Source organism: Hakea prostrata, chromosome 1 (assembly GCF_041222555.1).
Source record: "Hakea prostrata isolate BN-2017 chromosome 1, UWA_Hpros_2, whole genome shotgun sequence".
NCBI classification, from domain to species: Eukaryota; Viridiplantae; Streptophyta; class Magnoliopsida; order Proteales; family Proteaceae; genus Hakea; species Hakea prostrata.
In genome coordinates, this window is record NC_142600.1 from 25,627,365 (window position 1) to 25,771,543 (window position 144,179).

A 144,179-nucleotide genomic window follows, 5' to 3' on the forward strand; every position below is an offset into this window, starting at 1 on the left:
GAGTCTCACTAGAGTGAGGTCAACAATGTTCGTTGTTTGGAAAGAGCTTCCTCGGACTATACAGTGTGAACAACTACCTCCTCCGTCAAATATACTGTAAGATCTGCCCTTGATATTGTCAAGAACGTGGGAACAAAGATAGTTTGGGCCAAGGTGATTAGGAGCAAGAAGCATCACCCGAGATTTTCTCTCATTACTTGGCTTGCTATCCTCAACAGATTAGCCATGAGACTAGGATGCTTAGTTGGCATGCTGATATTGATCCCACTTGTGTTGTATGCGGCGAGGGTATCGAGGACTACAACAATCTTTTCTTTTATTGTAGGTACTTTGATCAGGTGTGGAAACAAATCAAACTGTGGAATGGATTCTCCCACTAATCTAGGCTGACTTGGGCGGAGGAGGTACATTGGGTTTCCTCTCACTTTCTAGTTGATTCGATTGTTAGCATGGTGAGGTGCCTCTCATTCACTGTAACAATCTATTGTGTTTGGCAAGAATAGAATGGCAGAATTTTCAAAAATGAAGTTCATTCCCCTACCCAAGTGTGTGCTCGTGTGAAGCGGTTGGTTCAATACAGGTTTGATGACCAAAAGTTGCAAGTGGAAGACAACGGTGTTAATAAAGAGCTTTTCAGGCTGGTTGGGGTATTGATGTTTCCTTTTTCCACAAAGAATTGTCCATTCACTTCACCACCGGGGTCGTCCTCCAGAGGGTTGGCTGATTGTGAATACTGATGGTTTGGTGAAGGGTCATAGAGCAAGATATGGTGCCATCGGAAGATTGGGGAATGGTCAGGTGGTGTTTGCCATAGGAGGTGGTGTCGCTGACAACAACATTCTATCATGTGAATTGAGAGGCATGAGGTGTGGTATTCTAGAAGCCAGGAAGCATAACTTCTCAATTGTGGAGATTCGTAGTGATTCTTTGAATGTCGTGCGGCCATTCAGGGAGAAGTTGTTGCTCCTTGGATCGTTGCTAAACTGATGGAAGAGTTTTAGGTGCTCTTAGAAGGGTTACAGCACTGGCAGGTGGTCCATAATTTCCGCGAGACCAACCAATGTGCGGATTGGTTGGCGTCGATGATGTCGTCGATCGATGAACTTAACCTTGATGTTGAGGCACTCCCTAGTCCGTTGCAATCATTTGTTAGGGAGGAGCGGTTTGGTTGTCGTTTTTTAGAAATTAGCTTGATATAGTCTTTTTCTCTTATTATATTATGTAATTATAGCCATTGTTTCAAAAAATAAATAAATAAATAAAAAGAATTTAAATCACATGTAACAACATTTTTCAACCCATACATGATTGTCAATGCATGAAAAATTATTTCTATATTTTTTTTTTGTCTAGATTTTATTATATATTTATTTGTTACCGGTCAGCGAGGGTATTGGATCGTATCATGAGCATCACAAATACAGAGCATGCAAAGAGGGAAGTCCGGATCCCGACGTCTTGTGCTCCCGATCCTGCCACAAGAGCGTGGGGCCCCGGTGACTTGTTGAAAAAAACTTTTTCGGGTTGTGGCGGCCCGGGAGATGCCGTTAAATCCCTCCTCTTAAGTATAAATAATCAAAGCCAGGCCCCAAGGCCGGCATGGTAGAATTCTTACTATGGCCCAGCGTAGAATTCTTGGAGATAGTGATTCTAGGATTACTTTTTCCCCGATATGGTCCGAATCCGGTGGGATTTGAACATTGCTTTTTTTTTTTTTTTTTTTTTTTTTTTTGATAAAAACGAAAAATTTGCATTATGTTACGGTTGATAACGTTCGATATGGTGGATTATTTGATTACGGTTATCCTATAGATGTGCATCTGCCCGGAGCACTGGGTTTGGGAAAAATTTATATTCCATCGGTTTTGTCGTGTTGCCAACTCTATTAGATTGGTGTCCCGAAGAGTCCATGTTTGTCTTGGGCCATGGTAGTAGGTTTGCTTGTTCGGTTGTTTGTCCATATTTCCTCTTTTTAAACCCTTCTCTTGTTGCATCTTTAATCTCCTGTTGCAAACCTATTATCATATTCTCCGGGTCCCAATTTTGTTTCCTCTTCCAAAATGATCGACCTTAGTGTCCATCCGTGCATGTTCCCATGCTCCATCCAACCGTTCCTAGGTGTCGGTTAAATCCCCCCCATGAATAATATTTTTGTTGGTCTGTCGTGTTTTCTCGTGTATTGATATGATCTGCATAAGAGAGCGTTAGGTTAAATTTTCTTCCGGTTGTTGCGGCTTTAAATCTTTTATCCATTTCCGGATGTTCCCTGCACTTGAAAGGGTTAGGTGCCTTCAAATTAAAAACTTTAGAATTCTTCTCTTTCCGGATAAAATAGCGGGAGATTATGAAGTTGACATAAGCCATCTAAAATTATCCTTGGATAATTGTAGGCACATGTTATAGCACCAATTCATGAAGGATGTGTCTCTCCGGTTATGTCCGTAGTCCCAATGGTCTGCTGCGTGGATTCGTTTTCCCCATTCGCATGAGATGAGCGGACGTGCCCGTTGTTTCTTCCTCGCTCCCGCATTTGCGCATTCATTTGGGTCGTGCGTCCATTTTGCTAAATGTCGTCGCTCGGTGGTAACCCCGCATTTAAAAGCGCCGAGAAAACTTTAAATTTAGGATGAATCGGCAATTTCCACATTTGGTTCCACCACTTTGCTAAATGATAATCATGGTTCGTAAACCGTTGTTTCATCATTTCACGGTAGGCCAATTTTACCGAGAATTCCCCATTTGTTGAGATCATGGTGGACCAAGCATCTTCTTGGTTAGAGAGTTGTATTGGAGCATTGGTTCCTGAGGTTGTTGTCTGCTCCTGTCTTCTTGTTGGTTTAAAAGATCGGTTGCCACCTCTGCCACTGTTGTCCTCGGTGGCCATCTTGTAAAATTTTGTTCCCTTGTAAAATTCTGATTTAGGTTTTGTTCCCATGGGTCAAACCAAAACGAAGTTCTTCTGCCGTTCCCAACTATCCTTCTCACCATGGTTCCGAGCAAAGGGATGATGGTTGTGATACTATTCCAAACCCATGATCCTTTTTTTATTTTTTTTGATAAGGTGCATTGCGGAATTTGGCATGCATTATAAAGTTTATTTACTTCAAACCAGAAAGCTTCTTCAGATTCACAACATTATGAATAAAATCACATGCACAGGAGCTATAGAGGAAAAAACCCATCCCTATCATTTATTTCATTTTATTTGTGTTACTACCAATCAATTTAAGACCTGTATGATAATTCACTAACTAGAAACAGTTCTCAATGTTTCTAGAAGCAAAAATACTTTTTTAGGTATTTGATAAAATTTGCTTCTAGAAGTAGAAATTTTAAAAATTATAATAAAATTTATGAAATTTGTCATTGTTATGTTTAGAGTGTCAAATTCTATAAATATCCCTTCTATATTTTTCTCACTTAAATCTAATCTGCACCCAATTTAGCTTGGAGAAATAGACACGATTGAAGTATTTCACGAACCAAAAATTTTCAATTTATGTTGCAAAAATCATGTAAAATAAAATGGTCTAATCAATTGGTTTTTGACCAATTTTTCTGCTTTTGGAAACAATAAACACCCAAAAATGTTTTTTAGTGGGTTATCAAAGGGGTCGTTAATGTTTCTCTAGTAAAGGGGGGGGGGAATCATTAAGTTAAAGATTACTTAATTCTTTTATAACTTTGATTCATGGTATGTATGGCTTCCGACCTACGATGGAAGCTCACTAACTCAATTAGGTTTAGAGTTTGACAAGATACTTGAAGCTTGGGAAGTCTATCTCACTGAGTTTACTAAGGCATTGGTACTTGGAAGGCAATTTCAGATAGGCCACCCAGAAAGATTTGAGGGGTTTACTAAACTATAAAAATAGATCTATATATATTTGAAACTGACCTTGGGGTCTAAATGAAAATCACTTATTTTTATTTTATTGGCTATGAATGGGTGGGTGTGGCATTTCATAAATGTGCCCAATCTTGGTGGCTTCAGCCTTTGAGCTCTTAAGCCTGCTCAGTCGCAACGTGCTAAGGGATTTACCGTGTTGCAAGTAGTGATCTTTAATTTTTTTGTTTCCTTTAGTTTAACTGAGGTTCGTCCCGGTCAAGTTTACGTGCATCTTGAGTCCTTGAGTCCATCCTCAAGAGAGTAGCTATTACATTATAATTTAAATATAAGACAGAGACTTCATTCCTAACCTTCAAAATATTTGAACTCCTGATTTCTTACTTGGAACTTGGAAGTGTTAATATTTTAAGCAATCAAGCATTCACTCGGAGTCAATTTTTTTTATATAACCTTGAAGGAACTTTGTTCCCTGTCCGCTAGCTTTTAGAGCAGTATTACTCTGGCGGATTTCTTTTTTTTCCTGCTATAGGGAATTGAACTTTCCTATTCCTCGTCAAAGGTCCAGATCTTTAATTTGCAGAGAAGTAGTTGCTGTACTCGTCAGCTAGGCCGGTTTAAATTGAACACTGATGGTTGTTCGTTGGACAATCTAGGCACAGGGAGGGAGCAAGTAGCCTGAAGAAGAGAGTTTTCTACCAAAACAAAAAAAATCCATTAGATTGGTTGCCTGGTAGCACTAGTTGGCAATATTGCAGTAACATTTTACATCAATTAGGAGGAAGATGTCTCACTGTTTCATGGGATTTAATCCAATTGGACCTTCTGGCTGAGTTCTCATACCAAGGATTTCTTCAATGAGCTTTGATTTTTCTATACCAATCAAGGATTATAGAGATCTGGGCTTGAACAGATGGTAGCTAGTTTTTCTTTTTGCTACTATTTCTGTAGCAGGTGAGGCTTGCTTATGGTAGTCCCAAAAATAGGTCTACAGTTTTCTGTATATGTATTTTCATGGTGCTTCTTGGCAAAATTTGACTGCAACTCATATTCTATACCAATTATTTCGCTAGGCATTCAATCTCATAAGTTGTTTCAAAAAAATAATAAAATGTAAAAATGATTTCAAATCAATATTTTCAATGCCTCTAGATATTATTTAAATCCCTACTTTTGAAAATTTAAGATGCATTATTTGTAGCTAGATCCATATTCATGTGTTCTAGCTGAACATTTACACGGCTGATTATTTTCAAGAAAAGGGCAGTAAAAAAGAGAGATTTCTCATGTACCGTAGACAAATGGTTTTTTATATCATCTTCTTAATTGTATGTCAAAGCTCAGTCCATATGTTAACGCCTGATCAAATATTTACAACCATATAAAACTATGCAGTCACAAAATAGATCTCAAGAAATCTAATTAGCATGGGCAGAAACAATTTGTTGTAGATCGTCTACAAATTTGCTGACAAGAATTGTTCACTAATGGTTTCTCTGTAACATGCATTCTAGCTAGTACAACTCTTTAATAATTGCTCATCTACTCTGAATTACCCAGAGTAGGAAAGCTGGAAATTAAAGTTTTTTGTTGCTTCATTTACTACAAACATGGTGATAATATCAACTATCGGAGCTGCCCTTACTCCTCTCTGATCATGGACAGAAGGGAACAGAAAACCCTTATACAGTAGGTGAAGAACGCTGCTCATTAACTTATGAGGCCCCATTAGTTGTAGATCAAGATGGAAACATGGCCACTGCTACACATGCAATATAAGAAGAAAAACAGCAAGTGTTAGTTAATATTGGCACATGAAGAACAACATAGGGAAAGGAATATACTTACAGTGTTTACATCTTTTTCCCATCAAGAAGTTTTGAGGTTGAAAATCCACATGTCCCCGGAAAAGGGAAAGAGTGAGGCTGTCAGAGCATGACCTAGCTAGAGTTTGGTATCGATCTGAGATTTGGTATTCATTTTGTACCACTCGATCAGCCCAGACAGAGCTAGATCATGCTGGCAGCTTCACTCATTCCTCTCTTCTGGAAAGGTTTACTTCTGCCACAGAAACTTGGGCTAGCTATTGATTCTGCAGTAGGTGATTCTAAAGTAAAGCTATACAAAAGAGAAGAAATAGGGAAAAGCTGTTATGATATCTTTGAGGAAGGATTGGAAAACAGATGCCCACAGTAATAAAGTGCAAGAAGCTTGGGGACGGAAACAGTCATGGCAGCAGCTTCTTATGCCACAAACAATATTAATATAAGCAATAAGGACAGATCAACGTGAGACTGGTGGTGCAACTGTGCGGTTGTAACTTGCTAGTAGTGTATAAAAGAGAAGGAACAGAAACAAACAGAAAAGAGAAAACAATGGTTCAACAATCAAAACCCCCATGAACTGTGATCTGTGGGAAAAGAGACGAAGAATTGCCCACTAGACAACTCTACAAGCAGGAACGAAAGAGACATCCTGAGCTTGGGATTTAAAAGGAAGAAACCCTAGCACTTTTTTTTTTTTTTTTTTTTTTTTTTTTGGCAAAGGAAGAAACCCTAGCACCACCAAAGATACTAGTTAGAGATAAGTACCAAGTTGGGGAGAGTCGTTATTTATAGAGCACAGGATGAGACAGACATAGACCACAGGGGGGGGGAGACTCGTGACTCTTGAGCATGAGAGGTAGGTGTGTCGTGACCCTGTGCCCTGTGGGTGGGCTTGCTTTTGAGTTGTGACTTGTGAGAGGATTGAAGAGGGAAGACTGAGATGTGAACAGCTACCTAAGACATAGATAGGTACTTAGGCAGTAGGATGAGGCAGGGCCGAAAAGTACTGCTGTTCCTGGCACAGTAGCACTGCTTGCCCCTTGGGGTCAAAGGGACTAAGGGAGAGAAAGAGAGACGATGGACACAGAGGGTGGTGGGCTGTTGGATGCACAGAAGGATAACCTCACCAGCTGTAGCCAGAGAGCTAGATGTACTTGGCATGTATATATATAGAGAGAGAGAGAGAATAGCCCTCCTGAGTCCTGAGTGACTAAGAACAGTACAGCTTCTTCCTTTGTTGGCCAGTTGGCCTTCTCAGGTAGCCTTCACCTCGATCTATCCCCTCACCCTTCAACAACTGGTGTGCTTCCTTGGGTTGACTCATTGGGGGGGGGGGGGGGGGGGCATGGCCGCGTCTACAAGCAAAATTGAGAGAGAGACTCGTGCCTCGCGAGTGGCGATGCAACAAAGAAACAAACAGTGCACGCACAATGTGCACTTCGTTTGTAGCTGTACAAAGTGATCACTTCACTTGGAAACAAATTTTAATTTACAAATGGATCCTCACTCTATATGCAAAATTGCAAAGCGTGGAAGTTGAAGTTTTGCCTAGCTGTAGCTGTGGGTGTGGTTGATTTATCATTTATCAATGAAAAAGCAGAAAGAAAGATTTAACAAATATTCTTTTTTCTAGTTGAAAAGACGCATGAGACTGTTGGACAGTCAATGCCAACGCCTTCACGTCAAATCAACAGTTATCACCGTTGTTTCATTTTACCATCTTCTCTTTGGTTTGTCCCTCAAAGTAGAATCACTTGGTACGGGAGGGAGGAGGGAGCAGGGAGCAGGGAGCACCTGATGTTGCCTTTCATACTCACGACTCACGAGTCATCTCAATTTTATAAATCGGATCTAAATCGGTTGAATCGGTTGAATCGGTTGCCTGTTCAGTAAAAACAAGTAACAGTCCTCCACGTTTCACTTCCCAATTTAGAACTAAGCTCAATGAATTAGGATCATGCATAGTTATAAGTTCGCCGCCCCATGCACCCCCATATGTGTGTCGGGATCGGATCATTTCTCCGACAGCTTTATAAGTACAAAATACAGTGGGGCTCACAGGTAAAAACAAAATATAGTGGGCCCAATGTGTTTTGGGGTTGTAAAGCCATCCTCCTCCCCAAACGGGGAGATGATCCGGATTCTGTGGTTGCATGGATGCAGGGCATCTGTGGGAATATGTGTGCTAGCTAGGGGATGCAATTATAGGCCATGAAGCCCACAACTAGAACGAGGGAGAGTGTGGGTGAGTGTGTGCATGGTGCAGGGCAATGTCTAAGAGTGTAGATGAGAGCAGGGAGGAAGAAGAAAGAAGATACCTTTTTTGCTCCTATATAGGCGTATGGGTGTTCTAACTTCTACGGTGTTTCTTACAAAGACTTTAATGGCATGTGGTTGTTTCTGATCGTGCATGGTGGAACTAGAAGTGAGCAGAGTGGATGACAACGGTTGGGTGTAGAAGTAGAATGAAGTGAGTGAGTGAGGGTCAAGCACGTTGGGTTAGGATATTAGGATTCAACAGCACAAATAGAATGAAAGTAAGGGTATTTAGACATTTTATCATTTTAGAGGTATTTTGGTTATATCAAAAAAAAAATGATAATTACTATTTTTCCTCTATATTATAGCTTAATTACTAAAAGGACGCTGCTCTTTATGAAATTATTGTTGTCCCCCTTAGTTCTAATAGTGTTAAGAGACCGTTACAGTGCATGTTTAATGTCTATTTTGTCCTTCTAAAATTAAGAAGTCAAAACACAATACTGTCAAATACCAATTTTAGAGTTGTATTCATGGTACCTCGTGTCGGCGATTTATCGCCAACACGAGCGAAATTTCGAGGAGTCGCTGGGGGGCGACACGATACCCAGGGGCGGACCTATGTAGGGGCCAAGGGGGGCCATGGCCCCCCCCGGATTTTAAAATTTTTTATATAAATTCCCTTAAATCCCTTGTTTTTTTCACTTTTTTCTCTTCTTATATGTGAAATGTCGCTATTTGGCCCCCCAATATTGAAAATAATTGGCACATATGTCATTCTTAATTAAAAACTAATTCCTCAATCCCTAATTATTCTCCCCACTATTCTCTCTTATCTTTTCTTCCTATTTATTCTCTTCTGTTTCTATAAACCTGTTAAGGAAATTTTTGAAAAACATCTTATTCGCATTCAAAAATCAAAATGTCATTCATAATTAGAGTAACTCTTCAATCCCTATTTATTCTCTTGTATATCATCTCTCCTCTCTCCTCTTTTCTTCTTATTTATTCTCTTCCTTTTCTTTCTTTCTATTTATTCTGTTCGCTTTCTATAAGCGTGGCTTAAGAAAATTTGGAAAAAAAAATCTACTCCACAATTAGGTACTCTTTCTCTTTCTCAATTTATTTATCGTTTATCTTTTTCTCTTTTTTTTTATTCTTTTTATTCTTTTTATTTGATTTTATATTCTATGTTTCTTTATTTCTTCTGCAATTTTTATTATTTGATTTTGAATTGTGAATAAAATATCTATAGTTAGTAGGTAACTAATTGCCATTGGTTTGCATCTCTTACCTAAAAAAAATTTAGTTTACATCTCCTACCAAAGAACATATTGGCTTGCATTTAATTTTTTAGGGTTCAAGTCATGTATATATATTTTTTCTATATTATTGCTTTAATTTTACCTATATTTTGTCCAAAAAAAAGTATCATTATCAATAATTTACCTTTTTTTTTCAAATATGTATGGGTCCCATAAAATATATGTGGGTCTATTCTTTAATATAATAAAATAATTTAGAGGTGGGACCTCAAATGAATCTTATACGGGCCCACATAATGTGTAACAAAAAAGCATTAATGTTTCCCTAACGGGAAGGTTATCTGGCTTTCGTTCTTCGGCCCCCCCCAATATTTCATCCTGGGTCCGCCCCTGGTTCTAGTTGTGATACCCTGAAGTCCCATACAGAATGATGCTTAAATCGATGCGAAATAGATCAGCATAACCATATAAAATTTTGTTCCATCTACACTTTAAAGATATGTAACCTTAGAAGTTTGGTGAAATTATATTTTTGAGAAAATTAAAGATCCCTAACGGGAAGGTTATCTGGCTTTCGTTCTTCGGCCCCCCCAATATTTCATCCTGGGTCCGCCCCTGACGATACCCCCCAATGACACCAACTTAACATTAAGTCGGCAATATGTCGCCGATTCTCAGCGATATATCGCCGACTCTCTGCGATATATCGCCGACATCGACTTTTTCGACGACACCGGACCACCCCCACCGCCGGAACCCAAACGAGAACCACCTCCACGGTGGATTGGTCGTGATCTTTTCTTCATGGCAATAGCTAGTGGAGATCCTGAACTCCCAACGATGTCAGGCATGCCATTTTTTTACGCTGGACCTGATGGGAAAATTGAAAAACCCAAAATCTATCATTGCAGGGGAGATGTACTCGCCAGCAAGGTTTAAAGTATCCCACGATACTATACGATTCTTGCCGATACGTATCCATATTTGACCCAACCGATACGATACATCTCGATACGTCTCTCCATTGAATTACACTAAAATACATTAGCCAGAGCAATACAATACTCGATCAGAGATGATACGTCTCTTAAAATCACCCAACCGATACGATACTCGATACCGATACTTTAAACCTTGCTCGCCGGTGGCGATTGCTTGAAAAACCTAGTTCGATGCTTTCCGATTGCATGAAGCGGCGGGGAAGTCCTTCGATACCATGCAATCGCCCTTCCATCTGCTAGGAATGGGACCCCAATCGTTGAAGCTCTTCCATCTGCAGATTCCGATGACTCCAATCACAAGATTTGAGCCAAAGTCTCACTCCTTTAGCAACTCAGAGCTATCTCCAGTTCTCAAGCCGAGGAACTGAGGAGATCGAGTGGTTTGGGGATGGCGAACCTGTTTGACAGTGAGTATCCCTGGGAAGGAGCGAGAGTTGAAGAGAAACTAAGAAAGTGAAAAATCCAAGACGGTTTTGTGATATTTAGGTTTGAAAAAATCAGGTGACATGTCGCCCGTGTCGCCCATGTCGCCAGGGTTCCAATACGGCAACACGGGTCAACATGTCGGACCATGGTTGTATTCTTATTGTTTTGAATTCAAAAAAAAATGCATTGCTAAGAAAAGGAACTTTATAAGATTGGTAATGCCAAATTAGATAATAAATAAATTAAAACTTAATGGAAGTAGAAATTTATTAAAATTGATAACACCAATTAGAAAGTAAAAAAAAATAACACAAAATTGAAAAATAAATATAAAAAATCTAAACAAATAAAGATCTACCAAATTAGGTTTAGGTTTTTTTTAATTACTAAGGTAATAATGTAATTTAATATAAAATGTAAATAAGGAGAATAAAACCTAAGGGTTATTTTGAGATTTTTAAATGAACAAAAATTGTCGCATCATCAATTAACTAACGGAGTTTAATGGTAGGGACAACAATAAATTAGAGATAAAGTCTAAGGTTAGATTAGTAATTTCTAAAAATATAGGAAATAAAGTAGTAGTTAAGCTATAGTACAGGGGCAACAGTAATTGCCCCCCCTTAAAAAAATTGGACAATCGTTTATTGAAATGGTGCTTAAAGGTATTAATATAAGAGGTTTTTTGTAAGATTTGCAAAATGTGGCTTTAAGGGGGGGGGGGTGTTCTGCGAGTATTGTTGCAGAGTCAAAACGTGCTTGTAAAAAACTCTTATTTTAAAATATGAAGAAATGTGTAAAAAAAATTCAAAATCCTTTTGTTTTAGGTGTTGACAAAAAAAAAAAAAAAGTGATACGTATCAAAAGCAGGAGTCATATGGAGATATGAATTTTGCCTAAAAATTAGAACTAATTAAAATTTGTGGCTTGATGTTAAATCTATGGATTCTTCCACATTGACCTTGTTATGTTAATCCCTTAACTCACTGACTCATGATAACTAGACCGTTTTTCAAGATAAATTAGTTCACAAAATCAAAGTAATCAAACAACTTTTTTTTTTTTGTCAAAAATTAAAAATTGTATTAATTGAAAGCAAACAAACTAGGAGACTTGGTCAAAAACAAAGAAGTATCAATGATAAACAAAAGGTGGAACATTCCACCGAGACCGAACCAAGGAGAGCCTAGATGCTTCTTTAGCAAGAAAGTCAGCAAATATGTTACCTTCCTTGGGAATGTGATGAAAATAAACATGCTGAAAAAAAGAGGACAACCTCTTAATCTCATAAACTAAACTAAGACTCCTCCAGTCTAGTGAAGAGGAATGATCTTGCAAAGCTAAAATTGCATCTAAACAGTGAGAATTAATTTGAAGGTTTGAAACCTCCAAAGATTTTCCCAACAATATACCATCTCTAATTGCTTCCAACTCTATAGCCGCTGCCAAACCTTCTGGTCTAATCTTGCTTTGAGCTGCAACAAAAGAGCCAACCGAATCCCAGAGAATACATCCCCTGCCACCCTTCTTTGATGTCCTATCCCAAGAGCCATCAACAAAGACCTGGAAAAAATCCCAATCCTCAGCTGGATCAAATGAAGTTTGCAAAACCGAATGTCTCTCACCCATAGTAGTGCAAACATGATTTTGAATATCTGCAAATAAGAAAGAGAACATTGTCATAGTATGTTCAATAGAAATCTCTATCCCTTTATACACATTTTCATTTCTAGAATTTCATATACACCAAATCATAGCACTCCATAGTTGGTTAATCTGAGACCAATTCTTATAACCTCTAAATCTGATTTGAACAAATTCCATCCAGTCATGTAAATGTTCACCCCTAAGATCCCGAGTGTCAATGCATAAAGGGGATAGGCACCAACATTCTCTAGCATGTACGCAATGAAAAAGGGCATGACTCATATTCTCAACACCTCCACCACAAACCAAACAAATAGGAGCAAGAACCACCCTCCTATGAAAAAGAAAACTACCGATTGCAATAGCCTCATGAGAAGCTCTCCAAAGGAAATGTTTTATTTTTGGGAGAGTGGGAATCTGTCAAATTTTTTTCTTGAAATTAGAAGAGGAAGAAAAGACAATATTTCCATGTGCATCCACCATAGCCAAACACTGATACTAAGTCTTCTCACAGAAAATTTACCATGAGTGGTCTTTTCCCAAATCCATGAATCAAAAGTATCTTGGGAAAGAATTGATATAGTGAGAATGGCCTCTATTACCATAGGGGAGAAAAGAGAATTAAGAAGTTGGAGATTCCATTGTGACTCTTGCCATATAATTAAATCTTGAACCCAGATTGGACCATAGATAGTAGGAGGTGAGCTGATGCATTTGAAAGAAAGGGATGGAAGCCAAGGATCTTTGTAGATCTGTATATTTGGCAAATTTGCCACATGTCTAAGGATACCAAATTTCAACACATCCCTTTCAGCAATGACACTTCTCCATCCCCAAGAGCATCCCCTAGGTAAAGTACATTCAAGGAAAGGAACATCCTTAATGTATTTAGCATACAATATTTGTGCCCATAGAGAGTTAGGGCAGGTAAGCAGTCTTCAGCTCTGTTTTGCTAGAAGAGCTTTTGTTGAAACAATGAACATTCTTAAATCCAAGACCCCCATATTCTTACTTTTGCATAATGGATCCCAATTAACCCAGTGTATTCCTCTCCCTTGATCATTTTTCCATCAAAATTGTCTAATTTTTTTTATTCATTTTATAACACAATTCATTTGGGATGAGAAAACATGACATGGCGTATACTGGCAATGCAAAAGTTGCCTTAATGATAATTTCCTTCCATGCTTGGGAAAACTCATTTTTAATGAACTACATTCTCATGGATGTTGATTCCGTGGATTTGAAATCAAAATCCATGCAAACATATTTAGTATGAAGTAACCAAACACTATAAAGGACATCCATTAACATTTGAAATTCCCTAATTTCAAATCTAGTTTTATTCCAAACACTTAACATAATTTCCTTTTCATGTTCATAGAAATCAAAATTGGTCTGGTGCATTGCAATTTTCAGCGCTCATTCTGTAAAGTCTTAATATTTTCACTAGACATGACCTAAGATAACCTTAAGAGAAATGGTGAGAAATGATATGTAGTTTAAGCCTTGTATCTAGCATGGCCTCAAACAAAACTGATTGGAAAGTAAAAATCCATGTAACCGACCCCATTTAGTTGAGACAAGGCTTATTATTGTTGTTAGAGTTTTTTATGTATGGGTCCCCTTAGTGCAATATAGTACATGTGGGTCCTAAACAGATTAATATTGTTAGTGGCTGTTAAGTATATTTGAATTTCAAACCTAGAGGAACTAAAATGCTTAATGATCAATTATTTCTTTTTAAAATCATATATTGACACAATATATTAAATAACCTGAAAGGTACTTTGGTCCTTTCCCTTTTGAAATTCGAATATACTTAATAGCAACTAACGATGTTAGTCTGCTTGGAACCCACACATAATATATTGCACTAAAGGAACCCAACATTAATTTATGGTCCGGTAAAATGACCCAACATTACTAATCCCATTTGCTTGTGCTAATCATAAACAAAAAAAAATTATTTAGTAAGAATATAAGTGACTACAGACATTCAAGATTACATCCATTAACGAATGTACACAAATTGTTATTTAGATGACTCCAATCAAAAAGTGAGAAACAACCAAACCGCTTAAAGGAATCAACAACAACAAAAATCATATCCAAAATAGGGGAAGAAAAAAAATCGATAGGTAGTACTGCAAATGTGTGGAACCCATAATCTGATTTCATCCACTTGTATGTTCCATTTGGAGCCGCAATATTTTTTCTTTTTGAAAGATATTTACTGAACCTGGACCTTTACGTAGAAAAGGGAATTTATGAAGTTTCGAGCCAATCCATGAGAACTGAAATATGGTTATATGTGACGTTCTCCTCCATTAGTTCCTCTAACAATATCCAGATCTTCAAGATTTTCATTGGAAAAGAGTTTTCTAAACAGTCCCATTGAATAGCCATAAAGATGAGGTTTTGAGTGTATGCTTTGGCCTTGGCAAGGCTGGCTTGGTACTTACTTGAGTCTAAATCAAGGCTCCTGAGCAGGTTGGGCTCTGGTTATGGCCAAGCCTGGCCCAACGTGTTGACACCCGTAGTGCTGTGATCATCACAGCCCCGTGGAGCCTCCTGTAGATTTTAGTGTAGTGTTCTAAAACATGGAATTGGTTATTTTTTGGTTGTCATCTGAATGGCACTGTAATCAACCAAACCCCAGTTCTTAAGAAGTTTGAAATCAACTCTCAAATTAAAGATCAATTCTTCATGTTATCTGCATAATGGAACAAACATAAAGCAGTTCATTTGATGAAGATGTCGGGCGAGAATCATGTAACTGCACTGTGACAGTAGTCAAGAATTTTGGCATGATAAGTTATAATAAGTTGGCCAAGCGATTAGTCTTATCATGAAGAAAGTTAAAAAAAAAAAAAAAAAAAAAAAGTTTTTCACTTCACCAGAAACTGAATGGCAGAATCACATATTCCTAAGGCTTGACTAAGGAATCATACGACCTATAGCTTCTGCTTTTACTTACCCCCCAAAAAAGAAAGAAAGTTGCTTCTGCTTTTAATAACTTTAATAAGCAAAAACTACAAAGAAGAGCGAGTACTGTGTGTGAGTGTGTGGGATGACTCATGAAAGCCGTGAAGGGGAACCCAAGTGGTCCTTCATTTAACCTTATTGGGTCTACAAGGATTCAGAAAGGGCTTTGAAATTGCAAATTTAAGGACAGCTAAGTAACCAGACTCTTAAGGATTGTAGAGGGGGGTCCAAGTTAGACTTCTAGAGTGGTCCAACTCCTATACTCCCATGTTATCATAACTGCTACAAGGATCTCTCTCTCTCTCTCTCTCTCTCTCTCTCTCTCTCTCTCTCTCTGGACAGACAAGTTCAAGAATGGGTCTCACAGATACTTTTCCTATCTCCAGCTAAGTTTACAACAGAGAATAAACAAAAGGCAATTTAATTTTTCCCTTAAAAAAGTAGACAGCAAAGATGATATCTTATTGAAGAGAGATTTGAATAGATGCTGGCATGCATGGCTGTGGCATGGTGCCTGCCCACGGTCCACCTACCTGCCCACATACGCATGCTTCTTTTATCTCATTCAGGGGACAATATCCGATCCACACGGAGATCTGCAAATGCTAATAATATGGGAGTAATTCTAATGAACTCCCAAGTTCATGTGGGCGTGGAGAAGCATTGTTGATTAAAGAAAGCACAAGCGCCCTAGGTGCAAAATCATATATGCAACTCGTATTGCTGTGCTTGTGCAGAAACATTCTATGTGAAAGAGGTGGAAGTTTGTGTTTGTGAATTTTACCATCTTTAACCAGGTACCAGCTTATAGTCTGATACACTAGTTCGGAAGCCCTTATCAATTGAAAGAGTCCAACAACCCAACTCTTGGTTGCGCTAGGCTTGTAATTGGACTTCATGTTTTCTTCTTTTCCTGAGCAAATCCGTTTCTTACCCCAACAAGGGAAGGAGAAAAAAAGAAGAAAAAAAAAACAGGTACAAGGATTACGAGTAAGTTGTACAGCTAGTTGTGGCCTTTGAAGATTTATGTCCCCTGAACATTTTGAACTAGGCAAATAACTCATTAGGACCACGATTTCTCGTTTATATTCAATGATTTGATCCTCTCTAATCTCTATCAAGAGTGAAAGAAACATTAAACAATTTTAGATACCTTCTGGTTTCCCTCTCAGGTTTAATCAAAAATCAGGACCCGCTGAAGGAACTTCACACCTTCCACAACTGAAGACAGCCAGGCTGACATTCTGTTTCCTCATTTTATTCTCAAGTAACCCAAGGTCATGGCTCCCTTCGCTGCTTCAAGTATTTGAAATATACTTTACTTTCATGAAATCCTCAATATTGTGAGTTAAGAAGGAATGCCTTTTCTTGTACGGTCCATGTTTTAACCAAGCAGTATTCTTGGAAGACTAACGCCTTGTACATGCCTGTCATTCTTGAGCGGTTGTGTTTTCGACAACAATCAAGTACATTGCAAATTTGCAATCACTGTTTCTGCTTCCATTACCATTGAATTTAAAAAGCAGTGACTAGAATATCACCATTTTTAGTTTTACAGGTAGTTCTCACCTTTAAAATGTTGCTGTTAATATACTTCACATCCATCAAGCAAAAGCTGCAGAACCATAGAAACCTACAGGATTGAATTGCTAATCAAGAGCAAATGTCAATTTCAGATGTCTATGGATCGGAAAAGAGGTGTGAGAGACCAATAACATGGTCAAACCGTAGCAGATGAGATTCCTGTATTCCATTAGTAAAGAAAATGTTCGTATAAAGTAATTGGCGAGATTCCTGGGAATTAAGTTCCCTTCGGAAACTCCATAAACTAAAAGAACTTCTTCAGGCAATGGGAAGTCTACACAACAAAATGGGAGAATGCTGGACACAGGAAACTTAATTTGACAACAGTTGACCAACCTAAATGGAAAACTACAACAATGACTGACTACCCTAGATAAGTTACAGACCCCAAAAAAAGGGGGGAGAAAACGAAAAAACTATTTCTACAGTCTCAGGGTGCCACCATGCTGACAAGCCGAGGGCCACAACCGCACAAGCTTGAATTATTGCATCCAAGGAACATTGGTGAAAGACACTCGCTTTTAACTGTTAGGAGCTGCAAAATTGGGTTGAGGGGGACGAGAAGATGTGTCATGGCAAATACGAATGGATTAGTAGATAGCACAGATCTGTTCCTCAGCTTGTTGCACTCAAGAAGGAATTGGAATGAGCGTTCAGCATGTCATAGAGTTGCCCTGCTGTAGGTCGGTTGGCAGGATTGCTGCTTGTACATTGATGGAATAAATCAACCAGGAAGCTCATTATTTTTGCTTCAGTTTCTACCAAGTCCTCTTGATCAGTATTGGATCTACTCATTGCTGGCTCCTCCGGAAAACTCAATGCTTCCAGTTCAGCTGTCAGTGGTGGCCGCTGACCCGTCTACAAAAAACAAAAAGTCCAATGCTTAATTCTCTGAATTTTGCCAATCCTCTAAAACTAATGAATATGCAACAACATTTCGCTCTCTTCACGTAACTAAAAGCAGAAACAAACTTGAAAATTTATGATTTTGAAAGGGAAGGTAAGTATCCAGGAAATTAATGATCAGAACCGACCCAACCCCCATAGAATAATCTACGCAGGTCGTTCCAGATTTAGCACAAGTTCTGACAACTTCTTTATGTCATAATTAGCATCTGCCACATGTGCAACAAGGTACCTATACCAACACTGCCCAGGGCCAACCAGGATAGATAAAATTCAACTTCAACTGTTTCTAAATAAGACACCTTGGAAAGCCAGTGCAGGTCAAGAATACATATTACTGATATACTTTCGTCACCTATAGAGAGAATCTCTCCATGGACATGGATTGGCATGGTGAAAAGGGTATTTCAGACCGTCGTAGATAGGGACGGAGTAATGATGAAATCACTGTATAGGGTGGAGTCAATACTCTCACCAGTAAAAATTGAACCATTAAAGCCAGGTGAGATGCACCGTCTGAGACAGTGGGGAACTGTGCCATAGAGCAAGGCAAAACACCCTCCTGAAGGAGGTAGAATTCCAACAAAAGCATTACATGCACACAGGCTTCTTGGGGAGTGCAGGGAGGGGGAGAGAACAAGTTCAACATGCCTGAAGTAAGCGATGAATTTCTGATTCTGGCAATCCAGCATAAGGAACTTGCAGAGTCAACAATTCCAAAATTAGGCACCCATATGACCAAATATCCACCTCCTGCAACCAAAGAATAAGAAAAACACAGATATGATTACAAAAAATTTCTTCAACCGTCAGGTTAAGGAAAAAGAAGGTTACAGTATACATTCAAAAGTCTCCAAAATTTGCAGACATCTGTCAAAAATTCCGACACTAGATTTTGGTTTAGTTCAAAGACGCAAAGCCTGGCCTTACAAGCTGACTTTTCACTAGCGACTTGATCATCTAACCTGATCACTCGCAACCTCTTTATTTGAATTAAATATTGGAAGTATTGGGGAAAATTAGAATAATTAAAAACTGAGAAAAAAATATGACTTTTTCATATCTTTATTTTTTCCTCCTTCAAAAAGAGATAAGAACTGGTGAATCAGAAATAATTAATAAGAATGAAAAAGTTTGATTTTCTTATGGAACAAAGGTATCAATATGTGTGGATCGTACCATTCCTTCTACTTCCAGTTCCTATGTAAATAGAAAGTTGTAATACAGATTGATCAATCCTAAACTAATATTTTTTTCAATCCTGTTGACTCGCCGATCACTTTTTCAAGCTGGGCAATTAAGCGACTACAATATATTCCGAAGTAAAACAAAGCAGTCGCAAGTAAGGAGACTCCCTTTTATGAGCAATAATTCAAATGATTCGACTGATTTCAGACTCTAATAAAGGAAACACAGCAGACCAACATATATCTCTTTCCAGCTGCAGGTTAAGAATGGCTCCTAACTAAGTTAACTTTCTGGAACAAGAAGACCAAAAACAATGTCAGTTTCTCCTAATCTATCTAAATACAATAACCATAACATTATCCCAACTCAATAGTTATGTCACTCTTTTAGATGTGTCAACTGAATCTGATCACTCTTCCTTAATGCCCCTGGTAAATTCATATATCTTGGTTGGACATGACCATAGCGCCTGGGCTGTGAGGGCTCTCAGCCACATGGATGGTTCAATATGCTCATCAGCACCTAACCCAGAGATGGGGATCATCCGAGGCACATTAGCATGGCATACTCCTGTTTGAACCAGAGTTTGAAAGCAAACTTCTCCTCAGGAAGATAGATGGGGAGATTCAGGTAAGATCCAATGTAGACCAAACTTTCTATTCACTCATGGGATCCAGGCAGTCCAGAGGGGACCACCATGGCAAGTGGTGCAACTCCCTTATTTGGGCCTGAAGCAGTCCTCATTCCATTCTCTTCTATTCTTGCTATGCATAATCATCTTTCTGCACCAATCTTATCTATATTACTTGTATAAGATTCCCAAAACTCTGCTCCAAGTGCCATACCCACTTCTGTTACTGCCCATTAGATTTCCCATAACGCTTAACAGGCATGCATTTGTCACATAACACTCATGATGCACCTCTCCATTTCATCCAATTTCATCCATCCTACTTTAATTTAGTGGGAAACATCACTTTCTGTATCACCCTTTTCATCCCAGGTATCTAAACTCTAAAGAAATCACCTTGTGGTAGTTCTCATGCCAAAATCATAGTACCTCATTGTCTCTCATGGTTGGACTGAAGTAGCATATTATTTACATATTTATTTGCATGGTTTGGGGTCCCCCTTTTTTTTTTTTGGGGGGGGGGGGGGGGTGTTTGGAGGGGGAGTGTCTGCTTAAAAGCTCTTGATTTAAAGTTTAATGTCCGTTATTCCAGCTTCACATTAATCCCCTCCATTGTCCCATCTATCAAGACAATATCACCTGTCAATAGCATAACTCCAAGGGACCTGTCTTATATGTGCCTGGTTACGATGTCCATGATGAGTGCAAACAAATACCTGGCTTAAAGCTGATCCTTGCTCTAATCCCATTGTAACTAGGAACTCACTACCTTTGCCATCTAGAGTTCTGATTCTCGTCACCACGTCCTCAACCATATCCAAGTAAATACTTGAGACCTTCTCTTCTCTAGGACATGCCAAATGAGCTCTCAAGATATTGTCAAAGGCCTTTTTCACGTAGATAAAGATCCAATGGATGTTCCTTTTACAGGCTCTAAAAATTTACATAAGCCTCCTTCAAAGATGAGTAGCCTCTGTCAGGTCTTCCAGGCATAAAATCAAAGTGGTATTCTGATGTATCAAATTCTAATCTTTGGTGACTCTTAATGATTTTTTTACCAAGGCTTCAAAGCATGACTCATTAGTTTTATGCCTCTACAGTTTTGACTAGCAACCCCCCCCCCAAACACACACACAGATACTCCTAAACTGACCAACTTTAGTTGGTATCTGATCCGATTTAGTTTTATTAAATTCCGTCTTTTGTAGGGCCTTTTGAAATTAGGCCTCGCCAACTTCTCGTAGCCTTGTAGATGTCTCTAACATGTGTTGGCTTCATTCAAGGCTAATTTCTTCCACCTTTGAATCCATCCTATAAATCAAGGTAGTTCCATTTAGCACATTGTAAAAATACTCACCCTATATCTCGTTTTTATCTCCATCCTGTAATAATATCCACTCTTTTGTAATGCATCTAACATTGCCCATATCTTTGCTCTCCCATTCCCCATCATGATGTGACCTCATCAGGGTGAGGCGAGAATACAGGAACTAATAAGGAGAATCAGCAAGCCATCAGGGTTACTAAAACCCTGCGATTACGGATTTAAGGCTGTTTAGGGGTTTCAGGGATGGATTACTAGGTTTGGACTTTAGGGTGAACGAATACGAACCTGCACCTTGCTGTTTTTGGTTTCAAAATTGAATTCCAGAAGTCTAGGGTTTTGGGGAAATTAGCATAGCAAAGAAATTAGGGCTTGGAGTAGGGTTTGGTTAGTCTAGTTAGCCTAATAGGGCTAAAATCAAGGTTTAAAGTATTGGTATCGAGTATCGTATTGGTTAGGTGATTTTAAGAGACGTATCGTCCTGTATCGAGTATTGTATTGCTCTGGCTAATGTATTTTAGTGTAATTCAATGGAGAAATGTATTGTATCGATTGGGTCAAATATGGATACGTATCGGCTAGTATCATATGGTATCGTGGGATACTTTCAACCTTGGCTAAAATTGGGATGGAAAGTCGCTAAGGTGGGGGGATAAGGTTTCTAATGTTTGGGAGAGATTTAATGGATGAATTGGCCTAGATCTGAATTTGGAATTTGGACCTTTGGAAAAATCCGAAAATTTCACACAAAAAAATGAGGAAGATATGGGAATGAAGGTTATGGTTTTAGGGGTTTTGGGAAAAGAATGAACTGCCGCAGAGATGGGGGCGGAGGGAGTTTTAGGCTAGCTGGAATTAAGGGAGAAGGGATCTCAAAACTAGGGTTGTGGGGAAAGGGAAATTTCAGATCTAGGGTTTTAGGTGCGAATTAGGGATCGAGGGTTACAAAAGGAAAAGTGTGGGGTATCCAGAAGAGGCAGGGTTTGGATAAGGGGACGAAGGGAGAATGCCGCAAGAGAGAAAGGAGAGGGGGATGGAGAGATGAGATGGGGGAAAGGGTTGGGGGCTGTGAGGGATGAAGACTCAATGTTGTTGACAGCTTGAAGAAGGCTAATTGCATGAACAAATCCACAGACCAGGCTGCCACAGGTTTCCTCCCTTGGAAACCTCCAAACTCCACTCAATTCTCCTTCAATCAATTTTATTAAGCATCAAAAGAACCGTTCGGATTACATGTGTTCGGCTACATTTATAGCCTCAAGTCAGAGGATACCTACAAGGACTCAAATCACAAAGCAAAACAAACAAGGAGTTAATGTAACTAGGGTATTCTACAAGGAAACAGGATCTAAAGCTAGTAGGACACCAGGACAGATTAAGGGAGGGGATTGCACAGCACACAAAAACTACTAGCAAGATGTTTACGACATGAGATTAACCAACAATCACTAATCTAAGTGCAAACATTATAAAGACCAAAGGAAACAAATCAGATTTCATATATGATTAATCCACAGAGTTAGGCAAAGAGATCAGAGGCATTACATTCAAGGTAATAAAATTCCAGCAGGTCATAGTGATCAATTTTCCATTCAATAGAGAAGTAAGCAGTACACTCAATGCAAAAACCTAATCTTAAACCAAAGCCAATCATCATGGGGCATCAAACAATTATTCCAATGCAACAAGAAGTCAGCAATCTCAGATAACAGTAGACACAAGGCAGCAAGGACGTTATGCCAAGGAGAGAAAACAAATAGAGATCCCAGGAAATACAGATAAATGCCATTGGCAGAAACTGCAGTACTGTGATATCCAACAGATAACGAGAAAGAAGAGGATGAATGCAAGGGTTACCATAGAGTATTAAGAGAATTCCCTGAAGAAAATAAGGTTAGAAACTAGAAGAAACTGACGAGGACAGTAGAAAAGAGATATTGGCAGAATGGTGCTACAAGGTGATATGTAGAGAAAAGAGAAAATAAGAAAGGAGGAGAAGAAAAGAAGAAGCAAAGAAGAGGCAGCAAAGGCTGTTGACAGGTACAAGAAAAGAGGAAATAAGAGGCAGCAGGGATGCCGTAAGACAGGCAGGATGGGCGAATAAAGAAAGAGGAACGGAGGAGGAGAAGAAATCAAAACAGGAGGGGGAAAAAAAGGTCAGACCTGGGAGAGAAAAGGGCTGGGGAGCCAGAAACAAGCAAGAGAAGAGAGAAATGGGGAAGGATAGGACATACCGAAGAGAGAGTAGACAACCCCACGAGAGAGAGAGAGAGAGAGAGAGAGAGAGAGAGAGAGAGAGAGAGAGAGAGAGAGAGAGAGAGAGAGAGAGAGAGAGAGAGAGGGAGAGAGAGAGAGAGAGGAGTAATCACTGGATTCCTGAGAAGGCTGCAGCTGCTCTTTCTCTTCTTCTCTTTTTTTCCCCCTGCAACTAATGATGCCCTCATGTTGCTTAAATAATAATAAATAAATAAAAAATCCTAAGACTATCCTAAGACTAAACTATCCTTAGTATAGAAAACCAAAATATGAACCAATGTAACCCTTACATTGAAATAAATCCAAAATATGAACCAATGTAACCGAAAAATTACGTGGATCCTGGTCCTATGGGTCCAGGTGATCCACTACAAGTAGATCTCCTCATACTCCTCGCTGAACCAAGCTAAAAGGTTCCAAGGTGGTCGCCTCCGTCTTTGGTAGTAGTGAAAAACGGGTGGACATGTAATGTCCCCATCAGGAGTTTTATCTAGAGGAAACTCCTAACTAAAATAAATTGCAATCATTAAAGGATTTCTAACTTAAGAAGGAATCCAACTTAAGATTCTGACTGAACCTCTCCTAACTAGACTAGGACTCTTTCATAACAAGAATAATTCAAACACCAAAAAAAACATTAGATTTGGACTCCTACTAACGTGTTGAATCCAACTAACCCTAATTGAGCTTGTTTAGGACTGCCCAAATTACCAAAATGCTCCTGTTATGACACATTTTCCTCCAGGGCCATAGGGTGTAGGGGCAGCATCCCTTAGGCCCTATTTCGGCCATCAAACTTCACATCATATCATAGCTAACTGACAGATCAATTTTTTCCCTTCTTTTGTATTAAGTTTTTCACAAAAGTCACCATATCTGTTTCACTCTTGCTTTCCCTAAAATCTTTTGATCATCCTCTTTAGGCCACATAATATCTCATTTCATCATGTAGACCATTGGTCCTTTTCCAGATCTCAAAATGAACATTCTTAAGATTAATGGCCCATCTGTACCTTGTCTTTCCAACACCAAGTCTCTCTTGGGGCCAAACAAATACCCTTGATCAAGGATTTATCTAGCAACCTTCTTAATACGATTTGCCAACTCAATCCACATCTCATTAGTACCTCCCTCATTGTCACCAAATGATTTAGGCAAACATGTTTGGCTTCTTATGTTGTTTTGTGCTTAACATGTATACAAGAGCTGTAGTGCATATTGAACAATTAAGCTCACTTCAGGTATAAGTATATAACCTTACAATCATTAATAGTCAGTCTGACCCTTTAGAAATGAAGATATCCAATAAGCTTGCGTCTTGCCCACCCTTGTAGATAACCTAATGATCTTTTTTTTTTGAAAAAATGTTTTTGCAATGCACCAGCCAAAATATATCATAAGGCCCAATGCTAAGACCACCCTTTCAATCCTCTCCCCCAACTCTGCCCATATGTTCATTGACGTTACCTCTAATAATTGGTTTCTATCCCTAATCATACCCTTGCACTAATTCATCCATGTGTTCCCAAACTGTATCTTAACAATCTCATTCAATCTACCCCAGGTGTATACATACTAACTTGTCTAACACCAACTTGGTAGTTAAGATCGTATCTCCAGATCTTTTTAACATCCACTATTTTGTTCTCCAAATCTCTGTCCACAACTGTGCCACTCCACTACTTTCCTCCCCCAAGTAGTCTAGTACTATAGTTTGAAGTCATATAATGCTTGGGTTTCTGACCCTTCGATCATGTATCTTGAATACATGCAACATTCATGTTTCTTCTACATATAACATCTATCAGCTCCAAATTTTCATATGCTGAAGATTTGATGCTTCAAAATGCAACTCTAACCCTATGCTTATGAATTAAAGGACATGATATAAGAAATGTAAGTGAAGGGAAATTATTATTATTTTTTTTTTTAAATCATCTTCGATTCCACGCAAAAGGGATCAATTGCATGTAATGGAGTGCTCGCTGTCTATCTTAGGCATTATAAGACACAATATAATATATAATCAAGGAAGAAAAACCGACCGAAATTGTAACAATTTCGGTCAAAATGTCTGCAAAATCACAGATCAAAACGAAATACAGTAGTAAAAACACAAAATGTATTATATTGTGTCGTATCGACCACCGAAATATCGGTCGATACAACACAATATTCCAATCGACCCGAAACGACACCTACGCAATTATAAAAATCACCATTTTCGATCGATATTTCGACCTAACATCATTTCAACCCAAATCGAGCGATATCTCCTCATACATTTCGACCCTATTTTGAACCTTATTTTATATTTTTCTTGCTTTCATCCCTCTTTTCACCTAATTTCCAGAACTCCATTTCATTTAAACACTAGATTTGCTCCTCTATTTGTGGATTTTCTCAAATCTTGCAAGGTGAGTAAACAACTTCTTCATTTTTTTTGTTTTTGTTTTCTTTGTGCCTTAAATCTTCTTGGATTGCTTCTAAATTTAAGTATGCTTATTTTAGAGTGTTGATCTATGAATTTGTAGTGTCAAAATTAATTTTTTATTTTTTGTTATTAAAAAATATTTTGTAAATTATGTATATTGCTAAAGATGTATATGTATAGACAGCATAGTAGATGTATGAGCTTCAAATTAATGTATGTGAGAGTTGAGACACCATATTGCTATGATGGTTTTGAATTGATTTTTTTTCTGTTAATATCTATTTTTACTATATTTAATGTATATTTAAATAATTTAAAAAATATTCAAATATTAAAATAAAATTAAAAATAATTAAGAGTCAACCAATAGTGGAGCTTTATGGTTATGGAGCTTATGGTGTCCCTCCCACTATCACCTACCGGAGTCTGCCACTAGAACCTTATTGTCAATATGGACCTTATGCTGACAACCAGGGTGCTCATTCATTTGTTGAGCAGATCTTCCACTCTATACCATAGCCAACACCAACATTTTCATATGTAGTTGAACCAATTCCTTATCAGGAGATTCAGAACTTCCCATCATAATAAAATCTTAGGCATGCGGATGAGGCCATGTACAGAGTTGCAGTTGCCAACTATATGGGGCAAAGATCATGGGACTTGTATCGTCATTTGTATGGGGTGCAAACGGAAGAAGAGTAGACTTGTAATTGGTAACATTCTTGCTTCTCCTCATATGTAGTATATACTTGGATGTTACATTTTCAATGGTTTTTTTGGTAAACTAGTAGTTCTATAGTGTTTATTATGCTTAAAATAGGTAGTATGCAAGAATCCAAATCATTTTGAGTCCATATAAAGCCAGAAATTGAAGTTCCAATTTCCAAAATAAAAAACAATGTCCAGCTCCGACCGAAACATCAAAATTTCGGCCTTTTACAAGGTCGAAATTCCTATTTCAGTCGAATTTTCTTCCTTGGATATAATGTGAAGAGTATGGTCAAGAGGAACAACTAACTAAAACTAAATGAAAGACAAATTAATAGTAATAATCTTTATTTTTTCTTTTTAACGAAATAAGGATCTCCAATGCCCCAACCTTTCAAATACAAGAAACTATTCACTGGGTCCCCGAATTCAGATGAGCCTGGGTTTTTAATCAAAACTTGCATGCAGTGGTTTTAAACCACCGATAGAACCAAACTAATCTGAACAGGTACTGCATCATTATCTTTTCATAAGCAAACAACTAAACTTGCTAGTGCTCAAAAACAGGTTAGTGAAACAGTCCTACCTTAAGAAGGCGGCTTTGGTTTACTATGATACTCAAGAAGAGAAAAAAGATGTCAACATAGACAAATATTTCTAGCATGGAATATCAAATGGGGCGCAAATTGTGCACACATGTTGTCCCCAAAGAATGCTGCCTACATGTCAAGCTTCAGCAGAGTTTGCCAAATGGAACAGCTTTAAGTTTTATGAGTCTAGGGACTAAAAGAGGGTGCATGGCATTACATGGACAGAACAATGAAAGATACAATGGCATACATGAATCTGAATAAATTTTAGGATAACATTTAGCTTGTGGCTAATCCATTAGCTATATAACATAACCAATGCCCAGCTGACCAAAACCAACTGCCACACTATTAAAAAATGGTTGACCATCTTGAACGGCTTATCAAAAGAAATCAGACAAAGAAAGAAAGGGGAAAAAAAGATGTTAATCATAATTGTCACAGCATCTACATGACAAGGTGCATGACGGGGTGAAGAAAACCAAGGCAACTACGCCTTGGCTAGGCGAATAGGTGAAACCTAGATGCTTAGAACTACCACAGTGCCTGGCAACCTACGCAACGCCTTAACAACTATGGTGTTGATGGCTGAAAATACAATGATTCATGGATGTATGTCGACGTATTTGTTTGAACTTGAGTATGAAAATAGGCCATCAAAAACCAGCAACAGCAGGAATTCTTCACCACACCAGCACTAAATCATGGGACCATGTTTAGAATTATTTAATTTTTAACTTTGTCGTTCATTAAAGTCTTACTTGAAGTTGCAGTTCCAATTGGGATTTAGTCTTTTATTGGAGTTTGGAGTTGCAATCCCAACTGGAAATTAGCTTTGAAACCTAATGGTTCTAGCCATGGTACAAGAAATCTGTGGTTTTTTAGAAAACTGAGACGAAACAAGTGGTGTTTCACAGCTTTCACTGAAGCTGTTTAGACCCCCACCCACCCACCCCCAAAATAACCGTGCTGAATTTTTTGTGCTTTGCACATTTTTCACTCAATTTCAGTCACTCCTTTGTCTTCCATCACACCATTTGCTCCTCATTTGGAGATTTTGGAAGATTTTTGCAAGGTTTGTTCCAATATTACCCTTATATTATTTTCGCTTGATGATGGCTTAAATTGTCTTGTATGACCATGAGATTAATATATGTCTAGTCTTGCATCATGTTCAATTTTACAAAGTTTATATTTCTTGAAACCTCTCGTGTGTTAGCATATACTTGAATGGTAACTTCTAATTAGCTTTTTTTAAATGCAAAATATCAATTCCTTTGTGGTCATTATGCTTTAAGTGGGCAGTAGGCAAGAAATCATATGAAAAAACCATAAAAAAAAGGACCGAAACTTGCAGGGAGATGTTCCAATTTTCAACAAAAAATTTTGGCCCAACCACCATATCTTGGTTTCTGGGCCGGTCAAAACCAACCTCAAAACTGAGATTCCGATCCTTGGTCCTAGCTCTACTTCAATTCCTAGTTTTAAGTTTGAAATTTAATTTCTGTCTGCCAACATGAAAATAAAAATGGCCCCAAGATTAAAAACCGTTGAATCTTGAGATACCTATTCTGTTCCCATCTCCCTAGTATTCAACTCTTCAACAAACCCTGGTTGAACCCAATTCCATCTTATTGCCATAACATCCCTGCAGGTTCAAGAGCATTAATAATAGATCTGAAGACTATTTCCAGCTATTTAAGCAAAGCCAAGCTGCAACTTCTCAGCAGATTCATGTATTAATAACAAAACTGAAGGCTACTTCCAGCTATTGAAGCAAATATCATTGTAGGAAGAAGGATCACAACAGTTCTGTTGGGATTAAGGTCTTCTCCCCTGAAGCTCTGATGTGAACACAAGGACCCCGTGGCTGAAAGCTCAAGTGGGGCCCACCAGGATGGCTACAAGAAGCCTCCATAGGCTAGAATGAACCCTACAGGAGGGGGGTATTTGGGCATTTTGCCCTCAATTTACTCCTCAAATTAAATTATGAACGTCAGATTTATTTGAGTCAGTTCGAGTCCAAGTTGAAGTTGTTTGGATATTTTATCTTGAGTAAAAGTTGTATTTATGGATATTTTATCTTGAGTTAAAGTTGTGTTTATTGATATTTTATCTCGAGTTAAAGTTATGTTTAATTGTAATTTGGTTGTTTAGGAGTAAAGTTATTTAACATGTGCCTAATTATATGACTCCAAGAGTGAAGGTGAGATCTCAGATCCAAAGGCTGAGATCACGTAATGATTTGATTCTCTTTTAGATTAGACAAGAGTCTAATTTGATAAGTAGAAGGTTTCCACCAGTTAAGGGAATCCTAGAGTTAATCAGAGTCCTTTGTTTCAGGCTATAAAAGGCCACATCATTGTAATTTGTTTTCAGTTTTGATTATTAATTAAATTGTTGAGTAAGGACCAGGGTCTCCTTTGTGTTTGAAATTCTTCTGTTCATCATCATCTTCTTCAACTACAGAAGCTTCAAGAGATCATCAAAGCATTCCAGCGCTCAGTCCTGTCTCCTCACACCTCCCCAAGTACGTAGAAGCCCCCACCCCCTACCGTAACCCTTCCCCACCCCATCCACAAGTCTCCACACCCCTTTCCCTTCTGTTCGCAAGTCTCCCTGCCCCATCCCTTCTGTTTCAGACCTGAATACCCCCCCTCCTAATACCATCGCACAGACCTGCTGGTCTTTCCCCTTCAACCCTACAGCCCCTACCCTTCTCCCCTTGAGTAACCGAAACCTCTCCCTGCTCCCTTCTTCCCTACGGCACCTACTCCCAGCCCCTTTAGGGTTTAGTAATTCCCAGCCCAAAACCCTACATTCTACCCTTGTTAGAGTGGCCCTAGCCTGCTGATTCAAGTCCTACCTCCTGTCCCTCCAAAACAGCCTTAGGTCTGGATTTTGAGAAAACCTGCACTTCACCTTCTTCAGAGAGAAGATGCAGAACCTTTTTGAAAATTTCCAGAAATCTGTAAATCATCTCTAAATCCATTCCGACCTTTCTACAGTAGTTCTGTACTACAGAATATCATCCACAGTGCCTTCACCCAGCAGAACCAGCAACCCCAAGTCATCTTCCAACCCAAACCGAAACACTCAGCCAGTCCTAAATGGTCTAGGATTTTATTTCTCAAGTCTGAAATTTAACTCCTAAATAAATTCAGATCGGAAACTTCAATTTCAGCATACCTGAACAGTATTAGAAACCCTACAAAACCCTCTACTATTTCTGAAAACTCCTGGGTAAACCCTAAGCCTAGGGAATTCCCAATCTACCCTTTAGCCCTAGACCTGGTTTACATCAAGCTCAAATTGCCTGTTCAAGTTCCTGCTGTTGCACATGCTGATTTCAAGTATTGAACCATGGAGCACACTCTGCAAGCATCATTTTTCTCTTCACATTTCAAAATCTGATCATCAATTGGTGACTGGTTTGTCTGAGTTTAATTTTTAAACCCTAAATTCATCACAGAACAAATTGGTCATCAAAACAGGCCCTAATTTGGATGGAAAGCTCTCCTCCCTCCACAAGAAAACTGATCCAAGTTTAGCACCCTTGTGGACAATTAGAAATCCTAGATTTCTCAATCATCTCCTTTTCAAAACTAAGAAACCTAACCCAACTTGCAGCCAATGCACCACTAAACCCATATGTATCCTCCACCAATGGACTTCCTAACATCAACCCAACCTGAACTGACCATTAAACCCTAAGTCCTACCAAACCCTTATCCTAATTTGACCAACCTCACCTATCTGACCTTGCCAAACTTACTAGTTTTGATCAGATACTGGCTGTTGGATTCTAGTTGGATCCCTTCCAATCTAGAACTACATTAAGCGGCCCATTGTTGTCACATAGCAGAATATTCCTCGTACAAAATTTGCCAGCAAAGTGGTTAAAAGTGTCACCCTTTTTACCGCGGCCAAATATAGAACAGAGAAGGGCAGATAAATAATGGAGAGATGGTAAAGATAAAACTAACTGCAATGCCCACGGATACCAGCTAACTTGATCAGGAAAGGAAATACAGAACAATTTCTTCATATAAATTTGTCTTAGCATTTACAGCGAAATAGTTTCAAACAGGAAAGATCTACTTAACAATCACAGAAGAATCAACTTACAAGCCCATATTTCTTCTGGCTATGCATTCCCCGCAGCACCTCTGGAGCCATCCACCGAGGAGTTCCAACACAAATACCAGGAGCAGGTATTCCAACATGAGCAATACAGCATGTGTGAGAGACTGAACGAAGGGGAACTGCTCTGTCAAAGTCACATAGTTTGACAACTGGAGAACCATCACTTCTTTTTCTATCCAAATCAATCAAAATATTTTCACTTTTAATGTCTCGATGAATGATGTGTTTGTCATGCAACTCTGTTAATGCACAGGCAATATCTTTAGCAACAATCAATGCCAACTCAACTGCAACATGCTTCTGACCATCTCGTGAAAGCTTCTGTATGTAACTCTGTTTTAAAAACAGCAAGAACAAATATCAAGGCATAAACCGAAGACAAAATGAAATTTTCCTTCTTTATTTTTTTTTTGGGTTGGCCGGGGGGCCGGGGGTGGGGGGAATCAAGTAATTTGAGTAGCCAAATAACCTTTAAGGAACCGCCCTTTATGTACTCCATCACAATTGTAGACTGTAATAAACGGCACTCCTTATTTTTCTCTGATGGTGGAACCCACTTAGAAGACATTTGATGTCCAAAAATTTCTACTATGCAGGGGTGTCTCTTTAAAGCAGCTAATATTCTTACTTCTCCCAGACAAGTGTACTCAAAGTTCCTCATTTCATCCATTGAGTCGACACATTTGGAACGCACCTATGGAATCAGATGGCAAATAGAGTGAGAGATCATACGATTTCAGACCAATATAAATTGGTTAAAGGTGCAGCATTAAGGAAGTTTAGGCCATCAAATCAGAAATAAAACGAGAAAGTTTATAAAAGAATTGAAAAATCAACCAACAATGGAACAACTAGACAATATCAGTTTTGAAAACTTAACTTCCCAGTGTTAACCATATTCTGGCATATGTCAAACATTTTTTTTTTTTTTTTTTTTGGGGGGGGGGGGGGGGGGGGGGAAACGAACGCTTAGAGAAATGAAATCCATAATACAACAGTACAGATAAAAAAAAAAGAATGAACTGACACCGTTCAAAAAGAAAGGGAAAAACCACCGACTGTAATACATCAATAGAATAAGCACAGAAATTTCCTAATGAACATACAGTAAAGATTCTTGGCCATAAAAAAATGAACCCTGACCTTTGCTGCAGCTTCAACGGAACCAAATTTGCACCGAACTAGAGAACTTGATGCTGTCTGTTCAATTTCATCACATGCTGAAAGAGAAGGAAAAGAATAGATCGAGCTGGGCATGTTTCCATTCTTCACAGGAACAAGAATCCGGCTCAAAGGAATATACCTGAATTTAAGCGTTGAAGTTTAATTCACTTGCACACGATGTGTGTGTGTGTGTATATATATATATATAAAAACAAAAAATTAAGTGTTCAAATTCAGTTTATCTATGAACCAGAGAATCTAGAAAACCTAAAATGCAGATAGCATAAGAAGATAAATAGAATTGACCAGGTGATCATGCATGTACAGTTCCTTTCACTTAAGCAAATACACAGACTGTAATAGTCAATATTATTAAATTTGAAATCCGAAGAACTTTACACGTGTAGGGCCTTATTTATAGCTTTATAATTGTATTCCTACTTGTGCTTGAAAGGGTTCCCGAGCCGTGGACGAGTGCAGGTAAAGAAGCTAGTCCATAAGCGTAGGATTAGATTGGCATCTCGGAACATAGGATCTCTAACTGGTAAGAGCTTAGAATTGATAGATGTTATGAGGAGAAGAAGGATTAATGTAGCTTGCATTCAAGAGACTAGATGGAGGGGTAAAAAAGCCAAAGAGTTGGATGACTTTAAACTTTGGTATACTGGGGATAAAACAAATAAAAATGGAGTGGGTATAATAGTGGATAAAGATTTAAAAAATGATGTGGTGGATGTTAAAAGAGTGGGTGATAGGATTATTACTATCAAGCTTGTAATGGAGAAAGAGTTCGTAAATATAATTTGTGCATATGCACCTCAAGTAGGACTAGATGAAAGTCTAAAGCTAGAATTTTGGGAAAATATGGGTGGATTACTGCAAGGAATTCGTCAAGGAAAAAAAATAATCATAGGAGGTGATTTAAATGGACATATTGGAAAGATCAAAGAGGATATGAGAGTGAGTGTTCATGGAGGTTATGGTTTTGGAGAAAGGAATGACGAGGGGATTTCAATTTTGGATTTTGCTACTGCTTTTGATCTATCTATTATAAATACTTACTTCAAAAAGAGAGATGAACATTTAATTACTTTCAAAAGTGGACAGCATAGAAGCCAAATAGATTTCTTCCTAACTAGAAGGACTGATAGATTGTTGTGCAAGGATTGCAAGGTGATACCGGGGGAAAGCTTAACTGCACAACATAGACTTGTGGTCTTGGATATGTGCTTAGTCCCAAGAACACATAAAAGGTCCAAGGTAAACTATCCCAGAATAAGATGGTGGAATTTGAAAGGAGAGTACTCTAAATCCTTCGTTAATGAAGTAGTCAAACAAGAAAAATGGGATTTTAAAGGGGATACCAACGCAATGTGGAATGAGATGGCTATGTGTATTAATAAGGTGGCTAAAGATGTTCTAGGTGAATCAAAAGGAAAGATCCATTCTTATAGAGAGACGTGGTGGTGGGATAGTGAGGTTCAAGCTGCCATTAGGAATAAAAAAGCTAGTTTTAAGACATGGCAAAGAACTAAGGATGTTGAGGATCTTCAAAGGTATAGGTTAGATAGAAATGAAGCTAAGAAAATTGCGGGAAAAGCAAGGGAAAGGAAGTATGAAGAGTTATACAATAAGTTGGGCACAAAGGAAGGGGAAAAATCTATTTATAAGATAGCTAAGATGAGGGATAGGAAGAGTAAAGATCTTGACCATGTTAGATGTATTAAAAATAGAGATGGTAAAGTATTAGTTTGTGAGGAGGATATTAAGAAAAGATGGGAAACCTATTTCTCTAGTTTACTAAATGAGCATTCTTCAAGCACTTATGTTTCGAACGATTACACTTTTCACCAAGGCACTGGTGTCCGAACTTATATACGTAGAATTTCGATGTCCGAAGTAAAAGAAGCTTTAAGGAGGATGAAACTCGGCAAGACACAAGGTCCTGATGAAATCCCAATTGAAGTATGGAAGAGCTTAGGAACCCATGGACTAGTTTGGTTGACTAAGTTGTTTAATAAGATTATGAGCACAGGGAAAATGCCAGATGATTGGAGGAGAAGTGTTGTGGTTCCAATTTACAAAAATAAAGGAGATATTCAAAGTTGTAATAACTATAGAGGCATTAAATTGATGAGCCATACGATGAAATTATGGGAGAGAATAATTGAAACACGGTTGAGACACTTAACTACAGTTACGGAGAACCAATTTGGGTTTATGCCGAGAAGATCTACAACGGAGGCTATTTACTTAATTAGGAGACTTATGGAAAGGTATAGAGAATGTAGGAAAGACCTTCATATGGTATTTATTGACCTAGAAAAAGCTCATGATAGAGTCCCTAGAGCGTTAATTTGGCAAGTACTAGAGAAAAGAAGTGTTGCAAGTAAATATGTAGATATAATTAAGGATATGTATGATGGTTTGGTGACTAGTGTTAGAACAATGGGGGGACAAAGTAATGAATTCCCGATAACAGTTGGGCTACATCAAGGGTCAACTTTAAGCCCATATCTATTTGCACTGGTAATGGATGAATTAACCAAAGACATTCAAGATGAGGTCCCCTGGTGTATGCTTTTTACGGATGATATTGTGTTGATTGATGAGACCCAAGTGGGGATTAATACCAAATTAGAATCATGAAGAGTAGCTTTGGAATCAAAAGGCTTTAAACTTAGTAGATCGAAGACAGAATATCTAGTTTGTAACTTTAGTCATGATCGGGCAGATGATGAAGTGGTGATACTTGACGATAAAGAGATTCCTCAAAGTGATTGTTTTAGGTACCTAGGTTCAATCATAAGTAAAAGAGGTGATTTAGAAGATGAGGTTTCCCAAAGAATTAAAATAGGGTGGATGAAGTGGAGAGGTGCATCCGGGGTCTTATGTGATCGGTGTATTCCATTAAAGCTTAAAGGAAAATTTTATAGGACCGTTGTCCGACCGGCTATGATGTACGGTGCAGAGTGTTGGGCTGTTAAAAAGAATCATATAGATAAACTCAGTGTAGCAGAAATGAGGATGCTAAGATGGATGAGTGGCAAAACTAGGATGGATAAGATAAGAAACGATCATATTAGAGTTGGTCTGGGAGTTGCTCCCATAAGTGATAAGCTTAGAGAAAGTCGTTTGAGGTGGCACGGCCACGTTCAACGGAGACCTATAAATGCTCCTGTTCGGAGAAGTGATATAGTCCATATTGAAGGAACTAGAAGAGCTAGGGGTAGACCTAAGATAACCTTAGGAGAAGTGGTGAGAAAGGATATGTATAGCTTAGGCCTTGTATCTAGCATGGCCTTGAACAGAACCGATTGGAGGGCAAGAATCCATGTAGCCGACCCCATTTAGTTGGGAAAAGGCTTATTGTTGTTGTTGTTGTTGTTGTTGTGCTTGAAATACTAAAGCGAACTGAAATAGGATACTGACAACATGGACTAATAACAGGGACTAATTAGGTACATGTACCAGCCCTGATAAGGGATAATAAATTGATGTAAATGACTCTTAATAAATCTGACTTAAGTTAAACAAGATAAAATACTTACTTTTGTAGTTATCCTAGATACTAAACTTACAGGCCCATAGAATTGGCCCATCACAACATAAAAATACGAAACAAATGCCCAAACCCCATATCTATCAACCTAAAGTTGATTTCACGCGAAAATAAGGCAATACGGAGCCGGATTTGCATGAATTAGTTTTATTTATTTAATACTTATTATTTCAGTATGAGTCAATATGAGCTAGAGTTAGAATTTGATTTGCAATTTATTTTCAGTTTTGTAGTCCAATTAGGATATGTGTTATTTTTATCTTCAACCACAAGCTTGTAGATGTGAAACCCAATTTTAGGATAGGGCTCTGGATGGTTTCCCTAAAATTAAGGGTTGCCCAGGATTTTCCAACAATCAAATGAATAGTATTTCTAAATTTGGGTTTGAATAATTAGGTTAACACACAAATATGGGAAGGTTAGGGTTTTAACAAAACCTAAGATGGGATGGTTTGTTTGGTAGTAGGGTATCCATATGGGATGTAACAAAATAGTGGGTGATGGGTAATACCATTAAATAAAGAAGGGAATGGGTTTAACAAAATTATATGGGATGGAAGGGGATTAAGTTAGAGGCTTAACAAAGTCTTTATGGGTAGAATTTTTGAAAAGAAAACAAGAACTTTTCTACTTTTCTATCTCTTCCTTGCTCTTCCTCTTCCTCTTCCTTCCTTTTCTTCTTCTTTCCTTTCTTTCCTTTCTTTCTTCTTTTCTTTTCTCTCTTCTTTTCTTCCTTTCTTTCTTTCTTTCTTTCTTTCTTTCTTTTTCTGTTTTTCTTCTTTTCTGTTTGCTGGTTATGCCGCAAGGAAGAAGAGATAGAGAGGAAGGGCCAAGAGGGTTGGAGAGGGGAGAGGGGTGTCATAGGATAGGGGAGGGGATAGGGGAGGGGCTAGGGAGGGCATATGGGGTGGGAGAAGTGGCAGGGGTGTCATGGGACTTAGGGAAAGCTGCTGCCAGGGTATGGCAGCAAGGGGATGGGGAATTAGGGTCTACAGGAACAGGGGAGGGGCTGCAGATGTTGGGCAGAACGGGGGAGGGCTTGCGGGAGCTAGGGAAGGTGAGGGAGGAGCCGGGGGGATGCTGTGAGCGAAGAAGAGTTCTAGACAGAGTAGATTGCTGATCTTTGAAGATGCTTTCTGAAATTGGACATGGCCCCCTCAAATAGGAACCATGGTCCTCAACTTCAATATTCTTAATAAAAAAAATCAGACTTAAGCAATACAAAGAAAGAGTAGGCTATTTATAGTCTACCAAGAGACTCTAATTCTAATGGGGTTTCTTTTATAGATTAGGATCCCCCTTAAAATTAATCTCAAATATCCAAAATAATAATTAAAGATCTAATGGGATCTCCTTGAAAATAGATTCCCCCTAGGACTTAAATACTAAAGGAACTCTTATTGTAAATAAAGATTAATAAAAGCCTATCTTTAAAGAAGAATCCCAAAGACTTAAGAACACATTTTAACTGAAACTGGACTCTTAACTGACTAGGACTCTTCGGAAAAATAAAATCATCAACTAATGATGGCTGGACTGACCAAAATACCCCTCTAATAGGTTCGGCAGCCGTAAGTAGGCCACTTTGGAATGGCCATGGGTCCCACTCCAGGGTTTTGGCCAAGGGGAGATTTTTGGTTCACATCATTGTAACCCAGCAATAATCAGTGAATTCAATTGAAATCTGAGTTTTCTATATTAGCGTCTGTGCTTATACAATATCTTTCCCTTTCTCCCTGCAATTTTTCCTTCCCTCTACAGGCCCACCATCATACTGATTATGCTTCATCCAACTGGTAGATCTTGGTGAGTTTCGAGCATGTCAGTCTACCTAACATAACCTTAACCTTCCTTTGATATAAGCCACTGACCTGACCTGCAGATAGCTTTTTTTTTTCAGCTACTATTCTGATCAAGTGCAGTTGTTCCACAAAATCTAGACATTGGAATGGGTTGATCTTCAAGTATGATGTTCTATCCGTTGATAATTATTATGGTCTGTTGACATGTAGAAAATATACCGTTATAGACATTTTCAGTCCTTTGCCAACACTCTAGGATCCAACAGCTGAATATTCATCCTACTTGAGGGATTGAAGAACACCATTAGTTATTTACATCTAACCAAAGTTTAGGGATTTCTGAGGAGTTTAACCTGCTCGTTGTGAGATATATGATTCTGCTCTGTGTAGGATTCTAAGCATTGCATTTATTCCATCATACATCATACCCCATTCTAAAATGCAGACAAAAAAGAAAGGGGAATAACAAAGAAATGGACCTGCAAAAATATTCTGTGTCGGTCTCTTCTCTTATATCAGTTGGATGGCAAGCATCAACAACCATCCTCACCCATGAATCACCTCTTCTGACAAGAATGATGTTCCAGGCATGTGGCATAAAATCTAGGTAACCTCTCACAAGCTCACAAGGAACTGGAGGCTCCACCCTATCACATAAATACTGCACATTTTATAACTGATTAGCATAGAGTGGTCAAAATTAGCAATTTTATAACTCAAAAATCAGAAAGACAATCCCAATAAAATATCACCTTCATAAGCACTGCTCTATGCCTACAGACACCAAATCGCAGAGTGCCTATAGGGATAATGTTGGACTTGCGGGCTTCCTTGATAGACCGTAATGATTTCTCACACAAATCAACGAAGTCAGATTCGTTTCCCGAAATCTGTTTAATGGATTTCCCATCATGATCACTGTTCCCAGTTGCACAAGTACATACAAAAGGCTTTTGATAATTTGATCCAGCCGCAGCTTTCCTTGCCCTTTCAACACTACCATGTCTATCATTACCGCCAAAACAACCAGAAACATATAAAGCAAGCACAGATGCAACCTGCAGATTATCAATAGAGAATTCTTCACTTTCTTCCACTGAACCAGTGGACAGCTTCAAGCTAGACAACAGTGCCTGGGCAGACAATGCAATTGCATCTAACTCCTCATCTCTTTCTCTGGACCAGAACACAGACGAATTACTATTATAAAAAACCACTATGCTACAAAATTATAATTAAGCAGACGTGCTATGAACATGAACAGACCTGTCCACAAGGATTACTTCACGTGAGTCACGGCACAAACTCTCATAACTCTGAAGTGACATGAAAGGGCGATCCCTCCCTGCATCATAAAAGCCATCAGGTATTCGGTCATCAATGCTACAGAATGATTCTGTACTATACTTGCACGATATATTTGTGGCATCCCTGACTGGTCTCCTAGACTTGCTTGGTTTGGGATTGTCAAGATTTCCATCTGAATGCCTTTTTGACTTTGGGCAATATTTAGATCCTTCTATTGATGATGATTCTTCTTGCTCATTGATTCCATCTAGTGAACCAACCAAGGATGTATTTTTTCCCCGATTTTCATGTTTGCACCCTTTACAAATGTCAACATGATCGAAGGACAGGCATGAGCAGCTTTCACCAGTGTGTGTGCTACTTGAGCCAATTTTCTCATCTATGTAAGATTCAGCTTGCTCAGAAATCCTATCAATGTTATCATCATCAGTGTCCTTGACAATGTCTGCAGTCTCAGTAACAGTATCAGAAGCAAGCTCAATAGGTTTGCATGGTGTGCCTTTTGTGGCCATGTGCATATTCATAGTTTCATCGTGATCTTTAGTTCTCCACTTCCTACTGCTATTTAAACGCTCTTGGCGGGCTCTCTGCTGCAGATGATCACGCCGTTTCCACCCCTTTCTCATTCTCCTTGCTGGTGAGCATCTAATGTTTGATGAAGCATCACTCAACATACCCGATGATGCATTAGGAGAACCTAATATATAAATTTATAATAATCTAAAGTGAGTTCCACACACAATATAAAGTAACACCAATAAAAAAATCAGAGAAGATCTCCATGTGACACACCATTGGAAGGATTGCCCTCAGGCTTCTGTTCATCGAAAACATCCACCTCGACTGAAGAACTGATAAATTCATCATTGGATGCATCTCCACCATTTCGCTCCAGATTGCATTGTATCCATGATGGAATTTGACAGCAATAGAGAAACTTATTGTACTTGAACATAATAAAGAATTAAGTCACAGAAAAATATGTTAGGCTCAGAGGGCTTGTGCATGAATACCAAGTGAGTATAAAAGTCAAAGAATATCAAATCATTAATCATTTGGAGAATCCCCCCCCCCTGGAGGGGCAGTATATATTTTGTTTCACAAATCAAAGTGCACATCCAAACAAAACACAACAACTAAATCAGATACAAAGTTGACAACGTGCTGCAGTTCCACCACTTAGTTGGCGTATTTTCCTTTGGAATCAACCTCTGGTTGATAGATCTGGGTGTTGAGATTATATTTAGTACATTTATGTAGTCATAGGCCTGCAGCAGACTCAGAGGTATCCACCTTCCTAAGAACCAGAGAACAGGAAAGACTCCATGGGACCCCATTTCCCCAAAACCTTCTCTCCTCAGCCAGGCTTCACGGAAACATCCTTTCCACACCTCTAAACAGAATGATTTGGAAGGCAAAATAAACATAGCCCCTTGTTATCCTCTCTTCTTGGCTAGTAAAGGTGGCCCTTGGAGCCTATTCTATGGGTCCAAAGTTTATTGTGTGGGCTATGCACAAAAATAGGTGAATTAACTAGTTTAATTGGTCCAATTATGTGAACTCTGCCCAATCATAAGTTATACAGGCAGAATAATCATTTCTTATGTTTTATTTCAGTTTTTCCTAGTTTAAGTCAAGTAGTTCCTATTTTGAATTAGTTCCTAATTTCAAGTTAGAGTCCAGCTTAGAGTCCAAACCACATATTATGTATAAATAGACCCCTCCAGCTGAGAAAGTGAGAGGTTAGATTTGAAAATTGAATAGAAAGCTTCTCTTCAAGTAATTCCTCGTGTCTTTGTTAGTATCAATCAATTAAAAATTGAAGATCCAAGGCTAAGAAAGGTTTTAAAGATGAAGACAAACCTAGACACCAACTGACGTAGCCTCAGGGGGATGAGGGTTAATAAACCAAGTATCCTTGATGAACAGCAAGCAAATTAAGGTTTACAAAACCCTGCAGTCAGGGATTATACACTGATTAGGGATTTTAGGGTTTGTAGGGGGGTTTGTGCTAAGTTTGGTTAGGGTTTATGGGCTTAGGGTTATTGAAATGCAAATCTGAACTTTGCTGTTTTGGTTTCAGACTTTTTTGGTCCTATATGAGTTGGTTCCCATAAAAGATCTTAGAAGAAGTAGCCCTCATTCAATTAGGGCTGCATGACAACGATAATGGCAATGTATGTTTATAGGATTAAAATCCGTCCACCCAAATCACTAACAATGTAATGGCATAACTTAAACAATCTTGCAAGAAGCTATGCCCCTAAGGATCGCCTCCGTATTTTCGACCTCAACACCACTCATTTGTTTACTCCTACATTAGAGCAAAGGGTAAAATGGTGAACAAGAGACAACTCGGGATTAGGAGCTCAAGTTGGAGTCATTCTATGGGTTTAGTTTCCTTCTTATAGTTTAGACTTGCTCCTTACCCTCCTATTTCTACTTCATTATCAACATGAAGCATACTTTGGTCCACAGCTCTCTCTTCTCTATGATTTTCTTTTACATCCATCAGTTGAGGTCAGAAGAAAGTTGGTGAGAGTACAGAACTCTATTAATTCTGAAATATGATTGCAAAAAAATCGGCAGAATACCTTTAAAAGAAGGGCAAAGGACAGTCTAGGCACCCAATGTTTGACAAATTATATGTTGAGTACCCAAGGTTTCACATACTGTGTTTTGAATACCTAAAGCAAGTTACAGCCAACCCAAATACTAACTTCTTTTTTTTCTTTTTCTAATTTACATTTATAAATTCTAAATGTTGTTTTTAATTTTTATAAAGAGAGAGAGAGAGAGAGAGAGAAAAAAAAAAAAAAACTCATGGAACCCACATCATCGTAGTCCTCTTGTTCTTCTTCTTCCCCCAGCAACACCAACCCCGCTTGCAACCTAGCCCCACCACCATGCCTGAATGACTTGTTTAGGGCATTCACAAACCCTGGCGGTGGCATGCCAAAAGGAAGAGGATGAGGATCCTCTCCCACTACCCGACCAGTCAAAACTCCCCCCAACCTCAACTAGCAGGGTGTAAATGACAGCCTTGCCCCTGCCTATGGGTCCCCAGTGTGTAGGATGTTGGGAGGACAGGAAGTTGGAAATTTCCAGATCTGTATGAAGAAGGGGAAATTGCAAGGGAAAAGGGAAAAATATCCCACAACACACTCACAGAGAAAACTCAGATTTCAATTCAATTCACTCTATATATTGCTGGGTTACAAGCATTATTTAAAGGAGAATTGACATATGTCCTAGTTGGACTATATGAAACTAAAAACCTCTGCTACTGCAGGATTTGCAACCCAACAGAAAACCCCAGGCCTAATGAGAACTCAGGAACAAAAAGAAAAAGAATGTATGGGATACATTTTGAAGCAAGAGAAATTCATAGTTGGAGCAAATTATATGATCTACAGAATAAGACACGCTGAAAAGCTAACAATTCAACATAAGTGCTTAGAAGAATGAACATACACTGAAACCAAATTGCCTAACCAAAAATAAAACAATTTTTATCTCCGTGTTAAAAAATACCTGAAGATTTAATTTCTGGAGCACGTGCATCACACCGAGGTTGAGAGACCCCAAAGATGTGAGTCGATTATATGACAGGTCCAAATTTTCAAGGTTGGGAAGAGAGGACAACATGGAAGGCATCTCAACGAGCTTATTATGGGAAACTCTCAATGACTTCAGGGAATTCAGTGAAGCGACCTCATTCGGCAATTTTTTAAGCTTATTGAATGAAAGGTCTAATAACTCTAGTTTACTAAGGCAGCCGATTTCGGGAGGAAGATATCTGCAGAAAGGATATACAATGAATTAGCACCAAAGATATCTCCACTTACTACCTAAACAAGGCTAGGAGGATAACATTCAAAAAGAACTCAAGAAAATCATATTCCACAGAATATGGGTCAACAACAATAAACTAATAAGGCATCAGCATTCAGAACAACAATAAACTAACCAAGAATAACAGAATTTGGGTCAAATATCAAATATGATTTGATTGTACTGAGCAAATGAGATATATGCCAGGACTAACATTTAGGGTTCCTTAAAAACAAAAAAATGAGTAATAAACTAAATATTAGTTCCAGAATTAATGGTCGAAAGAATTAAAGTAGGCAGCTGAAAAAACAAGAACAGGCATAATTATGCCTATCTTGCACCAATCATTTGGAACTTTGAGAACAATGCGAAGTTAGAAAATTAGGTGGAGCTCCAAACGCAAATCTGAACTCTGAAGCCTATTGCGTTCTCATGTAACCAAACAAAATCTATCTGTTAAGTCATTTGAGCATTCTCACCCTGAATTCAGATAATTCAACACACGTATAAATGAATAAGCATAGCAACTGAATGTTATGTCAAGAACAATAGCCACAACCAAATCACTGAAGCCTATTTCTTTCTCATGTAATCAAACAAAAGCTATCGGTTAAATCATTTGAGCATTCTCGTCACGAATTTAAACAAGCATAGCAACTGAATGTTATGCCAAGAGCAAGAGCCATAACCAAATCATGCCAATGTTTACACTCATTGCTCGCATGTTCCAGCATCTAATGCCTCTCAACAACAGCTGAAGTCAGCTACCCTGATTTTAAGCAAGTTATTTGATTAGCCATCTTAACTTTCTATTCCTAGCCTCTTACCTGTAAGGCATCCATGAGGTCACAATGTTACTAAAGAATAAAAGGCAACTGTTTTGTCAAATGCTGAGAAACAAAGGTGCCCATCAAAAAGAAAAGTGGAAACCAACCTCAACAGAAAACTGAAGAGTAATGACAGCAAGTGATTGAGTTCAGTAGTTCCTCCTATCAAATTATTGACTCTAGAGATATGGTAATATGGAGAAAACAAAACAAAATTGTTTGAAGCACCGACAGAACCAGAAGCGCCCCTTGTTTCAAAGGGAGGAAGACGGGTTATTCACATTTAATTTGATGGTTAGAGGCGAATTGAAAGCTAAGGAGTGGTAATTCAAAATATCCCCCGGGGAAGAATAGATATGTCTCCTAAGTTACCCGTAATGTGGAAGTATCGACGTAATTTCATAGAGTCGTTCAGTCTAAATGCTACATGAAGAACATAAGCCAGATGATGGAACAGGGAGACCTAGATGTAGAAGATCATAACATGAGATTCTTTGGATAATTCTCCTACCCCAAGTACATGAACGATTAATAGCTAAATTCAAATACATGGGAGCTACATGAACCCAAAAGCTGTTACAATGTATTGGATGCAATTGCTGCTGCTCAACTCATTAACACCTCACATCATTTCTTGCCACAGCAACACAGGTACCTTCGCCAATCAAACAGCTATTTAGCACCACCACTTCGCACATGAGTCCTCACTGGTGCACTCGCTAGTTTTCATAACACGGCAAAACCAAATCAACCGTTTCCATCTAGTCACCTACCCGTGCTAACTGTCACCTTCACAATAACAACATACAAAAACAACAAGCCTTGTCCCAACTAAATACTAACTGTCACCTTCATCTCAACTACACCCTAATTTTAAGCAAGTTACCACCTTTTCTTAACATTTCATTCGTAACGACGTGTGTATGTGACTTAAAAAATAAAAGGTAAATACTTTATTGAGATAAACAGAGGAAGATGCCTACCGAATAGAGAAGTGGCAAACAGAAAGCCTTGTCAAGGACGTGAGGCTCCCGAACTCGCTCAATATAGGAAAAGCCGAAGGCCTCGGAGGAATTTTCCAAAGCTCGAGCTCTTTCAAAGCTGTCAACTTGTGCAGAGGTACACCTGACAAGCTGGGAGATGATATCTTCAGTTGCAAGCATTCCAGCTCAACCAAATTACCAGTCTCCGATGGAAACAGATTTATCTCATTCGCAAAGAATTTCAGGGTCTTCAACTGCTTGAGTTCTCCCAAGGACTGAGGAATTAAATTGAACACGTTTCTGTACAAGTATAACCCCTTAATTGGATTGTTGGAGCGATCCAAAAGAGAAACTTCCCACGCTTTCCCCGAAACGTCGAGAACAGGCTCGTCGTCCAAAAAAACCCCGTCCTTACCTTTCTCTGAATCTTCCTCTGCTTCTCTGCCTTCATTTGACCGCTCACCATGGCTAGAAACATTTTGATTGTTCTCAGAATCGTGCATTGCATCGATGCAATCGATAGAAAACCTAAAACCACATAATAGAGATAGAATAAATTACAAAACTCTGGAGAAACGAGGACGAGAGCTATGGAAGAGTCAGCAAAAAGGGACAGCAAGGAAACGAACCTTCCTCTTCCTCTTCTCCCAAATTAGGGTTTAACTTAGGGTTTCAGAGTAATAAGGTTCTACAGAAACTAAGCAATAATAAGGTTAGGGTTTAAAAGCCTCGGGAGTAATCAATTGAAGGAAAGAGAGATAAAAAGATCATAAGAGAAAATGAATTATTTGTAAGAGAGTTGCAGAGCGGGAAGAGAAGCAAAGTCCGCCACTGCAACTTTGGCATGTTCTGCAGGAACAGAGAAGAAAATAATGAATCGAAGAACAGAAGAGAAGTAGATCAAGAAAACGCCAACGAAAATTGAGGAGACATAAAAAGAGACCGGGAAGTCGGGCACCAATTCTTGTGGTTTTGTGGGAATTTTGAAGCAGTAAACTGAGCGCCTGAGCGGAAATGAAATCATGAAAGGGAAAGGTTTAGGCAAACTTTAAAGTATGAGCTTTGCACTATGATTTTACCAAACTAACCTTGACAGGATAGAAAGCAGATAGAGGCGTAGTGTAAATTTGGTGATTCGTTTAGAAAGGGGGAAAGAAGGAAAGAAAAAAAAAATCATTTGGTGATCCGCGAAATCCAAGGATAATGCCATCCTCGGCTCGCTGCGTCTCATTACGTACGGTTACGATCTGTCCACCTTATGATCATGGGCCCCATTGAGAGACATAGATCCTAGCCACGCGTTACATTATTTGCGCGTGAAGCTTCAATTATCTTGTCTTGGTCGGTGATGGTATAAGTATAACAAGCTAACGTGTTCATTTTCCTTTTTTTTTTTTTTTTTTTGTAAAATTACGTATTCCTATTTCTTTATAAAGTAAAAAAGTAAGTATACACGTCAGCTGAAAAGGGGAAGAAGATTACGTATTTCTTCCGATTTACGACACTTTGATACATTTTCCATTGTTTTAGTGACATTTTTTTTTTTCGTATCCTTGCGGATTTTTATTTGCAATAGCTTACTTCATGCAATTAACGGTGAAGATTAAGCCACCTCTATAAAAACTGATTCACTGGTGTTAAATAAATTGACAATGACACATATATATAAATTTTTTTTTTTATATTAAAGTTCTTCATATTTTATAAATTCACAAAATAAAACCTTTCGAGCCTAAACCACCCAGATTTACAAAATAATATTATTTTATTTTAGTGAAGAAGTTATGGAAGGAAAGAAGCTGAAAAAATGTAACTTGCTGCCAGTCACGTGGATCTAGATAGGCCGAAACCAAATAAAATATCATGACTTTTTATCTTTCTCTAATATAAAGGTTGATAGATTTTTGAAGTTACGGTAGAGAATTCCATCAATAAGGTGTTGTAGAGAGAGAGAACGAGAGGTAGGGGAGGAAAGGAGAGGGTATTTTTATTTAATTATTTATCAAGGGTTTTTGGAGTTACGGTGGTTTAGGATCGAATAGAGCAAGGGTTTAGTTTTGTGAATTTCTAAAATATTAAATACTATAATGCCAAAAGAAAAAATTCATATGCATCATTGTAAGTTTATTTTACACTATTGGATATTTTTCGGACACATGGCATAACACCATCGTTAGTTGCAAGCAACAAAGACCGCTGCAAAAAAAAATCCCTTTTTTTTTTTTTTGGGTCCCTAGAAAAAAATCCTATATTTATTCATACATTAGAAGGGGTCATTTTTAAGCATTTACGGTCTACTTTTGTAGATGTTCCGAAAGATTATCTCTTAAACGTGTTATAGAGAATGCAAAGAGAACAAAGTCAATAGAATATCTATATTAACTCTTATTCCTCATGCCACCTCTTTGTCTTTTTGCCACATTTCCCAAAAAGTCTTGTGCCCCATGAATAAATTTATCCTCTTATTGAGATATCAATCCAGAGTGGGTTGCTCACAAAGTGTTTTTTTTTCCCTTTATCTAGGGAGTTGGCTTGAATTATTTTGGTAATTTTTTAATAGTTTTAACATAAAGTTTATGTCGTTTTAATTAGATTTAAGTACAAACAAGGGTCATTTACACAATCTTAAAGTATCACATAAAGCAACATATACGAATATGAGTGAAAATTTAAAAATAATCAAAATGCATATAGAAATGGTAGTATTTGACCATAAGTAAAACAAATTAAAATAAATAAATAAATTTTGTTGTAGCAACCTAATAGTGACTGCTTGGTAAATTGATTGGTGGGTTTTGTTGTACTCAATTTTGAATCTCTATTGACTCCCATTAATGAGAAACTGCAAGCAATGATCACTGTAAGAGGTTTATCCTTCTTACCAACAACTGAGAGGTTTACCTTTCACTAATTGTTCTTTGAAATTGTTACTTTCTCAATTGATCTTGCTTCAATAACCATGAAAGTGATCCACTTGTTTCTTCAAAACTCAAGGTCTCTTCTAAAGAGGCTTGCAAACTGTCTCATAGAGGATTTGTTTTTAATGTCTCTATGATTGCAAAAATAGGACAATTAATTTTTGAAAATATGAATCATCAAACAGAATATACCAAGCAAGATAGAAGGTTGCTAATTAATTATTGAAGTTTAACCATCAAAAGGTTGAGTTGGCAATGACCAACACCTTGTAAAGAGGTGATGGGTTGACTCTCTTTAATGTTATATATAAAGTCATCCGAAGGATGTAGTCAACTGCACCTAAACTGATCCGAATAAACCTCAAACCAAGAAAAAAAAATATGAAAGGTTATATTGGGGAACCATTATGTTTTGATTTAAAAAAACGTAACATTAGCAGGGATCTCGAGAAAATAAGTATCCAATGATAATAACAAGATAAACAATTTTGAAACAATTCTCAATCGTAGTTGCGAGTGCCATATATGCTAAGCAGGGTTTTGCATGATCAACCTTAGTCAATAGATAGAACAAGAAGTGGAGAAAAATATCTACCCTTAAAGAGGCTAGCAACATTTTTGATGGTTAAACAAGGTTGGGAGATGCAAAAGAAAGTTAATTAGTTTCAAACTTAACACAAACACCTTGTCTGAATGCCTCTCACCAAACTATGGTAGAAGCTGTTGTAACATAAAAACATGATCATTAATCTCTGATCATCTATAATCCTTGGACTTCCCTATGACTGCCATGAATGCTAACTTCTACTAGACATCTTCAAGAAAGTCAGAGAGAACCTGAAGGGGCAAATATATGGGAGAGATCTTGTTGTTAGTTGAGAGCCCGAGACACACTTAAGAGGGGAGATGGGGAAGGAACAAAGCAACCGAGAGAACTTAATGAAAGATGTGGTGAGATTTGGCAAAAAAGGAAGCTAAGTCCAAGATATATAGGATCATTTGAGAATCTGGAAAGAATTGGAGCAGTAGCATATAGACTTGCCATACCTCCAAATATATGATGTGTTTTATGTATGATGCTAAAGAAGTATGTAGCAGATCCTGTTCATGTGCTACGATACAAACCGTTGGAATTGAAAGAAGATCTTCCCTTGAGAGGAACCTTGAGATACTCAAACGGAAGGAAAAGGATTGAGAACGGGCATACCATTAATGAACGGCACTCGGGTCAAAAGCCTCATGGGAGATTGAATCGATATAAATATTCGATGTCCCCGGTTATTCGATGGATCATGTATGCAAATTTCGAGGCGAAATTTGTGTGGGGGAGGATGTAATGCCCGCATCTTTTCTAGTATTATTTTATTATTGTGGGCGACGTGTCATTGTGATCGAGGTCGGACATCGTTTGTGGGTCCCACACGGGGAATTAGCTGACCGGCGAGGAAATGATCGGCGTAAATTTCGGACCTAAAGGTATGAATATTAGCACTGAAGTGGGCCCCGCATAAGATATTATAGCGGGCCCACAGCCCGATCCCGGATCAAGCCTATTAGTCCTATAATTAAATAAAATATATATTATATGTATAATTATATATATATATATATATATATATATATATATATATATATATATATATATATATATATATATATATTATATATTATATATAATATATAATATATATTACCGACTTAAGAGGACCGACTAAGAGGGATGAACCGACTAAAGAGGAGAGAGAGAGGGAGCGGAAGCCATTAGAGGAGCAGAGGAGAAGTGAGAAAAAAATCGAGAGAGAGAGAGCGAAGGCAGAGGAGAGAGATTGTGCGGGGAAAGAGAAGAGAGAGAGAAGTAAGGAGGAGAAGAAGAGACAGAGGAGAGAGAGAGATGTATTTCAGATTTTGCAAAACGTCTTAAGGAGGAGAGGAAGGAGGAAGAGGAGGAATAAGAGGAGAGGTGAGAACGAGTAGCATTGAAATATAAGTTGCAGAGGAATTAAGGAGAAGAGAGGAGAGAGAATAAGTGGAGAGGAGAAGAGAGAGAGGGGAAGACCGTAGAAGAGAGAGAGAGAGTTGCAGAAGGAAAGAGAAGATGAATAGGAGAAAGGAGAGGAGAAGTGGGGGGAAGAGGAGAGAGAATGAGTGGAGAGAAGTGGAATAAAACAAGTGAAGAGAGAGGGAACCGTAGGGAGGAGAGAGGAAGGAAGAGGAGAGAGAAATGAAGATGAGAGAGAAATAATATAAAGGGGAAAATTCCTGTTGGCTCCTGCGTTTGTAATTGCCGTTGATCGATCGAGATGCGGGGAGGCGGATTATGATGGAACCAAGGTCGGGACACGCACGACGGGTGGTAATATTGACCAACCTATGTATGATAGTTGGTGTTTTTCTTTCTTTAATAGATATGTAACATGCACATGGCAACATAGTTTATGTTATTTATTCGATGATGCAATTTGTGTATTGAACAAAATGCATGGAATTGGATGACAGTTCAATGATTAGATTGAATTGGTTGAAATGGAATGTGGATAGTGTGTTTGAACTGTTAATCATGATTTGCAAGGATGTTTATGCATGTTAAATGTAATTATCATGTTTTCATATGTAAATGATGGAATGTCATGATCGTGTTTAGATGAGATTGAATGATATCATGCTCTCATGTTTAAATGATTGAATTGTATGGAGTTGTGTCCAGTTTTACTCATATGATGTTAAATGATGATTGAAATGAAAATGTATATTGAAATGGGCGAGCATGGTAATGCAATACTGAATTGAAGATGAAAAGTGTAAAGAAAATGAATAAAATGTAATGGCTTCGAAGTCCTGGTACTTATGTACCCAAATGGGAAGGCATGAAGCAAGCCGAAGTGAAAAGATTGAGTCTATGCTGATGGAAATCCATGAGGTGTACAAGGCCTTGTGCCTAGAGCCACTTCGGTGGTGAAGAGCGGCCCTTCGGTGGTGGGGGTGGGCGGCTTCGGTGGTGAAGAGCCGGCTCTTCGGTGGTGAAGAGCGGCCACTTCGGTGGTGAAGAGCGAGCCACTTCGGTGGTGAAGAGATATGTGCATCCTCCGGTTTGCCTAGGCACAAGACTATAATGTCGATAACTGAAATGCAAGTAAAGAAAAGGAAAAAGGAAAGAAAGGAGGAGGGGGGGATAAAGGAAGGAAATGAAAGAAAGTTTGGAATGTATGATGTTATATGATTTTGATGTGATAATTGATGCATAATGAATTGCCGACTTACTTACTGGTTGTCTTTATTGCTTATTGGGGCAGCTCATTATTGTAAATGTTGGCGTACTCGATTCATGATAAAGGCAAGGTGTTGCCATCTCCAATGCCTTTAAAGTTGAAGATGTAATCTCATTCATTTCGTTACGTTTTATGTTTGTATAACTGGACAGTGAATGTATATATTTCTTTGAGCCTGCATGTATTGATCTAGACACTGTTGAAAGGTCAAATGTAAATATAACCGGACTTTAGACTGTGTACATATATATGTTTATGAGGCAAATTAGCAGACAGGTTGTTTGTTTGTGCTAAAGAATGTTTAGTCTGGTTTTAGTAGTTAAAAACAGGTTTCTTTAAGGAATGAACTGTCACGTGCCCTAGTGGAATGTACATGATGTGGGCCCCACCAAGCCTTGACGGGGCGTGCGGATGGGGAAGGAACAAAGCAACCGAGAGAACTTAAGAGAATAGAGTAATCAGATGAGAAACAAAGGAAGGGGGAGAACAATAACACAAGAGCTAGGTGGTGTCATAGATGTGAGACTTTTTCTTTTTGTTGATTGATATGTATAGATAGTATCAATATTTACCTATATCGATATATATATGGGGAAAAATTCAAACTAACAAAGATTAAAAAAAAAAAAAAATTTACATGTAGGTTCTCTTAGTAGGATATAAACTAATGTTGGGTCCCCTTAATGCAATAAATTCGTATGAGTCCTATAGCAACTAACACTATTTGAGAGGTGTTAAGTTTGTTTGTAAAATTACCAAAATACCACTTGCACTCACAATCTATAAAAAAAAAAAAAAGATTGGATACATTGAACCGGCTGCCAGAAATCACCAAGGAAGGTGGGGTAATAGCTAATATTACCCCATCAATCAACATTGGATACATTGGATCTTGATCTCTTGGTCTCAGGCAATCCTACATTGGATGAATCCTAAAAATCCCATAGGTAAGGAAAGATAGGATAGGTTCTAATATTTATGGATTCAAGCAAGGATTGTATTTTATTCTCATAATGTAGAGGTTTATAATAATATTTTGATATTGATCAAGAGCCTGCTATGTTGATGTTATATAAAAAAATGGTCAAATTTTCAATTTTTAAAAGGTGGGCTAGAGAGGTTCGGAACTGAGGATGGGTTAGAGCGTACTGCCTGCTGGGTCAGCTGGGGAGGAAGGCCTTCGAGGTTGGCGACGAAGCCTAGCGAATGGCGATGCAATGACTGGCAACAAAATTGGTTGCATGACTATGGAATAAGTCGGATGTAGGGACTTCGTTTTGTAGGGGAAAATGCGGTGGTAAAAAGAACCTTCGTCAATCTCGGTTGGGGAGAATGCAAGCGGTATCAAGATGTCTACCATCATTGAGTCATCTTCAAAAGCCTAATCAATAATATCAACAAACATATCATTCAAAGGGAAGAGATCTTCATCCTCTTCGACGACTCTTCAATTGAATCTTCATCATCAGAGATGACAATGACATCATTTTCTGGAGTTGGGTTGGCAAAGTGTTCATAAGTAACATAGCCTACAATCAAAGTAGCAAAGCATTTAGGTATGTTGTTTAAAATCGATTCAGAACGAAGATTTTGAATTTACAGATCGATCAAGATCCAGTGTACCAAAATGTTGATTGATGAGGTAATAGCTATTGCCCCAACTTCCTTGGTCATTAATTTCTAGTAGATTCAAGGTGGGCGGTGTGTCTTGCCTTTTTAAATTTGTAGGTAGAAGGGGTATTTCAGTCATTTTACCAACAAATTAACACATCTCTAACAATGTCATTTGCTATAGAGTTCATATGTAATTTATTGCACTAAGATGATCCAATGTTAGTTTATGTTCCACTAAGAAGACCTACACGTAAAAAACTCAAAAACAAAACAAAAGAAGAGATGCATCATGTATCTTATAATTGATTTATTCGGTGAAATACGAATTTATAAGATCTTATTGGTAAGTGTTACAAGATCTCATGCATTGGAACCCATGGTTATGGACACAAATCCATTAGTATGAAACATTTTCTTTTCAAAGTGAAATCCCTAGTATATGAAAGAATGAAAATGTGAAATGATTGTTGTAAGAAGTCTTTGTATCTCAATGCATGTATTTGATTTATTCAGAACTATTAAAGCGGGATCAGAGTGACTAGACATACCCAGATGAGGGTTGATGTATATCTTAAAGCATGTCAATTGTTAGAGACTTGCATAGTTAGATCTAGTAGCATTTATACTTTGCACTTCATGCATATCATATATTCATTTTTGTTGATGTTGACAAATGGATGAGAATCATTGTTGTTCTTGCTGAGTTCACCAGAACTCATTCCTTTATTTGTCTATGTTATATTAACCTGTACAGATGGAGGATATATGCCAAAAGATGGATTGGTTTCCCATGAAGGAGCCTTCTCGTATGATGAAGATGTGGCACCGGCAATGGGAAATGGAGATAGCCTGTGTGGGAGCTCCTATGAGTGCATGGAATGCCCTTATAGCACCCATTGATGGGCAGAGGAGACAGGTTGCCAGGCAGTTTGCCTATCGTATGAAGAAGAACTAGAGAACCCCTTTTCTTGAAATACATGAGAAACATTATCTAGCTTTAGAGAAAGAAACTGGAATGAAAATCATTTAATTCTTTTTATTGCTTCCGCTGAACTCATATTCTTTTGATCATTTATTTCTTTCCTTGATTTCTTTATTGGAGTATTTGGACTCTTATAATCTTTTTATTTAATTATTGAACTTAACTTGCTCACGATTATCGTCTTTACTTGCATTTATTATTATTGATGGACAAAAACCGTGGATCTTGTGACGGATCACTCCCACGGGATGTCGGGTGGTAACCGAGACCGGTGGGTGGGATGTGATAGTATCAATAGTCTTAAATCACTTAAAGCTTTACTCCTATGAGCTTGCTTGATAACTTTGGAATGTTCTTTAAAATTGAGTGAAGTTGGAAAGCAAGTAATCAATGCTTCTTCACAAATTAAGAGCTTGAGAATTATAAGGTTGTAATAACTCAATAGGCAAGGTAGAAGCTCTCGAATGGGAGTGGTTGGGCTTATAAATATGACATTCAATTGCTTGACCCAACCTCCTAATGGATATAATTTTCTCCTAGTTTACAATCCAGACGAAAGTCTGCCTGAATCAGATGGATCTCCGTCTGAAAAAATAGCTGTTGGGCTTAAGCTGTACTAGACGGACATCCGTCTGATTGATAGGGCACTTAATTGCATTAATATTATATCAAATCCTTTGTATTTTAATGAGACTAATTGGTTGTTTTATTTGGATTTATATTATATGAAAAAATTAAAGCGTTTGGATATCAAGTTTAGAAAAAGAGTGGTTTAAAACCACATCGCCACATTTTTATATCAAATCAAAGAACTAGGCCCAAATTAAGATGGAGGATTTGATTATGTCCAAAGCTAGAGATTTGATTTTGTCCAAATCAGAAGGATTTTCGTGAAATGTCTTAATTTAACAAACAAAGCTTTTGTTCTCTCTTGCGATCGGACATTTAAGGAAGAAGTTGAATTGGAAAGTGATTAAATTAGAAACTGCTGCATTGGCAAGGAGGAAGATAGAAACAATCAAATGGGCAGAGAGAAAGAAAGGAAACAACTGAATTTGGAAGAATTGCATTGCTAAAGCGAACAATGGAAATGAAAAAATTGGAAAGGATGTAGAATTGGCAGAAATCCTCTATAAGAAGGAAGGCATTTCCAGAGATTTATCACCACAAGCTACAACAAGAGGAAGCCACAGTTCTCGAGGAAGAAACGGCACAATGTTTTCTATTTTCATTTCTTTATTCTTCTTTTCCATGTCTAGCTAATTCCATCTTTCGATCAAGATTAATAGAAGTTTGATTTTCGACAATTGTGAGACTTCAGTAATTAGTTTTCTTTAATTTTCAGGTATTTATACATTTTCCATATTTATTATGTTATTGGATTAATCCTTAGACAAGAGGCCTGCTGTTTGATGATTAATACAATACTTAGTCAATTAGAATAATTATTTATTACTCTCATATAAGTGATAAATAGCATCCTCAAATGGTTAATCAATGCCCTAGAGAGTTTTCTATGAGAATATATGTCCTAGTTTGTTTAAATAAACAAGGTTTTTTTCCGGGTTTATTGACTAGGGATTGGGTCTTTCATATTTGATGCGATTAATAGACATAACTCAAAGGACAGATCCAAAGGTTATGTTTATTAATTAAGGGATAACTCAAAGGACGGACTCGAAGGTTATCGAGAAAGTAGGGAAAGATTGGTTGTTAGAGGACTGATCCTCAATGACCATAACCAATTTACCCGAAATTAAAGTTATTGTTTTTAACTCAATGACCAATTGAGAGAATCAATACTAAAATTAAATCTTGATTGAAAGTTTTTATTTTGATTTTCTTGTTACCTATTGCATCCATTTATTTGTTTTTTTTACTATTTAGTTTCTCGATTCAAAACCTCCCAATTTTTATCAAGGAAAAAATCTTCACCAATCTCTGCAGATTTGACCCTACTTACTGCTATTACAAATTCAGTTAAGAGAAGGATTATCTTCGGTGGATTCGACACCCATCACTGATCTTGACCAAATTTTTGTTTGAGCTTCTGTGACCAGACGGACGACTGTCTGTTCCAAATGGACGTCTGTTTGCAACACAAAAGCATAGAGTGGGAATTCAGGGACTCGAAGAGGTTTTTAGGGATTTCTAGCCAACCCTAAGCCTCATACACTCTCATAACATGTTCTAGGTCAGTCTAATGATATAATATGTGTATAATTAAGTAAATTTCATATGAGTACATGTAGAAGTGTCATAAATCCATAATTCTTCTAAGTCTTGAACTTGACTTGAATTTCGCATCTTCTTGTGCTTTAATCTTGATGCTCATCTTGACTTTAGTTCTTTGTCCAGATTGACTTGACCTTGACTTGGCCTTAAGATCCAGTGAGTTTGGCCCAATGAGTTGGATTTGGTCCACTTGCTTTCGTGTTGAGCTGGACAATCATAACTTAATATAGACATTAGTAATTTGTGTTTGTTATCATCAATCTAATGGAGGTTGATGTAGCAATGCTGACATGACATTTCCCAACAATCTGATTACTTTGTTACATTTTACCTTTAATATTAAACACTTGATTTATTCTTATTGATGATTATGTTATTATGTGGAATGGAGTGTGATGTGTCATGAAACCGGATCTTGTGGCCCTGGATCATTCTCTCTAGTATTTGGGTAAATGGATACCAGCTGAATGGATGTGATACACACAAATACGTGTGGAATAACTAAAGCCTACCATCTCAATATGTATTGTAGATTCAAAAATGTACATTTTAACATCATTGAAACCCATCTTTGAAATACGTTCCCTTATCAAACTAACAACATGTTCTATAGACGTTCTTTTTTTTTCATTCTTAGAATAAATTTATCAAACACCAACTTGTTCAAATAGTATTTTGGAAATATTTTCCAGAATGGATTTATCAAACGCCCGTTTTCAAATAAAGAACGGTCTCTCAACACAAAAATATGTAAAAACGGTTTTACACAAGAACTGGTCCATCAGAACGGAAACTTTATCAAGTGCGTACTTAGAAAACACAACAAATTTGTGGCTTGGATATAACACAATGCAAAAAATTGAGTTTTATCACTATAGTTTTATCGGTTTCTACTTGGTTTAGTAAAGTTCGGCCTAAAACCATGGATTTTCCACTACAAATCAACATTAACCCAAATGAGAACCTATCAAATCAAGCTCAAAACATTTCTCTATGATTCGATCTAGTTCATATTGTTCCAAAATCTGCTTGCTCCGGTTCAGCGAAGAAGTGTTTCAAACCAGAGATCTGTAAGCAAAGAAACACATGAGAGCGGGCCGTCTTTGTGGATGGGGAGCTGCCTTCAATAGTAAAGTTAGACTTTGGATAACACAATTCCTCACAAGGAGAAATAAATGCCCAAAGAGAGAAAGTTCTCTTGGGTAGGTGCAGAAGTTAATGCTAGGTTAATTTGGCTTACCAAACAAAGGCACGTGTGACCACTCTTGTAGTTAAATAAGATACCATGGAGAAGATGAATGACAGCCGTTGGATGGCCTGATCGAGTTCCCAAGAGGAAAACCAAAGCAAAAGTTAGACTTGTGTGTGAATCAACTTAGTTTAAGGCACTCTTTACGAGATTTGGAGACATCTTTGTCAAAAGTTGACCCTAGACGTGACATGTCTTGTTCTGAACTCTCAGCAAGCCGGCGGGAAGCAATACACGAGGGATTTTGATCTGCTGGCTTATCTCTTGATAAGCCCAGATCATTAAATGCATAGGTACAATGCATTAAATATTGAATTTAATGCTCTAGTACACATACAGCTGTATAAGGATAACTTTGTATCCAGTTGTGATCTTGCCAACCAGTGAAAGTCGAGGAGTCCATCGAGTGGCTTCTCCGGAATGAAATTGCCACTACGTGGCTAGGCTAGTAACCATTCTCAGGGGAGTGCCAAGCGGCTGGTCGAAAGATTGTCTTCCAAAGAGTGCCGATGTGTGACAACTTACTAAGCCGAACCCGGTTGATCCTAATTCATATCGTTTGTACTGGCTAGGAAGTCTCAAGAGCGATTTGACATAACAGTTCAATAGTAAACAACCAATTTTGGTTGCTTTGCAGAGGCAATCTAATTACAGTAACAGAAGCTGATACAATCATGGTACAAGAATATCTCTTACGGGCATCGGAAGTTGCAGGAGGCAAAGTTTATTTACAGTAATGCCTCGGTTTATTTATTAAAACATACATAAAAGACAGCATCCTGGCATGCTAAATAAGTAATGGTAAGATAGATCCAGATGGGACCCCAAATTAATGATGACAATAGTCTTGTCAAGAGGGAAATAATGAGCTTAGTAGAGGGCAGACCAGTTAGCAGAACTTCCAACTCTCGGCATGCTTGATACTCTCCTGGTTTCTTTGTCAACCTTGAATGTTGCACCACAAAGCTGACCTGAACTGTCAACCCTAGGCATTGCCTTCAGAACACTTGTTGGGTGCTCGTAACTCTTCAAGCCTCCAGAAGTTGTGAAGAAACACCCTGAGTTCAAACAGAAGACAAGAAAAATAAACCAATCTTGTTCTTGTAAAATCACTCATTGTAGGTTTCAGATACATATTATACTTTGTTCATATACCTTTAGGGAATGGTGCAGCAGATTTCCCACAAGATTTCATGACTGTCTCCTCATCATCAGCAAAAACAACATGGCCTTCAGAATCAGTTCCCCAGAAGAAGGGCACGCTCCCTTGAGCATCCTATTTCCATACATTCATTTTGCCACCAATCCAATTACCAAAAGTCAGCAAGGCACCAATTCATTTTAGTAGACACAAATCACACAATCCAGTAAACTCAGAATGTGATCACTGGTTTTAGAATACTTACAGTAGCAATGAAGGAGGCTTTTGAAGAGCCATCATACAAGATAAAAGCATACTTCCCACCAAGATCTCTCAAGACCTTGTCTGCAGGATAAGGCCCTCTGTCTCTTAGAGTTCTGTATGCTTCAATTACAACACTGACTTCATTTCCAGTCTTACTCAACCCATACTGTTTCTTGAGGACAGCAAGGTTCTCAATGTGCCCTTGGAACAGACAGTGTATATTATCTACAACAGCAAAATACCTTGCAGAGAAAAGGGTGGTCAATCCAAATCCTAGTTTCCAGCAATTGATACAGAAATAAATTACGAAATGAAACTAAAGATGATAACTTCAAACTAAGAAGTAGTAAAGGACAGAAGTAGAACTGTTCATCCTTCCATTTCTGGGTTTGTGACTAATTTGGTATTGGACAACAAAGGATAGACGCAAAATGAACCAGAAAGAAAGATTTTGTTTGGTAAGGAACTAATCTGATTCTACCCACATTACATGTACAAGGACCTTGATGGATTGGACCAAACGTCTGGTGTCCAAACGGAACACAGACTAATTACATCTCAACATCATATTCAGGTTTTAATGACAATTGGCACATAGAGACTGAATGAGGACAAAAACGAGATAAATTTTCTTTTAAACAAACCATGAACGAAATCTAGGATTGGGATTACCCATTTTCAGTATCAGAGACATGAAAAACCACGAATCTGAAGAGTAGAAGAAGAAGAAGAAGAAAGTTAGAATTTAAATACCTTGGAAGGAAAGGATTCTGTTTATCAGTGTCAATCGCCATGACACAATAAGAACCGTGCTTAATGGTGACAGAACCCGGATGAATGGATGAGAAATGCTGGGACAATAACCCATCTTTCAAATTGGAAACAGATTCCTTAGCAGAACCTTGCAAGCCCTCGGGACTCTTTGCAATCGATTCGTCGAACACTGCGAACATCTTCTCGTCCCAAAATTAGATTCTCAAGTCACAATGGATTCTTTCTCGATTCAATTTTGAAGTATGAAAAGAATAGAGTCAGTTATTAATAGATGAGTTCCGATGGAATTTCTGTCTCGTCAGATGATTCTAAACCCCAAACCAACCCTCATTTATCGCATAAAACTGCTTGCATAAGTAAATGAAGTCGTCAATCTAAAAGTTGGTGAGGGCTTCTCTCTCCAACTGCAAATCTGCAACGTTCGGTCAGGGCTGCTCTGCTTTAATTAGTTCCAACGGTTCATAAATCCCTTGCAGGTTTTAGTAGATTTTTCTGTTAGTACTTACTAAGAATATTTTATATGTTTATCCATAAATAAATGATCGGCATGGAGATGACACCTTAATCAATTCAGTTTCAAGCAATTCTCAATCACAAGTCACAATTCACTCGAAATGCTGAAGATACTGCATTTAAGCAATGGTGGAACACCCTGTTATTGTATTACAACCATTCATAAGAATTACTCTTAATTGTATGATTTCTTTTGTATACAATACAAATATGGATGAGATATTACATATGCCATCAACAAGAGTTCAACCTACAATCTCTTAGGGGTTGGTCTTATCAATCAAATAACCCTGTGTTTGTATGTTGGTCTTACCAATAGAATAACCCAGTCTTTGTAAGATTTCAATAAAATGAATTCGAGAAAGTAGTTAAAATTACAAAGATGCCATTTTGATGCTATACTTTAAGAATTTGAGCAACTTTCCTTACTCTGGACGATTTTTGGCTACTTAGGTGCATGCGTTTCAAATCTTCTTCCACATAAATCATTTAACCTATACCAAGTGACAAACATTTAAGAGGTGTGCCATTGCATAGTTACACACCAAGAGGTACCTTTTCAAATTCTAACAACAATAATAATCAAAAGGGTCAGAAAGGAATTTCATTACAAGTCCTTCATTCTAATTAAAAACCACAAGCTGAATTGACAAGTGTCTCAAACTCTCCATAACACAACCTTGTTCCCTTTTAAGCCTTTTATTCTCCTCGACAACCAATATCATTTGTATGGTTGCTGACCATGAGGATCAGACCCTATCCAAAATTTCAGCCAGAAAGGAAAATGGCTAGGATGTTAGGTCTAAGCTTTCAATCTGGTGATTTGCAAGACCCACCATAGATATAAGAACAACTAAATTGGTTCATTTTAACCCCAAGGGGTTGGTTCAGTTGGTATAGATCCACATAGATATAAGAACAACTAAGTGCTTCCTCTACCCAGTCCTGCAATTTCTTCTCTTCCCTTCAACTTAGGTATAAAAAATTAACCTTCTTAGATCCCAACTTATCAATTGGCAACTCGCAAGATGTGAAGAGGCTTAACAGTGGAAGATTATTCAATAGGACTCACAAGAAGATGTCCACCGATATATGCTTCTGGCATCCTCTTCTGTGCTTCTGGAGCTCTGTTAATGAATCTTCATCTATATGCTTCTGATACATCTTATTGCAAATAATTCCAGAACTCACTGTTAAACAGTTTCATCCATTCCTCAAAAAACATCTAGGTATTATGTTTGTAGCATATGGCAGACTGCTTTAGTTTTTGCCACTGCTGGTCAGTGATGACAGGAAGGCTAATAGTGCTCAAAGCCTCAACCTGATATGATCATCTTCCAAGCTATAGCTATAGCAAATGCAATGATTGCATTCAATATTCCCCACTCCCTGTACATATAAGAGGGTCTGCCATCTTCACCAAGTAAGACCTTCCTGCAAGCTGCTTATCAGTTATCACTACTCCACCACGCTAATGGTTGTAGCTCAGCTCCTAGACTCTCATATATCCTATCACATACAGTCGACAATTATCCGGAAACCTCCAACCAATGATTGTATTGGACCTGCAGTTTTGCACCTTCGCATTCAAGTGATCAGCGAACACAATGTTTTAAGTGGAGCATCACCGATATCCAGCTTTGGAGACCAATAAACAGTGTAAAGTATATGAGAACTGGGATTCACTAGTCACCAGAAATCTCCACAGGAACATACTCCACCTTCAAAATGATGGAATCTGTTGGCATCCCTCACAACAATTTCTCGCTTGTAGAGCCTTGAGATGAGCTTAGTGAAGACATGACAATCACCACAGACCCGAAGGTTCTTTGTGATTCGAATGGGTAAACCCTCCGGGGTGCTAATCAGACCAAAAGCAATAGCAAGCCTCTCACTATGCCCATAAAGCATCTTAACCTTTTCTTCTTCCCCCACATCATGCAAAACGTATTTGGTTTCAGGAAGATAGCCTCCTTCTCTTTCCATTCTCTTGGTGATCTCAGCCAATTTCAAGTAAATATCCTCAATTTGAGGGTGAGATTTGTCCCTTGCAGTGAAAGCATGCACCTTATTTCCAATCTCTACCCAACTACATGCAGGATTCTTCCTCAATCCCATTACCTTCATTTTTGTCCTTACTTCATCCACATCCTTCCATCTTTGACTGGTGGCAAAGACATTTGAAACAAGAACATAGTTCCCTGGATTTTCAGGTTCCAACTCTAGAAGCTTGTGTGCAGCAATTTCTCCCAGCTCATTATCAGAGTGAACCCGACAAGCTCCAAGAAGAGAACACCATACTGCAGCCGTTGGCTTAATTGGCATACTCTTCACAAACCTGTATGCTTCATCCAAGCACTTGGCACGCCCAAGAAGATCGACTACACACGCATAGTGCTCTGGCCAGGGATCCAGCTGATATTCACTTCTCATAATTTCAAGATACCTCCTCCCTTCATCAATTAGTCCTGAATGACTACATGCATAAAGAAGTGCAAGGAAGGTAATATGGTCGGGTATAAGATCTCTCTCCTTCAACTTTGTAAACAGATTCATGGCTTCTCTGCCATGGCCATGCATTCCACTTGCATTGATCATGCTAGTCCATAGAACCAAGTCTTTATGTGTGATCCTGTTGAATATCTTGTATGAGTAGTCTATGGTCCCACACTTTGCATACATATCAACAAGAGAACTAGCAATGGATCCTTCCAATGTGAATCCATTCCTTAACAGGAACCCATGAATTTCTTTTCCTTTACTCAGTGCAGACAAGCTTGCAACAGCTGAGAGTATACTAACTAAGGATATTGAATCCGGTGGAATCCCAGCATCTACCATGTCATAGAAAAGATCAAGGGCCTCATTGAATAGACTGTTGTGAATGTAACAGGAAATCATGCTCGTCCAAGAGACAACATCTTTATTCACTATTCTTTTGAAAATTCGAGATGCATACTCAATCTCTCCACATTCTCCATATACATCGATGACTGTGTTCTCCATCACAAGATCAGATAAACCTTGTCTCACAACATAATTATGAACTTGTTTTACGTACGAAATGCATCTCAAGCCACCACAAGAAAGGAGGATGCTTCCAATCATCAATGCATCTACTTGCACGTTCTCCTCTTGTGCTTCCCGAAACAATTGCAATGCCTCTAAATAGTAACAGTTCTGAGCATAGCCAGCAATTGCTGTAGTCCATGAAATATAATCTTTGTCAAGCATTTTGTCAAAGGCACGTTCCATATAAATTACACAGAACACTTGGCATACATGTCCACAAGTGTATTACCAACTTGTATATCAGAATTTAATACATGTTTTATGGCATATGCATGACACTCCATCCCCTTCGATAAACTTCCCAACCGACCTGAAGCTGAAATAATGTTCATCACTAAAACCTGATCCGGTTTCTGACCTGCATCCAGGATTTCCTGGAAAAACTCAATAGCTTTATGATATAGCCCATTTTGAAGGAAACCTGAAAGAATGGAATTCCATGATATGTCATCCTTATCATCCATCTGTTGCAACACTTGAACGGCTTTATCCATTCTACCACATCTCGCATACATAACAAGCAATGCATTGGCCTCATATACATGGAGATCACGGCCTGATTTCAGAAGAGCATTATGGATTTCCTTGCCCAGTTTTGCAAAAGAAGGCTCCTCACAAGCTTGAAGTGCACCGACAACTGTGTATGAGTTCATTGAAATACCAGTCTTCTGCATTTCTCGAAAAAGCTTCAGAGCTTCTAGAGGCTGCCCTTGCAACGAGTAAGCAGATATGATAGAATTCCAGGTCACAACATCCCTTTTATCCACCATTCTGTCAAATAACTGTCTTGATCGCCTGACATCACTACACTTTGCATACATGGCGACGAGGGAGTTGACAACAAAAGCAAAAGATCCAAAGCCAGATTTAACCGCTAGGCCATGAATTCCAGCCCCAAAGTTAGGATCTTTCAGAGCCGCACATGCTTTCAGTATAGTAGGAAAAGTGCAGGCATCGACATCAACTCCCTGTAGCTGCATATCTCGGAACAATTTCAGTGCTTCATTGGGTTCTCCATTGGAAACATAAGAACCAATCATCGCATTCCATGTGAAAATTGTCCTTTGAGTCATTTGATCAAACAACCTCCGAGCATCCACTAAACAGCCACACTTGCCGTACATAAAAACAAGCTTGGTGCTCAAGAACACCGAGTCAAAGGTGAACCCTGATGTGAGAATATGCGCATGGATTTGTTGACCTTGAGCTAATGCTTCTTTGCGAGCACAGAGATCCAAAGTGGACGAATAGGCTTCATCCGCCAAGACTTGAGGTGGGTTTTGAAAACTGAAGTTGTCATTCAAAGAGAGAAAAGCCTCCCGAAGGTTTCCGTCCTTGCAAATCTCTTTGACAGAACGGAAGTTAAGGGGTTTTAGTGGAGGTTTTGAGGTCCGACGAGGTGGGCTTTCCAGGGTTGTATGCAGGATGGTCTGGGAAGAGAAGGATTGATGAGGACCGAGTCGAAGAGTCACAGCCATGACTGAAGGCCTCAACAGACCGAGCATCAAAAGGGAATAAGAAGCATTAGCAACGAGGAGATGTTGCTCTTGCAGTGCAGCTTGCATCTCTTCTCATGTCTCCTTTGAGTTTCCAAAGGCCATGCAGAGCCTGGAATCTTCCCATCCAAGGATTTCTGAAGGACGCTCTCATGAGGACGCTCTCATGCGCGACCTGGCAGCTGAATTGCCCAGGAATTTAGCATTTTGCCGACGTCAGCTACTAGCTCTTTCCTTGTAGCAAGTCAGTTTTGGAGTTTGATCACCTTCTTCCCGCCGAGGGAAAGGACAGTGTCCTCTTGAGCTTTTCTACCGCACAGCATTGGTGAGATCCACAAAAAAATCACAGCTAAAACTCTTAGTGGGTTTCATGTAGACCCTACCCGCACTCCGACCCAGCGGGTTTCAAAAGTGTCATAAGAGCACATTGATCCGAACTCTTAAGAGAAAGAATAGGCATGAAAAGCCTAACATTTAGATAAACAACAATATGTTAGAATACACAGAAATTGTAAAAATGTATATATTTGAAAGCATCACTGAACACAGAATTGTTTACAGATGAGAGACACTATTTATATCTATTTAAATTAGATCACACATTCATAAATTGCATGCATACTCCCATCAACAGTAGTCTAACATCAGTGTAGTATGTATAGACGAGAGGAAGAGGGAGGTAGTAGATGAAGCAAAAAAAACAAACATAAGCAAATGGATGTTACCATGATTCTAGGAGCAGTTTATAAGCAAGAAGGGACTCGGAGAAAAGCAATTTTTAACTATTTACAACTCACCCTGACGAAGGAAAGTATCTATATTCCTATGCTTAATCAATGATTCCATAAAATAAAAATGGTGGGTGTGACTTAACAGTGAGAGGTTGAGCTTGGTTCTAGGTGCGGGGATGGGTATCCGTCCAAACTCGAATTAGACAATTACCAAATCTGCAAGAAAAAATGAAGCGATTTAGAGGAAAGAGTAAGAGAAGTAGAGCAGTGATAAACCCTACCTCAAAATAACCCATCCATGAAATTAGGGTTTCCATCATCTTAAGAGAAGAGAACAAGTTAACTTCAGAATCAAAGAGAGAGAGAGAGAAAGAAGCGAAAAAAAAAAAAAAAAAAAAAAGAGCTTCGTTTCTTCCCAAAAGGAGTACCGTTCGTTAATCCACAACATACGAACTCTTGGGAAGATTAGGAAATGAAAAATCCAAAACCAAAAGGGGAAAATACCTGAAAACAAAGAGGCTACAATACCTTTTGGGAAGAGTTGCAGAGATTCTAGCAGAGGTTTTGAAGAAGATGAAGATTTGCAGTCGCACGCAGGAAGAAGATTCGAATCTTCCCTCACAAGTTAGGGTTCACAATCAAGGAGAGATGAAGACATCCATCTTTAGTTGCATTTCCATTGACGAAGTCGATCGCCTAGATCAATCGAAGCGGGTGACGGGTGAGCGGTGGAGAGGCTTGAACAGCGTGATTGTGATCAAGAGAACACGTAACGTGGGTTGTTAGAACAAGCAGAGACAGCTCGCGATTTTTGTGATTCTGTAGAATCATCGTTATTTATACGACGGGTTCCTTTTTGTGATTCTAAATGGAAACCACCTCTTTCCAATGGATTCTGAATTTTGAGGCTAAAACGTGGATTCCAGCCGATTCATAATTCCCTTGGAATCGAACTCAATTTTTAACTGAACACGTTTTTTTTGTTGGACTCATAATTCTTGAAATCTAATTCTAGGGAATTGCCGAATCAAACGCCTCCAGCATTGTGACGTTTTTTTTTTATAACCCCATCTCTAATTTTGAGTGTTTTTCATGTTTTTTGGGACAACAAAATTGTCTACTCTTTTAAATCACCTATTTCAAATATTCACATATAATTTTTTAGCACAAAAATTCATTATTGTAGTGATGACCTGAACCACTTCTCCACTTCCCTCAGCAACTACAGATGGAATTCATGGAATTCAAGCCTCATTCCCCCTTCCCATCCAAAGCAAAGAATATTGTACGTATAATACATGCTTTCCTATCATACTGAAATATAATATGGAGTTCTACATGCTTTCCTATCATACTGAAATATAATATGGAGTTCTGCATTTTTTTTTTAAAATTTGGGAACCAGTCTGATGAGAAGATGCTATAAAGTAACAATAGCAAAACCTTAAGATGATTGGTGAATGGAGAAGGTCTTTGCTAAATTTCAAAATTAAGGAATTCATCTAAAAGGTTCCATGGGAAATGGTCGAGTTGAAAAGAAAACAGGTTTTTTTTTTTTTTTTGTAGAAGAGAAACATAAAAAAAAGAAAATACAACAGATGCATGACAACACAAGGTTTGGACCGAACTAAGGAGCGAAAATTGATTAAACTGTCATACATGCAATAGACAGGATCATCCAGGCTAAGGGATGGATCAAGTCCAATAAATCCTTAGAACGAAAGCTGTACCAAAGACAGCAACAGTTAAGCGAGGTACACGCCACAAAGGCGGATACTTACACGCCACAAGGGCGGAGACAAAACACGCCGCGAGGGCTGAGACAAAGCAAAATGTAAGGAGCTGAAGACAGAAAAGAACAACCTAATGAACTAGTGTTAATCTATTCAATTAAGTAATGCGAATTAAAGAGCTTACTAATTACTAAATTTAGAACCCAACTTAAAATAATCTGGCTACATGGATTCATCTGTGAGTCCTCTCCATGCTGAAATATTGTTTTATTTAAGATTGCTTTCAACCAGCAAACTTACTTCTTTACACTCGACACTATATATATATACATACTCTTAACAATTACATTCTACCTAATTTTTTTTTCCTGTTCATACATTCTACCTAACTAAACCATATTAAATACCTACCATATGTATTTAATTCTCCAAACTTTTAGAGCTATTACCATCTAACCCATTTAACCATTCATGAACTTAATAAAACGGATTTATTATACAAAGGAAACAATGACCCACAAGAGTTGTGGTATGAAATATTTTTCCAAACAGATGCTAATGGCACAAAACGTGCCTGAATGCACCAACCCGTCTTATGGAACACATTTAGAAACTTACCTGCTCGCCAAGAATTCCCCTACAATGCTCCATTCTGATAGATTCCAGGAAATCTTCATGTTTATTTCTAACTCAACTTAAGTAATTTGAAAAGTTCCAATTCTCGATCCATAGTCCTATAATTATAGAACCACACAAGATTCAAAATCTGCCAAATGATATCAGAAATTAAGGGTTGCTAAAAAGATATACTAGTTCCTGCACCTTTGAATTCTATGGTAATTTTAATTTTGCTTGCCTTGAGCAGAACTTCTAATTATTTCCAACCAGAAAGTTATGTCATTTGCATAGCTGGGGCCTTTCTATGGATATGTATACCATATGAAAGAAGCTCTGTCTGGCATGTCATGGCTCCTACACTTTCTGTTACTGGGGATCAACACAAGTAAACTGTACGCATGTAACCAAACTCGGCTGTTTTGTCTACAGAACATTGATGGAAAAGAAAAGGTGTTCAATCAATCCCTCTAGAGTTATATCTTGAGTGTTGACCATCATCAGTGAAACTAAATACGAAAAGCTGGGAAAGTTGTTCTATAAGATGGAAGTCAGCATTACAGATACAACAATTTAGACGGGCAAAACTGAGACAACTAATATACAAGCAAAACATACAGGTACTTCACAAATGCCTCAGCATTTGAAGCTTTATGAACTATTGAAGACTGAGGAATTCCAACTTCTCTATCTATCTCATTCAATAAAAAAAAATCATTCAATTTATCTCAGCATCAGCATAACTATCACTTGTCATGATAATTGCTATGGACATCAACAAGGTCAGCAGACACTCATCACCGCCATTCCAATGCCTTAATTGACTAACTCATGTGCAGAGATACAAGAAGAACATGATCGTTTTATCCATGTTGAGGTTACATCGCCGAAGGTGCTTCCAACAGCTCAAAAGTTTTAAAACCATGAACCTCCATATACCTAGGTTATGAAGATTCACTGGGGATCTCATTTTCACTTGGTGACTCAGGTGATACATGGCCATTTCCTTCATTTTTATTACCCTCTGTTCCACCTGACTGCATAGAAGTTGGTACCGGTTGATCAAACTGATTTTTTCTATCAAGCTCCTTCACAGTGAGATGCTGAATCCCTCCACTAGAAGAGATGCCTTCAACCATAGGTACATATTTCCCCTCAATAAAACCCATTGAGTTCAAGGAACTGACAAAGCGATACCTAATTCCCTGCTTCGGTTCTAGCTTCCCAGTGAGCCTTGTGTTTATGGCTGAAATCTTACCCTCAATGAGCTTATCTTTAAGGTCCTTCTTCACCATCGGGGTGAATTGACGGTCCAATGATCTAGCAGCAGCCAACCAGGATAGCACAATAACAAGCAGTATCCCTCCCAGGTAAGGTGTTGAATTTGAAAGGGAGCCAAAGGTCAAAATGAGGAATTGTTGAATCAAAGCTCCTCCTGATTTCCCCAAAGGATTGCAAACCACATCAATGGCTGCTTTGCCTTTGACCTAGCCAAAGAAACACAATCTATTAGCAAGGTGCAATATCCAGCTGATTGAAAATTTTATGCTACGTAGGACTCGACTGATTATTTAATGTTTTCCATCTGCCTGCCAAGTCCTTTTGCCAATATTCTTCAAAATTCTACCTACCTGAATCCTGTTTCTCACAAGGAACAGCATACCTTTGTTTCTTCATCCAAAGGAATGTAAGCCATCTCTTTGCAGGGGTCAAACAAACTATACTTAGCACTCTTGCTAAAGATGTTCTGTGCAGCTCCAACATACACTGCTGCAAGAAGTGGAGTCATCCCAAGTTGACCAAACAAAGGACCCAGTGGACCACTGAATATAATCAATGAAAAAAATGCAATCCCTGTGACAAGTAGAACAGTTGGTGTGATGGCAGCTGCAACACCCCACCCAAATTTGCGGAAGATAAATCGACTTAGCAGCATCATTGAAAATGTTGCAATTCCTGTGAGGCTTGAGAAATCACCCATGAAAGAAGAGTACTCATTTGGAGTAGGGAACTGCCAAGAGAAAATAAGGGATTTACCATATACCATCACAAAATGTCTTCCGTATCGTCTGAGATTACTGATGTGACTTTTACAACTATCAATAATAAAAATGATTCACCTGGGACTTGAGCTTGGATTTCCATGTAATTTCAACAAGGTTGATACTGATACCATAGGCGACAACCAAGGTTGCAAGATCCCTGATGTACCTTGAAGAGAACAAGAACTTCAAGCTTTCCATTGTTCCCATTTTGGTTTTCTCCTAAAAAGGTATCATGAGGTTCCAATTATAGAGCAAAAAGGAACACAATAAGTAAATAACTATCCATTAACATTAAAACCTCCCAGCATAATTTACCTTCTTCTTTTTCCTTCCACTCTCTGTCTTAATAAACCTGTTCATTCCCCAATAGATTCCACATATAAGAAAACCCAGCATCACTACGATGCTCATCATTCCTTTGAGGGATAGAGCCCATCCATCAACGCCTGCTCCGAGATTCTTGCGCATATGGGAGAAATATTTCACAGTCCGGCCTGAAAAAACCAAAGCGACATTTGCTCCAAGACCAAACAGTGGATAGAATTGAGACGCTTCATCCACTGTAGTGATCTACAATCACACAAGTACTGACGATTAAAGAGAAGCAGAGAACCACCACAATTGAGTGAAGTGAAACTGAGAACTGGATGCCTCATCAGTCAGGATCAAATTGATTCAGTAAATAAAAAGATTTTAGTAATGAAAAATGAGTTGAAATCAACAAATACAGATACGTCCGCTAATACTAATACTGATTACTATCAAATCAAAGAACGTAATAGTTTATGCTGATTGCTAACCCTTCAAGGCTTTGATTTAAGCTAAGCCAGAAAGAATGTAAGAAATAGATCAAAGTGGCGGCTGTAGAACTCACCTGATTAGCGTAGCCCCAGAAAAGCAAGGAAACCACAACGCTTCCCCAAAGCTCAGACATAACATAGAAGATGCAGAAACTCCAAATCCTAAGTATGGCGATTGGGCCAAGGAAGCTGGGGCCAAGAATTTCCAGAAGGCGATCAGCAAACGCAGTGGGATGGATAACATTGACGTTTGGGTAGAGTAGGAACGCAAAAGCCCCAAAGAAAGCGATGAACGGAAACATACAGGCATAAAAAAGTGCTTCCTTTGATAAGACATTGGAGAGCTTGCTGTAGATGATCATGAAACAGATAGCAGCAGGTAAATTCACCCAAGTCTTCAAGAAAGGGATAGTTTCTGCACTGCTCCCCTTGGCAGTAACAACGAGAACATCCTTCGTGTCCCGAAGAATAGTATAATTGAAAAGAATGCAGAAGAACATAAGCCCCAGAGGAATCACCTTCTTCAGTGTAGTGACTTCCACGCCCAATAACTTGGCCGGAAGCTCAGACGGACTATTATCCGAAACGAAAGCAGAAGAATCGGCTGCGGCCGAACAACAAACACCAGAACCTTTGAGTACCGATCGAATTCCATTAGAAGTGTGAAGTGAAAAGAGAGAAGGAGATGTAAATTTGATGAACTGATTGGAGGATGAAATCCCCCTGATTTCACTACGGTTGCTTGTACTGAATCTCAAGCTAAGTCTCCTCGAGTTGCGTAAATCGAGCTTTGGGAGAGAGAAAAGAGAAGTAGATGGAGATGGAGTGCGAATAGCTTCCATGGTGATCTGGGTAGTAAAGGTAGGTGTTGATTCTTTTCAATTCAGAAATTCAATCCCAATCCATTTTCTCTGCAAATATTTCCGTAAAGGACTTGATTTGAAAGATAAAAGCCAATCAAGAATCAAATAAACCCTAATTCGCTAATCATAGAATACCCGCTGAACGAAGAAAAAAGTGAAGTATATAAGTGATGGATACAAACAGGGACGAGAAGTGAAGCAAAAAACTATTTCACCAGTAAAATGGAAGGTCTATTCATGGATCCGCTACGGTGACGGTCTAAGATTCGGCAAATCGTAACGAGGAGGTTCGGATCAGAATCGGCGGAATCGAGACCCACTCGAATCACGAATGAGGATTCAACACGAAACCGGTTTTTGTTTCGGTTCGATTCGGTTTAAGATACGAAAATGCTTTCTTGTTTCTCACACAGTTATGTAATTTTTTTTTTTATTATTATTTTTTTTATATCTATTTGGGGGTGTCCCGATAGTCTCCCCCTTACTCCCCCGACGGCTGTTGACCACGGATTACAACGAGTCCACAGGGTTAAAGGTGATGAAATTTAATTTTTTTAAATATTTTATTATTTTTTACTTGTCGTCCCCACATAATTTATAGTTGTAACACTGTAGAAGAGTAAGGGGAGATGATCTACATTCCAATTTAGGTAGATACAATATTTTAAACTTTGGTCCAATATCGACTACTTCACCAATCCTTTTCCTTATTAAAAAACCCATATTTATTAGGTCATAACCACCAATTTTTTCTTAAACAATGTCTTTTGAGCCACCCCTTTTGAAAATATAAACACTCCTTTAAATAAATAAAAAAAGAACATTAGACATAAATATAACTTATATTCACTCTTGAGTTTTGACAAATACATTAAAAATGTTGAGATGTAGAGTTATTTTATTTTATTTTTTATATTTTTATTTGGGACCGATTGACTTTTTTTCTAAGGGAGTTTTATTGAAAAAAAACATCATTTTTTTTTTTACAAAGTGACTTAATGGGAGATAGGGATATTAATATGCCTCAACAAGAGTTAAAACCTACAAAACCTTTTCACTAAAAGGTGTGAGTTTCACCACTAGAACAGCTTTGCATTGACGGAAAAAACATCATCTGTTGTGCACCTTTCTTTGCAGTGTGCAACAATACACTAATATGCCAAATAAGTGGCTAAGAAAAAAAAAAAAACTAAAAGACTATTAAAAAAAATCAATTTGAAATTAAGCCTTTAATCACAATCTTCTATTTGGTATAAATTGCACTGCTATGCATAACAGAGAGATGTGCAGAACAGATGATTTTTTTCCCCCATTTTATTGAAGAGAGATGTGCATAGTAGAAATTGTATGGTATTTTTGATTAATTGTCATTGTTGGCAATCTTAAATGCATAGTGATAGTTTCTATCCAAATAAAAAAATGCACAAAAAAGAAAAAAAGAAATGCATAGTGATGGAGAGTGTCTGGTACCCTTTAAGAAAAGAGTGGATAAGAGAAAAAGGCACATTATCTTTTATTAGGAGTGTATATAAAGATTGGAATATCATTCTTTTAAGAATAAGTATAATTCCATCAGAATGGTAAATTGTCTTTAAGCATTTTTAATCGATTCAAAACTCAATATTGCATGACAGCCTGCAAGTCAACTTTCCTGTGACTAAAAATCAGGCATCATAATGTCATAGAATTTAACTTAATTTCACTTGGGATTAGTCCCACTATCCACCACAAGAAAAACAAATACTTGAATTATCCTTTTATTGGAATAAGAAGTTTGTATTAAGAGAGTAACTAAATAAGAGGATAACAATCTATAGTATGGTTTTCTAGTAACATCATTACAGACAATAATATCCAAACCAGGAGGTAACCTTCCTTGGGCAAATTGTATCTCACTCGGAGCTTGGAGAAACCTTGCAAATAAATCTGCTCCTTGGATCAACTCACGGATATGGTGTGAAATGAGGCAATTCCTACAACTCTGTTGAAATGTGCAAATGCCATCAACCAAATAATCAACATACCAGGGAACTCTATGGGAACCCAAGATCATAAGACTTGCCTCGCGAGAATCAAAGCGGATTTTAATACTTAGAGCACCACTCTGTAAAGCACGTTCTAAACCTGCCTTTATGGCAATCAACTCCATAACTAATATTCGGTCCTCATGGGTAACCGGCAATAGCAAAGATGATAGCACCATTGTAGTTCCGCTCCTAACAACCATAACCACCCAATCCTTCTCGCACAGAGCCATCGCAGTTCACGCATAACCAGCCAATGTCCGGAGGTTCCCATTTCAATACTTTAGGAACCAAAAGTTTAAAATTGATTGCAATGCCCCACTTATTGAAAAAGTCTCTATTTCGAGCATTATCGGGACAACCTAAGAGATGCTGGTGAAGCATCGCTGAGTATCCATAATTATTTATCTATCGAACGATGCTAATGCTACTGTGACAATTACCTTGAAATATGTGTTTGTTCATTTCCTCCCACAACCTATAAATGCAACAGCAGAAGGAAAATTTTCTAAAGCTACAAATTATATCATTGCCAGCAAAATAATCCACTGTCCACTACAATTCTTCATGCCAAGAAGCTTTAGGCTGTAAAGAAAAACCATTGAGAGAGAGGATTGACTTCCACACCTCATTTGAGAAGGCGCAACAAAAAAATAGATGTGACTCAGATTCAGCTTCATTACCACAAAGAATTGTTCCACGTTGCGATTACCATCTTGCTGGGTAAACGACCAAGGGCGGCTAATTAAGCAATGAAGCTGAAGCAAGGATGACAATGAGAACCTCAGATAAGAGCATGCTAAGGGACTTTAGGCTTTGGAAGGCAGTTAACTTCATAAGTCGAAGATAAAGAAAAATGCCCATTGCTGCATGGGGCCCAAACCACTGAGTCACATGAGAGTTTTGGGTAAAGCTTAACCTTGAGAATCATTCCATCTGATAAAAAAAGGGAGATATTAAAAATTTTCAATCAACGCACTAAACAAAGCAAGATTATCCCCTAAAAAAGAATGTGTCTCAATAATAAGATTTGCTTCACAAAACTGGAGGAAGATTTGATTGCGAAAAAGTTTCTAGTACATTGATTCCCTTTTTTTTAATGGCTCAAATGGTAGTTAATCTGGCTCCGATGTAAAGAGTTCTAATAAGAAGATGTGGAGGTTGCTGTGGCTCTTAAATTTTTATATATATAGAGTTTGGTTGCGAAGGAAGTAAAGAGAAAGGATGTGATTTTGGTTTTTTTTTTTTTTTGGTAATTTTGATCCCATATAATTACATAAAGCTACACAAATTTAATATCATAGTAAGTAACTTTTATTATTTATTAAAATCAAAGGAAAGAGAAGCAAAATAAAATAAAATCTCATGACGGAATATGCAATAATTTGGAATTAGTCATATAACCATGTAAAGTAATAAATACAAATGATCAAAAACGTTTCTATTTTTAATATGAAAATTTGCATTTCCCACTTAATTCCCCTTTTTGCAACCAAACAAATCCTTAGGATGCAGTTGGATTGAGGTGAACAATGTTGTACACACAAGTTTTATAACCTATCAAAAATTATTTTAGAGATAGACATCCCAAACATGTTTTTTAATACGAAATGTATTTCACCCATGGAAGGAAGTTTCGGTGAAATATCGCTGAACTTGGTGAAATTTTGCCTCGATGAGGGGCAAATAAATCCCCCACCTAAACAATATCTACACTTTATTGGTGAGAAATCGGTGTTTTTCGCAATATTTGGCTTTAATATTGATATTTTGGCGAAGAAAACCAAAATTTCGTTGAATTTTAGGTGAATTTTCAACTTAATTTTTCAGTATTTTCTTTTTCTCCCCAAAGTTTTCTCTTATATTTTTTGCATTTATGTCTTATTTTCTTTCAATCTTCGACATCTACCAATAGATCTTGTTACATTTTTTACGGATATAGTATTGTTTTTACACAGATCTTGAATTTGTGTGGAGTTTTTTTCATGAAAGGTAACCATTATTCTCTAATTTTTATTTATTTATTTATTTCTTCTTCTCAAAATGCATGTTATAATGTTATTAGATGGTTATGAAATTAAAATATGTTAAATACCATGAGTCAATCTACGAACTGACGGTGTTGGAATTTTTTTGCAAAGTAATTTATATAGTTATTTTCGTAAAAAATTGTATTTTCTTACATTGAAAATACTTACTTTTTTGTATGAATATATGTTAATAGAAAAAATATATGTGAAACTCCATAGACCGATCTATAGACTCACAGAGTTGGAATATTCTTCCACCCAATAAATAATTTTTTTAAAAGAAATTATTAAAATATTAATAAAAATATAATAATTATAAAAAATTAGGGAAAAGGGTTTTAAAAAATATAAAAATTTATGAAATAGTTATATAAGCGTTTTCAAGTGTGCAACTCATGTGGTTTCATTGCCGACAACTTTTTTTTGCCTAAAAAATTTTAAACGTTCATTTTATATTTTAAAAGATAAAAAATTGATAAGTATGTACATAATTATTTATTTGTATAGAAAAAATTATTTTGGTATTGTTCATGACTTATGCAATCATTTTTTATATAATAGTTATCATGTTTGACAATATGACAAGGATTTATTCACAAACTCTGACAACAAGTGTTTATCTCACTTCATTGAGATTAAGTGGATATATCATATATGTACCTGTTCATGTGATTATAGAATCTTTACTCTTCTCAAGTCTGACGCATATGGTGAGATCGAATGGAGACAGCTAGATGGATATTTTTTTTTATTATTTAGGGTCAAAAGATGGATATTTGATAATGTATCAGACAATGAACCTATAAACTTCAAAAGATACACTGAACTGAAATTATAAAATTTTGTTCCTCCCTTTAGATATAATTATGCATTTTCAGTCAAATCATGCACTTTCATAATGGGCAGTTTGGTGGATCGTAAAATATTTGAATGTGGATCATCTTTCCTAACGGAGAACACCCTGTGCTCTTCCGATGGCTCTACAACCACAAGCTATGTTAAGCCCACAAGTTAAAAATCATAAAATATTTTTAAAAAAAAATCCATCACCTTAAAATCCTATAGGCCCCTCCTATAATTTGGGGTCAATAATTGTTGAAGAGTACAACGTCTTAATTGACATCAAATTAGGTTAGACACCAAGTTTTTATCCAAAATTACTTAAAATACCCCTAAAAATGGGAGGGGGGGTCGAAGTTTAATCGAAATTGGGGAAAATTTTGGCTGAAATTTTGGCAAAATTCGCCCATACGCAAGTTCCGCCAAGGTACAAACCGGCAAATTTTGCATCTTGATCTCACTCATTAGTTACCAAATGATTTTTGCATTTTGATCCAATATGATTTTTTTCTATTGATTTCTGAAAAATAGGTAAAAATAAAAAACGAAAATCATGCCTAAGAGAGCCTTAAGAGTTCATATTTACCCTCTAACTAGGCTTGAGTCAGGTCAATTAAATGGGTGAAGCAACCAAAATAAATTCATCACCCTCATCCTCCCCCCCATAAACTGGAAGGAATAAAACCCTTACCCTTAACCTGCATACGAAGATAAGGTAAGACCAAGCAAAATTGGGCGCTCTCTAATCCCTGTTGGGGAGCAAGCATGAAAAACATCACTTAATTAGATAAGTTAATGGTGAAGGATACATTTCTCTGGATTCCTTGAGGATGAAATCTACAGAAACATACAAGTTACACCACAAGAGAGGGGGGGGGGGGTGCTCAACTCAAACCCGGTTGTATGCGACTGACTTGTTAAACAGGCGGCGGATGTAAACCACTTGTAATGCGCTCGCCGTACCCAGCAGAAGGTACTCTGCAAGAGTGTAGAAAATGACACGCTTTCGGGTGCTCTCATTGGCTGCAGGGATGACAAGCAAAGATCCTTAAGCAACAAATAATGAACAAATGGATAGAAGAAGTTACAAGTTTATCACATAAAGAGGGTTGGCCTAGAAGCAATTGGTTCCACTTGTTAATCATCAAGATGGGAATACCAATGACATTAGATCTACCCCAACGACTCCAGAAACACAGAGAGAAAGAGAGAGAGAAGGAGGGGAAGGATGCACAGTGGTGGATGTTAAAAGTTGAGATGACTATCTGATTCTAATGTTATATTTTTCTGGAAAATCAGGGCAGAATGCATCTAGAAACCTCAGATGAACACCCCACCTCCTGACAGTAAACAAAAGAAAGCATGTCTAAGAATGACAGTTTACTGGACAATCTATATATGGTAATAACAGACAGGCAGATAGATCAACTTGTTCCCTCATATGTGCAATTGCAGTCGCCTACTTTGCTAGTGTCCTTTGTGACATAGATCTTGCATACTATCGAGAAAAGAGACCATTGAAGATGCAGATATAAAGAAGGGTATTTAACATTATTTACAGAAAATCCTTTTTGAATGTCATTAAAGGCAAGAGACAGAAACAAACGGCTTACTATGACGATGTCGTGCATCACGTGCTTTCAGGAACTTCTGCTCAGCTGTAACAGACTCCAAGGCCTCCCTCAGCTCTGCAATTTTGACATTTATGGGGTCCAGATGTTCTGCAACAAATACCCAAAACAAAATCAATAAAGAAAGTGCAAGAAAACAAAATTTTCTAAAACTCAAGTATCTTATGTGAACTTGGGAGGAGAAATCATGAGAAGCAGCAGCAAGATGGATCCATGCTAAATGTATGTAGAGTATTCAACAAGTCCAGCAACCCTTTTTGCACAACCTGACCTCAAACCAAGATAAAGACGATGGTTGGGATGCCACAATTTGAAAATTATAGCAAATCGTGAATACTAAAAAGGATGAAGAGGATTGAACTAACCATCCTTGGCAAGATCATGCTCATTGGGGATATGACCAACGTGTATGTAGAAGGATACAGTCTCAGGTGTTAAAAAGGGATTATGGAAACAGAACTTGTACATTCCACTTCGTGGTGCTTTGAACTCAAACTTCTCCCCTGATGAACCCTTCACACTGCGCACTACATTGCCAGCAGGCGATGTCACCTGCATGAAGTCCCAGTGATGCAACATATCAAACCAATAAGCTAGAGATAACACAACAATTCACTCTAAAATGATAGCTTGTGCAATCCAGAGAATTTCACACACATACCCAGAAAACAATTTGTCTATCTACCCATACAAATGACATATATTGATTGGAAATACCACAAAGATACACACATAGAAGCACGCAAATTGATAACAAATTACAAAACAGGCTTAACACAATGTACCCAGTCTCAACTGTTTGACCAAGGAAAGCAACTCAGGTGTTTGGTTTGTCCTATTTCTGAACCATGATTGCATGATCTATGTTTCTAGAATTCAAGTGAGACCATTGAATACAATCTATACTATCTAATTCAAGTATGAAGAAAATAGGCAGACTGCAGAAATAAAGGGTTTTGCAATGAATAAACTTTCAGAAAAGAGAATAAACTTTCAACCATATCAAAACCACAAACAACAATAGTAAAATAGAAAAACACCACTGAGGTTTTGGTTATAAAACTTGACATATGGCAAACCCAGACCTTGCATATCGATCCGACAGTCAAAATTGCCACATCATCTGCCATGTTGCTGAACTCGTTGACTGGGAAGAGAAAGCTTGTCTTATGTGGAGGACATTGTAAAAGAAGGATGTAACTAGTGCACAAGTAATGTTGTACTGTATTTGAATGATCACAACAGTTTCCAATCAAGATCTTTTCACAGGAAATATATTTCAGATTTGACAGACGAAGTATGAAACATAATTCAGATGTGAAACAGGGCTGAAACCTAGAGCTATATCACAATGAAAATAACTTAACAGCAGAGGCAGAATAGCTCTTCAAAGTAAGGGAAGCACTAGGATCCAGACTGGAGTTAGGGTGAAATGTAGATCACCATTATGAAATGAGAGAGTTACCCTGAAATCTTATAGCAATTAGATGGCAGATCTGAAGAGCAACTGAAACAGAAAATGGTGACTAGCATAGGCTTGCTATTGACGAAGGAACAATATGGGGGAATTGACAAAGCAATAATAATAAGAAAATAACACCTGGGCTTCACACCGCAAGGTGGATTGATTAGATCAGACACCAACCTACCTCGATCAAACACAAGGTTGCTCCATAGAGAAGAAGAGCTAACAAAGCAACTTTGACTTCAAATGATGAATGAGTTATCCACCCTCTTACATAAGTCCCTTTATATAGTCATTTTAAAGACAAACATTAAATACACCATCCAACCACTAGCTCACATCCACACAAAAAGCTCCTTTAACAATGAGTTCCTTATTTTCAAAATACAACCCCTTTTACTAACTTTGATGAATTTCTCAAGTACTAGACCAGGGCTTAGGTCTAGCCCATGAAGGTCATCACATGTGCACTGACTTCAACCTACTAAAGCAGTTCTAGCCCATGAAAGTCATCGGCTGATTTGGGTCATATCCTTGGCCATTGATGGGCTTGAACAATTGGGTTTTTTCTTTCTAGTATACGTCTTTAGTTTTGCATCAACAAAGCTACCACATTTAGCAGTGTCTAGGGAGGGTCAAATGTAGGCAGCCTTACCCCTGTTTCCAGATGTCATGCCAAACAATCATTCTCCTTACCACAGTAAGGAAGGAAGAATGGATATGGAGCTAAAAGATGAATTCATGGTTACAAATTCTTTTAGTTAAAGTCCTTCTAATTTGGAAATGTCAAGATCAAAGTCAAGTCTTCTCCCGTGATTCCCTCTTATGGAAATCTTCTCCAAGAGAGACTATCACAGTGAAGGATGGAAAAGTTTGCATTGGAAGCCAATGATAAATTCAAGGTTTTCTTTTTCTTTCTTGTTTGACCGCTCCCAAAAAAGTGCTTCTCTTGCAGATGTATGATATATACAATTGAATATCACTAAACTATGAATAGCTTTGATGTTGCTTGAATTATATGAGGGCCACAAACCATGATCTTAAAGCAGGAAAACTAGGTAGGGGTTAGGGTCAGGGTACAGGGTCAGTATGCAGGGTATGTCGAGTTAATATAGAGAAGAACATATGCTGAAAGTTACAACTAAATCAGGGGGTTAAATCTTGAGTTGTGGACGATTCCTAGTAGGAATAGGACTGAAGGATAAAAAGATAATTTCAAGAAATCAGCTGGTCATATAGCAAGCAGATTCAAATGGATTTGTTAGGATCGTATGGAGATGATATAGTTCAACAGGGATGAAGATCTGATGGTTGGATTGCACTGGGTAGAATCTCCATGAAAAATACCTTTTCTATGTTCTTGAAGATTAGGTAAGAGAAAGTGCAAAATTCAAATTTAACTCACTGTAGGCACAGTCCTTTTGTTTCCATTGTTAATTTAAAAATAATAATAAATAAATAAATTCTAATTCCACAGCAAAAACCAGGAGCTTGGACTTGAGACACCAAACAGCAACAGCTCTGTTGGACTTTAAAGACACCAAGGAACCAGCAGCAACTTGGATATGAATGCCAAGAAGCTAATACTTGGACTTTACACACCAAGGAATCAGTAATTGGGCTTTGGACACCAAGTACAATCAGCTACCTGGACATTAAACACCAGAATACACCCTCTCACAAAGGAAGGAAGGCAGCAGCCAAGCTCACAATCAGCAATTCTAATAATCAAATCCGTGTTTAATAATTGGGCCTATAACAATTTTATATATAAAAAAACTCAAAAATAGACTCCGGTAAGAAGGAATAGCCCGTAACCTAGACCTTAACCCGTCAGATAACTTAAACTAGCTAGGAAATTATTTATGTGCTAATCACATGCAAACTTGAATTGGAAAACATAACACTGTTTCAATTGATCTAAACCAAAACAACTTAAAATAAACTAAGTAAATAAGCTATTTTCGTACTCAACTTAATTACCCATAATTTAGGTCAATCAAATTGGCCAATTACATTGGAAACCATCCAACGAAAGCCCAACCCATACATATATCAACCCAAGGTTGTTCCCTAATAAAAGGACTCCTTGGAGCTCAATCTACATCAAACTTTGAACTACTGCATTAGTAGTCTGGACTCTGGGCTTCTCTTGGTTAGAACCAAAGAAGAGTCCCTCTTCATGACCTTCACAGTTAATCTATATGTATTTGCAATATTGGCAACATTTCCCCATGCATTTAGTCTTGAAGCTACCTTCCCTTCCTTCTCTTCAGGGTATCTTGACCTTATGCCTAGGTTCTACACATCAATTTATGATTCACTTGAAAGAGGCTTCATATATTTACCACAAAACTTCTGCATATTAGTTTTCAGTTTAATTTGCTAAAGCTTAAAAGAAGCAAGATGAGTGCCAACTGAAAGAGTCAAAAGAATATGGTGAATTTCAACAATAAGGTTGAAGAAAATAAATGTTGCCTTTTCTAATCCACTTGAAATGCCAAAAAGGTCCAATAGACCCAATAAGCACTCACTTTACAGGAAATATTATGGAAGCAGAGAATATATTCCATTTTGAAGCACAACTACCAGTGAATCTGCACATATCATTACACTGCTCACTATAAAATCTGTTGATCATCCACAAGTAAGTCTCTGTGATAAAGCAGGGGACTACATTTCCTTGCACAAGTCATGGCCAATAACTACACAAGAACAGGTTGATCACGTGGAGCTGCTACATCGATTTCATCTTTGTATCTATACTTTATGAGAGAAATATTTCAAGCTGATTGAAATTGGTCCAGGAAATAAGCAGGAAATAGAGGGTCATTTCTAACTGCCATTCTTGTCAAGTGATCCAGCTTGAGTGCCAAAAGCATAAAGCAAATGAGAATAGGAGAGGGAGGGAGAGTGAGTGTATCAAGTTCAAGTACTTGTTAAATCTTACAGTATCTTCAAAGCATCAAATCAATCGTATATACGTATATCTGTATATTAGTATATAGTTTTACACAACAATTTTAATGGGCAAAAAGTGGGAAGAAATTTTTTTTTTTTGGTTTGAAACAAAAACACAACTAAGAATATAAAATCATTTATTGATTACTCAAAGGGAATTAAATGAAGTATATATATGAATTATTTTCTTTTCATCAGTTTATACACCATAAATGAGAATCACACAATTTATACTCAAAGACTAAAAACATTGTGTGAAGTTCAAGGTTGAGGTTTTTGGGGGGAAGACAAGATGGTTTTCTTTTCTTTTCCTTTTATTTTTTTATTTATATCATTTTTTTTTGGGGGGGGGGGGGGGGTTGGGGAGGTGTTTAAAAGAGGGGAGACAAGTTGGATTTTATCATCTCAAGTGCTCATCCTCCAACTTCCCTCAAAGCTCACTGTAGCAACATGACATGTGGCTACTTGAAATCCACTGGTCACTGCTAAATCCTAAAATCTCTCCAAAACTAATCTAAATCTAATTCATAACCCACATGTCTCTCCATGGATTTACCTTTCACTTCCTCTCTCAACTATCCTCTATTTCTCACCTTCTCATGTGAACAGAGTCCTTAGTCCTCATTATTCTCTCCGTCAGAGTTTCTATCAGAAAAAGTGGGAACGATGGATTCTACTCTCTAATGACATTCAAATTTTCAAAATCCCAAAATTTACATGATACAATATTACTCTGTTGGAGTTACAAAATTTTCCACTAAAGAACAATTTACTTGATTTATAAGCCATGAGTCATCAGCAGAACAAAGACATGCAGGACGATTAAAAATCTAAAACAAGTGATACTCATCTTCTGATAATATACAAAAATCGAGAACTCTTTTCTTCTCTTTTATCTTTTTATATGTAAGGGAATTTGTAGAACTCCAACAACTTGAATTCTATTGACTTAAATATTGAAATTAACTACTGATCCCGTGTACTAGCATTGCCCCCATTTTATGGACTCATAAATTAGACCCATTACATTAGTGAACCCAAAAAATAAGAAGCCCAATGTCTATAACACCCACCCACGGACCAAAACAAAGTAACCCAAGGCCAAATTGACCTACTTGGACATTCTGAACTGCATCATTTTTCATTCACTGCTCGATCATTCTTAGGCAGAGAGTGGAAACTTTTTATTTGTATTTAGATTTTCCTTCCGACTGACCACAAGGGAGTTTTATTATTTCTTTCTATCATTAATAACAATTCTTGTTAGAGATACTTATCCACCTACAGAAAGAATAATAGCTTCTTGGAGATATGAGACAGAGTAGTTGGATCAAGGTCGCAGCATGCAAGAGGGTGACTGATGATGCACTACAGCAGCTTAGGTTGCTTGTTTCACTGAAGTCACAAATTTGACAATGTGAATTCACGTTTTTATTTCAATTTTTTTTGTCATTTTCCAAATGCAAATTTATTCACATTCTCAAGCTCAACCATGGATCCACAACCTGACAGCAAGTTCAACACCTTCAGTCAACCCGCAAGCATTGTAATTCAAGAATGGGCAGCGAAACAGATCTAATGAATCTGCTTATGTGGGGGAGGGGTGGGGCATTTGGGTTTAAGGGGTCAGTATCCTACATGAATTGTAAAGAATGCATGTGAAAATTTTTGGAACCAAAAAGACTGCTTCGTTTTTTGATGAGCTTGATTCTGGATTGTTAATTTTGAATAACAAAAAAGAACCAAACAAACAAAAAGAAAAACTAACTAGAACCAAACCATAGCACCACAAATGCACTGTTTCTTCAGATATAAATATAGGAGAAAAAGTGGTATCTAAGTTGCAAATTCTCAGGTGCTAATATAATAATGAACATGCTATTTTTGTTCATATTTAAAAATAAAAGAAAATGCAGTAGCTGAACTATCACACACTTTATTATCTGCTACTCCTCTAGAGCCATATTGTAAAGTTGCTTACAGTAGTAATACTACAGTCTAGACTACAATCCCGACACTAATAGAAGAATATAAAAATTGAGTTTATCAAATATAACTTAAAAAAACCATACAAGGAAAAAAAATATAAGATGCATATAACAGCAATAAACATTATTTTCTCAATCCCAATGCTAAAATTAGGCAGTGTACTGCCTCATTAACATCTGTTCGAGAGAAACCAAAAAGTTACATACCATGGTAAGGTTCCTGTAGGTAGAGCCTTAACTATATCCAAAGGCATCAGAGGAATGAAAATTAATGTTAGTGGTAAACATGAACAGTGCTAATAATGACCACAACAGCAGAACCAAAACAGCTTCACTTCATAGAATGGGGAAACCGTTGACATCATAGATGTTGAATTAGGAAATAACCGCAGCTAAAGAAAAAAGTTTCCATACCTAAAGTTCACATATCGCCCTACCTAAAGAAGCAGAGGTTCATAATAGTATTGAAAAAAAAAAAGCACCTGCAAAAGGAGCAGGCGTTCAACAGCGCCACCCTTCCATTGTGGAAAGAAAAGCCCCATCCAATACTTCAGAAATATTCTCAGAGCTTGCTACCAATGACGTATTAACCCATTGTTAACATGCCAACCTTTACTTTCAATTTGCATTTCAAGCGTCAATCTAGATTATCAGAACGGTCCCTAAAATCCCAAAGATGGTTTTTTTTTAACATTCGAATATTGTCACATAACAAAATTAACAAATGACAACCCAAAATTAAAGGAAGTTTTCATCTTTCAGGAAAGATTATAAAGGAAATTAAATACTTTTTTTTGGGTCAGAGAAATTAAAGAAATTGAAACCAGTAGAATAAGTTGCCACTGGCACCGACTAAAAATCAATTCAATAGCTCGTTGAATGAGTCAATCAATCTACCCAAACTAATATTAATAATAATAATAATAATAATAATGAGGATGAGATCGAGGCATGCAAAACTCTTACAGCCAGATCAATGCCGGGGTGATCTGAACTCCAGAAGATGTCATGATCAACAACAACAAAGTTCCCAGAAACAGTGTCGCCTTCATAGAGTACATATTCGTACACGCATTCTGTATCGCTTACAGTAATCGACAGAGCGAATAGATGGCTAATGAAGCTGAAGAGAAGCCCTAGAAATATAAAGATCCTTGCAGATCTAAATCTCCTTCTACTTTCCATCGAATCCAATATTCAATCTCGTTTTATTCTCTTCTTTCTTCTTCGTAATATCTGAAGTACCTCTAGTAACTGAGATTCAGATATGTTTTTAACTTTTTATTTCTGCGGAAAAGTTACTAGGACAAGTAACCGGTACGGTACAGTTTTCACTTTTCCGTTAACCCTATTGTCGTGTACCGAATTGCATGCGGTTCAATTTTCACAGTTCCTAACCGGACCAGGATCAACCATCCCCAAACCATGGAGCCCCGATTTCGATTTTTATGCGATGATTTTGAATTAGGTTAATTAGTGTTGACCCTGTAGTCATTTACGTAATAAATCAACCTAAAATTGCAAGGATGTAAATCGATACGCTATCAATAATTTAATACAATGCCCAAAATTGATATCTTCATTTCCATATCAACATTTGCATACCAATACCATATCTTATGGTACATGATAAGTTGATTTCATGCATATTATTTTATATGATTAATTAACTATATTTCCATGTATTTACAATTGTTTTATATCAATTTACCCTAATATAATATAAAATGAATATGTTGCACCATTTCCTTTAATTTCTATAATTTTGGTGATTTTTTATATTTCCTAACAATTCTAATCATATTTTCTTTTCGTGGAATTTATCTATTGGTCGTCCTGGAGTCCTCATCTATTTTAGGATTTCAGAGAAGAAAATCTTAATAAAATAATCTTTGGTGTCTTCCTTTTGATCATCTTCTCGATGTCATTTGTCGTGCGTTTTGAGAGCTTCCTTCTTTCTTTCCCGTGGTTTCTTAGATCTCTGAGTTGTCAGATTCATACGTCAAAACACTCCTTGGTTAAGTCCGTTGATCAAACTCCGAGTTTGGGCCTGTTTGGTTACATGAGCCGGAGATTTCAAAAATCTAGAAATTTCAAATCTATAGATTTCAAATCTATAGAGTTATAATTCTTAAATTAGATGTTTGGTTGTGGAATGAAATTTGTGGATTCATCCTAAAAAACTATTTGATCGACGTGATTTTTATGAATGTGCAAATGTATAGCTTTATTGAAATCTCTGATTTCACCCCTTACCCATAAATCTGAGTTTTTAGTGTAAAGGTGGAATCTCTGATTTCATGAATCTATGGATTTTTACAACCAAACGGGTATAATTCATCTGAATCCGAGAGTTCAAATCTCGGTCATGTCGGCCCTTAATTAATCTATAAAGGAGAGCAAACCGGGGAGAGGGGGGGCGGTTTTGGGAGCTTTGGAGGAGCGGAGAGATTAAACCGGAGCGTTGGTTGGCTTTGGAGATCGAGCTTGGGAATAAGTTTTCTTGATCTTCTTCAATGTTCTTGAACTCCCCATGTTTTTTGTTCTAGTATGAACTAATTTAGTTTTTTAGGGATCGGTAGCCTATCTATGAATTCCCACTCTTGAATTCATCAATATAATTTTGAATATTGTTTCATTTGATTGAGTTTTTACTTCATTCTTCATGCTTTTGATTAATTGGCCACTAATCAACCGATTTGTTAATCATAATGATCGAGGGGGATTTATGTGTCTAGTTCATTGGAGTAAAAGCCATGAATTACATGTAAGATAGAGATATACTTACATGGTTTGTGTAGTTGTTCAGGGAATCCATAGAGTTTAATGATTTCTCGGTTGTTGTAACCCACATAGAAATATAGTGAGTTAGCATTGAGGAAATTCTATTAGTACTCAGAGAGACTAGTAGATAGGGAGGGAATCTCATCAATCAGAAAATATTTCTCAAATTATAAAGAGGGATAAGATGGTGGGAATGCTTAGTTATGGTGAAATCAGACCCCTAGGTCTTTAGCAATTAATAATCTCAATTTAACTTTCAATTTGCAATATAGTCTAGAATAATTATCTTCCTTATTATTTGTTCAAATAAAATTGGTATAATTAATTTGGTACTTAATCTATAGTCTTCGAGGGATCGATCTTTTATCATTATATTACTTGTTACGACAGCGTACACTTGCGTTGTACTTTTTCACCACAGTACATTTCGTTAAGTCATGGTTTGATAATTCATAATTCTTAAATTATTTATAATGTCTTGTGATTTTACAGTATTACCCTTAATTACTGGTCTCTAATTTTTTTTTTATAATTTTATATTGTTAACTGTGGAAAATTGGATCTAAAGAAAGCATACGATTGTTTAGCTTGGGAATTTCTAGAAAATGTATTACCGCAGATGGGCTTCTTAGCAAAATGGGTAAATCTGGTGATGAAATGTGTAACGTCAGTAACATAGGTCAACGGTGCATCGATGAGTGAAGTTACTCCATAAAGGGTGGTTTGTCAGGGACATCCAGTATCCCCTGCACTTTTCATTTTGGCAACACAAGCTCTGAGTTGTATCTTGAGTAAAGCTAAAGTGGAAGGGAAAATAGCCCACCTTCTCTTTGCAGACAATTGCTTGGTATTCTCAAAAGTAAGCATTTCCCAGGTTTGGGAACTAAAGAGATGCTTACAGGTGTACTGTGAAGCAAGCAACCAATGTATATATAAACCATGCGAAGTCCCTCATCACTTTTAGTCCAAAACTCCCACAAAAATTCGTAGTTGGTTCGTAAACCTCTTTAAAATTAAACAAGGGTCTGGGTTGAGCAAGTATTTAGGACTCCCTATGGAAATTGGCCAATCAAAACTCCAAGTGTTCAGGGAGGTGGAAGAATTAGGGGTGTCAATTTGCAGCCCGAACTGTTAAAAACAAACCGCACCAGCCCGTTATAGCTCGAACTGAATCTTAATCAGTTGTGTTTGAGCTGAGGGTGGCAAAGCCCGCATCAGCCAAAACCCAATCTGCATCCCATTATGGCCCATTTTATTGTTTTACATTAAATATTGTTTGAATCATCATATTGCCACTAGGTAGTTGCTACAAACTATTAGAAAAATTGAGCATGAATTCAAAGATCAAATAGTCATTCTACTACTTATAAGGGACAATTAGAAGGATTAAATATGAATGCCCAATTGAATGTACCAAGTTTGTTTAAATTAAGTAAATATTTATCCTATTCAGAGGTATTTTTTTGCATATCAAACTAAATACCAACCTAAAAAAGAGAAGGATTTCATAGAAGGGGGAAAAAATCAACATTATCACAAAACAGGAACCTAATTTCAAGACAATCAATCATAGCACAAGTTGGAATTTAAAAGGGTTTTTGGTTTGAAGATTTGTTTAAGGAGGACTATCCAGTAAAGCCTAAGGAATGAACTTGCAATTTCTATGTTACTACTTATTGTCTAGGTTCTTGCTTTCTATAAGGTGGGTGGGATTTCTACACTGTGGAATGGCTTTTCACATTTTTAATGGAAATTTATTAATAACAATTTTGCTTTCCATAGAATTTTGGCTCTTGTTGCAGGATGCTCAACTTTTTTTTTTTTTGACATACCATAAATTGTTAGTACAAACCGTTAGTTAACTTGAGTATAGACCGTTAACCCAAACCATTAGTTAGCCCAAACCCAAACCGCACTAAACTGAAACTTGCCTGAAACTGTTATTTTGCTAACAGGCCAGTATTTGGGCTAGGTGTTTTTGAGTCCGAAACCATTAAGCCCAGCCTGAAAACCACATAGTTGACATCCCTAGGAAAAATGAATAGCAGTCAAGGTAGTAGGCTGGAAACAATCTCTCCTTTCTCAAGCTGGCAAAGAAATTCTGATCAAATCCACGGCTTTATCCATGCAAAATTATGTGGGAACTCACTTCAAGCTACTGTAACTCATTCACAAACAAACTCGAAAGCAATTATCTGCATTCCATTGGAGGGACTCTCAGGGATGTAGAAAAACTCACTGGATTAGCTAGACTCATCTATGTCGTTTAAAAGAGAAAGGTGGATTGGGTTTTTGAGATCCAAGTCTCCAAAACAAGGCGTTGCTATGCAAGTCAGCTTGGTGTCTATGGAAAAAACCTAAGTCAAAATGGGCATGTCTCATGAAAAAGATATACTTCCCTTCATCATCCTTTCAAGAGGCAAAACTTAGGAACATGCCATCATGGGCATGGCATAGCCTGATTACAGGAAGAGACACTCTAAAAAAAGCATTATGTTGGTTGATAGGTAGGGGAGACCAAGTGAAAATCTGGTAAGATAACTGGTTGCTGCACACACCAGAGTTAAGAATTTCAGGGGAAAGACCGTTGAACTGCCCGTTGGAGTTTGTCTTAGATCTGATTCGTTTCCTTGGAATGGAGTGGAACCTCACTAATTTACTTCTCCAATGGTTCTCCTCTGTAGATATAATCGAGATTACTAAAATTCAGCTACCGATTAATCAGTGCGGAGATTCTCTTTAGTGGTTGGCATCCAAAGATGGGAGGTTCAACATTAAATAAGTGTATCGTCTACTCTCCAATTTGCAGGATATGAGACTTGCCTGTAAGGCAACATCCTCCTATCAACATTGTTGGGACCTTGTCCCTTCGAGCACTTGGAAAGCTATCTGGAAGGCACCCAAAAGTACGAATTTGTTTTATGGAAAGCTACTACAAGAGGTCTACCGACACGAGAAGAACTTCAAATCAAGATTCCTAATCTCACCCAAATGTGCCAACATTGTGGCACATCAGATGAATTAGTCTCGCACATTCTCATCTCCTACACTTTTGCTTTCTTTTGCTAGAGCCCTATGGTTTGGAAGCTCCCTTGGCATTTGAACATATACAATTATACAAGGTCATTTCTCGGACTACATAGCTGCTTGGGCCTCTATTAAAACCCACTTTACAATGAGAGACAAGGAAACCATTAACTTGACTACCTTTCTCTGTTGCTACATGTGGAAGTCGCGGAATAAAGAATATTTTGATGGAGTTATTTCATCACCTTTTGAGGTGGTCAAGAGAGTTGAAACAACATTGGAAGGAGTTTTGGGAAGCTCAAATAGGTGACATGCATACAACATTCTGACAGAGTTGCACGCAGGATAAGATTCAGTACTGGCATGCACCTCCAGCACCGTATATGAAGCTAAACTATGATGCCTCATGGGTGAAAAACAGAGGGAAGCAGGGCCTGGGATATATCATTTGAGACCCCCAAGGGAACATTGTTTATGCAATTTCTGAACCCGCCTCCTTTCTATCTGTCCTTCAAGGTGAGGTGATGGCAGTGCATCATGGCTTATTAGATGCATTCTAGACTCCATGCTTGTCCTTCAAGGTGAGGTCGAGTTTATTTTGGTGGAAATGGATAACTCCATGCTTGCTTCACCATTACAGCCTCAAACTAATTCTATAGCCCCTTTAGAGATATCCTCCATTATTGGAGACATTCATATGTTAACAGTTTTTTTTCAGAAAGTTTTCTTTTGTCATGTAACCAAGGATTCCAACTTAACTGCGGATACCTTGACCTAGAGGACAGTGTCCTCAGAGTGTAGGACCAATTGGTCCATATCCTCGGCATGGTAAGTCAATGTATGTAGCATGGCATCCATGTCCCCACCTCACTCTGAATAAAGACTGAATTACCAAAAAAAAAAAAAAAAAAAAATCAAATCTTGATGTGTATTTCTACAGAATATATGTTGATCAACAATTCAATTTCTGGTGAATCTATCACTATATCCACAGTGTCATCATGCAGTATTTATACAGTATATGCTTAATTTAAACGGTATTTGGATTTATTAAGTTTGGGACCTATTGGAATTAAGCACTTGGCTGATGGAAGGCCACCACACAAGATCTATTAGACTTAAGAAACTAAATGGTTTTATGAACATGTTTCAAAAGGATGGTGGTTTAAATCCACAAAGATTCTCTTTTGATTCATTATAAGTTCAGATTATACATCATAAACAACTTGGTAAAATTAATTTCACTTCAAGTATATGTAACCCTTTTTAGTTAATTATCAAATGCATACTTAATAAATTTTGTCATTTGATTTTGCTGCTCATCAGATTTTCTAGGACATTAATAATTTATAATAATGAATTAAAATTAAATTTATTTACACAATATTTATTGATTCATCATATTAGTATTAAATTATGTGCAAAAAATAGAATGGGTTCATGGGTACTGTTTTTATACTTAAGATTGTGGGATAATATATTTTAATGCATTTTATAAAATAAAAATTATATTTTATTTTATTTTATTAAAAAATTATATTTTAATCCATGGTTATGCACTTAGTGAAAGTTGGATTATTAGACTCTAAAATCCAAAATTAGGGTTATTAAACAATTATTTTAGATGATTGAAACCAAAATTTGAGTTAACCAAACAGTTTTTCAAATAGATTCAAGTACAGACTCAGGCTCTTTTTGGTATCAATTATCATTGTCAATTATGAGAAATTTTCATTATTTTAAATTGTTTGGCATCTATTCTGAATTTTATTTTTATTTAAAATAATAGAAAAACCTCCAAAATCCATAATGAACTTTTTGTCCATTATGGATTGTGATGAAAATTTCATTATCTTCATTTGTGTAAGTTTACTTAAAGTTCTATAAGTAATATGAGGGTAAAATAGTCAATACACATTCTTTTATAACAATCATATTTTTTCCTTCTTTTCTCACTTGTTTACTATCATTTTTAACAATTTTTTATTTTGAAACCAAACTTATTTTTCATTTCATAATTTATTTTCGATAAAATTCACCAAACCATTTTTCATTCTTGACCAATAATGAATTATTGTACTTATTTATTTTAAATAAGCATAATAGAGAATGAGAATTGATACCAACAAGAGCCTCAGTGTAACCAAACAATTTTTTAGATAGATTTATGTTTAAGACTTAGTGTAACCAAACAAATTTTCAACTAGATTTAATTCTTAGATTCAGATTAACCAAACAATTTTTCTATGGAGAACCAGATTCTGGAGAACTAGATCCTGTTGCACTTGGATTGCAAATCCAAATTGGATTCTATGGAATCCAACAACCAAACGCTTGCTAAGTGTTTCGAAATCACTATTGATCTTCTTCTGGTTGTAGTATTTGATTGTTGTCAGTTTCAGTTCTTTTTTGGTTGTTTTGTTCAAGTACTGTATACCAATGTAACAATCATGCCACCCTTAATTTATTTAAATTTGCAAGCGAAAGAGAGCAACAAACAATTGTTTTGATGCATCTTACCAACAATATTCATTTATAATTGTAATGGAGCCAGCTAAGGAGGTTCAATCAAACCTAGAACCCGGAATGCCTAGTTTGGTGAAACTTGTGGTTCCCTCTCGTGTTACTCATGGCTTTTGGCTGGTGAGCTCAAACACCTTCTATAATTTAATGCATAAATCCAAATGTTTGTCTAATTTAGTATCTATATGTTTTTGTTATAGGGACTTCCCAGTTGATTCTGCCAGTCCCATTTACCTAAAGAAGATTGTTGCATTACCTTAGTAGATCATAATGGGAAAGAACACGAAACAAAATGCCTCATTGAAAAGAGAGGATTCAGTGCTGGATGGATGGGATTCTTTATCGAGCACTATTTGGTTGAGCTGTTGTTTTCCAACTTATCCAAGCTACCCAATTCAAGGTGATGGAGGGGATTCTCTTGCATTTGTAACATTGAGCTTATAATTCTACCTGTGCTGATAGTTAGGATTTTTTTTTATCATAGGTCTATATTATAAGGGACAATGTTTTGGCTGAAGTTGGAGCACCTTGTCTACCTAATTCAAATACAATCCCACTGCAAATAGTTGGTGGCAACTCAGCTAGACTTTTCTTGATATTTTGGAGACAAGGCTAAGTTGAGTTGTTCTAAAACTAGTCACCAACTGAAGAGCAATTTGAAAATGAAACTGAAAATTTTGGCTCAGATGTTATTATAGACTCTCAGCTTCCGCAACATGTTCGAGTAAAGTAATATGAACTTGTTACAGTCAGAAGGGTTTCTTCCATGATAATCTTCTTAAAGGCATCAATTGTAAGTTAATTGCTGAAGTACTTTCTGAAATTGTAAGTGTGGCTGATGCGATGCGAGCTTGCAATCCTATCACTACCTCTCTGAATGACCTTGAGTCTTGGGACTAAAGCTTGAAAACCGTTGAAAAACTAGGGATGAATGTGGGATTTTTACGTGCTCGACGGCATCTGATTCTGAGCCTCACCAAATCAAAAGGAGCAATGGATACAAAGATGTACGATGAAGCTAGGATCAAAAGGGCTTCTCCAGAGGAGGAGATAAAAAAAAATCTTGAGATGAAATTAAACTTATGGAGTTAAAAGTGACTCGTTCAAATTATGACAAACAAGTTGAGAGTCTGAAGTTCAAGGCCGAAATATATGAGAAAAAAAAAAAGAAGAAAAAAGATGAAGTTCCCATCAAAGGTTAGGCTCCTTTGGTCATCATGATCTAGTTTGTGAGTACTTAGAAACAGATGCAGTCATGGAATATCAGTTCTTACGAGATTGCCGTATCTGCACCAAATTTTATTGGAAATTTTGTATATGTACTTATAATTAGAAAATTGCAGATTTAACTTCCTTTCAGGCCAGGCCATTTGTTTTGCTTTCTTTATTTCCGGCTGGTATACGCTTCAAGGGTCTATGGTTCAGACAAACCTGATCAGAAACTATTCAGAATCTATATTCTACTATTCTACTTTACATAGTTAAGCATACCCGTGGTTCAGTCTATTCTAATTTGGGCGAAACAAATAATAAATCATAAGTTCTAAATCTATATAACACATCATGGTATTTGCAATTCCGTGATTTTTTTTTTTTTTAATTTTATTTTAGTAAATGAACTTTCATTAAAAGAAAGAGCAAATTGCACGGGGTTTCAATCCTCGGCGGCGCTCATCCGAGCGGGCATCCAGCGGCTGCTCTGGATGAGCGCCACGTGTTAGATAAAAAAATCTGAACCGTTCAGCATTTTACTATATATTTTCCCTTTAACCCGTTCAATAAATCCGGTTTGAGACCAAACAGGATTATCAACCCGCTTCATCGGTTCACCCATGTTCATATTAAGGCCGTGTTGAACAATTGCACCGGCTGAACCAGCTCCGCCTCCACCACCAGCACTAACAGTAGGAGCAGTTCCACTAATTGGTTGAAAAGTTGCCGGAAGACTTGTGCTTGCAGGTTTGTAAACTACAGTTCCATCCGAACTGAATGCTAATCTCATGTTAGGTATCCCTAAAGGCTGAGAAGAAATAGGACTATTCTGAAGACCAACACCGAAAGATTCTCTAGCCGTCATGATTCCGGGCTCAGATCTAGACATCATGTAGAGCAATTTGATATCCTTTTATACCATAAACCCTTAAAATTATCATAAAACAAGGAAGCACCTACTGGATCAAACCATCCGAAATTTCTATTGGAAACCGAAACGTCAAATAAATTAAAGTCGAAATCTATGGATATGTAGAGAAATGGCAGTGATTTTGCTCTGAAGCGTGAAAATCATCACTATGAAGCAAGATGGTTACTGAAGAACACTTGACTCTAATGAGAAGTTCCACTGGAGGAAATTCAAAAAGCTTTGAACCAAAATTTTAAACGCTAAATAGCATAAACCACCATCGAAAACTTGAGATCCTTGAATTTAAATAAATTTATCCTGTACTACCATCCTCCGGACGGAAGAACTATTCATAACCTTTTTGTCGGAACGCCAACACTCCAATTCTTTTTGGGGCTTCTTCTTGTTTCCCTAGAAACCGAAAGATTGCTTCGGCCCCCGCTTCAATTCGTTCGTCAGTGGGTTCCATCGAATTCCGTCGGGAAAGGTTCACTTGGAACTGTAAGCCTTGCTTCCTGTGTCTCCGATGGAAGGGTTTTGCAGTGGTCTACTAAAGTGAGGTGAAATTGATAAATAATCCCGGTTGGTCTTAAACCGGGTTTATTGAACGGGTTAAAGAGAAAATATATAGTAAAATACTTGAGCGGTTGATTTTTTTATCGACACGTGGCGCTCATCCGCCGCGGCCGCCCCCCCTGGCTGCCGCTAGGATGGGCGCCGCCGAGGATTATAACCCATTGCATTGATACCCAAAATAGAGGCCTTAAAGCACTAACACCCAATTTTACGTTTAAAAAACAGAAAGACCCCAAAATTGGATTTTCATTAAATATTTTTGTCAATTTATCAGTAAAAACAGTCAAAATACTATTTATTATAGGAATATTTTTAGAATAAAATAAACACTGATTTAACTGTTTTCAATGATAAATTGGATAAATATATCTAATAAAAATTCAATTTTAGAGTCTTTGTGTTTTTTAAACATCAAGTAGGGTGTCAGTGCTTTAAAGCCTCCATTTTGAATTACAGTACAATTTGCTCTAAAAAGAAATATTTGAGACATAGTAGTGGTGATCTTGCACCCTCCATTACACAATGTTTGAATTATCTATATAAGCATTAGTCTTTTGATTACCGTATAAGCAATGGTCTTATCAACGTAGCCGCATGAGAGTTAGCTTAAGACCATGATGGTCGGTAAGGCTGCATTTGTTTGCTTGAATAAAGGTGGAGTGGAAAAATTCTTGAAAAAAATGTAAATTTCTTATTTATTTCTTAAATCTCAAAATGGTAGATTGTTTGGTTGCTTGGGGTGAGAAAATGAGAATGTGGATCCTGATATTGAGTTAAAAAGTGAAAACAAGCTACAGTTTATATAAGACAAGATGAGGATCCGTCGCATCTGTGCTTGATGTTTGGACCGACCATACTCGAAAGTAACTCCGTGTAGTTGACGGATGTTTCTTCGTCCACGTCTCGAACACCCACTGTCACCATGCACAAGTTGAGAATGTGCATTGCAGGAAAGAGAAAGACAAGGAACTGGTGACGATCCTAGACCGACCTAGCCACCTACCTATTCTTAAAGTTTCAGCTCCATTTGCCGATTACTAGGAAACCACGTCGCCCTCTATTAACATGTGATTAAAAACCCCTCCATCGTTCACATTTTGAACGTATCATAGTGAGTAGCCTTGGAGTGTAACGTGGAGCTAATAATGTCCACAACTCGTGCTAGCTAGCTACTCCAACTTCTCCCAAAGCCCAGAGGGGAACTGGGAAGGGAAGCTCTATATATACCATATAAGCTGAGAAGAGAAGCTCATCAAATCAGTTCCTTCCTTGCTTCTTATACACTTATCTTTCAGACCATCTTTGTTTAAGAGATCCGATCAAATGGCAACCTCTGCAGTAGCTATGCAAACTACCTTGACCTGCTCTACTGCAACTCAATTCGCTCACAGATGTCGCTCAAAGGCATTCCTTACTAACACTAACTTGCCAAGCCTGCATAGGAAGACTGGCTTGCAAGTGCGGTGCATGGCCGAGAAACGCCCTCAATCACAAGCTAGGGTATTACTAACCTTCCTTAAGTAGCTTTTCAATTACTACTCTGGATTGTGATCTGATGGATGATACTTATTATGTATGTATAACGTTTAATTTTACAGGAGAGCACCAAGTTGGAGGACGTGTTGGCATTCAGTGGACCAGCACCTGAGAGGATCAATGGAAGGCTAGCCATGGTGGGGTTTGTGGCAGCGTTGGGAGTAGAGCTTGCGAGGGGAGACGATCTGTTGGTACAGTTGATGAACGGAGGGCTGCCGTGGTTTGTAGGGACAACCGTGCTATTGTCCGTGGCGTCGTTGATTCCATTGTTTAAGGGAGTAAGTGCAGAGTCTAAATCGGATGGGGTGATGACGTCGGATGCCGAGATATGGAACGGTAGGTTTGCGATGGTTGGGCTTGTGGCTTTGTTCTTAACCGAGTACCTCAAGGGCGGTGCACTCGTGTAGATTTGCTGTGCATGTTTGCGCCTTGCGCATGCCTTGCGCGCGGTCTTCTGTTTTGTATGATAGGTTATCAACTAGCTAGCTACAAGTGTAAACATGGATGCCTCTACCAAAAACAAAAAAAGAAAATTGTAAACATGGTTACATATTATTAATAAAGCCTGCTAAGGAGGGGAAGGGGAGTCCTTTTTATACTACTATGATGATGGATGGTTCCCAGTTTTTTTGTCATTGTGTTTCACTAAGACGAATTTTTAGTCCAATCCTCAACCCCAGTACCCTAGTAGCTCTAAAAATTTTCCTCTCACAGCGCGTCTGATATAAGTAGACCCAAATGATGTGTGTTAGGCTGACCGTGAGAGAGCCTTTGGAGGTGTGGAGGTTTTGAGTAGAAGATCTGAATTAAGCAGTTCCTCCTATTAATTAGTTCGCCCTAATTCTACATAAACACTTTCTATATGAAATTTCCATCAACGACAACCGCTGGGATAAAAATGGGATATTGGTTAGGTGAATAGGTCTTTCTGAATTTGTTCACAATTACTTCGGCATATTGAAACGTTAGGATTATTCATTCAGCATGAGTACTTGAGCTTATTTAGCTGATGGACCCCTTGATGTTTGTAGGTCTTACGCACAAGGTTTCAAGGAGAAAATTATGATTTCTACCAAAAAAAAATAATAATAATAGAAAAAGAGAAAATTTTGATTGGAACAAAATCCTGTAAACTGAGATGGACAAGTTGACAGCAAAACATTGAGGTATCCCTGCTCAACTACCACTAGCTAGTAGCATGGGTTCTCTGTGATAAGGTGATAGATACGTGGTCCCAATCCTTGCTGATTAACTGTCTTTTTATCGTTTCTGTTGAGAAGAATGCTATGAAAACAGTTGGGTTTTCTATACGTGGTCCTTGACGGAAAAATATTCTTCTTTGTTGTGCACAATTCTCAGCGGTTTATAATAAGATATATATATAAAATGATTGGTTGAGAAAACAAAGGAAATACAAGACTGTTGAGAATTTTTAAAATTTAAAATTAAACTTTTAATCTCAACCAATCATTTGGTACAAAAATGCACTACTGTGCACAACAGGGGAATCTTTTCGGTCCTTTATTGTACCTTAATTATTTTTATTCTCCTTTACCAAAAAACATTTATACTTGCATAAGATAAGCTAATGGTCAGGATCTCTCATATATCTGTGGGTCGAGGTCCTCTACCCCAGTATTTCGTATCTTTAAAATTTTGAATTTGGGTCATCTCCCCTAACAAATGGTACTTTTTTTTTCAATAACAAAATCATGTGAGGCTCATAAAGGAAAATTAGTAATAATAATTTAAGAGGGGTGGGATTTCTAATGGTACTCTGTGGTCTATATTCTTGATCGATAAGAGTCTGCGCTCCCCATCAAGGTCACTGATACTACTATAAAAAAAATTCCTCTCACAGCTCACCTGACATTGGTTAGACATTGGTTAGACTGTGAGAGGAGATTGCGAAGGTACAGAATTACTAAGGATAGAGGATCTGAATTATATCTCCACCCCTCAAAACCTCTACCCATCATTATAATCCCACACTTTTTAGCTTATGTAAATTGAAGGTTAGACCACTCATAATAACTAGATCAAGACCATGATATTATGCATGTTATGCTAGCCCATTGCCGGGCCATAACATGCCGTATGTAATTTTTCAGATGAATACATTTCCTTCTTTTAGCCATCAAAAAGAAGAAGTTTTTTTTGTTCTAAAAAATTATTCAATGTCAACAGAAACAAGTATTCTAGGATTTTATTTTCATGTTGGGTAAACCTCATACAACAACATAAGTAAGCCACTAGAGAGGGTCGAACCCATGATCTTTTTCTTGAGAAGTATAAGTCATTGCTGTCGAAACAACTCTTGATGGTCGATACCAACTTTCATTCTACCAGCTATTTCATGTTTCATTTTGTCGTATTTGATATACCATACTCAATCCATGTCTATATCGTCTATATGAATGAATTATGTTTATCAACAAAAAAGTTACATATTAAAACTCCACTTTAATTTTGAAAAGTAAAGACACAACTAGAGGAAAAGAAAGAGTTTATAGTGAAAGGGGAATCTTGAAGAATTGATGGAGAATATGTCTAATGAAGAAGAGTAAGTGTGGTCTTTTCAACTCACTATAGAAAAGGGTATAATGGCCATTATAAGTGTACAACTCACTATTCTGACGAAATTGAATTTGTATGTTTTTCAAACATAAAATGTATGAATGTCAATGTTTAAAGGCCTCTATTTTAATACTGTTATTCCCAGATTGACACTGAGAGGGGGGGTGAATCAGTGTCTTCAAAAATTCACCACAATGTGATTGGGTCTACCAGACAGTGTACTACCACTCTGCAATCAAGGCACTCCAATATATGCAACAAAGAAAAATAAACAAAAACGCAATGCACCAGAGTTTACGTGGTTCGGCCAAATTGCCTACATCCACGGAATAATACCCAACCTAGGGTTTCGTATATTACTCAATACACTCTTAGATATTTTGACTGCTACAACAGTCCAGGAACACCAATCCCTGCTTTAGTCTAAAATGCAATTCAGACAAGGGCACCAACCCCAACCCCCTAGACAAGCTCCAACTTACTAGGTCACAATGTAAACCAATAATTCAAGTTCCCCAAATTACATTCATGAGCTAGATTCTTCATCACTAAACATAACCTAGAAAATAATAGACAATCACTTGTGAATACGGGTTACCTCAACTTGTGTAAGATGCATGGTAACAATACTTGTTTCTCTTTTTCTCCAACTCTTTTTTTTTCTTTCTTTTCAATCTTTTTCAGTTTTCTCTCTTTAAAAAAGCCATACAATCATGTTCCCTTCTTTTCTTCTGCTGCTTCTTTTTTCTTCTCTTTCACTTTCTTTCTTGTTCAGCAAAACAAAAGACTTCTTATTCCCAAGCTTCAGATCTCCATAGCCAACCAACGTCTTCTGGTTCGACCTCCACGCTATTCCCAAACTCCTCAAAACGTCCTCATCTTCTGCTGGAGTTTGCTCTCCTTTTATAGATTAATTTAACTCAGAGTTTGAATCAAACTCAGAGTTCCTATCTGACTTAAACAAGGGGTGTTTTAACGTACAAATCGGACTAACTTCGAGATCTCCAATGAACAATCCCACCGTTGGATTTGAAGATCAAGAAGTCGTGAAGCTCTCCTCCAAAAATCGGCTCAATCGGACACTGGATGACCATCCGATGAAGAGGTTGATCAAAACTGGACTCAGAGTTTGAATCAAACTCAGAGTTCCTATCTGACTTAAACAAGGAGTGTTTTGACGTACCAATCGGACTAATTTAGAGATCTCCAATGAACAATCCCACCGTTGGATTTGAAGATCAAGAAGTCTTGAAGCTCTCCTCCAAAAATCGGCTCAATCGGACACTGGATGACCATCCGATGAAGAGGTTGATCAAAACTGGACAGAGACCCTCAAAAACGGGATTCTTGAGTTTTCTTTATTTGAATTGGATTATTTCCCTCGGAACCTTTTTGTGTGTTGCTGTACCATATCAAACCCACTTAAGTTGCCAACAATGACAACACCTTCATTTTAGGCCAATGGAACAACAAATACCAAAACAATTTGCTTAAAAAATAAAAGAAAATAAGCAGAATATAGACTCATGTTATAAAATGGAGAAGATATATTCAAGGAAATGACAAGGCAACACCCTTTTTTTTTTTTTTTTTTTGGTAGAACAAGGCAACACCTCAATGCAGAGAAAATTAATCAGTATTTGTGGCAATGAAAGAGGATGGTAAATGAAAAAAAAGAGAGGATGGTAAATGAAAAACATACTTTGTACGGTTGGATTACCCATAAGAAGGGATTAAATGCAGACGAATTCGTTGATAAAAAAACATATCGTAGGATTAGTTTAGAATTCCTGATCTGGTTTACATAATGGTTTTTCGATCAAGTTCCCACAGACAGTGCCAATTGTTGCTGCAAAAATCTGTTCGAAAAGCAAGCGAACAACCCTGCAAAAAACGTGCTCGACAGGGTTGGTCAAGGAATGTCTCCGACGATCGAGTTAGTGGAAGCTAGTAGCTTTAGGGGAAGAAAATAGCTCGTAGAGCTCTCAATGCTCGAGAGAGTAATCCTAGAGTGCATACCTGATAATGATGAATGTGTGGTTATTTATAGATCTTAGGAGAGGTTACCTTAACTGTGCAGCAATGGAGTTTGAATGGAACTCTGTAATTGTTGCAAACTTCCTGGGGAGAGGAATCTTATCCGCCAAGAGAGTATTACTTGGATTGTAGTTGTGGAGTCCGATCTGGATTCTAAGAGCAATTTGAACGACCCGACTTTATTAGAATCCTTATCCTTATCTTTAAGGAGGTTGTATACGATTCAAATTGTACATGTTGCTTAGTGCCTTAGTTTCATAAAGGTTTGATCAGTTCAATTCTTCTTTGGTTGACCTAGGTAAGTCCATTATAAATCGTCCATAACATGTAACGTCCATTTTCGTCTTCATTATTAGAATTTAAAAAGCCAAAATATAAAATACCCTCATTTAGAAAAACCATAAGAAATATCGATTTTGTCGTTGTATTCTTCTCATTTTGGATTTCAAATACTCAAATCCTGATGAAATGAGTAAATAGTAACAAACCTCAAGGTTGTTTTGAGATTTTTGAAAAATACAAAAGATGTCACACCATCAGTTAACTACCAGAGCTTAACAGTAGCAGGTAGGGGTGTCAATCCTAGACTAGAACTAGAAAAACCGAGCGGATTTGGTAAAAACCGACCAACAAGCACCGAACGACTAGTAAACAAGCCAGTTTAGAAACCGGACCAATTATAAACAGATCAGTCCCAGTTTTTCTATGCAATGTTTCAGCCTGACCGATTGGGCCAATTAGATTAACGATCAAACTAAATGAAAAAGGGACAATTATTGTTGCTCCCTATACTATAGCTTAATTACTACTTTATCGCCTATACTTTTTGAATTACTAATCTAACTTAAACTTTGCTGGTTATTATTGATGCCTACTACCATTAAGCTCTTTGGTTTATTCAAAAACCCCAAAATAACCTTAATTTTTTTTATTACTTATTTACGTTTTATATTAAATAACATTACTAGCCTTGATAATTAAGGAAAAAGATTAACCCTAAAACCTAAAGTGCTAAACAACCTTCTTCTCTTATCAAAATAAAATAAAATAAAATAAAAGATAAAAAGGGGGGGGGAATTGTTTTCTTCTCTTACCCCGCTACAACACCCCCACAACCCGGCAAAAAAATAAAGGGTAATTTTCATCTGGACACCCTGAGGTTTGGTCCAGGTCACTTTTAGTCCAGTTTTATTTTCTTTTGCATATGGCTCCCCTGTGGTTCTAAGAAATTATTAAATAAGGACAAACTTAACAGAATCAGTTAGTTTAATAATTTTTGTGACAAAAATACCTTTTTTTCAATTTATTTGTTTTAACCTTTTTAATAAGTTTCTTTCTTTACCAAAAAAAAAAAACTTTAGCAAATAACTCTCTGCCGGTTGAAGCTTCGAAGCCCCATCCTTTGCAACGTCTCAAAACGAAGACGAAAGGCTGCTCCATTTAGCTCTTTATTTTTCGGTATTGAGGTCTTGAATTTCAATCCTTAGAGATTTTGAATCTCCTCATAAATCCTTTGTTCCATTTTGAAGTTGGATTTGGGAGCAATGGCGGCAGCAAGTGTTCCGATCACCGTGAAAGAGAATCTGTATTGAGAGATGGTTGAAGAATCTGTTTAAAGAATTCGGTCTTGAAAACCAATTTACATCGTTGGTTGGTCTGTCATGGCGTTCCAATCTCTCACCAGGACACTCTTCGAGTCCATGCCGTTCCCGGCCTTCTCTGCGCCGCATCTCCTCCCTGATAAAAATGGCAGTCTCAATCGAGAAAAAGAAGTTCACGCTTCAGAAATCCGAAGAAATATTTAATGCTGCCAAGGTACCAAAAGCCCTTCTTTTATATTCTTCGTTTTCTTTTGGGTTTTCCTGCTAATTAGGTTTGCATTTCGAGTTTTACTGTTCATTTCTTGTTTTCCGAATGGCGTTGTTAGAGAACTAAGATGAACTAGGATGATCTTGTTCATCCAGAAATTTGGTGCGATCATCAGAATGATAAGTAAAAGTAGATTTTGTTATTATTATTTTTCTAATTTCCAAAATCAGCTTTGACCATATCTCAATTCATTTCATGTCTTCAATGGAAATCCCTTCATATCATAGGCACTTGCTTTGTTGAGGGTGGTTTTTCGGGTGTGGGGTGGAGGGTGTTGAATATTTTATTTCATCTGGTTTTGGATCTCCCTGCATTCTGCTGGGAGATTTGAAGTTTTGATTTATGAACTAGTTCCTGTAGCGAGACGATCAGATAAAAGAAACTGTTAAAGATATACTGTTTTGCAACATTTTTTTTTTAACGTCCCTTGGAAATTCTGTGAGAGAAAGAAATTTATTAAAAAGAAAAAAATTAAAACAAATAAAAAAAAAAAAAAAAAAAAAAAATAAAAAAAAAAAAATAAAAAAAATAAAAATTATAAAATTCATATTCTCCTTTTCCTTTTCTTTTCTTTACTCCCCGCCGCCGCCACCCAAAAACAAAAGCACCACCCAACAAAGACGCACCCACACCCCCTCCGGGGGGGCCGGAGAAAAAAACCCAAAAAAAAAAAAAAAAGCCCGTTTTTTTGTTGCGTATAGAACTTCTTCGAGAGCCGGATATTGAGATGACCACCTTAAGAGCTCTCCAACCAAGTTGGAATAACTGAGATGCCTGCACACACAAAGAAAGCAAGAACGGTCCGGCCTAGTTTTGGCCGGGGAACCGCCTCCGACGCTCAAATCAGCCTAAGTAACAATAAAGGTTCTTGAGAGAATTCTCAAGAACGTAATGAGTAAGTACTCAGATGAAAGTTCTCGTTACCTTTCTCCATGTTGGAGGTAGGTTTATATAGAAGTTACCTGGAGGCGGCGATTCCTTAGATTCCGGATCGATAGTTGAGGAGTGAGTGTAGTGGAATAACGGCTCCTTCTTTGTCGCACCTGATATCGCCGTTATGATGACTCACCTCCCCAATTCTCGGAATAGATATGCTGAGTGTTTATGAGTAACTAACTCTTCTTGACTTAGTCAAGAGAGTCTTCTGAGAAATGCTAGAGTTGGATATTTTTCCCAAGTGTGGCACTTCTCCAACGAAGAAATGAATCTGCCAAGATAGAGGTGTCTCTCCCGAATGAGGCCCTTGGGACCTTCTTTAGGGAAGAAGTGAGCCATCTCATATGGGAGGTGTTTCTCCCGAATGAGGCCCTCGGGACCTTCTTCAAGGAAGAAACCAGATGACAAAAAGAGAGGTGTATTTGTCCCGAGTGAGGTACTCGGGACCCTTTATGAGGGAAGAGAATCATCAACCCGAGGGGGTGCATCTCTCCCGAGGGGGTGCCTCTCCCCGAGGGGGCCTCTCTCCCGAGGGGGGTGCCTCTCTCCCGAGGGGGGTGCCTCTCTCCCGAGGGGGGGGGTCTCTCTCCCGAGGGGAGAGGATCGGGACCATATTTCCCCACAACAGAGCCCCCCATTCCGTGCGATTGACTTCTCGAACGTATGGAATGTTACTCCCAGGCTTCTTAGAAAATTTTCTTTCTTCTTGGAGAAACTTTTAAGACGTCGTCTTGAATGAGAGCCATTATTTCTCCAAGGCCTTCGCAATTCCCAACCGTCGTACTAATTCACATTTATTGCTGCTCCTGATATGCGAATGGTCGTGTTATCTCGGCCGTTGATCTATTCGATCAAGGGCCGTTTGATTGAGATCTTGAGTCCCTTAATCTTGACCGTTGTGTCTGTTCATTGCTAGTCGTTGGATTGCGACCTTTCATGTGCCAGATCTCAACCGTCGCTTTGCTTGATTCACAGCCGTTGGATGTGTCTCTTCATCTTCCTACTCCTCACTATAAATAGAGGTTCAATCCTCATTTTCAATTTTTGCTTGCAAACTCCCTCTGAAGTCCCCCCGATCGCGTTGCTTGCTTTCTCCAACTCGCTATTCCAATCTTCAAACCCAAACCAAGTTTCTCTAACTTTTCTTCATTTCTTTCCTTTGTCATTTCCTTATTATGGATAATTTAAGAAAAGGCAAGGAAATAGCCCGAGCTTCCTCCCGACTGGAGGTCCCGACTGCCACGATCTCCAGTCCCGAGACGTCTTCCCGAACCCAATCCATGCATTATTCTAGTGAAGATGCTTTCTCTGGCTCTTCCGACTCTCGTATTGTGAGAGCGACTGCTGACTTAGCTAGGGACGACCCTCTTGACCAAGAACCTCTTTGCTCCGACTTAGGAACGGACTTAGTCAACCTTGGTCTTTCTATGGATTCTTCGGATGAACGGGAAGTTGATAGTGTTAATCAATCTCCTAGTAAATTCCGAGTGAGTCAGAGACATTATTCGCCTCGCCCACCCCTTTCTCGTCCCCAAGATTGCCACAATCGCTGGCCTCGTTTTATTTTCTCCGAATTGCTCTCCGAAGAAGCAATTCTCGAAGAAAGGAACAAACCCAAGACGCCCTCTCACATTGACTATAACCTCAAGTCTTCGGGTCCCGAGTTCTATCCCGGAGATCTCAGCCCCAAATATCTCCAGCGTCTAAGGGATTTCTGCGAAATTCCAAAAGACTATCTCTTTCAGCTCCCGTCTTCTTCTAGTCGGGTTGGAGAGCCCCCGAACGGGGCCTTCTCCCTTTACTACGATGCCTTCTTAGGAGGTCTTCGCTTTCCCGTTCAGAAAATTTTTGAAGATCTTCTCGTCCATTACGGAATTTCTCCCTCCAACCTTATTCCGAATAGTTGGAGAAGTGTTTCTTGCTTTGTTGGTTTTTGTCATAATGTGGGAGTCGAACCAACATTCCCCCTTCTTCATCGTTTCTTCGAAGTTAAGAGTCAATCAAAAGGGGGTTGGCTCTCTCTTCTTCGTCGGGCAACCGACGCTGTGGAATGGTCAGGCAACATCATTTTGCCGAAGTCTATGCCTACCTCCACCAAAGGGTGGAGACATCACTTTTTCTTTTGTCAGCCCCAGTTCCCGCCGCCATTCCCAACTTCTTTTGTGAAGAAATCCAACTCGATCTTAAAAGACTCAACAATCCTATTGAGTTATCCGCTGCCGAAGAAGCAGCTTTAGAAAAGATCATCCAAGTCGGCGGAGATTCAGCCGCAATTCACGGATATTTACCTGAGTATCCGGCTGCTCTTCAGTTGTGGGGCTTTTCTCCGGGTGAGCCCCTTCTTCATTGACATTCTTCAATTTTGTATATTTTTCTTATCTTTGCACTTTCTGACTTTCTTCGTTTGTTGTCGCAGTGTCTAGCAAATTGGATATCGACGCTCTTCGGGCATTGACAACCGGGAATGTCAAAGAGGCTTTCGCCCGAAAGCCAGCGAAGAAAGGTGGTGCTTCGGACACAGGTCCCGTTGTCCAAGCTCTCGGCGCTCCGGGGTCGTCCAAGCCTTCGGGCAAGAAGGCCGCAAGGAAGAGCGTCTCCTTGGGAGGGGGGCCTCCTGAGATAGGTATTCCCCGTGCCTCTCCCTCAAGCCGCTCGGGAAGGCCCTTGAAGAGGGCTCGGGAGAGCGAGAAGGCCGCTGAGAGGAGGACTCTCCAAAGTCCCCCGTCTTCGTTCCCGGCTGGGATCTGACTTCTTCGGACACCGTGCTGGGGGACTCCAACACTGCCAGATCTTGGCTTCTTGAGGGGATGATCCCTTCGGACCGAAAGTATCTGAAGGATCTTTCGGATGACAAATTTTATGCCAACGCCTACAGGTAATTCTCCATCCTTAGTCCCTCATAGTTCTCCAAGTGATTTCTTTAACGTGGTATTCCGTATTTTCTCTGGTTCTTCTCTGGAGGGGCGCATTACATGGGCGAGTGCCTCATTCGTTCCGAGCACTTGAGAGATCAGCTTCGAGAGCTGAAGGAAGATCGAGAACGCACCGCCGCAGACCTTTCTCGAGTCTATTAAGACCGTCGGGTCATTGAAGAAACGTGACGAAGAAAGGGGCTTGAAGCTGAAGGAGATATCTCAAAGCAAGGCGGCTCTCCAGGGGGAACTCTCCGAGGCCAAGGAAAATTTGGAAGAGGCCCTTCAAGAAATGGAGAAGTTAAGGCGTGAGAAAGCTAAGATGGAGTCCATTGCCAGGCAACTTCCCGTCAGTGCCGATGAGGTGCCCGAGGTGGTCCAGAAAGAGATCATCACTTCTTACCTCGGCACTTCTCGGTTCAAGAATCTCCAGGTGGCTCTCTCTCGCTTCTACCTACCGCCTCGGGCTTAATGATGCTTTCACCGCTGTTCTCCGACGGGTCGATATTCCTAACCCGAAGGAATTAGGCGGAATGCTAGACGGTAGAGTTTATGAGACTCTTCAAAGAGCCGTACCCGAAGGGGTTAACTGCCAAGAACCCTTCAGCCCTCCCGACCCTTTTCTCTATGTTGATGAAGATCAAGCGGGGGGCTCTGGAGAGAGTCTTGAGAAGGAAGCTCCCGGTGGCGACGGGCTTGGTGAAGACAATCCTCCCGAGCGTGAGAATTCTCCTGAGAAGTGAAAGACTTCAACCTTTTCTTCCTTCCGTTTTCTGAGAAACGTTTGGAATTTTTATAAACAATGTTTGAATTTTGCGCAACTTTGCGCTTTCTCTGTAATATTGGTCCCTTTGGCCAAATGTTTTGAATAGTTGCGCAACTTGTTGTTTTCTTCAAACCGATGCATTAAGCTTCTCTGTTGGATTGGTCTCGTGTGTCTTCATGGTCCCGAATATGGTCCCGAATGAAGGACTTGGGGAGAAATGTATCTCATGGATAAAATTCCATCTCATGAGAGTCTCACTTGGATTTTCATGAGAGGTGGGGGAAACTCCCGAGTGGCTACCCGAGTGAGGTCCCGAGTGTAACGCCTTCGAACTCTCTTAGGTTCTTCTTTGATTTGAAGAGCGCCCGGGTTCTTAAGCTTGTTAAGAACTCTCCCCGGCTCTTCTTAAGAACGCTCTTGGGTTCTTGAACTTGTCAAGAACTCTCTTGGGTTCTTCGTTGATTTGAAGAGCGCTCTTGGGTTCTTAAGCTTGTTAAGAACTCTCCTGGGCTCTTCTTAAAAGGTGGGGAAATTCTCCCAAATGGCTACCCGAGTGAGGTCCCGAGTGTAACGCCTTCGAACTCTCTTAGGTTCTTCTTTGATTTGAAGAGCGCTCCTGGGTTCTTAAGCTTGTTAAGAACTCTCCTGGGCTCTTCTTAAGAACGCTCTTGGGTTCTTGAACTTGTCAAGAACTCTCTTGGGTGCTTCGTTGATTTGAAGAGCGCTCTTGGGTTCTTAAGCTTGTTAAGAACTCTCCTGGGCTCTTCTTAAGAACGCTCTTGGGTTCTTGAACTTGTCAAGAACTCTCTTGGGTGCTTCGTTGATTTGAAGAGCGCTCTTGGGTTCTTAAGCTTGTTAAGAACTCTCCGGGCTCTTCTTAAGAACGCTCTTGGGTTCTTGAACTTGTCAAGAACTCTCTTGGGTTCTTCGTTGATTTGAAGAGCGCTCTTGGGTTCTTAAGCTTGTTAAGAACTCTCCCGGGCTCTTCTTAAGAACGCTCTTGGGTTCTTGAACTTGTCAAGAACTCTCTTGGGTTCTTCGTTGATTTGAAGAGCGCTCTTGGGTTCTTAAGCTTGTTAAGAACTCTCCTGGGCTCTTCTTAAGAACGCTCTTGGGTTCTTGAACTTGTCAAGAACTCTCTTGGGTGCTTCGTTGATTTGAAGAGCGCTCTTGGGTTCTTAAGCTTGTTAAGAACTCTCCGGGCTCTTCTTAAGAACGCTCTTGGGTTCTTGAACTTGTCAAGAACTCTCTTGGGTTCTTTTGAAGAGCGCTCTTGGGTTCTTCTACTTGTCAAGAACTCTCTTGGGTTCTTCGTTGATTTGAAGAGCGCTCTTGGGTTCTTAAGCTTGTTAAGAACTCTCCGGGCTCTTCTTAAGAACGCTCTTGGGTTCTTGAACTTGTCAAGAACTCTCTTGGGTTCTTCGTTGATTTGAAGAGCGCTCTTGGGTTCTTAAGCTTGTTAAGAACTCTCCGGGCTCTTCTTAAGAACGCTCTTGGGTTCTTGAACTTGTCAAGAACTCTCTTGGGTTCTTCGTTGATTTGAAGAGCGCTCTTGGGTTCTTAAGCTTGTTAAGAACTCTCCTGGGCTCTTCTTAAGAACGCTCTTGGGTTCTTGAACTTGTCAAGAACTCTCTTGGGTTCTTCGTTGATTTGAAGAGCGCTCTTGGGTTCTTAAGCTTGTTAAGAACTCTCCTGGGCTCTTCTTAAAAGGGGGGGAACTCCCCGGTGAGGTCCCGAGGTAACGCCATTGAATAATTCCATCTCATGGGTCTCACTTGGACTTCTGAGAGGGGGACCCCGGTGAGGTCCGTGTACGCCATTGAATAATCCCTCTCATGAGAGTCTCACTTGGGCTTTCTGAGAGGTGGGAAACTCCCGTGGCTACCCGGCGAGGTCCCGAGTGTAACGCCTTGAATAATTCCATCTCATGAGAGTCTCACTTGGGCTTTCATGAGAGGTGGGGAAAACTCCCGTGTGGCTACCCGAGTGAGGTCCCGAGTGTAACGCCATTGAATAATTCCATCTCATGAGAGTCTCACTTGGACTTTCATGAGAGGTGGGGAAAACTCCCGCGTGGCTACCCGAGCGAGGTCCCGAGTGTAACGCCATTGAATAATTCCATCTCATGAGAGTCTCACTTGGAATTTCATGAGAGGTGGGGAAAACTCCCGCGTGGCTACCCGAGTGAGGTCCCGAGTGTAACGCCATTGAATAATTCCATCTCATGAGAGTCTCACTTGGGCTTTCATGAGAGGTGGGGAAAACTCCCGTGTGGCTACCCGAGTGAGGTCCCGAGTGTAACGCCATTGAATAATTCCATCTCATGAGAGTCTCACTTGGACTTTCATGAGAGGTGGGGAAAACTCCCGCGTGGCTACCCGAGCGAGGTCCCGAGTGTAACGCCATTGAATAATTCCATCTCATGAGAGTCTCACTTGGACTTTCATGAGAGGTGGGGAAAACTCCCGCGTGGCTACCCGAGTGAGGTCCCGAGTGTAACGCCATTGAATAATTCCATCTCATGAGAGTCTCACTTGGACTTTCATGAGAGGTGGGGAAAACTCCCGTGTGGCTACCCGAGTGTAACGCCATTGAATAATTCCAAGAGATAGATGTCGGCAATGAAGATGTGGATTTATTGAAAATCAAATGGTCTTTCGACTTTACCTGCAAATGTTACATATTTGGATTAATTCTATTGATAGAATTTCCGAAGGTTCATGGAATTCCAAGTTCGATCAATTGTCTCGCCCGTGGCCAAGCTTTTTAGCTTGTAGGTTCCTGGTTTCGTCTCTTGTTCGACGAGATAAGGTCCTTCCCATGTGGGTGAGAGCTTGCCTTGGTTTCTTGGGTCTGAAGCCGCAACTTTGCGGAGCACTAAGTCACCCGTACGATGTCTTCTATTTTTTACCCGAGTATTGAAGTATCCAGCTACTCGGTTTTGATATCTTTGATTTCGGTATCCTGACATGCTCCGTATTTCGTCTATTAGATCAAGATTACTCTTCAAGCCTTCTTCGTTTGCTTCTTCATTGAAGTCAGTATATCTCTTTGATTCTGCCAATACTTCCACAGGGACAAGTGCTTCTGTGCCGTAGGCTAGCCGAAAAGGTGTTTCTCCCGTAGGAGTTCTAGCCGTGGTGCGATATGACCAAAGGACGCTTGGTAATTCTTCCACCCATTTGGTTCGACTTGTCTCCAAGCGCTTTTTTATTCCATCCAACAGCGTCCGATTGGTTATTTCAACTTGCCCATTGCTCTCGGATACGCCACGGATGATGTTCTATGCTCAATGTGATATCTTTCACAAAAATTCTTGAAGCCGGCTCCGATAAATTGCTTTCCATTGTCGGTCACAAGGATCTTTGGGATTCCAAATCTGTAAATGATTCTTTCTTGAAAGAACTTCTCCATTTGTTTCTCGGGAATGGATGAGAGAGGTTCGGCTTCCACCCACTTAGTGAAATAGTCGATTGCCACGACCAAATATTCTCTATTGTTGGCGGCCTTAGGGAGCTTTCCCACCAGATCCATTCCCCACATGGCGAAGGGAATCGGACTGGAGACAGATGTAAGAGGGACAGCCGGAGTCTTCGGAACAGATGCATGAAGTTGACATTGCTTGCATTTTCTGACATATTCCACGGCATCTTTCTGAATAGTCGGCCAATAAAGGCCTTGGCGTATTATTTTATGGGCCAAAGCTCGGCCTCCCATATGCGCTCCGCATATTCCTTCGTGTACTTCGGCTAAGGCATATTGAGCTTGAGAAGGGCCAACACACTTTAGAAGAGGTCGTGTGACCGATCTTTTGTAAAGTTGTTCTTCAATAATGGTGAACTTCGCCGCTTGATTTCTAAACCGCCTTAGCCTCCTTGACGTCTTCCGGAAGGATATCATTCTTCAAGTATGCTATAATTGGGCTCATCCAACTAAGCTCTTCTTCGATATCCATCGCCTCGGCCTCCCGAATACTAGGAATTTCTAACTGTTCAATATAAACGGCTGAGCCCAAGGTCGAATATTTGGATAAAGCCAACTTGGATAACTCGTCTGCTACTTCATTTTCCTTTCTCGGAATTTGCTTTATCTCAAGATGATCGAAATAATGGCGACAATCATCAATTTTGGCTAAGTAATTTGCCATTCTTGTTTCCTTTGCCTCGTACACGCCACGAACTTGATTCACGATCAATCTGCGAGTCGCTTCGGACTTCCAATTCTCGGACTCTTAGGGCTCGGGCAAGTCTTAGTCCCGCTAAGAGGGCTTCATACTCGGCCTCATTATTAGAGGCTTTAAAGTTGAATCTTAAAGCATAATGAATAGTGAACCCATCCGGGCTGATAAGCATTAGTCCCGCTCCACTCCCCGAAGAGTTGCTCGAGCCGTCAACATGTAAAGTCCATAACTCGGACCGGGTGAATTTTTTACTCCCGAACTAGGCATGCTATTCTCAAGAATGAAGTCGGCCAGAACTTGTCCCTTTATGGCTGGACGAGTTCTATACTCAATTTGATACTCGCTCAACTCAATAGCCCATGTGACCATTCTCCCGGCTAAGTCGGGTTTTTGTAGTATCTTCTTCAACGGGAAGTTGGTCAAGACTACAATTGGATGAGCTTGGAAGTATGGTCTGAGTTTCCGAGATGCGATTACAAGTGCTAAGGCTTGTTTATCCACATCCGGATATCGTGTCTCGGCATCTATTAAAACATGACTTATGAAATAGATAGGGTTTTGTGAAGTACCTTCTTCTTTTACTAATACCGCGCTTACTGCCGCTGGAGAAATGGCTAAGTATGTGAATAATTGTTCTCCCGTTGAAGGTCGAGCTAAGAGAGGTGGAGTCCCGAGCTTCTCCTTCAATTTCTCGAACGCTTGCTGACATTCATCGGTCCATAAGGTATCTTTTGCCTTCCCGAGCTCTTTAAGAGCTTTGAAGAAAGGCAAGCATTTCTCACCCGATCGTGAGATAAATCATTTTAAGGTCTGCTACTCTTCCGGTTAGACATTGGATGTCTCTAACCGTCCTTGGCGACTCCATCTCGAGCAAAGCTTTGATTTTTTCCGGGTTTGCCTCAATTCCTCTTCGGGATACCATAAACCCAAGGAATTTTCCGGAAGAAACTCCGAAAGCACATTTCTCCGGATTTAGCCTCATCTCGGTATGTTCTCAAAGTATCAAAAACTTCTTCAAGATCTTCCAAATGACTTCTTCGGACGATACTCTTTATGAGCATATCATCCACATATACTTCCATATTTCTTCCTATTTGGTCTTTGAAGACTTTGTTTACCATTCTCTGATAAGTGGCCCCGGCGTTCTTCAACCCGAATGGCATTACTTTATAAAAGTAACTTTCTCGATCCGTCATGAAGGCCGTATCCTTCTCGTCCTTGGGATTCATCATAATTTGATTATATCCCGAATAAGCATCCATGAAGCTCAATACTTCATGTCCTGCTGTAGCGTCGATCAAAAGGTCGATCCGAGGAAGTGGATAGCAATCCTTTGGGCATGCTTTATTCAAGTCCGTGTAATCTGTACACATTCTCCATTTGCCGTTGGCTTTCTTCACCATGACTACATTCGCCAACCAAGTTGGGCATTCTATGGGTTTTATAAAACCCGATTGCTCTAGTTTCTCCACTTCGGTCCTGATGGCAGCATGTTTCTCGAGCGAAAAATTCCTTCTTTTTTGGATCATTGGAATTGCATCGTCCCTTATCCATAAGCTATGTTCTGCAATTCTTCGATCTATTCCGGGCATGTCTTCGGCCGACCACGCGAATACATCTAGGTTGTTTTGGAGAAACTCGGTGAGTTCTTCCTTGAATTCCGTAGGTTGTTCGGACCCGATCATAGTCCCTCTTTCGGGAAGATCCGGATGAAGTTGAATTCGCTCAAGCTTTTCAACCGGTTCGGCTCTCTCGCATAGCTTCTTCATCCCGATCATCCCGAATTTCAATACTCATTGTATTGCCCGATCTCTCGGCTTTTTTGACTTTCTTAAGATAATTCACATAACATTGTCTGGAGAGTCGCTGATCCGAAGAGCACTCCCCGACTCCCGCTGTGGTTGGAAACTTCAACTTCATATGTGTTGGAGAAACCACCGCCCCTAAGGCGTTAAGAGTTGGCCTCCCGAGTAAAACGTTGTAAGCTGAAAGGTCCCGAACCACCATGAATGTTGCTTGGACGACTGCATCCCGAGGGGAGGTCCCGATCCTTAGATCCAATTGGATAGTCCCTTCGGATATGGCGGACGACCCGGCGAACCCATATAAATGAGTCCCGCATGGAGTCATCATCTCGTCCTCAAACTTCAATTTCTTAAATGCTTCATAAGATAGTAAGTCGGCGGAAGATCCCGTGTCCACAAGAACTCGGTGAACTTCTCGGTTTGCCAATTTCACTTTGATAACTATAGCATCGTCGTGAGGAGAAGTGACGCCCTTGAGATCTTCGTCGGTGAAGGTTATTGGATCTGGGCATAGGTCATTTCTTCGTTTTCTTGGCAATTGCATCGATCCAACGAATCGTGCCTTTTGCTTCGCCTTCTTAATGGATTCTTCCGTCGGATTTCCCAAAACGATGTAAATGGGGGAAAACTCCCGAGTGTCGGGTTTCTTCTCGGGATTCTTATCCGCCCTCTCGGGACTTTTGGATCCCGAGTCTTTTAGTTGATCTAGGTGGGGACTTCTCTCGATCTTGTCGCTTCTTCCCGAAGATATTTTTCAAGTTGCCCCGCCTCGGATGAGCTTCTCGATCTCGATCTTTAGATTTCTGCACTCATCCGTATGGTGACCGTAGTCTTTGTGGAAACGGCAATACTTTGTCATATTCCTATCTTCGAGTCGGGCTCTTATCTTGCCCGGCCACTTCAAATTGTCGTTATTTCCGATCCGTAATAGAATTTCCGACCTCTTAGTATTAAGAGGTGTAAAGTCTCCGTCTTTCTTTCCAAACTCCCTTTTTGTCATCTCTTGCCCGAGCATTTGAATTCCGACCTCTTTCTCCATTATTCTTCTTGTCCTTTACGCCTCTTGTGGACTCTTCTCGGGCTTCGATAACTTCTGCAACCGTTGCTTGTTTTTGGCATTTCTTGAGAAGTGCTCCATAAGTCCTCGGCTTGTCTTGGAGTAATACCTCGAGCAAACGTCTTTGGGTTATTCCACTCCATAGCGCATTGTACGCCACTGTATCATCCAATTCTTCGACTTCAATAGCCACTTTATCGAATCTGAGAAGAAAGTCCCGAACGGACTCATTTGGTTTTTGCTTGATGGCAAAAAGGCTATCTGCTGTCTTCTTACTCCCGATGCAACTTCGGAATCGGGCAATAAATTTTCTCCCGAGTTCTCGAAAGTTTTGGATGGATCTTGGCGGTAGGCTAGAAAACCATTTTATCGCCGGGCCTTTGAGAGATGCCGGGAAAGTTCGGCATAATAGCTCATCTTCTCGGCCAATAACAGCCATGACCGATTTAAAATAACTAATATGTTCTCGAGGATTGGACTTACCTTCAAAGGGAGTGAATGTCGGCATGATAAAGTTCGGTGGAAGAGGTGCTCTCATGACTTCTTCTGAGAAGGGTTCTCTATCAACCACATCATAGTCGTCATCGAGGTCCCGATCATCAAGCCGTCTCTCCATGGCATCTAATCTTCTCCCCGAGACCATGCGCCTCTTGACGCACTTGCGGAGACCGAACACTTCCAAGATCAGAATATTGGGAAGTTGGTCCATGAGAAGATCCATATTGACTAACCGACCCTCTCGGGTTATTAGATCTAGAATGGCCTCTTCCGTGACTTTCTCCTTCTTGCTCCCGAACTCCTTCATTTCTCGCGCCCTTTTCTAGGTAAATCTTGAGTTTGCCTAAGCCCAGCCAAACGGTGGAACACACTTCCCCTTGACCGATCCTCTCGGGGACGTGGCTCTTCGATATGCACTCCTTGAGATCTTTCTCCAACTCGTTCGGCTGGCCTTCTTGGTATTCCCGGGATTTCTCCTTTCTTCATTCATCGGGCGTTGCCTATCCCGAGTCTGACGGACGGCTTCACGCCTTCGTCCCTCTTGGGAATTTCTGGGGGGTCCGGATGGTACCCCGATCTGATGGACTAAGCCTCGAACAACTCCTTGGAGTTCCAACATTTGTTGTTGGACTTCTCTTTGCATATTCTGCAAATCGGCCACGGTCGCTGGAATTGGAGGTTGACTCGAACCGCCTTCTCCAAATGGAGTTGGAATAGTTAACGGGGGATTCTCCGGAACTCCTTCTTGATCTTCCTCTGGAATAGGAATTTGTCGATCTAGAGAAGGGAGAGTTTGTTCTTCAACACGTCCGTTTTCTGTCTCCCTTTCTCTTGCTCGAGTGAGAATTTGAGAACTTGTCACCTGAGGTGTGGTACGTCTCGTCATGACTTTTCGTGACGGTTCCCACGACGGCGCCAAATTGTTGCGTATAGAACTTCTTCGAGAGCCGGATATTGAGATGACCACCTTAAGAGCTCTCCAACCAAGTTGGAATAACTGAGATGCCTGCACACACAAAGAAAGCAAGAACGGTCCGGCCTAGTTTTGGCCGGGGAACCGCCTCCGACGCTCAAATCAGCCTAAGTAACAATAAAGGTTCTTGAGAGAATTCTCAAGAACGTAATGAGTAAGTACTCGATGAAAGTTCTCGTTACCTTTCTCCATGTTGGAGGTAGGTTTATATAGAAGTTACCCGGAGGCGGCGATTCCTTAGATTCCGGATCGATAGTTGAGGAGTGAGTGTAGTGGAATAACGGCTCCTTCTTTGTCGCACCTGATATCGCCGTTATGATGACTCACCTCCCCAATTCTCGGAATAGATATGCTGAGTGTTTATGAGTAACTAACTCTTCTTGACTTAGTCAAGAGAGTCTTCTGAGAAATGCTAGAGTTGGATATTTTTCCCAAGTGTGGCACTTCTCCAACGAAGAAATGAATCTGCCAAGATAGAGGTGTCTCTCCCGAATGAGGCCCTTGGGACCTTCTTTAGGGAAGAAGTGAGCCATCTCATATGGGAGGTGTTTCTCCCGAATGAGGCCCTCGGGACCTTCTTCAAGGAAGAAACCAGATGACAAAAAGAGAGGTGTATTTGTCCCGAGTGAGGTACTCGGGACCCTTTATGAGGGAAGAGAATCATCAACCCGAGGGGGGTGCATCTCTCCCCGAGGGGGGTGCCGGGGGGGGTGTGGTCCCCCCGCCCCGCCCCCCCCGCCCGGCGGCGCCCCCCCCCCCCGGGGGGGGGCCCCCCCCCCGGCGGGGCGCCCCCCCCCCGGGGGGGGGGGGGGGCCAAAATTCCCCCACAAAATTTATTTTTTTTTTTTTAAAAGAGCCACCCATTTCATCTCATCTTTGTTTTTTTTTTTTGGGTAAACCCTGTTTATCACATCAGAATCCAAGTTTTTGGAATCTAAAATAACAAGAAACAAGGATAAAATTGACATTTCATTTGGTATTGTTTTTTGGCATCCTAATTCTAGAAGGACAAAACAGACATTAGACATCCAATGATTTCTTAATATGGTTAGAAGTGAGGGGGGCAATAATAATTTTATAAAGAGCATAGGCATTTTAGTAATCAAACTATAGAATGGAGCAACGGTAATTATCCCAATGAAAAATTATAATGTGTTTATTGAGAATTGAACCCAAATATATTCATGGCTACACAATAGAATTCTTACCACCATACCACACCACAAGATAAATTGGTTAATAGTTGGAAATGTGGCACTTATGTCTTACTTGAAAATTAAGAGAGTGAACATTAAGTGAATTTAAAAATTTACCAAAAATATGAGAAGCTTATAGATCTTTATTGCATTAGGGCTTTGACTTTTGATTAGAAACTTGAGATTTTAAAACTTTCAAAAGATTCAAAATCATAGAAAATGGTAGAAATCCAAAATTTTAAATTCATGGCAAGATCATACAACAATCACAAAAGATCAATCTTGAAATAAGAAATCTGGAGAATACAAACTAATATGAGAAATTTTCTCTAATAGCCAAATGAAGTTCGGATGGGAGCACAATTAGGCTCAATTGAAAGTTCAATTAAGCCCAAATTAAAGTAGCCCAATTACAAACCATACCTGACATGGCCCAAGACCAACTAGACTGGTTGTTAAATAGGTTGTAGAATGTCTAATCTTTTTTGACCAATAGGCACGATTAAGCCTCACTAATGACAATCTTAGTGGTAGGCATCAGTAATTTCAAGCAAAGTCTAAGATTAGATTAGTAATTTTAAAAAGTATAGGTGATAGACAATAATTAAACTATAGTCTGGGGGACAACAATAATTATCCCTTGTTTAAAGTCTTCAATATTTTTTTCCTTTGTGAAATTGAGGAGTTTAATCATGTGTGAAGAAAATTTAAGTTAAAATCCCAAAATAATCCTTTGTTTAAAAAAAAAAAAAAAGAAGATAACTCCACATTTTCTTAAACCACAAGCATGATAAGGGATACATACAGAAGTCCCAACTCTAATGAATAAACTAAACAACATATGGTTTACCGAAAAAAAAAAAAAAACTAAACAACATATGAGACTTAAGGCCAGTAATGGGTAAATTTAACATTAAACATAGCCCATCAGCACTGAATTCACGTAATGTAGGCCCATTAGCAGAACCAGCCCACAACTTGGTTTTAATATAGTCCATTAGAATAGTCATATTATAATTGGATCAACCAAGACCTCAGTGATGTACTCTTTTAGACCTGTTGAAGCATTGGTGTATCCATCGTCATCCTTATAGAGGACATCCATGGTACGAATTGAATTGAGAAGTCGTACCAATAGTGGCATTGGAATGTTAGTCGGTTTAATGCATGCTTGATTTATATCTTTCCATGCCTCCTCCACTCTTTTTTGAAGTTCATCACATGCCTCTTGCTCAGTGACACAATGTTCTTTCATGTAACATTCTACACTTGAACTAACATGTCCTCTTTCTTGCTCCATCTACAAGTCAAAAAATGTTAGAATTCATTTGATCAATTCTCACAATAAGATTTTAATTCTATGACTAAAACCCTACCATACTTGCAATTTATGTGCTAGAGTTTTTATATTTACCTTGTGCGACACCAAGTCATTCACAATACGGCTAATCATCGATGCAGCTTGGATAAATGAAGGTTCATCAATCACCTGATCTAGTGCCTCCTTTGTCACAATGTCTCCCATCCCGAGGAAGGATGTGATTGCAAGCAATTTGAAAGTACTTGAGGATAATGCATTTTCCATGTAACTTTCAAACGTTGGAGTGTATCCTTCATTAAACCATTTGGCTTCTATCAAGTAAGATCTGACTAGTCTCTTCATCTAGAACAAAACCAAACAAAACATACAAAACATGATCTCAGGTTTTTTAAAGGGAACAAGTATTAATTAATAGTTTCTGCAAGGTTTCGCATTATGATGCATGGTACGACAGATTATATTGTATTTTAGACAGATTAATTGCTAAGGGAAAGGAAAGGTATAACACATTATGGGCAACTCACTTCTTGAATTTGATAATCAAGTCGATAAGATTGTGCTTTATTTCTCAGGGCTTCCTCGAATTCATCGTGAACATCTAGCAGTACGAGAATAAAGCACCTTCATGTACTCAGGAAGCTGATCCATGGCGCTTCTATCCCACCTAAAAATTTTAGCATGAGGGTCGTTTCAAATAAAAAAAAGTTGTAAATAAATGGTCTAAATCCATAGAGAAAACGTATTACTTCTATACCAATATTACATATACAAGTATCAAACCTTTGAACTGCATCATTGAAGTGCTCAAGTTCTTCCAAAGTGCCATATGCATCGTAGGTATCATCTATGTATGAAATCATAAATATAACTTTGGTTAAGAACATTCTAGCCAGAGGGTAATGTGGCTCAAAGTACAACCCCACTCCCAAAAAATAACATTCTACCAATCGATCTCTAGCATAAGGAAGCTTTGTTGCAAAGTCCAGTTCTCTCGACCATCTGCATGTATAAAATGGCGTAATTGAACATCTATCAAACCTTAAAATCAAGAAAAAAAATACAAGGACGGACAATCAATGATGAACCCACCTTGAGAGTTGGCATAGCTCTTGGCAGTGAATTGACTACACTGAGTTGAAATCCAACTTTGCAAGCTTCAGCAAAGTCTCATTCCTTGTCTCTAGTTGTTCATAAACAGAGATGTAACGCCTAGCTTCTAATCTTGGAGTGCCCTTTTTGGAGTGGTTGTTTCAATGCATGCATCACTTGTGTTGCAAAAGGAAGCTGTAAGCCATTAACAACTGCAAATTTAAGTTGAGTGGTTGTAAATGCAAGGGCTTCATCTAGAATGTCTTCTCCATGTACCCGGAGATGTGTGGCTTCATACAAGCATAGCAAGGCCGACACGTCTTTAGTTAACTCCTCCTTGAAGCTGCCTTTGCTGTTCTTGAACCTATTGAAAACGTCTGCAACAAAAGCAAACAACATACGAAGATGACTGTTAGTTAGACACACCAACGAGCTGGGTAGTCCAAAACTGGATGGCTATCTTATTAAGGTCCCACCAAATAAGGATGCTTAAGGAGTATATGTATAGTGCTTACTGCTGGGGACGTTATAGCCTTGTTGTCTCAATAATCGAAACCATAGAGCGATGGTGTAAAGATGGTTTTCATCACAACCATCAGGTGGGGTATCCTGCATCTGCTCTAGCACCTCCTCTATCTCTCCTTCAAAGTGGTATGCCACGCCAAGCCGTTGCAGTGAATCAATCAAATATAATTTCTGTGAAGCATCATTGGCATCAGACATTATCATCCTTCTTACTTCTTTTTTCAGCTCTTCAATTTGTTCAGAACAAGCATCATATACCTGTAAAACAAGTGTTCTTTGTTTCAACACTAGAACAAATGAAAATAAAAAATATATATATTGTACTACATGGACCAATCAGAAGTCCAGAGGATCAAATTACCATATTAGAGGGAGAACATTTGAGGAAACGATTTCCCCATATGCTCGGATGAAACTTCGCCGACCAGCGAATAATTTGTGGTTTTGCACTTTGGAGCAAATGCTGGTGGGCAGCGGGCTGCAAAAGAAGGTAGCTGAGACATCTTCCTAATGACACAAAATTCAGATGGAACTGTAAGTAGGGGAAGCTATGATGGCTAACTAGTATAATCCGATATTTATAACCACGAAAATGTTTATGTATTATTTTATTTATATATACTAGTAAAGTAAGACATGTGCAAAAGCACGTGGCTCGAGTCAAAAAACAGAAAGAAAATTTTTATATTAAGAAAGAAGACAATTGAAATAAACAATTAAGTTTTGGGGTGAGGAATAATCGGTGAAACTTTTGAAAGGAAGAGTAAGTACATGGAAAATAAGTACAGGAAATAGTATTCAAAAACTTAAAAACAAAAAGAGATAAAGAGGATTATTATTAAAACAAATATGAAATATATCTGAATTTTGTACATAAATAGGAATCCAATAATTGTTTTTATTAGTTTTATGATTTTTCTTTCCCAAGAATCACAACTCTAAAACTATAAAATGCTATTCCTAGATCCCTAATCATGAAATCCTAGTTTATTTGTTGTTGATCATCTAAAGATGTTGGAAGAACTAGCCCTCATTCACTTGAGGCTACATCACTGCCTCCCTAAACATATTAAAATCAACCTAAAAGTATAAATCTCCAACAACAGACCTCTCCCAAGTCCCATTTGAACCCTTGAACCTTAGTTTTAAACCCATACTTTACTTTCCAGCTCTGGAACTTCAATACAGCAGCAGCCGAACCTTAGTAACATTCATCCCAAGCCTCAAAATAAAACCCCTGAAACTTAATCATAAACTTACTACCTAAAATCTAAGTTACAAGCTTCAAAACCCAATTTCCTGTGGTTCTAAGTCTGGCCAAACCCCTCTAGAGTAATGCCTTATCACCTTGAATCCTAATTCCTCCAAGAAATTTCCTATTACTAAACCAAAATCATTGCAGTTATGCCAGGGTACTTCATTGCATGACCTCAGTAAATGCTAAAAGTTTTATATGCTAGGTTTGATGGCAAGTTCAAATATGTTGTTTCATAGAGGAAAAAAAATCTAATGAATCACGGATACGTAAGTAGTCAAATTATATAGACTCTTAATCCAAAATCCCCCCGTTGCATTAGAACTTTTCTGAACATGGACACAAATAGTATAGTAGAATTGCTAGTGAATTTTGCTCATCTGAAAAAGATACAAGGGTTTGAAAGAATGCGACTTTATCAAAACTTACATCATCCAACAACTTACTGTCGCTGTAATCACCAATGTTAAGTGAAACCTGCAACGGCAAAAACTGATTAGCTAAAACTAATTAAGAATAGACCAAAGTAACTCAAGATGCATATCACATTTACATTGAACGACAGGAAAAAAGATATCTTCCTCAGCATAGTGTAAATCTCATGTATTCGATAGAATAAGCACTCTCGGAAGGGCTGGTAGAACAAAGGAATAACATACAAATTTCTAGAAGGTCTTCTTTGCAGCAGATTCCTGACCAATAGGGACGCGATGACGCCCACCGTGAGATTAGTTCAGCCTTCTTCTTCTTCTTCGTCTTCTGCTCTATCCTCTCTTTGAACTTCATTGGATCTATTTTCCCTATCACTGCTAGTTTGTTACTTCTAAAGTCGATTTTCACATCTTCAACACCTGAAACCACCACAACCAACCATAACAAACACAATCAACAAAACGCGTAAAACAGAACGACAGAGAGAACCTAAAGACGAATCAAATTAATGACGATGTACGTGAATCCGGAAGTCAATAAATCAGTGAAAACATTCAAAAGAATCCGAATTTCGAGTTCCGTAGCAAATACCTTGAAAACACTTGACAACCCGCTTTATTTTCTTGGCACATCCTTCGCAATGCATGTCGACCTTCAAAACCGCCATTATCGATCCATCTTCCTTCTTCCCCCCATCGTCCTTCTTCTCCCCATTGTTCGGCTTCTGATTATCTTTCTACAATGAGAGAACAAATACATAGATTCAGAGAGATCGAGAGGGATTCAGAGAGAGTTCGAGAGGGAGAGGGATATAGAGAGCGACAGAGATTGAGAGAGGTTGTCAGAGAGAGTGGTGATTTAGAGAGAGTTCGAGAGGGAGAGGGATATAGAGAGCGACAGACTTTGAGAGAGATTGAAAGAGGTCGAGAGAGAAATCGAGAGATAAATTATGTGAGGGATTAAAATTAATGATAAATTAATAATAATTCATGACTAAAATGTCTAAATTATCCTTGCAAAAATAACTAAAGAAATAACAAATAGTACAATATTATTGGTATTTGGAAAAATAATAAGGACAGAAAATGACAGAAAAAGATTTGCAAAAAAGGTAGAGTACATGCTTAATTTTATAATAGTAGTATTATATATCATACTACTATTATAAAAATACGAACTCATGAAAGATGGCTATATTTTTTCCCCTGAAATACCCCTAAACTTTTACTAAAATGATATAATTAATTATGTCTAAGATTGTAAATAAACACTTATAACTATAATTAATATAATATTTATTATTAATTGAATCTTCAAAGGTTTTTATTGGGAATCCCAAACATTGAAACCTCTTAGTTGGCCCATTAAAAGAAAAAGAAAAAAAATCCATCAAAATCAATAATATTATTTAATTAAAATCATTATATATAAAAAATATAATAATTTTTATTAATTGATATTTACTAATGGATCTTCAAAGGTTTTGCTTGAGAATCCCAAAGGTTTGAAGCATCTTAGTTTGCCTATTAAAAGAAAAATAAAAAATAAAAAAAAAAGGAAAAACCCATCAAAATCATTAATATTCATTTAATTTATATATAGAATGATGAAAATAAACCTTTAACTTTTTCACTTGACAACCTTGAGAGTTACAAAATCGAATAAACTATTTGAGTATTTTTTTTTTGTAGAAAAATTATTTGCGTCATTATTATGAAAACATATAGGTTTTAGACTTTAATTTAACTCAAAGAAAAAAATATAAAAATTTTAAATTATATTTTAGGACACACCACACGTGCATATTCATGTGTATTAACATATATGTTTTAGACTTTAATTCAACTCAAAGAAAAAAATATAAAAATTTTAAATTATATTTCAGGACACGCCACACGTGCATATTCACGTGTATTATTATATATATATATATATATATATATATATATATATATATATATATGTAGGAGGTGGCACTAGCTTCCACCCTAGTTAACATGGAAGTGGAGGAATAAAAGAAGAAATGCAAATGGTAAATTGTCATCTATCGATTAAATTAATATATAATATGTATTAAATTATAAAAGATGAGTTGAGCAATCACTTTTATTACATTAATACTTAAAAAAAAATGGGGACGGAGTGGGTTGTTGGCTAAACAGCACATGGCCTCAAAGCGAAAAGAAAATAGGAGAAAGAAGACAAGTAAGAGAGAGAATAAGAGATGGAGTGTTTTTTTTTTCGTGAAAAGAGCAAAAAGGGGAGAGAAGAGAGAGAGAAAATATGATGTATTGGTATTATTAATTGATTTTCTAATGAAATGATAAAAATACAGTAAAATAATATATATATATATATATATTAAAAAGAGTGGTAAGAGGTGGGATTCACATCCTCTGTAATTCATTTTTCTACAATTTCCTACAATTCCCTCCTAGGATTATGCCATGTAGCATTTAAATAATTCAACGGTTACTCAATTTAAACTAAATTTTGAATTTTATTTAAACCCACCCATAAATTTGAATTATATTTAAACTCTAGTTTGTTGGATAATTGTTGGATTACTTAAATGCCACATGACACAATCCTAGGAGGGAATTGTAGGGAAAGGAATTACAGAGGATGTGGGTGGCACATTATTCCCCTCTCAAGTGGAGGAATAAAAGAAGAAATACAAATGGCAATGTGTCATCTATTGATTAAATTAATATATCACTAAGTGAAGCGGCAAAACCCTAGCCTCCCGCCCACGCTGAACGCCCTCCACCATCCTGCCGTTTGAGGCGGAGAGACTTAGCCTCTGCAGTCTCTCTGCCTCCTTTTCTCTTTTCTCCTCCTCTCCTCCTCTTCCCACCTTCTTCCCCTCCCTCCTCTGCTCGCATCTGAACTTCAGATCGGAATTTTTTTTCTTCTTTTTTGTCTTCTCTTTCTCTAGTTTCAAAAACTAGATCTGAGTTTTCCGAACTCTCTCATCGCTGATCTCTCTCGTCGCCTCATCTTCCCTCATCGTCTCTCTCGCTTTCTTCGTTTTCTCTTTCCTCTCCATCTCTTCCCTCCCTATTCTCCATTTCTTCCCTCTTCCACTTCTCTCCCTCTTCTCCACCTCTCTGCCGTGAAGTTCTTGTTTAGGAAAAGAAAAAAAAAAAAAACACACTCAGTTTCTTATTCTCCCCGTCTCTCTCTGTTTTCTACTTTTCCCCAATCGGGTTTCAGGTTATTTGAAAAAAAAGAAAGAAAAAAAAAAAAAAGTTCAAGTAGATGCGAGATCTGGTAGTGCATTCCACAGTTTGAAGGCTTAACGCCGGAGCTGGAAGTATCCCCCGTGGATTTGGAAGCTTTGCTGATGCGAGAGTCTCGTGTTGATGGTCGCCATCGGTGTGTTTTTCATGTGGTTGTTGTTTCCGCCCTTGTGGCGTGTCTATGTTCGCCTTTGTGGCGTGTCGCCTCTTTGGGCATTTGTGATGGAGGATACGTATGTCATATTCTTTGTGCTTAATTGTTATAATGGTTGTTACAACCATTATTCTAAGGGCTTGGACCTTACCCATTCCTTAGCCTAGATGACATTGTCTATTGAAGCCCTATATATTCCAATTTCGTTCTAATTCATCTCATGATGTTCTAAAGCCTTTGAAGAACGTGAGAAGAACCTTAGAGCCTCATCTTCGAAGCCAAGGAAGATCCTCAAGCATTCGTCGAAATTTTTATCCGTCGATTCTTCTTCTACAAGGTTAGAAATCGATGTTTCTCTCTAGACCTACTCTCTCTTCTGTTTCTACCCAATTTCGTGATTGTGAGGAAGGTCTTATGCTACTCTAATGACCTAATCTCTAATTGGTTGGAAAAGCATATGTATTTTTTCAAAAAATTAAATGAATGAAGAATGGCCTTCTCATATCCCTAGACAAGTGGTACTCATGAATTTCGCCTCAAGAGGAAATCTTGGTGGATTCTAATATGTTGACTGAATAAGAAAATTACAATCTCATTTGAAAATCCCTAAAGACAATAACTCAATAGTAAGGTTTGATGCTTAAAGGGTGGGTCACATAATCAAGGTTAAAGTGGTTTACATACTCATCTGATATTTAGCAGTGCGTCATCATATTCAAAGAATTATAGAGGAACACTACTAAAACCTAAAATACTAAATAAGACTAGAGATTTACAAGTCATAACTTCCTTATATTTTACTCTACTAACTAGACAAATAAGCTTCAACCACAGATAAAAAGTTTTGAAATGATTTGAAAATTTTTACTTTTGAACAAAAAATTTTCAGTATAGTGAGTCTCATCCTATAAACATGAATCTTAGCCATCCATGTTGGTTGGCTTTAGAGATCTAAAGCTTGGGAATGAGTTTTTCTTCATCTTCTTTCAATGTTCTCGAACTCTTCTATGGTGTTTTTAATTTATAGTATTAACTAATTTAATTCTAGGGTTTAGATGTAGCCTATCTTTGAATTTTCACTCTTGAATTCATCAATATAATTCTTTGGATATTGTGTTTTTTTATTGAGTTTTTACTTCTATTCTTCGTGCTTTTGATTAATTGGTCACACTAATCAATTGATTCGTTAATCATAATGAATTGAAAGGGGATTTATGTGTTTAGTTCATTGGAGTAAAAGCTATGAATTACATATAGGATAGAAATATACTTACATGGTTTGTATAGTTGTTACATGAGAATCCATAGAATTTAAAATTTTTCTTAGTTGTTTTAACCCATATAGAAATATAGTGGGTTAACAATTGAGGGAATTTTTATTATACTCAAGAGAGACTAGTAGATAGAGAAGGGAATTTCGACACCCAATCAGAAAAACATATTTCAGATTATAAAGATGGATCAAAGGGTGAGAATGTTTAATTATGGTGAAATCTGACCCTTAGGTTTTCTAATTATTAACAGATCTCAATTTAAATTTCAATTGCATTATAGTCTAAAATAATTTTCTTCCTTATTATTTGTTCGAAGAAAATTGATATAATTAATTTTGTACTTAATTTATAGTCCTCGAGTGAATGATTCTTTTATCATTATATTACTTGTTACAATAGCGTACATTTGCGTTGTTATTGTTCACAACACTATTGTATAAATTTAAGAGACATTTTGATATATTCTTGGAGTTCTATGTTTTTAACTATTCATTTTGAGGTGTTTCTAAAATTTTCTCAAAAAATATGAATATTGACCATCTAACACTCTTTTTTTCAGGGTCCCCTTGTTAGAAATCAGCAAAGTTGTTCAAAGATTTAGGAATAAAAGTGAACCTAACACTAGCAAATTCAGACTTAAGTTTTAAAGCCTGAGAAGCCAAGCTTCCACTTAACCTATCTATCGATGTAAGAACACCATTAAGACATTGGACGACAACCAATGCATCTGAAAAAACATGAAGAGAATCAATCTCTAGAGATCGAGCAAGATCAAGGCCCTCACGAATCACTTTGAGCTCCATGATGATGGTTGAAGAGCCTGAACTCCGGTTGCTTTTTGCTGCAAGCCTGCAACATGGTTTTCATTTGCATCCCAAATGATGCAGCATCCACGACTCCCTATTCGAGTTGCTTTATCCCAAGCTCCATCCACGTAAACCTTAAAAAACTCCTCTCCTTCGGCATCTATGGTGACGAAGGATCTTTGAGTGATAGACAGAAAATTTGCCTCTTCAATATACTGTTGAATTTCTGTAGGTTAACTTAATTGGCAAGGACGACCAACACTTCCTATTGGGGACGTCAAAGTTTAATCCTTCATAATGGTACATATAATAGTCCCCACCCCTTAAAAGAAGATGAAAGATAAACAAACTACATATACAACCCTTTGTTAGCAAACAATTATATTTATAAACCTGAGAATTATATATTCATCCAAAATTTCAACATGTCTTTGATGCGTCTTAAATATAGGACTACCAGTTAATGTAATATTACTCTCAATTTGATATATTTGTGTTTTGTGATGAATGTCCATATGGCACATTTTTTTTCTTCTTATGAATGGACTAAATATGCATTTGGTAACTGTATTTATAGAGAATGGTGTTTTTATTTTCAAAATCATTTTCATTAACGAACACTAGTCTGCGCACGATTTTGGTTGTTTGGTAAAACTTGTATTCAAAACTTTTGAGAACAATTTTGGAACAAATTGGGGTTTAGTAATTTATTTTCCCAATAACAGTTTTTATGATAAAAAAATACCATTAATATATATATATATATATATATATATATATATATATATATATATATATATATATATATATATATATATATATATATATATATATATATATATATATATATATACATATATATTTATATATTTATTTAAGTATAAAAAAATTGAAGTCTGATATACTAAATCATACCTTAACTTAATATTTAAAATGTAGTCCTTGTATTATAGCTTAATTACTGATATATCCCTGCTCTTATGAAATTTCTATTGCCCCTTACTTCTAATGTGTTAGGAGGCTATGAAAGTTGGATGTGTAATGTACATTTTAGCCTTCATTAGTAGAATTAACAAAGCCAAAAGATAAAATACCCTCATTTAGATAACTGTATGAAATATTGATTTTGCCGCTGTATTCTTCTCATTTGGGATTTCAAAGACTCAAATCCTAATGAAATGATTAAATAGTAACAAACCTCAGGGTTGTTTTGAAATTTTTTTAAAATACAAAGATGTCACACCATCAGTTAACTACCTAAGCTTAACAGTTGCAGGTAAGGGTGTCAATCCTAGACTAGAACTAGAAAAACCAAACTGATTTGGTAAAAACTACCAAGCACCGGACCGACTATTAAACAGGTGAGTTTAGAAACCAGACCAATTATAAAAAGATCAATCCTAGTTTTTCTATGCAGCCTGGTCACCTGGACCGATTGGGCCGATTAGATTAATGACCAAATTAAACGAAAAAGGGACAATTATTTAATGCTCTTGAATTCTTGTTTTGAGGTTGCTCTTTAGTATGAGAGTTGTTGGTGTGAATCCTTACAAAAGATTTTGCATTTTGACTTTCTAAGATGCCCACGGGCAATTTAGGAGAGCCAAATTTAGGACTTTTTGATCTAGATCGAATTAGATCAAATTGAAGGTACCCTTAGGATCCTTTTGCTGCCAATTAGACTTTCCCAAAGTATGTCGATGCAAGTCTATCTTTCAAATTAAGCAAAAGAATTCAGGTCAAAACATAATAATTACCCAAAAGAACGAAAAAGAAAAGATGAAGTTCCTATCAGAGGTTAGGCTCATTGGTCATCATGATCTAGTTTGTGTGTACTTAGTTGACATATGCAGTCATGGAATAGCTAGGACATTATGATATTCCTTTTTTTGTGGGTATGAATCTAGATGTGTATTGATTTTATTCACTCAGCTGCTATGCGTGCTCACCACCTCACCCCACCCCCGCCCTTCCTCCTGAATCCCTTTCCTCTGATGACCTAACCTCGTTTTGATGTCCATCCTTGTGCTTTGTTGTTTCTCTGCTGTTTATTTCCCATTTTCGCTACCTTTACCCCTCCTCTCTCTCTATTGTCTCTTCCCCCACCTATGGCCTAGAATCGCACCTTTCTCCGCCCCCACTCCCACCCTCACCCCCCTCACCTCCCACCAATGGAAGATGACTCAGATTCTTTTGAGGAACCCTTCATCCTCGAATGAAATGGAACAACGAGTTTGTCGCTCACATGGTCTTACTCTGCTAGGAAGGGTTCTTGTGGCGAAAGCAATATCGGCCACAAGCGGTTACAGAGGATCTTGTAAATGCGTGGACCCTGAAATTTGGTGTTGAGATAACCATGATGGATACTCATCACTTTCTCTTTATCTTCCAACATCCATTGGATTTCCAGAATTTATTAGCTGAAGGACCTTGGCAGAGTTGCTCCTACTCACACCTTGGCAAGGAATGGTAGAGACCGAGTTTCACAAGGTGGAAATGTGGATCCAACTTCATGGAATTCCTTCAGACCTCCTGAATCTAAAGTTTGGGATAGGCATCTCTGCAACATTGGGTGTGGTTAGCAAAATAATGGTGATTAAAGGTACCTGTTTGGCGAATGAATCAAGATGATCCACTGCAGAGCACAGGTTCATATCTCGAATCTCCTAAAACTCTCCATTCCAGTGTGAGGCACTATTGGGACTATGTTTACTATTCACCTGAGGTATGAAAAACTTCCTATTATCCTTTTTTCTTTATTGATCGTCTTAACCATAAATCTACCCATGGATGCTCAATTGTTACCCTCTACCCCTTAGCTCCCACTCTTCCATCTCAGAGGAAGTCCACCAAACTCTAGACTCATTGAACTAGCTGAGTGTTGGCCACTAGCACAACCCTTTTCAGCAACCACTGCAAGATCCTCCTCTGTCCCCTCCCTGCATGACAACCCCCCTCCACACGCTGAACCTCCCCCACTTCATGCTCCGTACCAACACCCTCGTGCCAATAGCCAGCTAGCCCTCATGCCAGTAGCTAGCTAGCCCCTTGTAGTCCATCCCTGTGCCAACCATCGCAGTATACGGCTGATCCTATCGGCTCTTCCTATCTAGCCATGCTTCACCATGTGCCCCTCGCGGCCTCACCCTCATTTGAATATTTGACCTGTGAGCTGTGACGCGCACTCTCACCCACAATCCCTTGACCCAAGAAAATCAACATGGCATTTCACACCTAGCAAGCCTTGATCCCAACACCAACATTCTCTCCCACCTTTTGCAACGACCTGACTTACAAACATCCATCATGTCTTTGCTACCTTACCTTGTTGATATTCACATCAATCCCAATGATCCAGCTGTACACACTATCCAATTAGCTCTCACCCCTAATAGCTAGGACCCATCTAATCACACATCCACTCCCCCACATGTTGCGTGTCACCCCACTGCACCTAAGGCTCTACATCACCAAAATATGCACGTGTCTCCACCTCCTAACCCCTATCCAGACTCTACCATCTCAACTCCACATGCTAGTACTTCAAAATATGAAAGAAATCCAGGTTTCCAACACCCCGCTTTTTAAGCTGATGGGGCGTGTAGAAAGTTTAGAAAAAAGTTGAACAAAGCCAACCAATGCAACTAAAGGTGATCTGGAGTTTCTGGAAAATTTTACATCTACAAATATCAATTGTGAACCGAAGACACAGGAAGGTAATCAACCTCTTACTTCTGGAAATTCTGAAGGGAATGGTATGGGTACCTTTATAGCTACCTCTGATTATGGTCTCATCTCTCGCAAAAGGAAAATGATAAGCTGATTATGGGTACCTTTACATCTACTTCTTGCTTTTGGAAATTCCGAGGAGGTACTAGTCCATTTTAGTTTTCCCATTGTAAGGTAAATCGAAGTGTTTATTAAAAAAATTTCCCCAAAGATATTACTTTTAACTAGAGTAGAAAGGAAAACGTATAGTAGTCCCCACTTTACTGTAAAATCCCTAGGATTCGATTGTAGGTGGCTCCAAAGACTATATGGATTCCTTTGCTGTCAACATATACAACACTTAGCTATACGGCAACCTTACAGCTGTGGAATCATTGTTTCAATCTTTGTGGTGAGGAAATTCACCACTTTCCCTTTTGTCTTTGTTTTTATTATTTTCTTTTCTTTTCTTCTTTAGTTGCTTTATTTGGAAGAAGAAGAAAAAAACTCATTCTTTCATAAGAGCCTTTAATTGCATTAAGTGGTTAGTGTATATGATTCTAAAAATCGAATTGTCCGAGTATCAACCTTGACCATGGGAGACATAACTCCACCTAAAAGTCTTAGAGATAGATTTTTATCCAACTCGATCTGCACAACCTCCCGTATACGCTTACCAGATGTGAGGGTAATAATTTTGAACTTAAATCCCATTATCTGTCTATGTCATGGGTTACCTGATCAAGATGCGTATTTGTTCATTAGGGAATTTGAGGAGGTTTGTGTCCTTATGAAAGTGCAACAACTCATTGATGATGCTGTAAGACTACGATTTATAACATTTGCATTAAATTAAAGGACCAAACCAAAAAGTTACTTTATAGCTTACCTCTGAATAGCATTACCACATGGGAACAATTCACTGGGAATTCTTGAAGAAAAATTTTCTTTTTTCCTAGACGAATAAAATAAGAAATGACATTCTTCAATTTTGTCAAAAACCCAAGTCATTTGCTAAGGTAATGGAGAGGTTCCAAAGCCTCTTCCAAGAATCCCCTCACCATAGTTTAGAATTATGACATTTATGTCAAATCATTTATGAGAGTATCAATTATTAAACTAAGCAATTTTTGGAATCTATGTGCCCCACAGGATTTACATCATTCACTGATGATTCCAAAGCTTGGGAATTTCTTTTAGACCTAATAGATAGAACTAGAGAATGAGAGTCAACCTAAGAATATGGAAGGATTAGTAGGGGATATTTTGTTGATAGTCAAGTTCATAAGGAATGGCTTGATCATTTGGACGGTGACCCCACAAAGAAGCCTCAGACAAGGGTATCCCCTGAGCCCATATCTTTCATATTATGCCAGGATGCGCTATCTAGACAACTGTCATTGGAACCTCCACGTATTTGCTTTCTAGAATCAACATCTGTACAGGGCCCGTCGATCAGCCACCTAATGTTCGCAAATGATATCATGATCTTTGCACCCGTATTCCCAGATGAAGCCCTCTTCTTCTTGCAGACTATTAAAAAAATATGAATTTGTGTCAGGTCAGCAGCTCAATTTGGAGAAATCTGGCATGGACTTTAGTTTAGGCACTCTAGCCCATGCTAGAGAACCCATTTCTTTTATCATACAGATCAAGGAGGTTCAATCTCATGGCCTTTATCTTGGGCTGCCGACATATGTTGGTAGGTCAAGAAAGCAAGTCTCTCTTATATTAGGGACATGATGATGCAATCTAAGCTTTTTGGATGGTACATGGAAAAGTTTTGAAAAGTTGTCTTCTTTGGTAGGGAAGGAGGTCCTCATCAAATCTGTGGCTTCCAGTCTCCCATCATATGCGATGTTAGTTCTTCTACTACCTAAAAGTATTCACAGAACTCTCAATCGTCAAGTACGCGAATTTTGGTGGAAGAATAGTAATTCTCAAGGCATTCTGTGACTACAATGGAGTAAGCATGCCAAAGTAAAAGGCATGGTGACTTGGGCTTCAGAGAATTTGGGAGTTTCAGTTTTGCACTTTTGGCGCGTCAAGGATGGCGCCTTTCAAATGATTCGGGTAATCTTTGGGTGACAGTTACGAAGGTAAAGTATTTTCCATCATCCTTTTTACTCGATACTCCTCTTGGGAGAGGAGCTCTTGGGGGTAGTAGAGCTTACTGGCGGGAAGGGATCTTATAGCAGATCTTATTGCTATGAAGGTATACAAAGGCATTGGTAATGGTAAAGATTTTTTTTTTGATGATCCTTGGAAAACATGGTGCTTTTTGTCATATAATTGCATTCTCAATCTTCTAGTCATATTCAACTTAATAGTCGTTGAGGACAATTTTAGGTGATAATCAAGTTAAGAGCGTGTGACCTGGTGCCAAATGTTTCCAGCAGAAAATAAAATAGTCACTTCTGAATTGTGGTTATAAATATCAGATTATATTAGTTAGCCATCATAGCTTCCCCTATTTACGGTTCCATCTGAATTGTGTCATTAGGAAGATGTCTCAGCTACCTTTTTTTTGCAGCCGCTGCCCACCAGCATTTGCTCCAAAGTGCAAAACCACAAATGATTCGCTGGTCGGCGAAGTTTCATCCCAGCATATGGGGCAATCATTTCCTCAAATGTTCTCCCTCTAATATGGTAATTTGATCCTCTGGTTAGTCCATGTAGTACTATATATATTTTTTATTTTCATTTGTTCTAGTGTTGAAACAAAGAACACTTGTTTTACAGGTATATGATGCTTGTTCTGAACAAATTGAAGAGCTGAAAAAAGAAGTAAGAAGGATGATAATGTCTGATGCCAATGATCTTTCACAAAAATTATATTTGATTGATTCATTGCAACGGCTTGGCGTGGCATACCACTTTGAAGGAGAGATAGAGGAGGTGCTAGAGCAGATGCAGGATACCCCACCTGATGGTTGTGATGAAAACCATCTTTACACCATCGCTCTGTGGTTTCGATTATTGAGACAACAAGGCTATAACGCCCCCAAAGCACTCTATATATACTCCTTAAGCATCCTTATTTGGTGGGATCTTAATAAGATAGCCATCCAGTTTTGGACTACCCAGCTCGCGCGTTGGTGTGTCTAATTAACAGTCATCTTCGTATGCTGTTTGCTTTTGTTGCAGACGTTTTCAATAGGTTCAAGAACAGCAAAGGCAGCTTCAAGGAGGAGTTAACTAAAGACGTGTCTGCCTTGCTATGCTTGTATGAAGCCACACATCTCCGGGTACATGGAGAAGACATTCTAGATGAAGCCCTTGCATTTACAACCACTCAACTTAAATTTGCAATTGCTAATGGCTTACAGCTTCCTTTTGCAACACAAGTGATGCATGCATTGAAACAACCACTCCACAAGAACATTCCAAGATTAGAAGCTAGGCTTTACATCTCTGTTTATGAACAACTAGAGACAAGGAATGAGACTTTGCTGAAGCTTGCAAAGTTGGATTTCAACTCAGTGCAGTCAATTCACCGCCAAGAGCTATGCAAACTCTCGAGGTGGGTTCATCATTGATTGTCTGTCCTTATATCTTTTTCTCGTTTTTATGGTTTGATAGATGTAGTTTCAATTACGCCATTTTATACATGCAGATGGTCGAGAGAACTGGACTTTGCAACAGAGCTTCCTTACACTAGAGATCAATTGGTAGAATGTTATTTTTGGGGAGTAGGGTTGTACTTTGAGCCACATTATTCTCTTGCTAGAATGATCTTCACCAAAGGTATATTTATGGTTTCACACATAGATGATACCTATGATGCATATGGCACTTTGGAAGAACATGAGCACTTCATAGATGTAGTTCAAAGGTTTGATACTCGTTTATGTAATATTTGTATAGAAGTAATATGTTTTCTCTATGGATTTAGACCATTTACAACTTTTCTGATTTTAAATGACCTTCATGCTAAAAAACTTAGGTGGGATAGAAGCGCCATGGATCAGCTTCCTGAGTACATGAAGGTGCTTTATTCTGCATTGCTAGATGTTCACGATGAATTCAAGGAAGCCCTGAGAAATAAAAGACAATCTTATTAGTGAGTCGCCCATATTGTGTTATACCTTTCCTTTCCCTTGGCAATTAATTTGTCTAAAATACGACAACATAATCTGTTATTCAAGAAAATCCAAAGCATTTCTAGTGATCCCTCCTACTTTTTAAAATTTTACTAAGATGAAATGAGAAGCTAATAAGACTTAAGTAGGACAATGCATCATAATGCGAAACCATGCGGAAACTATTAATTAATATTGGAGTGTTGTTCCATTTAAAAAACCTAAGATCATGTTTTGTATGTTTTGTTTGGTTTTGTTCTAGATGAAGAGACAGGTCAGGTCCAACTTGAAAGAAGCCAAATGGTTTAATGAAGGATACACTCCAACATTTGAAGACTACATGGAAAATGCAATACCCTCAAGTGCTCTCAAATTGCTTACAATCACATCCTTCCTCGGGATGGGAGACATCGTGACAAAGGAGGCACTAGATCGGGTGATTGATGAACCTTCATTTATCCAAGCTGCATCAATGATTTGCCAGATTATGAATGATTTGTTGTCCCACAAGGTAAATATATAAACTCTAGCACATAAATTGCAAGCACGGTAGGGTTTTAGTCATAGAATTAACCATTATTGTGAGAATTGATAAAATGAATTTTAATATTGAAGTCTAACATTTTTTGAATTGAAGATGGAGCATGAAAGAGGACATGTTTGTTCAAGTGTAGAATGTTACATGAAAGAACACTGTGTCACTAAGTAAGAGGCATGTGATGAACTTCAAAAAAGAGTGGAAGAGGCATGGAAAGATATAAATCAAGCATGCATTGAACCAACTACCATTCCAATGCCACTATTGATAGGAGTTGTCAATTCAACTCGTACCATGGATGTCATCTATAAGGATGACGATAGATACACCAATGCTTCAACATGTCTAAAAGAGTACATCACTGAGGTTTTGGTTGATCCAATTCTCATATGACTATTCTAATGTACTATATTATAACCAAGTTGTGGGCTTGTTCTGCTAATGGGCCTACATTACGTGAATTCAGTGATGGGCTTTTTAATGTTAAATTTACCCATTACTGGCCTTAAGGGCCCGTTTGTATGCTGGAATATACTGGGGTTTTACAAATGGGGTAGGAAGTTGCACCTACCTTCCACAAAATTCCAATTTTTGACGTGTTTGGTTGCCTGGGTTGGGAAACTCACCGACAACGCTTTCCACCGTGGAATCCCTGTCGGGGCTTATTTTTCCCACCCCATGGCTTATCAAAACCCCATGATTTTGGTGGGTTTTTGAGGGGAAATGAGGGAGAGTTGAGAAGATTTTGCGGGAGTTGTGCAACCGTTTGTCGGGAGCTACGATGGGATGTGGGAGGTGAAGGTAGGAGATGATGGAGGAGGCGGAGGTAATAGCAACGGTAGCGACTGGCCGGCGATAGAAGCAGAGGCAAAGGCGAGATCCAAGCGGCAGAGGCAGAAGTGAGAACCAGCAAAGGTAGAGGCAAGAACCACTAGCAGCGGCAGAGGCGAGAACCAACAACGACAGCAATTTTCCTCAGCAGAGAACCAGTAGCAGCGGCATCAAGAAGAAGAAGAAGAAGAAGAAGAAGAAGAAGAAGAAGAAGAAGAAGAAAATGAAGAGAACCACTAAGCGGCACAAAGAGAGTGAGAGCCTGAGCACATATACCACCACCACACGCACAGAGAGAGAGCATACTCCACCACCACCACCACCACAACAGAGAGAGAGAGAGAGAGAGAGAGAGAGAGAGAGAGAGAGAGAGAGAGAGAGAGAGAGAGCATACTCCACCACCACCACACGCAGAGAGAAAAATTGGGAGAGAGAGAGAGAGAGCATACACCACCGCCACCACACGCACATAGAGAGATGGAGAGTAATTGGGAATGTGTATACGTGTATTCACCCATTAAAAATAAATAGGGTAAATATCATTTCCCCCTGTTTGTTGGCAAATAACCAAATGATAATACATCTTTAATCTAAATTTTATCGGTTAACTTTTTACCGTAAATATTCTTCTAAAATCCCAAACTACCCTGCCCCAAAAATATTTTTTAAATCCTAAAATTATCGTATTCACCCTCAACTACTAAATTACCCTCAATTAAAATAATTATCAAAAACCAAAACACCATAGTTAAAACCTAAATCTTTAATTATTAAAAGCCCATCTTATTTTTTTTAAAAAAAATATCAAACAATTAAAAAACCCATCTACTATAGAGAATTCCAAATGCAATTTAGAAAAAAGGCGTTGAGTAAAATTAAACATGTACTACTATTCGGGTTTTTTATTGTTTGATAAAAAATTAAAAGAAAAAGGTATGTTGGGCTTTAGTAATTTAATATAATTTAGAATTTAACTTGGTGTTTTGGTTTTAATGATTATTTTAATTGAGGTATAATAGTTTATGTGTTAAGGTGATTATGGTAATTTATGATTTAAAATAAAAATATTTTTAGTCAAGGGTAGTTTGGGATTTTAGAAAAATATTTAACGATAAAGTTAAATTTAACCGAGAAAGTACGGGGGGAGGGTTTTGATATATTTGCTTAGGTCAAGAGGGGAGGTGGGATGGGGGGGGGGGGGGGATTTTTGTGGCGCGAAGGGGGGGGGTAGGTGATATTTACCCAAATAAATAACATTTTGTTTTTAAGAAAATGATAATATATCTTTAATCTAAATACTTTTACCATCTCATGATTCCCATCCAACCAAACAACTATTGGGGGTGGAAAAGTGCCATTTCCCCCTTCTCTTCCCCCCCTTTCCCCCCCCTCCCCCCCCCCCCACTAACATATGGGACCCACAACTACAACTTTTCAACCCCTTTTTTTCCAGCAAACAAACGCAGCCTAAGTCTCATATGTTGTTTAGTTCATTGAGTAGAGTTGGGACTTCTGTATGTCTCTCTTATCATGCTTGTGGTTTAAGAAAATGTGGAGTTATCTTCCTTCTTCTCTTTTTCTTTTTCTTTCTTTCTTTCTTTCTTCTTCTTTCTTTCTTCTTCTTCTTTCTTCTTCTTTTCTTCTTCTTCTTCTTTTTCTTTTTTTTTTTTTTTTTTTTTTTTTAGTGAAAGGAAGACGTCAAGATCTATAAAGAACAAAGGATTATTTTGGGATTTTAACTTAAATTTTCTTCACACATGATTAAACTCCTTGCTTTCACAAAGAAAAAAAAATATTGAAGACTTTAAACAAGGGATAATTATTGTTGTCCCCCAAACTATAGCTTAATTATTGCTTATCATCTATAATTTTTAAAATTACTATTCTAATCTTAGACTTTGCTTGAAATTACTTATGCCTGCTACTAAGGTTGTCAATTGGTGAGGCCTAAACGTGCCTATTGGTCCAAAAAGGATTAGACCTTCTACTAATCTTAGACTTTGCTTGATGTGATATTGGACCGTAGAAACGCACCAAAGAATCCAATTGACCAATCTCTTGCAAAACCAAATCTCATTAGAACCATACACAAGACCACTCAATCTTGTCATATACTTTACATAAATCAAGATTTCAAGTTGATGCGTCCAAAATCTGCTCAGCCCTTAGATCTCCACGTGATGTCCTGCAAAACAAAAGCGTCAGATGTGGCCCGACCGCTGGGGTTGGGAGTCCACCTCCGAAGGCTAAGTCAGTTGATGAACTTAATCACAAACGGCTCTGCTAGAAGCGCAGAGCTAAGGAATGAAGAACTGGGAAATGTGATCTAGATAGTAGATCGCTGATAGTTTAGGTCTATCAGTATGTATCTGAACCTGAGTCTCAGATAGTATTCTTTTTCTTCTCCCTCACCTTGTATGGTAGTGAGGTTTATATAGAGTGTACCTTCGAATCTCCTTCGTTGGATGCACTTGAGCCTTCTTCGGGTAGTCGTTGGATCTTATCAGTTAGATCCGTTGAGCAATAGACTTCTACTAGTTTGGGCTAGTAGAGGACTCCTGAGATAACCTTTAGGTTATGTGATGATTATCCCTTCGATAATGATTATCCGCAGCCGTCAATTCGAGTCTGTCCTCATTAGGGTGATTACCCTAATCCATAAGTAGGATTAGGGCACGCTTGCAGCCGAATAAGCTTTCTTCTTCAGCAAGCCATCTTCCGGATCCGGTTTGCTCGGGAGCGAGTCGGATCTCTCCCTCTCGACCGGGGTCGAGGGTCGGACCAGGTATGAACCCGGTCTGATCATAATCTCTCCATATCACAAGTGGTAATCCCTTTTTCTCGCTTTTTCTTTCTTAAATGATATAGCAACTCATGAGCTATTTAGATACTGTCAGATATACATGTACCAAAAGCACTTGAGGGGGGGGGGGGGGGGCACAAGGGAATTAATAATATGATTTCTATCCTTGGGGATAAGGGTAAGGACAATAGGATTCAAGCTCCTCGACATGAAACCATGATTAAAGCGAATATAGCCCTAACAACATCTGACCCCACAACATCCCAATGTTTATTATGAAACAAATTTTGAAGCTAAAACAAAAGAGGTCGATAAACAAATTTTGACATCACAACATTTTGATAGACCCAATGTTGAACATATTTCATAAACAAATTTTGATAAGATTGGGATGAACAAATTTTGAAGCCAAAATTAGAAACATTAGGATGTATATCCTCATGAGCGATTCAAAGCCCACAACATCCCAAATCCCGGTGTCTCTGATGAAACAAATTCTGACCCCACAACATCCCGTCAATCTCAGGGGATTTATATCCTCCCATTTGAATCAAAGCTTTCTTTGTCTTTGGCTTTTAGAGAAAGGACCACACAAACTCTCATTCATACCCTCAAACACTGAGGTTGGGATAGAGGATATAAAATCATCACACTTGATAGGATTCGAAGTAGAGAAGAGATTACAAAAATCACCATCGTCTTCTTCGTTCTTCCTAATGAAAACCTACAAATACGAAAGGCTTCGACAAGGATTACTAATGTAGAGATGGGTTTGCTTTTATTGCAGCGAATCCCATTTATCCACCAGAAGAACTGAATTAGTCTTCTTACTGTACCCGAAATCCGCAAAACAAGCATAGATATACATAATTGATAAACAAATTTTGAAGCCAAAACAGTAGAAGAAGAAAATGAAAATGTGGATTTGGAGACTTTTTTTAATTGCTGAGAGAATCACCAACTAGAAATCTGCTGTGGGCAACCCGGGAGACTGTAAATCTGGGTATGGTTGCCTGCGTCTGCAACTTGTGGGTTTAGGGATAATGTTGCGGCAATGAAGATTCTGGAGAAGAAATCCAAGAGAGAGGAGCCTGAATTATTAATCTCATCTTTAAGATTGTAAACATGGACAAAACCAGGGGCGGACATCTTTGGGGGGCCAGTTCCCCCGGATTCTTCAAAATTTTGATCTATTTCCTTCAAATTTGAATTTTTGATATTAAGCTTCTTCAGCAACGGAGTGATGAATATTTTGTCAATTTGTCTTAGTTTCTCAAACTACTGTTGGAGTGCAGAAACATTAGTAACAGTGTTATATATCCGGGTTATTCTCCCCAGTTCTCCACAGCTTTCTCCTATTTATCTCATTTTTAAGCGTTATTAAAGGAATTTTTGGAAACAAGCTTATTAGATGATTTAAAATGTCATTTATAATTGAACTACTCTTTTTTCTTTTTTTTTTTTTTTTCTCTCTCCCCTCTCTCCTCTTTTTTTCCTAATATTCTCTTATGTTTCTTTCTTCCTATTTATTTTCTTTTTACTAAGGCTCTTTTATTGGTATCAATTATCATTGTCAATTATTTAGAATTTTTCATTTGATTTTAAATTGTTTGGCATCTATTTTGTCTAAATTTTTCATTTGTTATTTAAAATAATTATAGTTAGAAAGGAACCTCCAAAATCCATAATGAACTTTTTGTCGCATTATGGGTTGATGATGAGAATTTCATTATCTTCATTTGTGTTTAAGTTTATCTTGAAAGAAACTATCATTATAAGTAAGATGAGGGTAAAATATGTCAATACATGTTCTTTTAATAACAACCATACTTTTTCCTTCTTTTCTCACTTGTTTACTATCATTTTTAACAATTTTTTATCTTGACACCAAACTTACATCTTTGTGCCATTTCATAATTTATTGTCGATCAAAGCTGATTCAGCCAAACCGAGTGATGAATATTTTGTCATTCTTGACCAAAAATGAATTCTTGTACTTATTTATTTTAAATAGGCATAATTCTTAAGAGTTAATGAGAATGGATACAAACAGATGAACTAAGTGCAAAGGCTAGCGCCTTTTGTCGGTCTTTGAAGTACGTTCGCACCATTGAAGATCTGAGATCGATTAGTAACATGAAGTTGCATAGCTGATGCTGTTTGCAATCCTTGGTAAAATCCACAAACGGGTTTCGTCTTTCTTGATGGTTAGCCAAACTCCCTTTGAGATGATACCAAAAATCCATCCACTTGCCCGTGTTCCTAAGCAATTTCATGTTACTATCGTCTTGTATCGAGTATAAACAAATTTTGAATTTTGGGGGGAGGGGGGCCAATGTGGCTCCGCCACTGCTTGGAAGCTTATTAGTAGTGGGTTCACGAGATCGAAATCCACCATTGTTGTTCCTCTTTTCAATTATGAGCCAACTCTGAGATTCAGAAACATGGATGACGATGAAGATTATAGAGGAAGAAGGAAGCCAAAACGAAGAGACTTGGCTCGTCTGCTTCAAAGAAGCTGAAAAGCCTTAAATGGGCTAATTGTTTATAGAAGAAGGTGGGGTGTTTGTTGCCGTAGGGGAGGAGTGGTGATTGCGGGTGATGTGGATTTCCAATAGGGTGTGAGAAGAAATGGGTAAACAACTAAGGTTGGAATCCCCTCGGGGCCAGGGCTTCGCCTATATTAATTATATAAAAAACGCCTTGAGGATGTAGTCGTGGTGCACGCATGCTGGGCCGGATGAACCTCATTTCCAAAAAAAACTAAAGTTAGATTATTTAAACAAGTGAAATGTTACTCTCAGGTTTATTGGTATATATACCTATAGTATTTGAACATTTTACAATCCAAACTTAACGATCAACGAGGCTAACTTGGATATTTTCACTTTTAAGTAATGGGGTGCCATATCATTTATGGCACTTGAGGGTCAGTAGTTTGGGGCGCCATACAAAAAACTCAAAAAAAAATTATAAAAAAATCTTCATATGGTCAACACCGCCAGCATTAGCACTTCATGGTGGTGGTGGTGGGTTGGCTGGTCTTGGTCCCCCAAGGTAGTTAAGTAGTTTGGTAGAATGTCAGCTTCGGGTCCTAACCTTACCTGCCCTTCTTACCTTCTACCCTCTACAGGCTCTAGCCGCTCTACTTCCTATTTTGTTGGATTCTCCATCTTCAGCTTCTCTGTCGCGTCAAGCGTGAGCACTGTGTTCTCCTTTCAGTCTCCGATTACGATAAACATAGTCGCACCGAGAAGAAGTGAAAATATTTAGACAAGCAGCAGGAAATGGCGGAAGAGCAGACCGTTCAAATCCTGAAGGTGAAACTAGGAACTCAAGGATTTCAGGTAAAGAGTTTCTTCACTTCATTGTCTTCTCTTCCCGTTATTCCAAATAGTTGTAAATTGGCGATATAAAATTTCCTATTAGTGATTCAGAAATGCATGTGGATTTTCAGTCATCCAATCACGTTATTGTTGAAAAAAATGGGTAAAGAACTAGGTCATGATATTCAGTTACTCGATAGTGACGTAAAGTCTGCTTCTGAACAAAGTACGGCTGTATATCCGAAAAGAATCTCGCTTACCATCAAGCCACCCTTGAGGTTAAAATCAAGGAATTTTATCATTTATTATATTCAGACAAAGAAATTGATCAGTGAAAGTTTTGATCATCAACCAACTACTTAAGCAGAAAATATTGCAGCATCACTTTTAAGCTTGGTCAAGTTAGTGAAAGAACGCTTTTAAATTTGGATATTCGGCTTTTCTGCTTTTTTTAATCTTCCTCTGCAAGGTCATTGGAATCAATTTAAGTTCTAAAATAGTGTAAGTTATAGAATATTCCCTTTTAACATTTGTAGAAATATGTTTTAAATAACTTGAAAAGTCCACTTTCCCATTTTTTGGGGCCTATAAATGACGTGGTATGTTTGGATAATCTGGTATTCAGCTACCATATTTTTCTAATTCTGCCGTGCTTTTGTTCTTGTTTGTATATCTGTTATGTTATAATGTTACTTAGAGGGGCAATTTGCGTTCTTGATCTACTTTGAAGCTATCACGATGTTTGATCTACCTCTATAGAAGTGTTTCCAGTACACTTGATTTTAAGTCTTACATTATTCAAGGGATGAATTCTTTGAATATCTGAAAGCTTTTAACTCCTTTATGGTTTTCCTCTTTCTATTTTCTCAAGATTCAGGTTATAATAAATTCCTTGTACATGATTTCTTCAAAGAAATTGATAGCCAAAATGATGTGTTTCACTAAGCTGTTAGGACAGATGTAGGAAATAAAACTACGGACACAGAATTATAGTGAAAGCCATGAGGTAAAAATAGTCATAATACAGAAATGATTAATACCTCAAGATTCCAGTCTCTGATTCAGACCAAAGCTGGTCAGAAGTTGATTATGGCCTGCTGAATCCCTAGAAGATCAGTGGTTCAGGAATAAGATTTGAACAAAAAGATAGTAACTAGGAGGACATGCAAAATACAGAGAGAAACAACTCCAGATTTGCTGGTCTCATGTCTTCTAAATCACAGTTCCAATGTTTTTGGTAGACACTTGCTTATCAGTCTTGGCACTAACCAAACCGAATGGAAGGGTCAATACTGGTTTGACCCTGCTTTGAAAGGTTTTGACCGAGTTTCAGTCGAAACATGGTCAAACCATATATATAATTTACGGGTTTCAATCGAAACAGAGACCCTGTTTTGGAGATTCAGAGACTGGTATTTGGGAGTTTGCTGAAAACTGAACATAAACTTGATTTCTTCCCACTAATTTGTATTTTTTATTTTCCTCCTTTACTGCTTGGATTCAGGTGATTGGAGTTTGAAGGTAATGGTTATTTCCCTTCTTTTCTAACATTATGTAGTATGCTAAAATTAACATGAAGCCACATCAAATCATCAAAAATCGACATTAAGCCACTTCAAATCTTGAAAAATCAACATAGAACTAAAAGATATTATAGAAC

The 144,179-nt window shown here is 38.3% G+C and overlaps 6 protein-coding genes and 4 pseudogenes across 7 annotated transcripts in view; 4 read left to right on the forward strand and 6 right to left on the reverse strand.

The window, feature by feature from the left end:
- Nucleotides 1-16,653: 16,653 nt before the first annotated feature.
- LOC149028471 (Leucine-rich repeat protein kinase family protein) lies at nucleotides 16,654-45,539 on the reverse strand. The gene is made up of 12 exons (XM_089136969.1): nucleotides 45,139-45,539; nucleotides 44,510-45,037; nucleotides 42,400-42,664; nucleotides 39,658-39,811; nucleotides 38,824-39,562; nucleotides 38,310-38,733; nucleotides 38,037-38,218; nucleotides 32,173-32,332; nucleotides 31,499-31,723; nucleotides 31,012-31,362; nucleotides 18,401-18,502; nucleotides 16,654-17,701 (listed from the first exon to the last, which is right to left on the reverse strand). Exons 2-12 carry the CDS (start codon nucleotides 45,010-45,012, stop codon nucleotides 17,459-17,461), a joined length of 3,348 nt encoding a protein of 1,115 aa, XP_088993095.1. The 5' UTR covers nucleotides 45,013-45,037; nucleotides 45,139-45,539; the 3' UTR covers nucleotides 16,654-17,458.
- Nucleotides 45,540-57,605: 12,066 nt separating this feature from the next.
- LOC149028472 (stem-specific protein TSJT1-like) lies at nucleotides 57,606-59,131 on the reverse strand. The gene is made up of 4 exons (XM_089148536.1): nucleotides 58,932-59,131; nucleotides 58,180-58,420; nucleotides 57,929-58,049; nucleotides 57,606-57,831 (listed from the first exon to the last, which is right to left on the reverse strand). Exons 1-4 carry the CDS (start codon nucleotides 59,129-59,131, stop codon nucleotides 57,644-57,646), a joined length of 750 nt encoding a protein of 249 aa, XP_089004662.1. The 3' UTR covers nucleotides 57,606-57,643.
- Nucleotides 59,132-61,102: 1,971 nt separating this feature from the next.
- Nucleotides 61,103-64,034, reverse strand: LOC149028473 (pentatricopeptide repeat-containing protein At3g63370, chloroplastic pseudogene; annotated as a pseudogene).
- A 3,446-nt stretch (nucleotides 64,035-67,480) lies between these two features.
- Nucleotides 67,481-70,985, reverse strand: LOC149028474 (ADP,ATP carrier protein 2, chloroplastic-like). Its single transcript, XM_089136980.1, has 5 exons — nucleotides 70,032-70,985; nucleotides 69,473-69,727; nucleotides 69,233-69,376; nucleotides 68,776-69,123; nucleotides 67,481-68,599 (listed from the first exon to the last, which is right to left on the reverse strand). Exons 1-5 carry the CDS (start codon nucleotides 70,797-70,799, stop codon nucleotides 68,057-68,059), a joined length of 2,058 nt encoding a protein of 685 aa, XP_088993106.1. The 5' UTR covers nucleotides 70,800-70,985; the 3' UTR covers nucleotides 67,481-68,056.
- A 5,448-nt stretch (nucleotides 70,986-76,433) lies between these two features.
- On the reverse strand, nucleotides 76,434-85,027 carry LOC149028475 (transmembrane emp24 domain-containing protein p24beta3-like). Its single transcript, XM_089136989.1, has 4 exons — nucleotides 84,726-85,027; nucleotides 77,711-77,897; nucleotides 77,328-77,435; nucleotides 76,434-76,737 (listed from the first exon to the last, which is right to left on the reverse strand). Exons 1-4 carry the CDS (start codon nucleotides 84,942-84,944, stop codon nucleotides 76,604-76,606), a joined length of 648 nt encoding a protein of 215 aa, XP_088993115.1. The 5' UTR covers nucleotides 84,945-85,027; the 3' UTR covers nucleotides 76,434-76,603.
- A 7,087-nt stretch (nucleotides 85,028-92,114) lies between these two features.
- LOC149028476 (B3 domain-containing protein Os01g0234100-like) lies at nucleotides 92,115-93,295 on the forward strand (annotated as a pseudogene).
- Nucleotides 93,296-96,036: 2,741 nt separating this feature from the next.
- On the forward strand, nucleotides 96,037-96,931 carry LOC149028477 (early light-induced protein 1, chloroplastic-like). The gene is made up of 2 exons (XM_089148556.1): nucleotides 96,037-96,291; nucleotides 96,390-96,931. The coding sequence occupies exons 1-2, from the start codon at nucleotides 96,115-96,117 to the stop codon at nucleotides 96,732-96,734; spliced, it is 522 nt and encodes a 173-aa protein (XP_089004682.1). The 5' UTR covers nucleotides 96,037-96,114; the 3' UTR covers nucleotides 96,735-96,931.
- Nucleotides 96,932-118,137: 21,206 nt separating this feature from the next.
- On the reverse strand, nucleotides 118,138-127,391 carry LOC149028478 ((-)-germacrene D synthase-like; annotated as a pseudogene). Its single transcript, XR_016173155.1, has 12 exons — nucleotides 127,366-127,391; nucleotides 127,046-127,274; nucleotides 122,347-122,491; nucleotides 121,983-122,174; nucleotides 121,770-121,829; nucleotides 120,430-120,629; nucleotides 120,059-120,326; nucleotides 119,544-119,920; nucleotides 119,235-119,453; nucleotides 118,979-119,118; nucleotides 118,548-118,796; nucleotides 118,138-118,433 (listed from the first exon to the last, which is right to left on the reverse strand). The product of XR_016173155.1 is annotated as a (-)-germacrene D synthase-like (transcript).
- A 2,018-nt stretch (nucleotides 127,392-129,409) lies between these two features.
- On the forward strand, nucleotides 129,410-135,952 carry LOC149028479 ((-)-germacrene D synthase-like; annotated as a pseudogene).
- A 6,370-nt stretch (nucleotides 135,953-142,322) lies between these two features.
- The window catches only part of LOC149028480 (putative aldo-keto reductase 1), a 20,526-nt gene continuing 18,669 nt past the window's right edge, over nucleotides 142,323-144,179 (forward strand). Inside the window, exon 1 of the mRNA XM_089137001.1 lies at nucleotides 142,323-142,540. Within this exon, the coding sequence (XP_088993127.1) occupies nucleotides 142,481-142,540 (60 nt within the window). The 5' untranslated portion in view covers nucleotides 142,323-142,480. The remainder of the gene's footprint in view (nucleotides 142,541-144,179) is intronic.

Excerpts from the sequence above, each read along its gene's own strand:
- LOC149028471 (XM_089136969.1), bottom strand. The coding sequence starts at position 45,012 with ATGCACGATTCTGAGAACAATCAAAATGTTTCTAGCCATGGTGAGCGG. Across the intron at positions 39,812-42,399 it reads TCCAGAAATTAAATCTTCAG|TACAATAAGTTTCTCTATTG; the intron begins GTATTTTTTAAC and ends ATTATGTTCAAG. Across the intron at positions 18,503-31,011 it reads GCCAGAAGAAATATGGGCTT|GAGGTGGATATTTGGTCATA; the intron begins GTAAGTTGATTC and ends CTTTGGTTGCAG.
- LOC149028472 (XM_089148536.1), bottom strand. The coding sequence starts at position 59,131 with ATGTTCGCAGTGTTCGACGAATCGATTGCAAAGAGTCCCGAGGGCTTG. Across the intron at positions 58,421-58,931 it reads CAGAATCCTTTCCTTCCAAG|GTATTTTGCTGTTGTAGATA; the intron begins GTATTTAAATTC and ends TTTCTCTGCAAG. Across the intron at positions 57,832-57,928 it reads TGCTGCACCATTCCCTAAAG|GGTGTTTCTTCACAACTTCT; the intron begins GTATATGAACAA and ends GTTTGAACTCAG.
- LOC149028474 (XM_089136980.1), bottom strand. The coding sequence starts at position 70,799 with ATGGAAGCTATTCGCACTCCATCTCCATCTACTTCTCTTTTCTCTCTC. Across the intron at positions 69,377-69,472 it reads GTGGAAGGAAAAAGAAGAAG|GAGAAAACCAAAATGGGAAC; the intron begins GTAAATTATGCT and ends ATACCTTTTTAG. Across the intron at positions 68,600-68,775 it reads CTTTGGATGAAGAAACAAAG|GTCAAAGGCAAAGCAGCCAT; the intron begins GTATGCTGTTCC and ends TTCTTTGGCTAG.
- LOC149028475 (XM_089136989.1), bottom strand. The coding sequence starts at position 84,944 with ATGGAAAGTAGAAGGAGATTTAGATCTGCAAGGATCTTTATATTTCTA. Across the intron at positions 77,898-84,725 it reads ACCCCGGCATTGATCTGGCT|GTGACATCGCCTGCTGGCAA; the intron begins GTAAGAGTTTTG and ends GACTTCATGCAG. Across the intron at positions 76,738-77,327 it reads TGATGCACGACATCGTCATA|CCAATGAGAGCACCCGAAAG; the intron begins GTAAGCCGTTTG and ends TCATCCCTGCAG.
- LOC149028477 (XM_089148556.1), top strand. The coding sequence starts at position 96,115 with ATGGCAACCTCTGCAGTAGCTATGCAAACTACCTTGACCTGCTCTACT. Across the intron at positions 96,292-96,389 it reads GCCCTCAATCACAAGCTAGG|GAGAGCACCAAGTTGGAGGA; the intron begins GTATTACTAACC and ends TTAATTTTACAG.